The sequence below is a fragment of the Leuciscus leuciscus genome, assembly GCF_965113295.1.
Source record: "Leuciscus leuciscus genome assembly, chromosome: 5".
NCBI classification, from domain to species: domain Eukaryota; kingdom Metazoa; phylum Chordata; class Actinopteri; order Cypriniformes; family Leuciscidae; genus Leuciscus; species Leuciscus leuciscus.
In genome coordinates, this window is record NC_138729.1 from 43951961 (window position 1) to 44077592 (window position 125632).

The 125632-nt window shown below is 36.9% G+C and overlaps 4 protein-coding genes and 1 long non-coding RNA gene across 7 annotated transcripts; 2 read left to right on the top strand and 3 right to left on the bottom strand.

The window, feature by feature from the left end:
• Positions 1-5274: 5274 nt before the first annotated feature.
• On the bottom strand, positions 5275-20901 carry suds3 (SDS3 homolog, SIN3A corepressor complex component). The gene is made up of 12 exons (XM_082169474.1): positions 20676-20901; positions 18225-18294; positions 17928-17983; positions 16506-16577; positions 16369-16388; positions 16111-16267; positions 13164-13276; positions 12650-12706; positions 12036-12057; positions 11814-11919; positions 7257-7341; positions 5275-6856 (listed from the first exon to the last, which is right to left on the bottom strand). The coding sequence occupies exons 1-12, from the start codon at positions 20785-20787 to the stop codon at positions 6758-6760; spliced, it is 969 nt and encodes a 322-aa protein (XP_082025600.1). The 5' UTR covers positions 20788-20901; the 3' UTR covers positions 5275-6757.
• A 1145-nt stretch (positions 20902-22046) lies between these two features.
• On the top strand, positions 22047-92712 carry taok3a (TAO kinase 3a). Of its 3 annotated transcripts, none has more exons than XM_082170221.1 (20): positions 22047-22445; positions 62104-62314; positions 63703-63774; positions 64471-64572; positions 64730-64775; positions 65347-65443; positions 66433-66546; positions 66635-66726; positions 67481-67574; positions 68734-68815; positions 77138-77305; positions 78747-78932; positions 80300-80434; positions 84328-84564; positions 85032-85160; positions 85528-85731; positions 86847-87086; positions 87677-87889; positions 89921-90103; positions 91472-92712. In XM_082170221.1, exons 2-20 carry the CDS (start codon positions 62180-62182, stop codon positions 91631-91633), a joined length of 2691 nt encoding a protein of 896 aa, XP_082026347.1. In that variant the 5' UTR covers positions 22047-22445; positions 62104-62179; the 3' UTR covers positions 91634-92712. The 3 variants fall into 3 exon arrangements, with proteins under 3 accessions (XP_082026347.1, XP_082026346.1, XP_082026348.1); XM_082170220.1 differs by lacking the exon at positions 22047-22445 and adding an exon at positions 23524-23720; XM_082170222.1 differs by lacking the exon at positions 22047-22445 and adding an exon at positions 23735-24341.
• Positions 44530-47293, bottom strand: LOC309498799. The gene is made up of 2 exons (XR_014206048.1): positions 45019-47293; positions 44530-44872 (listed from the first exon to the last, which is right to left on the bottom strand). It is a non-coding gene; the product is annotated as an uncharacterized lncRNA (long non-coding RNA).
• A 5-nt stretch (positions 92713-92717) lies between the features above and the next one.
• On the bottom strand, positions 92718-97166 carry pebp1 (phosphatidylethanolamine binding protein 1). Its single transcript, XM_082170400.1, has 4 exons — positions 96969-97166; positions 95734-95843; positions 95527-95627; positions 92718-93306 (listed from the first exon to the last, which is right to left on the bottom strand). The coding sequence occupies exons 1-4, from the start codon at positions 97101-97103 to the stop codon at positions 93089-93091; spliced, it is 564 nt and encodes a 187-aa protein (XP_082026526.1). The 5' UTR covers positions 97104-97166; the 3' UTR covers positions 92718-93088.
• Positions 97167-97764: 598 nt separating this feature from the next.
• On the top strand, positions 97765-121157 carry txnrd2.2 (thioredoxin reductase 2, tandem duplicate 2). The gene is made up of 17 exons (XM_082170343.1): positions 97765-98053; positions 98319-98387; positions 98530-98586; positions 98679-98823; positions 100242-100316; positions 101785-101863; positions 101965-102027; positions 102658-102728; positions 105478-105497; positions 107340-107431; positions 108071-108245; positions 113582-113718; positions 115379-115474; positions 115919-116011; positions 116622-116693; positions 117629-117726; positions 117920-121157. Exons 1-17 carry the CDS (start codon positions 97981-97983, stop codon positions 118041-118043), a joined length of 1539 nt encoding a protein of 512 aa, XP_082026469.1. The 5' UTR covers positions 97765-97980; the 3' UTR covers positions 118044-121157.
• The last annotated feature ends 4475 nt before the right edge of the window (positions 121158-125632 follow it).

The following is a 125632-nucleotide window of genomic DNA, read 5'->3' on the forward strand; positions in this document are numbered from 1 at the left end:
CATCATTAACCCAGTCTCCAATGCTCCTTCAGAAATTATTCGAATATGCTAATTTGCAGCTCAAGAAACATTTCTCATTATTATCAATGTTGAAAACGATTGTGCTGTTTATTCATTTATTAATTTCTCCCTAAATCTTCGAACAGCTCTGTACATAAGAAATGCCAGATAGGGAAAATTGAGTCGTGCAAACAAATCATTGAATCAGAGTTTTTAATTGATTTATTGAAATGGTTTGAACAGATTCACAGAAACAAATGTAACACTTCACAAAACGTGAGTCATGATGACTTAAAGGGATAGTTCACACAAAATTAATATTATGTCACTTTTTACTCACCCTCACGTCTTTCCAAACCTGTATGACTTTCTTCTCTGGAGCACAAAATTTGATATTATGTTTAAAAAATATATATATAAATAAATCATAGAACGGAAGTCGGACCAATGTTTTGGAGCCCACTGACTTATACAGACAAAACCAGTTGAAGCATTCTGAAAAATGTCTTCTTTTAAGCCTTCAAAAGAAGAGCAGCCCTAGATTCTGTAACACTTCACCTTTTTCTGCACCTATGAGTTTTAGGGGCTGTTTACACCTGGCCACTTCATGCGTTTTCTCAGATCGGATAGCTATCTGATTTATCAAAACGATTCCATTTACACCTGGTCACATAAATGTGTTTTTGCGAAACGGATTTAAATCCGATCTTCAGTTCCCGCGCTATATGCAGATTTAATGGAGTGCACGCCACCGAAAGCAACAGATATGAGCTGCATTTTATTGATCATCAGCTAAAATTTCGAATCAAAGACCGCAATAAGAGAGAGCGGCAACAGCCCTGGTAAGATCATTTCGTTTCTTTACTTTTAATGATGAAGATTTTGTGTTAAGCGTCTGCAACTTACTTTCACTTTGATTTGCAATAGTTTGCACGTTGGCTTAATGAATAGATATGCTCAGCTTCTCATCTGCAGTGATGCGTGTTCCAGTAGCGTCGTCATATCTGGCTATAACATTACATCCTATAACACGCTCTCATACGTTTATTTTTAGCATTTTTGGGAGGAGTACAATTTACATATGTGGTTTCAACAACCAGATGCGTTTACACTTGTCCAGTTTCGTCTGGAATGCGGCCCAGACCACCTCCTGAAGTGGTGATTGGATTCAAATCCGTCTCGAATGCGTTTCGGAGGGCATTTACACCTGGTCTTTTCACGATTGGATAGCTATCCGATCTGAGAAAACGCATGAAGTGGCCAGGTGTAAACAGCCCCTAAAGACACACTAGCCTGCCTACTATTTAAACACACTCTCACAGACGCATCTGAATGTCTTTGTCATGTTGTCAGGTAGTGAACTCCTGACTCCAGCGAGATGTTTATTGTGAATCATCCCTCCATCTGTTCCCTCAATAAAAGAGCAGTTCTCCGATGCTCGCTGTTTTCTGGCAGTAATCAGACGCGAGCTATAGAGAACAGGGTTGATCGATGAATCACTAGGTTGTAGAAAGTGCACAAGCAACAAATGCAACATGCACCGCTGTGCTCGAGCCCTGCTGCACTCCATCACGCGGAATAGCCTACACTTCGCTTTATCGATCTAGTGATGCCATCTTTCCCCTCGGCAGCAGCTCTAGAACCTCCTGACCAGAACAGAAAAAAAAAAAAAAAACACTTCCATTTGTCACATTTTTTTATTTCAACAAACAACAAGCGAAAGGCTATTTATCCACCATCCCTATTCTCTCTCAATATAAAAAGAAGGATCCCGTTAAGCATTACATAGAAAAAAACTGCAGCAGATTCATCGTTTTTGTCATTTACGATTGAAATTGGAGCTCTCAAGAGTGTTAGCTTTTCTTTATATAGCCTAAGATGTTGATTGCATTTTGAAAGGTTTGATTTTTTTTTTTTTATGTGTGGCACAAACACCACAGAAAAGCAACAAAACAGCCCATCAGTAAAATCAAAAACCAACTAATATTTTCTCTCGTGCAGGTATCGACCCAGACTCACAGCACAAAATTAAGCCATTAGTCCCACTAAGGCTTTAATTTCCCCTCAAGAAACAGACATGTGTGAAATATTACATATTCATGTAGCAGCTGTTAATCATCAGTGTGCAAGAATGCAAACCATAACCAGAGATATGTAAATCAGAGAGATGTAAAAAGGAAGGCCGCGAACAACAAATGGATTTTCACAGTCACAACTTGTAGCAGATGATAAATCTTGACAAAGAAGCTATGAGTACCACAATGAATATTTGAATGAAAATGAGGGAAAAGATTATAGACAAAAGAGGGCGTGTGACTCCACTGCCATAGTGTGGAACATCTGAAATCTTGTAAGACCAGAACAGACATGCAGTCAAAACAAAATCAAGCTAGTTCTGAATAGAAGTTCTGCATGTCATCATTTATTTACCTTCCAAGTGAACTGAAAATGTCCGTCCTATGTGCAAACTGAATCTCTGGCTTTTCTATTTTTCGAGTTTGAATTTGGGGCTCTTCAACTAAAAACTTGAACATAGATAATTTGACCTCTGAACAAAAATAGTGTTGCTTGACAATACAAATCTATAAAACAATTCAATTTGGTCAAAAGTCCCAGCAAGAATTCAAATTTACAAAGTGATAATCTATAAAATAGGCTTCGATTTGTGGCTGTTACACCTCAGGTGTGCATTATTTTCTAATAATTCAACAGACCGGAATCAATTATTCCTTACTTAAACAAGCAGAACCATAAATGAGATTTGAGAGCTACAGTGGAGCTACAGATTTTTAGCAATACTCAACTTTAGTTTCTGTTCCTCACCAAAAAAAAACAAAAAAAAACATGGTATGGCTTCAGAAGACTTGTAACAATAATTATAAAGGTGCTTTTATAAACTTGACAACCACTGGTCACTATTTGTTTTGGTTGCATGGTAAAGATTAGAAAAAAGAAAATCATGTTTCAGACAACATGAGAGTTATTAAATGATGACCACATTTTAATTTGGGGATGAACTATCCCTTTAAGCAGAGCTTGAACCCTCAAAAGGAGCTCATGAAAATCTTCAAAAACATACTATTTCCTTTTAAACCTAAAACCAGGTCTGCCGTTCAAAGATAAAGCAGGAGGAAATGCAAACACGCAGAGCAACATATCAAATCCATATTCCCTTTAACAAGTCAGAGCGGCCCAGGGGCCAAACTTCAACCAGCCAGACGTCTCATGGGAGGCAACACTTTCACAGCGGAACAGGGAATTGCTGGGCATCTGGTTCACAGGACTGCGTGAAAACTGATTCAGAGAGGATTGAAACCAAGAAGCTGAAGCAGAGCTGGTGTCCAGGGAACTCTTGAGTAAAGCCCACCGCAGTGAGAGCTGCAGGTATTACCATAGACTGACAGCGCTTGCTCTAATAAGGCACATTAAATGTTCAGAGCTGAAAAGCCTTAATGGAATCCCTTTTCCCAGAACAAATAATAATAGGTTAAAGACTATTTCTAGGGAAATAAATAGCAAGTATTTATTGTGAACGTTCATTTGGTCACTACTATGTATTTTCATCTAATGCAACCCTTGCTGACCCTTACTGATATTGATTCCAGTAATTAGGAATCATCGATTAGAATGGTGATTTATTTAATGCTGATTGGCCCTGGAGGAACCGTCTTTTTAAATGCAAAAAAAGACAAAACGTGTTTTCGTGGAACATTTAGAATTCATTTAGAACCTTTTTTCACAGAAGCCATTCAATAATGAGAAACGAGTCTTCAAAAAAAGAGTTTAGATTCACAGTTTTAATATGTGACAGTAAAAAGTGGGAATCAATCAATAGTGCTTGTGACAGTGACATCAGTTTTGAGGTCATCGCATAGTATTGCGAAAGGAACGAGTGATGTTCATTTCATGTTCATTTCAGATGGAAAGTGTAGTGACTTTTATGTATTATGTGTTTGTTTGTTTGAAGCAAAACTGTTGGTAGAGGCATGTTTTTTCCAATGAGCCTATATGGTGCAACATTAACTGTGAAATTTGCCCGTCAGTGTCACAGTTTAGTGAAAAAGGTGTGAAAAGAGTGTTTCAAAAGAGCAAGTTGACTTCTGTGAATAACATTTATGGTTTAAGGAGCAGTCACACTGCATTTTGTGTTCTATAGAGTGTTGCTGGGATGACATCTAGTTCCATCATATTGAGACCAATGGGTTTTTTGAAATGCCTGAAATAAGGTCTTCGGTGAACACAAGCTGAAGATACTTTCATGTTTTATTGTACAACATAAAATACATCAGTAATAGCCCCTTGTGAATGATTTTTTAAAAGCTTTTCTTGTCTTGTAAAAGGCGATTGCTAACAAGTGGCTAAATGGAACTATAGAGGTTGTCAGGGACATTGAACATCATCACACTGAACAGGAGACCTCATCTACTCACTAGTCTGCTTTCACAGCCCTGTTGTGTTTATAGTCGTGCACTTGCAAACTATTGTAACTCAAACTTTCAGGGATTTTTTTTATGTAAAGACTGAAAGAGTTGGGAGCTTAGAGGTGGACGTTTATAGCCGGCATTAATACTTCTGGCGATAATATTTAGAACATTTCAAAATTTGTGTTCATTATGATGAACAAAACACATAAGAATCAAACTCTTGTTGGTCACGGAGCTTATTTTCTGCAATAATCCCAAAGTCTATGGAAAAACCAGGATGATGGATGATGCTAACTTCTGGGTAGGACTAAAATAACAATCACTGCAGCGCTCTCTGGACAACATGCTGGAAACCAGAAACGCAAGTGTATGCCAATTTCGTTTGGTCCAATCTAACGAAACGTATCACTTATCACAAATTCGTATCACATGACGATGTGTGCCCAATAGAAAATCGATATGTCACAGCTTGACCTCTGAATTCAAAGAACACAATTTTAAACATGCAGGTTTGCAGCATTGCAGGAAAGTGGAGATGGAGTTTATGGCCTTGATATTCTCAAATTTAAATGTAATTTATTTTAAATAGTCATGTTGTACACAACATAAGGGCTGCGTATGAATTCTCATATAACTTCCTTCAACCCTTGATAAAGGTTTTGTTGGTTTGCAAATGCACTACCTTCTACATAATGTTACCAATGATTCGCATGTTATTTGACCACAAAAGTGAAAATAATTTACTTGAATGCTGTTAATCATGTACAATTTAACCATGAGCAACAACTTCTTTACTTACAACCCTTACATTTTAAGATGTCATGGGAGAGAGTCTCTGTCAGGAAAGAGGTAATAATGCAAGATGGTTTATACAACTCTGAAATACAGTCACACAATCATTCTGCTAAATCTGTTATCTTTCAGAATCAATGCAAAAACAACAACAACTTTGTGTTTGGGGAGGAATTCAATTTTGAACTGTGCAGAAGAAAGGATTGGCCTGTCATTTATAGAGGAAATCATTGTGACAGGAAAATGACAGGACATTCAAAATAAAGTGTCTCAAGTGGATCCAGAGACAGTGATTTCACAAAAAGGTTTTTAACCTGGGAACTAAACAAGGAGAATGTGATTTCACCAAATACAACATGTTCCTGGATCAATATTCCAAACAACAAATCAGATTTGAGAGACAAGTTTACAGCTATAGGTTTAGGCTTACAACCAGGCTTAGGTGATTGTACATCAGTGTTATTCACCTATTGTTTCTCTCTGATTTTAGGGATACGTTTTGGGTAGTTTTAGGGGTGGGGATAGGATTAGGACTACATTTTCAGGCAGAAATGTTGTTCCAGGATCCCCAAAATGTGTTGAACCAAGAACATGTCTTACTTGGCTAAAATCACGGTGACCAACTAAACAAATCGTTAACGGAAGACTGGGAAGAGAGGTGCTGTAATTTGAACATTCAAGCATGAAAACCTATTCTAGTAGACCCCAAAAACTAAATGAAGACTTTGAAAAAGGGCATAACAGGCCACTTTAATCGATGTTAGAATGAGAACGCACCATTATGCATTCTCAAACTAATTGGAATCTTGAGCTCTAAGCCTAAGGATCCCATGTACTTGTAAGCATCTTAGCAAACTTCTGAAATAATTGTCATAAACACATTATAAGCATTTACTTGCAAGTTGTTTGTTATATAAAAAAAAAGAAGCTTCAGCCAGGAACATAAATACAAATGTAAATTAGTGCTTCTCATTGTATAGTACGTGTAAGAAGAAGGGCCATTAAAAACAAGGTCAACTAGCAGTATTGTTAACGGGAGGAAAAAACTAAAGCAATTATGCAGAAACAAATGTTGTTTTGCACTGTATGAGCCAAATTTATTTAATGTTGGACTAAATACAAAATTAAAACTTGCAAAGTAATTTGAAATCTTGTACACTTTCAAATGCATTGAGAGAATAGATTATGGCGTGACATATCAAACAAAACAACTAAATAAATGCCTTACTGGTAATACAATAGAATGCCAAAGTGTATTGTCGCCTACACACTTCATCTGAGCGCTTTGAAATCAAACAGTAAAGCGTTACCTCAGAAATGGCGACTGCATTACATGTACAATGCAAAATTCATATAGAAAGAAAAAGCAAAAAGGAGGACAAAACGTGAGACATTTCATGATATACTCAGTACGTGTGAGAGTGATAGAAAAATAAGATAAGACAGGAAGAAAAATCATGCTTCAACATGTAGAAGACGACTTAGTAAAACGAGAAGAGCGTTAAAATGTTTGTAAAATAAGAGATGAGGAAGAGTGGCGTCTATGCTGCTGATCGGCGTCTAATGATGAAGGCCCCTCGCTGAAGCTGCCCTAAATAAATCCTCATCTTCGTGCTGTCACTTGTCTTTCTCACCCAGATCTGCAAGAGAATCGAAATCCAAGACAAAGCACTTCAGTGTTTATCCTGTACCACCTTCTTCCAGAATCCAAATGAATCCTAAACAGTGATTTGTACTCCAAAGCCACTGGCTCAGCAAGTAAGAGTCCAGATCTATGCAGTGTGCTATTGATGCTGGCATTAAAAGGATGCAAATGAAACAAAAGCCATTGAAAATACATCCTTGTTCAATTTGATATGGATGCAGATTACAATAAATGAGAGCGACTAAATGAGAATTTGCCTCTTCAGGCTCTCCAAAGCTGATGCACTTGGGCTGATCTCAATAACCTGCTGTTTATTTCCCCTCTGAGCAGGGCATTAGTTTGAAGAGCACAGTCATTTGTTTAGCACCAATCAGAGGAGAGAATCAGACACTAACCTCATTGGTCCCCACAGAGCTGATGACACAGCTGATCTTGGTGTTCTCCTTGGACTCCAGATAGATTGCTTGACTTTTATGGTACCTGAAACAAAAACAGCATTAGTAACTTAAGATCCTTTAGACTGAAAGATCATTACAGAAAAATCCCTCTCAGTCAGGAACTGTATGTGAGCTCATCTCCTCACGTATCTTCACTGAAAAAGCAATATTTTGGCTTAAAGGATTTCACAGTTATTAAAATGCTGTCATCATTTTCTCATCTTCATGAAACTCTGCATGGAGAATTAACTTTATTGATGTAAGAGACTGATATGCAATTATAACAAATATCTGCAATAAAAAAAAATTCTGCCAAAGGGAGCATTACCATTTTCTAATTGTAGAGGTGTACTTGTTTTTTGAATTTCTGTAGACATTTTATAAATAAGTCACATTTTAATGGTTATTTTTTGGTACATCTTATCACCTTCACCTATCAATACAGACGAAATAAAGTTCCAGAATGGATATGTTCACATATGTTGAAAAATGACAAAAAAGTTTGGTGCTATATGTAATATTTTTTTTTAGAAATACCATAATGTTTGCAGAGATTTAGGAAACATGCTAAGTTCAAATACGTGTTGCTACAGCCAGATATTCTACTTTGAAATGTGTGTTCTGGGTGGGAATGTCTGTTTTTGTTTTGGTCTGTGAGATCCCACCCACTGCCAATTTACTCAATAGTATTTCGACACCCCAGGCTGCCAGCGAGCGGAAAATACATCATTTTGCAGCCATGGAAGCAAGCAAACGAACTGGGTCAGAGATCTCACATTCTCCCCGACGTAAAAAGCCTCAGCATCATCTAAAAAGCTCCATGACGACTTTCAGTGTAAAGGCCCGTTCACACCAAGCACGATAACTATAAAGATAACGATAAAGATAACTATATATGCGTCCACACCAACGACCGATAACGGTCTTTTTATTCTAAGCACGCACGCGCCCGCGCCGTCAATGATGGGATAAAAACATCGCCTAGTCAACACCTTTATGTATACAACGCCTTTTTCACTGCAACTTCAGCAATGTTGTCAAAACTAGCGCTGGATAGCCTACCTGAGGTAATTTTGTTACACTATGCTAAACTGCATAATATCTCATCGTTAATACTTCTCAGCATTTATTCCCAGGATACGACCGATTGCTTTCCATATATCCATATTTTTTAACGTATCCTTGAAAAGGGGGTTTGACTTGTCAAACAGTGGAGGATTTTTTTGTACCTCGACGATTAACTTCTCTGCAATGTCATCTGCCATTTTAAATGCGCGAGACCTTTAAATTAGAATGGATTCTGATTGGCTGTCAGTGTTTTATCGTTGGACAGCTGGAAAAAAAATCGTTCTGAAAGTGATCCCAACGATATCGTTCCTCTTATCTTTATCGTTATAGTTGTGGTGTGAACTCTGTTATTCTTTAATATGGAGAACGATTTTTTGAATTATATCTTTCGTTATATTCGTTATCTTTATAGTTATCGTGCTTGGTGTGAACGGGCCTTAAGGCTCATCACTTTCTATTGCCAATTGCTCTCGTTCCTGTTGCGTGCCCTCAGTCTGGCAACGCGCGTGAGCGTCGAGTCTGAGGAGGAGGGGGGCACAAATTTGGCACCCATTTCAACCGCTAGCTGTCAATATTACATACTGCACTTTTAATTGGGAGCACTTACTGTTCCAGTGTAGTTATGGTTCAATTAATTTTGGTATATTTTAGTTATACTGTCCATTTTTTCTTACTTGTGAATGAAACTCTTTCTCTGCTAATTCTATAAATTATACAGGGCAGTGTTTCAGACGGATTTAAACTAGCAACTTTTTGAACTATTCATAAAAAAAAAAGAACTGGCTCATATGAGTCTTTCATTTCTGAAACCATGCCACACTGGGCTCAATGTATTATTTTTTTGATTCACTAAAAAGAACCGGCTTACAGGATCAGATCAGGGACTGATCGGATCGAATCGGATCAGACTGGTCATGCCGAATGTTTGCTTCTGTTTTGTAGTCCGTGATGATGTTGCCGTTATTTTGTGGTACACTGCTTTTTTATTGCATTACACTCAATACAGACTGCAAACTCAGATTCACAATTCAGGTAAAATTTGCCAGATTAAGCAATGAGGAAAGAATCGGTTCTTAAGAGTCAATGTTCGTGAATCGTTTTTTGGCGTGCAGCCCGTCAAAGAGGACAACTCAATAGAAGTTCTTGCCTTTATTTTTGTCTTTTTGTTCCATTACATTCAATACAGACTGCAAACTCACTTTTCCAAGTTTGCTGTGGCACAAACACCACTAATTAGAGAGTAATTTCTTAAAACGCAGTATACATAGAGAGTGAAAGTAGCCTGTGGCTTCAACCTTCTCACATAAGCATCCTCTGGAAAAGTTCATAGAGAGGCATAACTCAACCTCTCCACTCATTATCAAAATAGCAGAATAAAACTGCATTTAATATACATGTAACATTATGCATTTATTGCCTGCGGTATCACACCGAACCATATTTCCTCCTCCGCTCACTCTATCCTCATCTGCACAGAAATATTCCGGCTGGATTGCAATGCTGAAAGCTACGGCAGCCCACTGTCTAAAGGGCACGGCTGGATAAATGCATGCTGACACGCTCATAAAAATCCAGAGGCATTCATGACATTTAATGTCACAAACGCATAAGACAAAGTAATCTCCAGTCCTCATCCTAAACCACAAGCTTCCAGTGTATTATGATCACTTATTCAAAACAACAAAATATAGATTTATGTAGTCTGTACAGGGTATTGCATGTCAGAATTTGTGTATCTTGATGCCCATGATGTTTACATTATTAAATATCAAGACACGGACAACGGTAAATACCATGTTAGGAATGTGTGACCTGAATCCTGGCACAGATTTTGCCTTGTTCAAGCAAACTAGCCCTTGCAAATACATCACATTCACATTCTTATGTACATATATCGAATGAAACAACAGCTAATAGTAATAACTGAGATATTAAAGATAGATTATAGCCCACATAAAATAAAAATCAGAATGCTACAAGAATCAAACATTTTAAATATCCTTCCTCCCATGTAATTTACCTACATGTCATGCTACTTTAATGCCGCAATCACTATATAACATTTTAAAATGTTTACTTTATGATAGAAATTATGTATACAAATAAGCCTATACAATTTAAAGACTAAATATGATAGACAGAACAAAAGACAGAAAGATAGAATGATAGACAGAACAATAGAATGATAGAAAGAACGAGATAGAACAACAGAACAATATGATGATAGAACGACAGACAGACAGATAGATAGACAGATAGATAGATGGATAGATGGATAGATGGATAGATAGATGGATAGATCGATCTGTCTTGTCTCAGGTCAGTTCCAGCTCTCTGATGTGACACTGTCCTTTATATAAACTATATGATATAATTGAAAAGCAAAAGAGTGATTGTGCCATCTTGTGGTCAGTATAAGTAAAAACAATTTTTTTTTTTTTGGCTTCAAGGCCCTGTAGGAACCAGGGGGTCAAGGTTTGATTGGTTAGAGTGCAATTAGCCCCAGCTGCTGAAGCTGTAAATAAACCATTAATTTCCACAATGTAAATCAGTCAGTCTTCATAAGGGCTTTTCACTATGTGCTTTACCTAGGGTTATCGTCTCTTTAAACCAACATCGAGTCACTGATCATTAAAATGCAAATAAGCATGTTAAATCAGAGTTAAAAACCCTTAAAGAAATCTTAAAACCTGAATATGTAACATGAATTACTAATGAAGTATGTAAAACACAATAACCCAAAATTAAGTTCACCCAGAGTTTAAAGGTAGGGTAGGAGATTTTCAGAGAGGCTAACAATAGTGATCCCACCCTCCCTTCCGAGTGTCTCCAAAGCCACGCCTTCTTTAAAACAGCAGGGAGCAAACAAAAGCATCACAAGAGGCTCAAAAGCATAAACAACTAAAAAGAGCAATTCATTTCAGCGTTGATAGTGTTGCTAGTAAAACCTATAAATTCGACTCATGAACCCGACCGAGTATAACGTCACAGGTTTCCATCTCTTCCAAATTACAGTAGTTATACCATAGTTACAGACAGTAGTTAACAAGGCATAAGCTCGTTGATTGGGTTCAGGAGGAATTGTGAGGCGGTGGCGGGCTTTTTCGGTTGTGGTGCTCAGTGACTGACGTCTGTCTAACTCTGCATAGCATGAAACGCGCTGATGACGTGTGATATCTGCGTGAGCAGGTGCGCGGACGTATCGAAATACATACGTTGACAGGCAGGTAGGACATCGGACCGAATGCAATGATTGGACGAACATTGTATACCTTCCACAGACGATATATACGATATAGACGATGTATACCACTTAAGTTAGTGATTGCTTTCAAGATGTAAAGAAACTTTCAACCAGCATAACAAAAAAAGTTTTTAAACAAATCACCTACCCTGCCTTTAATGTGTACCTGAGTGCAAAAAGCCCAGCAGAACAGAGAATCTTACCATCTCTTGTCATAGTAGAGTTTCCCCTCCTCTATCCGTGCCTCATAACGCTGGGACGGGGTGTCCACTGGAGTGGTCGGGATGTGCTCTGGAGAGGACGGGGATGCTGAAAAACATTGCTTTTAATTAATTTCCAACTCATTTTTAAAGACTTTGTGGTTTAAAAAAGATTTGATGGGAAATTATATGGGGAATCACCTCTAAAAGACAAAACCTCCATACCTGGTCTTTTCGGAGATTTAAGCTATAAAGGAAATGAAGCAAAAAGGAAGATTGTTTTAATTTTCTTCAGCAATCTACACAGACTTTTCGACACGGACAAACAACCTGATATCTTGGTCAGCTAACAGTAATCAACAGTTGCCAAAAAAAAAAACAATCCAAAACCCTATTTTCTGTGGTCTGCATCCTTTTCCCCCTTAAAATACAGCCAATTTTTGTCATCCGCAAGTAATGTGTCTCATGTATCTCTTTGAGTAATAAAATGTAATACAATTTTCAGGGGATCCTGCTTTTTATTACCCAAAAAGAGAGTAAAAAAATAAATAAAAATCCTTTCTTCAAAGCCGAGACGCAAATCATGAAGACTTTCATTACAATTTGATGAAATGGACTGAATTTTTTAAATCACACTACATTTTCTCATCTCATAGCCTGCCAAAGAATATGCAAGTGTATTACATTTTTATAAATGATAATGGTATAAAATTAGATATATTGAAAATTAGGTCAAAAAGTTGATACTGTATCCGAGAAGCAGTGAAATTTGTACTTCGATTGTAACAGGGCTTCATTTGCCGCATAAAAATGGAGCTAATTCCAATTCGTAACCTTACCTTGTTCAATGTTCTTAGATCTTCCATGATCTGTTCATCAGTAAGTAAATAATTTAACTGAGGTGAGGAGAGTTAAGAAAACCTGATCATCACAGCATACACACCGAGACATTTGACTGCACATCACATTTTTGACATTATTGATACTGCTTGCAATTATAATGGACCGGTCTATGGGACATCAATTAAGCCTTTAATTACAAGTTTTTTTGAGCTGTTGACACTGTCATTTATGATAAAAGAGCCTGCACAGCGACAGAAAATAAAACCTGCCTACCTTACACAACACTGAAGGTAAGCTCAGGAGTAGAGCGGACAAATTCTTTCAACACACACTGCAACGGTCACAATATGACGTCACACTCTGCGCGAATGTTTTAAAAAACATAATCTGTGTTGCATTTACAATCCAGTGAAAACAGCACCCCTACTTCCAGCGCCCCTGCAGATGCATAGAAGATGCATAACTGATGTGTTGGTGGTCTGAAGTGTTTCCAGTGAATGGGGTCTCTACAGCTATGTGAAGGATATCAGGTGCAGGCTTTCTCCGCTTGTCTGGAATGGGCACAGGGTCATTGGGTCGTCTCCGGAGCTTCCGGGTTATATGGGTTTTTACCTCCATGGAATCTAAAATAAATAAATACATGGACAACATACTAGGTTTAGGGGTTTAAATGAATATCTCACACAAAAATAAACTCAATGAAACACAAAATGTAGAAATTCTGAAGGCTGTACTGGTCGTTTTTTTGTTTTGTTTTTTAATGCAATTGCAATGAGAAAGATAAAAAAAGATAAGAAACCTTGAGAAAGATAATAAGAAAACACCATACAAGTATAATAAAAGTGCTCTATGACTTCTGACATTATAAGATAAATTTGTGTGATGAACGGGCCAAAATTTAAGTTGTTTTTCACTAGCTATGTTTCCTTCATCCATCTGTTTTTATGGATGGAAATGGCAAAATACACAAACTCAAAAAATGCATTCAATTAATGCCGATAATTTTTTTTATCTGATAAGAAGACATGCGCATAAACTAAGATGGAAACACATTTACTTAAAGCTACACTGTGTAATTTTTTTAGTTGATTCTTAGCAAAAAACACTTAGTTCTTTCAAAAATATATGTGCTCATTAATGTATATTTACTTCTTTCAAGTAATAAAGTATTCTCGTAAGTTTATAATCTGCCATTGAAAGTACATACGGGTGAGGGGTTCGAATGCCGGTCGCCATGTTGCCCCTCCATCTTGAAACTACATTAGCCAAAGAGGGACATACCTGTAAATTCAAGCTTCGCCTTTCGCGCTTTACACTCAGTGACACCGTGACGAATGCGAGGGGGAGATTACTCGCGACTGCCGGCAGATTTGAAAGATTGCTGATGGAGGATCACGCCTATTTTCGAGGACATGTAGCAGAGTCGCCAAGGAAGCGAAAGAGAGAATTAAAACGTCAACGCGACAGGCAAATCAGCAAGACCAAAGTCAATATTGGAGTAACTTTTCCCAGATGGAAAGAGCTCATGAGGAGCAAAGATTTTAAAACGGACGCCGAAGTTGCCTGCTTTCTTCTCGGCAGGTAATCCAGCCTATTTGTGTAAATTCGAAGTTTTATAGTTGCTTGACTAACCATAGCATGGTTGTGCATAACGCCAGAATGACCTCTAGTATAACTTGCGTTACTTTTCCTCACGTCAATGGTGAAAAAGTATTGTTTACCTTGTAACATAAATCTGTGCTGCGACGGATCACAGGTGATAGTTTTAAAGGCGCTATTGGATGAAGTCGAACTGGAAGCCATGTTAATCTTGGAATAATACGGCCACTGTAGGAGTTAAAACGCCCTCGAAATTGAAAGGAACAGAAACTAATATTCACTGGGTAGTCATATACAATTTCACCGCTAGATGGGGGAAAATATCACACAGTGTAGCTTTAAATATAGCTGCAAGCAGCGATGACGGGCCCAAGCCCCGGCACCACCCCGGTAACTTCAGGGAAACGGTGCAAGATGGGCGATACGGATTTAAAGCCAGTAAATGATAAAAGACAGTCAAAGTCAATTGAATACGCTACATTTACTACAGTCAGCTGGTGCCACTATGGCCGTGAACCACAACAGCCACATCCATGAGATCCTTTCAATTTAAATAAACTGCATGTGACAGGATGTCATAAGTCAGTTTCAAGGGATTATAAATGTATCATTTGCATCTAAAAATGGTGTACTTCCAGAAGTATTTGTTAAGGTCATTTTATATTTTTATTAACCTAATAAATAAACTAATTATATAAAACTATAGTCATTGTGATTTTAAAAGATAAGGCCTAAGAAAATCTCTTATCCTGTAATGCAGGCAGCAATGATTGGGTTAATCTCTAAATCAGCAAGAGTGTAAAATACACACACACACACACACACACACACACCTTAAGGCTTGGGCCCTAATAAATCCCTCTTTGCGCAAAAACTCACATAACTTTGGATGTGATTAGATATCTGGACTAAACAGAGGACCAATTTCATTGCACAGCATTTCAAATGTTGGTTTGGTCATTCTGAAATGTCTGAGCCAAAGTCTGTCATCAAAATGGTTGGAAATAATGACCTCCCAGAACTGTTTCACACGACTGAGTTCCCAAACACCAGGCATCCGCCTCCAAACGCAAGATAACATGACAATGTTTATTGCGTTTCGTTATTCCGTCATTTATGATGTGTGAAAAAAGAGCCACAGTGGCTTTCCCGATTGCAGCAACTTTGATCTTCATTACAGATATTTGCGCCAATTTCCTACAAAGTGACAATTTTGTTCTCTTGAACACATGGGATGGAAACTGTGCTTTATTCGCAAATATTTTATGAGATATTCCAGTTTCGTGCACAAGTTAAATTCACAACTTTGGATACATGCCACTGATAATCATCCTCCCCAGAGAGTTAACCACTGTGACTAGATCATTGAGACCGAGTGTTAAACTTGTAAACCAGTTCAGTCTGATTTATGAATCCTTCGGTTCACTTGTGTCAATTAAGAATTACTGATTCTTTGACTCAAAAGAATGATTCCTTCCTGAACTGGAAATTGCTACTTCTCTCATGAACTCATCAAAGAGAGTTTCATCACTTTTTATAGTGCGTTTATGTACTTTTCTGAAGCTTGAAAGTCCTTGTTCACTGAATGGAAAAGAGCTTGGAAAAAAGTTTAACATTTCTCCTATTGTGCTATGCATGAAAAAAAAGTCTTTCAGTTGGGGAATAAGTAAATGATGACAGGAATTCATTTTTGGGTGAACTATTGCTTCAAGTTTTTTTACTTTATACACAAAGTAGCTACGCGTTCAGCTATAGGAACAGGATATTGTTCTCTACAACAGCAATACTAACAATGCCTTGCACAAAAACCCTCTCAGGTTGCATTTATCTATCTGATCTCACTTTCCCACTTTCTCACCTCCTGTCAGCTCCATTGTTAATTTCTCGTTCTCGATCATCTTCTTCTTCTCCTCCAGCTCTGCAATTAGATTTTCCTTCAGTTCCACTTTCTTATCGTCAAATTCTTTCACGGCTGCTTTTTTCTCTTTGATGTAGTTCCTCTCCACCTGCTCTGTCTACAAGAAATGTATTTTGCATTAATTAACCTGTCATATCTGTTGCTTTCTGCAGCTATAATAAATCAACAGATACATCAAATTAATGAATTGCATCTTACCTCAAGTTGTAAAAATAGGTCTGAAAAGATAAAGAGAGGGACAGAAAGAGAGAGCACAAACAAGAGATAATCATGTAAAGTTCTGAAATATTGACACTGACATCGAGCTGAAAAGCTTTATTATAAATCATCTTTACCAGCGTTACGAAGTCTCTCTTTATACTGCTGATCGAGCTTCTTCATTCTCTTCTGGTACTCCTGCAGTGTGCCTGCGCAAATTAATGAGTATAAAAACTGATCTAATGTACTCATTTTTAGTGATGTATAGTACACTCATTAGGGACAATCCCATTGGAATAGCCTGTCTTGATCAAGGGGCACAATGGTGCTAGATTACCCCTTCCATTTGAACCTACAACCTTTTGGTAACAAGCCAGGCTACATCACCTTGTTAGACCATTATCAATCAAAACATGCACTTTTCAGGACATATGTTTAAAAAAAATTTAAAAAAAGAATTCTATGAAATACATTTACTATGTTTACACTGCAAGACTTAAAGGGATAGTTGACCCAAAAAATCTTGTCATCATTTACTCACCCTCAAGTTGTTTCAAACCTGTTTGGGTTTCTTTCTTCTGTTGATCACAAAGAAGATATTTTAAAGAATGTTGGTAATCAGACAGTTGACGGTAGCCATTGACTTCCATAGTATTTTTTTCCCCTCTTATGGAAGTCAATGGCTACCATCAACTGTTTGATTACCAACATTCTTTAAAATATCTTATTTTATGTTGAACAGAACAAATAAACTCATACAGATCTGGAACAACATGAGGGTGAGTAAATGATGACAACATTTTCATTTTTGGGTGAACTATCCTTTTAATGCTCCATTCTGATTTATTGCTCAGATCAGATTTTTTTGTTTGGCTGTTCACATTATCATTTAAACGTGATCAAAATCAGATGTGAGTGTGAACTGGTTACGGTCCTGCACACCGTGTCATATGGAAGTAAACTTATGAACTGAAGTCAGCATTCACGCGTTCATTTATAAGGTTATGTACAGAGGAAGACAGCAAATTCGTGCACCGGCGATAGGGAGAATGCAGACGAGGATGAGGAGAAAGAGAGCAACGTTTTTCTCGTATAGTTTTTCCTCAGGTTTTGCTTGTACAGAGCTGTCGTTGTAATACTTGAGTATATGAGTATAACAGCTCACCATCCCTCCACAAAAAAAAATCTAATCGGAGTCACTTTTGCCTGCAGTGTAAACGTAGCGTAGCTTTAGTGTCCGTGCAAGCAGAGATCATTCTCTCCATTGTCAACAGACATGTTTTACTGAATAAGAACATATGAAAAAAGAATAATGCCTTAATATAGTAAAGTTAAAAATAGTAATAGTTATATTGTTGCAAATTTATAGTTACATTGATTTAGGATTTAGGATAATGCAAGTACATAAGTCAACAAATTATATAACATTGTTCAAGAGGTTTTTGGATATTTTTATCCAAAAATCTTCCATATTGTGCCTTTAAAGTGCTCGACTACAAAATTACTTGAGCATCTCTTAAAAAAAAAATGCAATAGTGAACAGGAGTATTTCCAGTCACCTTCTTGCAGCTGTTGTAACTGTCGTTTCAGGGATGCCAGTCTGTCTTGATACATCCTGAAATCAAGACAAAAACAAAATATCTCAAAAAAATGATGCAGTTTTATTACATAACATGCAAATAGCAGAAATTTGTCACAGACAGACAGACAGACAGACAGACAGATAGATAGATAGATAGATAGATAGATAGATAGATAGATAGATAGATAGATAGATAGATAGATAGATAGATAGATAGATAGATAGATAGATAGATAGATAGATAGATAGATAGATAATTACAAGGAATACTCACTGTTCTTTGATCTCAACATAGTCGTCTTCATCATGTTTGGCCATATCTGTTTCACTGGCATCTTCTGTGTCTATAATAATAATAATAATAATAATAATAATAATAAATATAACACCAATAAATGAATTATACTCTATAGTATAAGATAAGGTATGGTATCACACTTTTGGCCATTTAGTTTATAGTTTATTCACGTTATGATTGCACATTTGTAGCACCATCTAGCGGACAGACATGGTAGCTTAATTGATTTTTTTTATGGTAACAACCAGATATTCTCCTCTGTTGTTCTTATTTAGAGTGGAAAATTTGGCTGAAAAAATATACACGTGCCTATAGATAATTCACGTTATATGTTGTTTGCTGGCCTTTTTTTAAGAGAGGAATTAATGTACATATATTGTGTTTGTATTAACTTCTCTATGGGGAACTGTCACAAGATGATACTAAGATTAATAACAAGCAAAGATCTGACTAAGACCATTTCAAAAACATAAATAAGTTAACATGGAAACCATAAAAAGTTAAAGCACACATTTCAGACCAAAGCAATTTGATCCAAAGCAACATACAATGCATTCAGTTCATGTATTCTCTGGCTATGAAACCTATGACTTTAATGTTGCCAACAATACGTCCTAGAGTTTGAATTCAAAAGTTTGAGGTAAGATTTTTTTTTAAGAAATTAAATTGATGAAAAGTGAAAAAATATTTCTACTTCCAATAAATGTTGTCCGTTTCAACTTTCTTTTCAGCAAAGAATCCTGAAAAAAATGGTATGGTTTACACAAAAATATTAATTGATAATAACAAGAAAAGAAATGTTACATTGAGCACCAAAAGAGCATATTGTAATGATTTCTGAAGGATCATGTGACACTGACTGAAGTAATGATGCTGAAAATTCAGCTTTTCAAAGGAATAAATTGCATTTTAAAATATATTCAAATAAATAAATAAAATGCTTTTAAATTGTAATAATACTTCACAATGTTACTGTATTTTTGTCAAATAAATGCACCCTTGGTGAGCAGAAGAGACTTCATTAAAACAATCTTACTGACCCCAAAAATTTGACTGGTAATACCATTTTCATTCAAAGAACTTAGATTAAACGTTTCCACAAGATTTGAAGAGTTTAAGGATAGTTGACAATGTGACCCTGGATAGTTGACAAAACCAGTCACATGGGAATTTTTTTTGAAATTGAGATTTATATATCATATGAATGCTGAGTAAATAAGCTTTCCACTGATGTATGGATTGTTAGGAAAGGGCAATATTTGGCCGAGATACAACTATTTAAAAATCTGGAATCTGAGGGTGCAAAAAAAAATCGAAACATTGAGAAAATCGTCCATTTATGGATGCATTCACTCACAAAAATAAATGTTTTATATATTTATGGTAGGAAATGTACAAAATATCTTCATGGAACAAGATCTTTACTTAAGATCCTAATCATTTTTGGCATAAAAGAAAAATGTATGTATACAATGTATGTGTAGGCTACTACTTTTGTGACTTGTGACTGGTTTTGTGATCCAGGGTCACACATGGACATTAACATTTCTTAATATTAAGATATTGGTCTAAAATATAGTTGTATGAGGGCAATATGCACAATAATTAGTAGTAATAATTAGTATAAAATGTCGCCACAAGGACAAGGATTTCCGATATTGCCATTTTTCTGGGGACATTTTGTACCCATAATAGTAAGGTTTACCATGCAACACACACACACGCGCAGGCACTTTATTCTTCAAGATGTTTCCCATATTTAAAATATTGGAAGCTTTTATTATTAAGGGGAGAGTGAAAATACATTATGTCAAATACAGTATCTGATCTCTTAAGTCTGATTTCATTCCCATCATCAGTCTCATCTCAAATGTGTTCATGACACCAGCATTAGCTAAGTGAGCGGAGATCAACTCCAAGCATTACAACACAAATATTTGCCACCATAAATCAACTGTTTCCCAAAATGATACTTTAAAAACAAGTAAGTCCTCTGTTGAATCTGATTTCGAGTCTGTATGAGTTTAAAAACACCCTGCTTAATGTAACTTATTTGTTTCCTGACGTGTGCAGCTAACTCTGCTAACTGTTTATCAACATGCTGGATAGCACATAAAACACACACACATGAAAATGCATAGCCATTATACAGTTAAAGGCGTATACAGCCAACATTCAAGTATAAAAAATATCACTATACAGATTAAAAAATGCCGATAAAGTTGCAAAAAAAGAGCTCTAAAATAAACAGAAAACAACTCGACACATGCACACTTTCCTTGCATGTTTACTCATAACTGAGCTCCTGTTTTACTATCAGCGTATAGCCAGTTCGCTCTTTAGCAATTTAAATATGCCTTTTAATGCATCAATCATAAGTGAATGAGATAAAAAGGTAGATAAACTGAAATTACTCTGCGTATTCACCTTCTTCCGAGTCTCTGCCTCTGAAACTGCGATCTTCATCTTCATCCACACTGTCTAGCTCTTCCTCGTCGTTATAATAATCCACCATGGGTGACAGTAAAGTCGATGCCATTTATTATATTTATATATTGATAATATTGCAGGAAATACCTATATGTAAACAATCACACTGCACAGACAACGTTTCAGTCTCGAGCCTCTTTTTTTTTCAATTGGAGGGTAGGCCGAGGAATCTGATTGGTGGAGATGGTCGAGTGATGCATGCTGGGAAATGTAGTTTGAACCGCTTGTGCGCAAGTATGACATAAGGGGAATAAGAAAATGAGGAGAGAGAGAGAGAGAGAGAGAGAGAGAGAGAGAGAGAGAGAGAGAGAGAGAGAGAGAGAGAGAGAGAGAGAATAGTCTCTCCGCGTTTCAAATGTATTGTTCTTATTATCAGCCAAGGAACATGAAGATTTTCTGAAGTTGTCAGTTCCACTTCTGCCTCTCAGTCATGACTTTTTATCTTGGTCAGGTAAGCGTATTAATGTCATTATGAAAAGACAAGAAAAATACTATAATTTAGTGCCATTATTTATTGGAATTGCATCGGATGCACATTGAGTTTCATTTCCATCCCACAGACTGCTTTGGGTATTATTTCATTGTGCATATTAAAAGTTATTCACGAATTCACACACAATGTATGTTTTTAGGCTAACTGTTTATCATCATTATTATTTTTTTTTTCTTGTGAACAAACAAGTTAGTGAAATAAATTGGGAAGATTTATATTCAAACAGCGTCTCTCCATTTGTGTTGCATAAAACAGAAATACTACTACTGCTGCTTCTGCTACTACTACAAATAATAATAATACAATCTATAAGATTCGTATTATAAATAGCCTATATAAATAATTTTATTATAAACGATAAAAAAAATCGAATTAAGTGCAAAATGTAGGCTATTGCATTAAATGAATGCACCAATAAACAAAATAACAATAATAATAGACGATAATAATAATAATAATAATAATAATATCATCATCATTAAACTATATTTGTTAGGGGATCAGTTAACTATCAGATTCACAGATTAGAATAACAGGTGTTCAACATATGGTAAGATTCAGCAAAAATGGATCCAACTCATGCTTGGTCAGACTCATTCTACTCATAAATATTGTAATATATTATATTAACTTGTCAGCGGGAGTAATCTACGAAAAAGCCTCGATCTAATCATTATTACTCTAGATTATAATCCTGTCATATCTGTCACACTGCCACCGTCTCTATTGTGTTTTCATGGGCTCTTCCTCCCTCAGCCGGCAGGTGGCGGCGTAGAGTTTCAGAGCGCTTTGACTCGCGAGATCGTTTATCAGCGCGGTTACCTTGTAGCAGGTACGATGATGGGTTTTTCTAAAAGCGTCAGACGCCTGTCAAGTCTTTGTCAGTCGCGCGGGGTTTAATACAGTATTTATGCTGGATATCATAACACGAACTGTGTGGACGTTTTTATCATCGCACTGACGGGGGAGATAGTCATGACGTCTGTCGAAAAATAAAACAGGTTGATGCATTTTGTCAGGTGTAGGAGCACCAAGAAGCCAATTGCAATGAGTTTGGAAGTTTATTTATTTCAACATTCCACCTTACAAGGACTACAGGGGAAATAAGGTTTATTTTCACGGTTCATCACTGAGAAGAGCGCCTGAAGACATTTGCTTGTAACCGGACTTCTATGGAGTTGGACCTGGATTAAAGATAAAGCTTTGTTGACTTGGTAAGGCCGTTTTTGTTGCTATTCACATTTATTATGGCTTTGGCAGATCATCTGTTTTGTCTTTCAGGGGTATTTAATATTTTTGATACGGCGCACCGTGTATTAAAAGCCTCTTTATCGTATTTGGTGTCACTATTCGCGTCTTCATAGATTCCATCTGCGCTCGATTGATTTTCCCTTGATGAACCTTCAGACTAAAGAAGCATTTAGCCTACAACTGTTCAAGTGATGCAGACAGTGTGTTTAAACTCTTGGACTCAGTATAGAATATCCATGATTGTTATTTTTGTTATTTTATGTTGACACTCAATTATTTAATATAATAACATTTTAATAGTTAAGTTATTGTATGTGCTCTAAAGACAAATATGGATGATTCTTCATTAAGGCATTTTTTACTAGAAACATTCAACATTTAACTTTTTTTTTTTTTTTAAGTTCGATCAATCTTGGACTTGCTAAAAGTTTGAAAATTTTAGCAAAAAATACTGTGTTTATAGCCATATATATATATATATATATATATATATATATATATATATATATATATATATGTGTGTGTGTGTGTGTGTGTGTGTGTGTGTGTGTGTGTGTGTGTGTGTGTGTGTATGTATGTATGTATGTATGTAATGTGTGTGTGTGTGTGTGTGTATGATGTAAAAGTCTTCAAATTAATGCCATTTCTGAATGAGATTGCTTTCCTGCCACTTATTATTCCTATTATAAACAAACATAATATTTTTTTCAATTGAAATAATTGACAATGTTTTTTTTAAACATCTATAAATGTGCAAAGTAGTTTCCGAGTGTTTTAATATTAAAAACACTTTTCTACAGTCATTTTAGAGGCAAAGTGTTTTTAAAGGGAACAAGAATAGGGTAACTGACAAATGTTTCAACACTCTAACAAATTAGAGATCAACTTAATTAAAAAGAAAAATAAAGCTGTTACAATATATCGTTATAACTAAGCAGTATTATTTTATTATCACCCTTATTAGAGATTAACCTATGGTTCTGGACTGAGAGTATATTGGCTGCTTTGCTGTCATGCACTTTATTTCCGTGTGTTTATGTATGTGTGTGTGTGTGTGTGTGAGCGAACTTAACTATATGCGCACGCGGCTGTTCATCCAGGAAGTCTAGACAGCAAAGACTGACAGACAGGCGAAGATGGGCCATCAAAACGTTTAAAATACTCTATTTCCTGCTGAAATAAATGTTTTTGAACGGTGAATTTGACCCTTGAGCTCCCAGTCATCCTACAGAAAAGAGGTCAGTAACATTTACTACATTGCCATGGGTCTCGTGGATAAAACTGTCAAAGGTTCTGCTTGACATATACGTGCACATTAATTTCAGAGTCATGCAAAAAGAATTAAATACAAACCAGACTTTTTAACTCAAAACAGAGTTTAATTATTTTAAATAACACCTGCTGGCGCTTTGCAAAGCTAGTCAGTTTGCTAACCTAACTGTTCTCAACCCTGTAGCCTAACGTTACCACCCAAACTTTCACTTCCTCTGCGGCTCAAATCCTCACTACGTTCACATTCGTTTTACTTTAATCCATATTGACTTGTTTAAAAATGGAGCGCGTGAGATGCATGATTCATTTATAAATGCAAGCAGCAGCGGAGAGACGCACTTCAAACTTAAGGTTAAGATGAATCTGCGTCCAGTTTGACATATTCAGAGAAATGAGGCTGATGTCAGTTAAGGCTGTTTTATGGTGGCTCTTTTTCCCTCGTCTTCAGCCCCCGCTCCTTGTGTCGCTATTTTAAGCAGCGCGTCTATCTCTCACACACGCAGCGTTTATTCTGTTGGTTGTAGATCATAATGAAGTTTATAGTCATGAGGAGCGCAGGATAGAAACATCTCACAATGAGGATGAAGGTACTTTTTTTCTACCGTTTTTTGGCGCTGTCAGCGTTGTGCATGAACTAGTTGTTGTTTTTGGGGTCATTTAGGCTAAATAGGAAATAAGTGCTGGTGCGATTCTTATTGGAATGGTGGATTATAATAGATTTAATATTCAACGTGAATCCAGTTCGTCTTTTAGCCTATATATAGCCTAGCTTATATTGTCATTTACGATTTCCTTGCATTTTCTTTATGGTTTATCTCGTGGTCATGATGGATTGTTTAAGTGCTGGATGCAGATGCACATGCATGATAAATTACCAATGTCCGATTCGTATCTCTGTGTCTGAATGAATCATACTTGTGATTCGATTCGACATCTCTTTTTTTGTCGAACTGATTCACTGAGAATCAGTTCGACAAAAAAAGAGATGTCATCATCATCATCACACCGGACTGAGCTATTCGTTCATGAATCGGACTGAATAGTTCCAAACGATTCTTGAGTCAAAAACTATCGGTTCGTAAACGATCCGGTTAACAACTCGCTAACTGGAGAACCGTCTTTATTTCGAATAAAGCTAGATTCATCCCTGTAATAAACTGACAGATGAAATCACAATAAATTATTAGTGCATCTTAATAGAAAAAAATGTATTTTTTATAATAATGTGGTGGAAAAGAAATGCTGAACTCGTGGTTCGAAAGAATCGATTTACATAAATGAGTCAGGGTCTCCATCACTGTGAAACAAGTCATGTACTGTAGGCTTACTGATAATCATGGGCACAGCTGTTTTTCAGATAGAGGTGAAACTGGGTCGATTTCGGTGCTTATGTGTATGTCATGCTACTACTAGATGTTAGTACTACCTATGTTTTTACTATGCTACTACTATGCTGTGTTTTTTTTAAACATTTGATTACTCTATACAATTTGTAGTATTTCTTATTTTTATTGATTTAAATTTTTCTGTTAGGTCTATTGTAGTTCATTCCTATATGCTTGTAATTTGTTTCTTTGTTCGAATTTTATCACTTATTTTATCACTGTTTACTTCACTGTTTTCGTTTATTTCAGACAAAACCATAGCCTGGGAAAACCCAGACAAACTACCGGCAAATTTAGATTTGCTCTGCAAGTAGTCTGGCAAAGAGCCCATTCAAGCCGATTTCAAAATCGCGGCACCAATCATAAACGTTGAGGCGGGCTTTACACGATGACGATCGCTCTAATTGGTTTTAGGTCTATCCAATTGCGCCCAGAGGCATTTGAGCGACGTCCGTTGGTGACGCCCCTTTGGAAATGAGTTATTAATGAAGCTTTGCCAGACCATAACTCAGTTACTACTGAGAATGGTCTGGTTTTAACCAGGCTAACAAAACCAACTGTTTATGGACAATACAATTTTGTGTGTATTTGTGCGTTCATGCGCAAGAAGACTCGTACAAGAACTCAATCCAGTATCTCACAGACTCACACTATGTGTGCTAAGAAAACAGTGCACAATGTAAATGCTGAATTGAGTTATCTTTGGCATCTACTTAAATTTGAAAATGGTTTGAAATCCCATTAAAATTCACGCAGGAATCGATAAGCAGAATTGAAATTATCCTTAACTGTCCGATTCCAGTATTGGAATCGATTCCCAAAGTAGTGTTTGAGGAAGATCTAGCCTAGTTCCAGAATTTGGAAATGTTTGCAGGGTTTACCATAAAAGTATTTGAAATGTATTGAAAAAAAAATTCTGATTCACTTAGTAGCAGGTAAACTATCATTGACTGCGCAAAATCTGTGCTTTTACATTTAGTAATATAATACATTTCTTCACTAGTAGTGGAAAAGCCTATAGTGGCTTAAGATCAATGCTGGTAACTGAAAGGTTGTAGGTTCGAACCCTGCCGGAGATGATTCATGAACTATCAGCATTGTGTCTTTGTTTGATTAAAACACTTAATCCAGGTTTCCTTCAGGGGGTCTGTACCGATAGTATGTGCTGTAAACTTGCTAAACTCTTCTCTGCTTATGTGTGGGCATTGGGAGACCATTCTATTATTGGCTTCAGGTTGACTCTTTAGTTTAGTTACCGGTAGTTTATTAACAATTTGGTGACCGATCAAGGTGAACTCTGAAACTCTTAAGTCTATGTGTGACTCAAGGTTTAATGGTTTATTGCTCTCACACACATCTTTTATAGATGCTCTTATCTGATTGCTGGATGTTTGGTAACTGGGACATTCCTAAATTAATAGCATTGAGACTAGTCATGTTTTCATTATGAAAAAATACACTTGTTTGTCAGTGTTATAACTGTTTCAACATGAACCTGTTTAAATGTTGCTTTGACAGCATTTGCCTCTATTTTCTATTCATTTCATGTCATGATGTGAGGTCAGATTATATATTTGCTGAATCTACAAAAATATGAGAAATTCTCAGAAACTTGTTTAAATTAATTTAATGTAATTTAGTAATAAATAATTTATTTAGTAATATATCATTATTATTTATTTTATCATTGGTATGATTGGTATCAAGAATTGAATGGGAAATCGGTGAAAATAAGAAAACAATTGGAAAGCCAAGACTTTCCAAGCCAGCAGCATGTCAATCAAAGAATCGTGCCGGAAGATAATTTATTTAATATGGTTGGTATTTAATATGATTGGTATCATGTAGTGATGCTCTGAAATTTCGGAAGCCCAAAATATTCTGCTAAAATGGCAAAAAATATATATTTTTGGTTTCAAATGAAATAGCTTTGAAGGGTGACAGTGATGTTTAATTAGCACTCCTCTGATGACGTGTTTTGACTGTGTCAGTGTCTATTTCGTATTATCAGCATTGATTTCACACACTTCAAATACGTAAAAATTTGTTTGGCAGAAATAACAAGGCGGTTCGTTTCAGAAGAATTTTACTATGACCGATTAATATTTATTCAAATTTAGTCCAATACATATACATTTAATTTGAGCTATTGTTATGCATGTTTTTACTATCTTTCAATAAGTGTGAGATCACACCTTCGGTTGTGGTGTGGACAGACATTCATGGATTTATGTTTTGACCTTTTGTATAGCATATTTGTTATTGAAAGAAGGCCAGTCTAGCGTTGGCTGTTAATATGGTCTTTGTGTATGTAGTAGTGTAGAATGAGCAGTGTCATCTGTCTTTGACAAGGACTTGTTGTTAGGCCCACTTGAAGCCACTGCTCAATTCAGACACACACACATAGGTCATACCACACATCACCACACACATTATAAATGTAGTTTTGCTATTTTCTCTAGTGAGGAGAATTTATACGGGTCTCTTGTTGATCTAAAGGTGGTTGTGTCCAAGTCTTTCCAGGCAAGCATGAGTTTCAGTGACCAAACCTCTGTTTAGAATCCAGCTTGTCCAATTCACCATCTTGGCTAATTTTAGTTCCTCTAAAATATGAGTTAATGATGTAGTAGCTTCAAATGAGTTGACCACAGTCCATGCGCGCTGTTTTTGAACTGACTTGCCCTCCATCGCTCCTTTGATGGCAGCACAGGGAGTCTGCGAGTGGCCTGAAAACACCCAGTTCATTATAATTAGCGCTACTGATTAAACCTCATGGACTTCTCTGCCCGTGTAATGTGTACCCAATCAATTCTTTCACTGCATGTCATTCCGGGCTTAACTTTGTAAACTCCCTTTTTTGTTCCGCTCTCAGTAATGTTATGTTTCTGTTCCCCACATAGAATGGGAATCTGGGGAATTCAGGGAAATTCTGAGGTCAACTTTAATGTTAGATAGACCTGCATTTGTCATTTACTTCTCTCTAGCTGCCAGCTGCTTTTACATTGCAAGTGCATGACATTGCGAGTGTATTTACCATGCGCTCTTGCGTTTCTGTGGTGATAACAAACCTCTGTTTAAGGGTGTGATGGAGTTAATAATAGTGTCTGTTCTATTAAAGCAGATCTGGTGTCATTCAAATAGCTACTGTAGAAAGAAAAAAATTTGAAAGTTTAACTGACTTGTTTAGATTGTCTTCATAGAAAGCAGCTTTTGCTTCTGTTGTTACAAATTGAGTTCTGGTTGATACGATAATTAGATTAATTATTTTCATTTTGTGGCTGACATTAAAGTTATTGACGTTTTGTTTAAAAAAATAGAAATAAACCACCAAAATCCAATTATTTTAAATGCTATAAAGGAATTTAGGCATCACATATTATAATGTACAGTATGAAAAATGGATATTCATTTTAAGATTTGCTAAAGGTTACATTTGTCAGTGTTCTATATTAACTTTTAATTGCAGCATTAAATAACCCTATTAACTTTAACCATTTATTTGATCAAAAATAAAGTAAAAATTTCAAATAAGTGTTTTTTATTTTAAAATGTAATTTAATCCTGTGATTTTGCACTGTGATGTTTAGCCTATATTTGCACCGGAACGGTGGTTTGCGGCTTTCAAATCGAGTGCATTTGGTTCTTCCAAACCGTCAGTAGTTGTCAGGAAAACACTATAACGCCTGCCTTACACCTGTGTACTGCCCAAGTCCTGCTTTCTTCTCCGACACAGAGAACAAACAAGATGACAGCACTATCGGCAAAATGTTGGTGACGTTAACATAATGGGCGATATATTGCGTCACCAAAAATTATTGAGGTCATGTACATATATTGTGCGATAAGTTGATATATTGATTATTGCGACAGGAACAGGTTAGTTCGCTTAAAACATAACTGACTGTGTTTAAGTGAATACTCGCCAAGAAGACCAGCATTTTTATATTATTTTGTGTGTGTTTGTTTGTTTAAGTGCAATAAACAGCGGAAAGAAAAAAAACCCCCTCAATTTAGTACTGAGAGAGGTGGCTTTATGTACACACACTTTGGGAGTGAGCACAAAATCTGGGGGAATGAGTTAAATTCTGCACAAATATGTGCAATCCCATGCCGAAATTCAAGCCCTGTAAACACCAACAATTTTCATCCAGAGCAAATAAAACGAGGCGGGTTTGTGTGTAACTCGCTGTCGGAGAGATGAGAGAGTGTGAAAGCGCAGCTGGTATCGTGTATCCATTCTGCGGAAATTGAGTATTGGAAGCGTTTCAGATATTTGAGTATCGTTTCGTTATGGATCGAAAAATCTATATTTTTGACTACAGTACATGGAACTTAGTTTATTATTTCAGATGCCTTTTTTAAAAAAAGACTACAATGAAAAAGTTCTAAAAGTCAACCTTTCCAAGTGACCATAGCAGTGACTTCCTTACATGCCACTGTTGAAATCCACCCCCATTTGGTGGGTTGGTGGGTGTTAATGTCAAGCCCTGCCAATTTAACCGATACAGACAACAGAGAAGAGAAGACAATATAGAAGACCATTTAAGCAAATGCTTGCTAAAGCGCCCCCTCAGCAGCATTGCTGAGAATGTAATGTTATAACGGAGTTCAAGTGCATAAATAGTTTAAACTGCCTGTTTAAAAACGTCACCGAATGCCAATTCCACCAAATCTTTCTTCTTCGTTGACTTCGCAACATCTGCACAAGCGCAACATAGAAGTTCCTCATCACAGAAAAGCGTGATCAAAAAAAGTTTGAGAACTACTGACCAAAAAAGTTTGAGAACCACTGATTTAGATGGACTGACTTATCTTCTTACATCAGTGTGAGGTCAGGAATGAGTCTTTCGTCACTTTTCGTGACTCAAGCAGTTTGTTACGCTGCAGGCCCATCTCCCTCGGTTACCCAGAGCCTTGTCTTCTGGGACTCTTCTCTCTCAATCTCTTCCATGTGAGCTCAACGTCTCTGTTGAAAAATGCATCAGGATGGGAGTAACCATGCTGGCAGTCAGACGGGGCGGCTCGAGAGTGTATGGCCCAGTAGGAAAGCGCATTAAAAATTAAACCTCTGCTGTCAGTCGTAATGTTCAACTGATCAGCTTCAGTGAGGCTCGTAGAAAAAAACGCCGCTCAAGATAACACAAGGAATGCTTTCCTTGGCGATGACACTCACGTGTGCTGATTTTAATGACTGTATTGAGAGCTGTATGAACTCGTAAAACACATTTCCTTCTGACGCTTTAGGTAATTGCATTGCTCCAGTGGATTCAGTTACCGATATTGACCGCAGCCCCTTTGCTTGTTCACAATAGCGGCCCTGTCACAGTTAGGTGGCTCTCTGGGTCACGGTACTGGAGAAATAAAAGCTGCACTGTCACACAGAAATGTCTGCTGTTGTCAATTGGAAAAAAATGTGAGAAATAGATCGCTGTCATTAGGCCAAACTGGAGGCACGTGAGTCACTGGTCTGCCACTTTGAAGACATATATGCCTCATATGAACTGAATGGAATTGAATTAAATATGATCATTTAGCAGGGAATGAATTCAGTGTCCTATAGTGTCCAATTTACCTCTTTTGGACAATGAATTGTGTGCCAAATAGCTTAATAAACCCAACTTTTGAACCTGAAACCTGATTTTTTAAAATGTTTTTGAAAGAAGTATCTTATGCTTACCAAGGCTACATTTTATTTGATCAAAAATGCAGTAAAAGCAGTAATATTCTGAAATATTATATTAAGGCCATTTAATGCCTGACACCCCGTGTCCTAACTACACACGACGCGACGCGCGATAAAAGGTATCTTTTCCATGTTAATCAGAGTTTTTGTCCTAACCAGCCGCGACGCCGACATGCGACGATTCTATTTTAGAAACGGTTTCTATTTTTCTGCAACGTCGCGGCTGGAACAACAAACACAAAGTGTGGCAATGATAATCTCAGGTACTGTTTATGTGCTTTATTCAATGTTAAAGGCGCATAATGTGACTTTGAATATAATTTAGTGATATTACAGCTTTGTAGCTGTAAAAGCAACAATGGATAATTCACCTCAGATCTTGAAATTAGGTACCCTAGAAATCCAGAGTTCTCGCGAGAGCACAAGTTGAATTTGCTCAGCGAGTTACTCTGGCGTCGAGTAATGATTCTCATTAAATATGGCCTTGTATCCGAGCTGCACCAATCACATCGGGTTATCTGATATAGGTGGGCCAGAGGCGAGCTAAATAGATGATGACAGCGCTGTGACGTCGAAGTCATTAGTAAACATTGCAAGATGGCTATGGATGAACACCAGTTGTTTGAAACGGCTTTAGCTGCTACAATGCACGAGTAAGACTTGGCTTTTTATCTAAAAGAGGAACAGAAGACGGCACTCGAATTGCTCCTTTGCAAGAAGGGCGTTTTTGCTGTTTTGCCGACCAGATACGGTAAGAGTCTAATCTACCAGTTAGCTCCGCTGGTAGCTAAGCGATAACTTGTTGTGATTGGTAGTAGTGTTATCCAAATGCGTGCAATGAGATTTTCAAATGCATGCTTGGTGCCGCCCCTCGAGCTGGACGATTTTCATTAGTTGATGCTAGACCATTAATCTTTCAGATTTAGGTCTGGATTTCCAGGCTAGAAATTAGGCCTAAACAAATGGAAACAAGAACGTCAAAACTGTGAACAAACAAGTGTATTATTTGACAAATATTGTTTTAGTAACTCTGAGTCTGTAGCCTATGTATTTCCAATAATGTTTAAATGGTGTAATATTTGTGAATTTGATTATGTAGCCTACTTATCAATTTTCTTGCGACTGCCGTGAAGATTACTCTCTGGTGTTGTGCACTTGCCGTGAGACTCCGCCCACACGCTGTTCTGATTGGCTGTGGGTTTTGATTGATTTTGACGCATCTCGCAGTCACGTCGCGTCTAGTGTGGACAGACAAATTATTTGTCGCTGTTATCTTATCGCATCGCATCATGTCTGGTTAGGACACGGTGTTAAAGTGAATACGTGATACGAGAATAAGATATCAGTGCAAGTTGCTTTCAGTTAAAACAGCTCAAATATACATTTTAGTCTGGGACTAGCTTAAGCCTTATCTGTGAAACCAGGGGAATATTTTATAAAATGTATTTTATTCCTGACCTGTGATGACAAAGCTGAATTTTCAGCATCATTACTCCAGTCTTCAGATATACAAACATATCGTTTGCCAAGCCACGTTATTTTTTATTTGCTGTGCCTGTGCTGATAGTAGATTACTCACACCTGATTATCATCTGCTCTGTTTGCACTGCTCTTTGTAGATTGTGTCGATCATTTGGAAATGAGCTGGAGGTGTCTTTATTTTTTCGTGCATTGTCAATAGATCAACCACATCTATTTCCACTCCCTTCTTCAATTTTATGGGATTGCGGTCTCTCACTAATTTGCTCTGTTTACTTAATCCAACCCTAAATATAATATCCAGCCCACTATATAATATAATTCAAGTCTGTTCTTCTGATGGAATGTGATTGTGTTGCAATGATTGCACGGCATTTTCACTTTCTGTGTGGACAAGTCACTTGTTTTTGGGAGCTTGTTACGTCACATTTGATTTTTAATGTCAGGCTGCATTATTGTCATCATGTACTGTTATATAGTTTATGGTGAGTAAAACTGATTTTTGTTTGGATGTAGCCTATAACTTTTTTCTCAAAGGAAATATGCCTGTGTGTGCAGTGCACATACATTGAAGAAACGTTACCTGAAGGCCTTTTTCAGGTCCACCTCTCTCTCTCTCTCTCTCTTTCTCTCTCTCTCTATTTGTTCACATGCATCTGTAGTTTGATCATTGTAGTTCATGGATGGCTGTTCTGTTACCCCATTACACCTCCTATAACCTCATATCATTATTGGGCAGTGCTGGTGTAAATAGGGTACAAAATGTTTTGTGATGCAATCAATGAAACCACATTCAGAGGTAGACAAAAAAACTAAAACGTTTTGACACATCCTCTGTTGACGTACAATCTAAAAATAAATATGTACATATTTTGCGTGTGTGCCTGTACACGAGCGTGATTCGGAACAGGCCCCCTGTTTCTCTCTGTTTGACAGACAGTTCAGTCGATGTGAAGAGAGCGTGAGGTAATGAGTAGTGTTCTATAAATAGTCACCACTCCCCCGTCCTAAAGCCCTCTGTTTCACCCATCTGATGTGCTGGCTGCCACACAGTAAACAGTGCTAGCATGCAGTTTATAGCATCTATGAGGATTTAGGTGATAGAAGATTTATTTTAAATCAATTTGGTCATGTTATTTGATCTTTAATGAAACAAATCTTTAATGAAACGAAGCATCAGCAATATGATAAAAGACATGAGTGATAGATTGATATATTTTTATATTAATAAACCCAATTAACATGAGTGTACCTAACATATAACTATAGTCTTTTTACAGTGCCAAACAATTGAGAATTAAGAATTTAACTATGTCACAGCTAAGCATATTGGCATTTTACAAAGACTAAATTGGCTCAACCAATCAGATTTTAGTGGGCGTATATTGTTCATTTGACAAAATTAAATAAGTATTGTAATACAATGAATGATGATGATACAACAGTTGTGTAGCCATCTATGATTTTTGCTATTATTATAATTATTATTCATATTAATAATCCTATTTTTGTTTTTTTGTTGTTGTATGACTTTTATTTGCTTATGAGTGTGTGTGTGTGTGTGTGTGTGTGTATGTGTGTGTGGTTATGTACATGTGTATGGTGTGTGTGTGTGTGTGTGTGTGTGTGTGTGTGTGTGTGTGTGTGTGTGTGTGTGTGTGTGTGTGTGTGTGTGTGTGTGTGTGTGTGTGTGTGTGTGTGTGTGTGTGTATATGTTTGAATGTGTTATTACTTATTATATAATGATATCTATTTGTTATTACTGTGAAATTGGTTCTGCATATCCTCTAGCAGACACAATTCAAAAACAAATGATTGCTCATAAAAATAGTATGGATTGATTGCTATTTCTATGTGTGACAATAAACAGCCAGTTGCTTTTTTTTTTGCCATTTCTTATTCAGTATGAAATAATTTTGTAAACATCTTAACATTTGCACTTATAAGTATGTAAGATATTCGGTCTATGAATCTCTAAGTTGAGTTTGTGAATAGCTATATTGCATTATTGTAGGCCTGTTGAAGTTCAGCTCCATTAAGCAGGCACATGTTCCCATGGGGATGTGATGTAGTCCAGGCCAGCTCTTCTACTGGAGCTTTCTCATTGGGTCACTGACAGCTCTCACCATCTTCAATGATATCTCATATCCCATAATGCCTCATCTGTGTCTGTTCTAGTGTCATGCTCTAGCCTGTTCACATCAGTGTGATCCGACGCTGAAACACATACGAAGGGGGTCTTTCTATCTTTCACATTTACATTTTCCAGTTTACTCACTGTCTGGGGAATTCTCTCTCTCCCTTCATCTCTCTCAACATCTGACATTCCTCTCCTAATGTGTCATTCATCTCTCTCTTGCATAAAAGACATTGCTACATCCACACATAAATGGAGCTTTAACCCTTTTCAGTCAAGAAGACCGTGTTTGAGTGCTTCTATAGCTTGGGTTTTCATTCCATCTTTTTGTCAGCCCAGATGTTTGAAAATCTCTCTCTGTACATTTGACACTAATAATCTCGCCCTTGTTTCTACTAGTAACATAGACACTGAACAAATGTAATCCTGCAGCAGATGAAGCATTTTAAAATGTCACTGACATTTTCAACGGATTCTTCTGTTCACATGATTCTTATTATTATTTCCTTTGTTTTGTTTACTGGCTGTTGCATTCTAATATAAATATTAACATGTAATCTTGAGTTCCCACCAAATCCAACAAGAAGTATGAAGAGTAAATATTTGCATATGTTTGACATAATCTGGACATAATCTCTTTGACATAATCACTATGGTTCATGTGATGGTAGTCTCGCTTGTACAGATTTTGACTATGCATGGAAAATATTAATACATGTGCTACGTGTGTAGTGAAGTGCTGCACTGTGTTCTTAAATATGAGCAGCTCATTATCCACGGGTATTTGCAGTGTCCCAGAGAAATAAAGAAAAGTTTGATGGTTTAATGTTTGAAAATAAGACATTCACAAATATTACTACTGCAATTTTACAGTTGTAGGCCTAATGGTTTTTCTTAAATAAACGATAAAACGTTTGTTTTATTTTGTAGTCAAAATTTCGAATGTAATATTTCCTTTTTTTTATATTTGCATGCAGTAATAATCCTAATTATAATAATAATAATAATTATAGCCTTATTGATATATAATAACAAAACTTTGGCCAATTTGTGCAGCCCAACAAACAAGCACAGCTTTGTTTTTAAAATCGCATATCTATCGGTCTATCTTTGCCCTACATCTGTCTGTTTCTTCTTTAAAAGCACTTTTAGTAATCTGTATCCAGTAAACAATTTTGTTTCCATGCAGAATGGTAGAAACTATTGCACCCTGACTTCAGAAAGTGGCATCAGATTCACCGACCAGATTAGAGTTCACCAGATCAGGAAAGTGTGTGCCATTTAAGTGTGCAGTTTGCGTCAGACGGTAAGTGACTGTGGGCGGTCCGTGGGTGTGCCTTCTGAGGCTAACACCCAGGTGAACGTGAGCTAACCTGCTGAACATTATGTGGATAAACTGATAGAAGAACGTCTGGGATTTTATCCATGCAATGAAAGGCAATGGGGTCCAAAAAGTATTTTGGACTTCAACGTTCTTTAAAAATCATCTTTTTTGTTCCACAGATGAAAGAAAGTCATACAGGTTTGGACATGTGGATGAGAATTTTCATTTTTGGGTGAACTATCCGTTTAAGTAATACAAAGGTAATGCATGGCACTCTCAGGGCTCTACGGTTACTTTTTTATTTAAAAAATTTAGGAGCACAGTCCAAAATTTAGGAGCACAGACAATTGAACGTTTTTTATTTTATTTAATGACACAATAATACTGCCACATATAACATGCACAAGTATGGAGAGCATGAGAAAAGAGAATTCAGAAACATCACGTGTGACAGAAGTTTACTTTATAAACATTTAATATTTTCACTGGCTGTCCTATTTAAAAGGACAGTCACCAACAAATACAAATTCTGCCATTTACCAACCCAAATGTCGTTATATACCCATAATATTAAAAATACCTTCAAGTGTGTTCTGAAGATTAAAGAATGATAATAAATTAATAATATATTAAATAACAGAATTTAAATTTTTGGGTGAACTGTCCTTATAAAAGCTCTAAATTAACATCTGCACTCACTGCTGAACACAATTCATGTTTCTGCCACACAATGTAAGCTACAGAAATCAGATGGCACAAATTTCGTGAATGGGATCTCTTTTTTTCGCTATCATGTATGCCGTGTTAAATTAGATTTTTAGTTGTCAGAGAGCTTCTGCATTTGTAAAGCTAATTTGCCTGTTAGCGGCTGCCTGAAATGTACGGGGATTATTAGGTTGTGACCTGTTAATGAATATGTCCCTGCAGCGAAAATGACGCCGGGAATTGCCATGCTTCACTAGAGATTCTCACTTGAAGTGTGAATGTCCGCACACAAACATTGTTGGCCCTGCTAATTCTGCACCGGCTTCTTTGCAGTATTTGCACAGCATAACATCTTTATCTTGCTCGTATTGTAGCCATGGAAAAGCGTCTAGCCATTCTTTTTGGAGCATGTACTGTTTAACGTTACCTGCCACTGATATTTTCTGCTTCTTACAAGGAACAACAGCACCAACATCTTGCTCTTGTTCAACGTCTTGTTCTTTTTGTTCGAAGATACTCTCTGTTCGGCCTCATTTGAGACATAACTTTTAAAGTAAAATGTGATACTCTTCATCCCAACACAAGACAAATTCAACGCCACAGTCGTCTCTAAACTTTTTCGCGCCGCTAAGGTTGACTGGCATTAAAAAGCAACCAATCGCAGTGCGAAACATCACTGTTGATATGTAACGTACATGTAAGGGCATTTGGGAGTTGTAGTTTTTAGCTTCGATCGGGTCAGTCGCACAAGTGCGCCTAATCTCTTTTCATGGTCGCACACAGAAATGTTTAGTCACGAATGTGACTGAAATGGTCTCACTGTAGAGCCCTGACTCTTATACAGCTGTTTTAGCACCCATCACTCTGTGTGAGGTAGAATAGCACATCAGGATTTGGGAGAAGCAAAGGAAATGCTAAGGCTGCTTCTCAATACTCAAATTGATGCTTCCTCGCTCCTCCGTCCTCCAGCCCGTGTCCTCGAAACCGATCGAAGACAGCCACCTTGAAGGACATCTCGATTCTCTTATTACACCGCAAGCTTCCTGAGGAGTCATGAGTAAGGATACACAAGTGTATCCTTCCATCGCATCCTAAGGGGGTGGAGCTAAGGCGCAAGGAAAGGAAGCGATGAGTAAGAGTAACAAACAGTGTCTTGCATGTAGTAATCATTTCCTGTGGTGACAGATGCTCATATCCTGTCTTTCAGGAAGTGATCTCATGACGCCTCACCATCATGTTTTGTTTACGGTAGATGTGCGGTGCATTTTGTGGTGATTAGTACGGTAGTAGCTGCACGGTCATTTTAACAGAAAAGCACCACATCTTAACCAGTGTAACATGATAAAGTGACTAGCAGTAAAAGAGTCTTAACTGACTGCAGGACAGATAAATTGCTTGTTGGTGGAAACACGGTGAGAGGATGGCCAGACTAATTTGCATAGATGTGTAGAGAGACAGCAAGAGATCAGATAAACATAGAGTTGAATAACAGAAGCTTTATAGAACTGACAAATCAATAGTCAGGTATACAAGACGAAACCTTTGGCCTATTCGTATTCAGCCACATCAGACGTCACATCTGTCTATATTGGATCTTTTTTGGTTCTGATGTCCCCTGTGCAGTGAGTTCCTGGTAACACACACACACACCTCGACATACTCTCAGGGGAATGATGAGTCAGGAACAGCAGATGACAGCACTGTCTGGTCAGGACCATAATTGCTGCTACACGCTGGGCCTAAAGGGCTCTACTAGATGCAGCAAGGGCTTATGGGAATGACACATTCCACTTACCTTCGCAAATGTTGACGGAACCTGACAGAGTGCTGGAGTAGGGACGGAGGTTATTTTAATTTCTTTTAATTTAATTTCTTAACTTTTTCCTGTAGGGATGACATGGGGTTTTCAAACTGCGGTCTGGGAACCCCCGGGTGGGGAGTGCAAAGGGGTGCTAGGGGATTTGTCGAAAGGTTCTGAGAAAATAATAATAAATACATTTAAAAAATTTACCAAATTTGACATTAGCACATCCTGCGTTTTAAAGACGATTCGGAAATAATGAGATTAATCAAAATGGTTTTATTGACAGCTATAGTTTAATGTTTCTATTCAGGTTCAGCAGGTTAAAATATAAAATATGGGGAAATATCTGGTAAATTTTGAATAAAATAATTTGCAGGAAGATCATCATATTTTGGGGTCTGTGGCAATAAAAGTGTTAAGCCTCCACAGTTTCATAAGTTTTGGTTTGTTCACTCAGAAATGGAAAAAAAAATCTCTGTTTGTATTCCAGAAAGTACATTTTCCAAAGAAGAGCTCAAAATTTTCAGTTTGTATTGTTTTTCTCTATTTTGTTGGGTGTCTTGGATCTTCGATTTCTGTTTGGATACCTATGCACTCACTCTCCACTTTCTTTGTATTTGGGAAATTGAAACCTATTTGGTAAAAAGTCCAAATTTAGAAGCAGGAATTCATCAAAGTAACTGACACTCAGTAGTGCATTAGTGCTCTGAATGATTAATGGAGTTTGTGATCCAAAATGTGGCTTTCCTTGTTTTATTTCTGGTCACTGCTTCCTCCCCCAAAGCAAATAAGCAAAAAACAGACAACTCCAAACCAAATAATTTCACTCAAATTCCACTTTAATACACACAAGGCGCAGACTTTTTTTTTTTTTAGCATAGTTTATTTATTTATATATTTTTAAATGAATGATTTGATTCGGTGCATTCTGGGAAATGGATAGAACAACAGCGGGTGTGAGAAGGAAAAAAAGAGCCTGACTGCACTAATTTGATTCCCAAATTAGTTCGATCCTGAGATAAAAGCTAGTCACAACTTTGAACGTTCCTTTGCGATGATGTACATAATTCATACTGTCAGTGTGTATTTTCTGAAAACAAACCCAACGCACGGATGATGATTCAGTGGCCTAGATGTGCGTCGTTTGACTCGTTTCCCTTCTGAGCTTTTACTTCCTGAGGTTTTCCTTCGCAACATTTTATCTCTATTTCAGTTTCCTCTTTCCTGCGTGGTTTTACATCTCATGGATCTCAAGTTTGTACGATTTTCACCTTCTGTTTGCTACAACAGCAGTGTAATTTGGTTCATAATCATCATCGGCAGGTGCTCTCTGCAGTGTTGTATCGACATGAAAAAAAGTATTTCATGCACATTTCCCACATGACTTGAAAAAAAAGCTTTTTAAGGCCACTATGGCCTCTTTATATCGTGATTATGAGACCGTGTGAGTGCGACAAGTTATTAAAAACTCCTATATATGTAAGGGGTTTTGGCTGTGTGTGTGAGTGAGCGAGTGAATATAGTAGCTCTATTTTAGGTCAGCTACTCTTAAAGGCTCGTGCACGAAATTATGCAAATGAGTTCCAAATCCCCAGAGACTTCCAGGGCCCGATGACATCATCATCATCTCCAGCTGATGAGAATCCAGATAGCCGGCTTGGTTCCTCCGGTCCCTCGTCGATTATACACACTCTCACACGCATGTACACACGATAATACTCATTTGTAAGTTTTATAGTGTGTGTGAATGGGGAAATGAAGACAGTGGAACTCATAAAAGGGCATTAAAGGGAATGCTAATGTTTTTAGAGGTATGACTGTGTGGTCCCTTGGAGCGCACACTCAGTGCGGCTTTAATTCATACTCTTTAGAGTCTAAATATTTGATGGTGTAAAAAGCCGGTGGTTTGTGTTTTGTGCCAGGGAAGCAGCAGCACTTGTGTGTGTGTGTGTGTGTGTTTGACTAAAGCATTAATCTCTCTGCTCTCTCTGATTGGAAAATCCTGTTGGGTTTAGGGCAGCTCTTCTTTGAATCTAGAGCATGGCAGTAGTGTGTGTGCCTATCTGCATATGTTTCTAGAGAAAATCAGTGTGTATTTTTCATGTGTTTTAAAATGTATAGTTGAGGTGTGTGGTTAAAAGGGGGAGGGGAGGGAAGTGAGCATTATTCTAGCTGATTTCCTGTGTGAGCTTGAAAGACAGAAACCGTTGTGCTCATATGTAGGTGCAGGAGTGTGTGGGGTACGTTCCTGTGTGTGTGTGTGTGTGTGTGTGTGAACAGATGCAAGAGACTTGATTCACCACCTGTGGTGATCAAATCACCCAAATCCACACACAGTCGTATAGTATGTGACCATGTGCTTGTCTCAAATCATATTTCACTCTGTCATCAGCTGTTTGGGCTAAAAGAGAAGTACAAATTAAGCCTCAGTATCAGGTCAATTCAAGAGACAATTTAAGGTCAAACTCTCATGTTCCGCTTTGACGGTACTTCTAGCCTAAGGGTGGTTGACATATAAGCCTGGAAAAGTTAATTTTTATTCAAATATTAGGCATAAAAAATATTGAGCTGTGTTATACTGACTCTTGAATTTCCAAAAACATATGCGGTCTTTTAGATTTTGTATTAGAAATTAGATTTATTCACCAATTTGTTGCCTAATATTGTCATATGGTGTGACATAAAAGTTATTCTATATAAAATGAAAATGGGATATACTCTCCCTAAGTAACTACTTTCACCATAAATCTTTATCATTTCTATCTTAAATTTACATTTTGTATTATTTGTCTAAATCATCATGCCAAGTAAGACATCTCTCCACAGCCTTTCCATATATTTTAGATTAATTATTTTAAACCCTGTCCATTGACTTTTTTCATGATTTATAACTAAAAAAGGTATTTTTATTGTCACAATTCTGAATGTCACACTAAATGATATACTGTCACACTATATGATGAACAGCAGCACACCACAATTTGTCATTGCAAAAAAAGTGTATTATGCATTCAACATTCAATGAATTCAATTCAGTTCACATTAATAATAAAAATCATCAAACATACTAACATCGTTTTAAAACTTTTAAAATGTTATTTAAGAAACTCCGAAATATGACTAAATCAAACATCTCACGTCAAGAATCTTCAACTTGAACATTTTAAAATTAGAAGAGAGTGTGTGTTTTAACAACAATTATAATTGTCAAACAGTAAAAATATGATCAATCTACAATTAGTCAAATGTTGGAGACATTTCAAATGATATCAAACATGTATAGTGTTGTATGATAATTGTTCACATAAAACCATATAGATTTTTGGGTGAATTTCAGGTCGTTTCAACATGTGGAGAGAAGAGATCGGGGAAGAGGGGTGAAGGGAAGGAGATGTAAAATAAGACAATACTGAGGTGATCGGATTTGGACTTACAGTGTGAACAAATGTTTTTGACCTTCTGAAATTTATGAGGCTATGAAATATAGTTATTTTTTGCAATAAGAGTTTTTGCAAAATTGACGTGTTTCCATGGGGTGTATTTTCCATTCGCAATTTCACTTAGCTCAATTTTAAGGGTAATGGCAACACAGCTACTTTCATGTTGTGTATATAAGACAAAAAATATCTCTATTGCAAACCCCTCCACATTGCAGTTGTTGTTTTTGGCATATACCCATAGAAACCAATGCAGATATTACAGAGGACGACACATTCTATTGTATTTATTTATAGAGCACTTTATAGGCTACACAGTAACTCAAAGTGCTGTACATCCCAAGTACATAAAGCAATAATAAAAAAAAGAAAAACAAACAAAATCCAGAAACCTACGGAGTGTTGCACAAGAAACATTACAATTAGGTCTTAAAGGCAAATAGATGGTAAGAAATACCATAAAAAAAAAAATATATATATATATATATATATATATATATATATATATATCATTCCCAATGGAAGCATATATAATGAAAACAAGACAGGGCCAAAAATGGACCCTTGTGGAACCCCACTGGTGACGGTGCTGGATAAGAAAAACAATTACCAACCTTCACTGTAAAAGATCTTCGCTTAAATCGAATATCAAATCTGACACAAATCTGGATATGAACAGTTGTGATACTCAGTATGGACAGTTAATAATTTAGATCAAATTCCAATCCCTATAGAAGGTGTCTGTTCTGTGTGAACTGGCATGATCTCTTTACTTTTTCCTCCTCTCCCTCAGGACCTCCTCTCTCCTTGCATGGTCAGCATTGAGTCTTTCCCTGTATTTTGTGTCCTCTCTTTACTTGACATTTCTGCCTGACACAGACAAAAAAAAAATTGCATCTTTTAATATGCAAAGCATGGCAAACATGGTTAAATTAAGTATAAAATCGAAAAGGAATATATTAATTGAATGGGTAATTTAATGTTCACCATTAAATTAATTCAATATGTTTTGAATATTTATTTATTTATCATTAAAAAAGATGTATGTAATATTGTGTGACAAATATATCATATGGCGTGACTTGGAAAAACGGTCACACCATATGACGTTTGGTACTTACCAGTTAGTTAGTTAGTTAGTTATTTCCCTGGAAATTGTAGTGACCATTTCTGAATTACATTTTTTTGATTGGTTGGCACCTCTTGGGGAAATTGTGGTGCTACTGTAGAGCCTAGGTCTGAAATGTACGTATATTTAGTTAGTTAGTTGCTTTTCACCTTGTGAAATTTGAAGTGTACATGTCTGAAATGGTAGTTAGTTTGTTGTTTGGTTAGTTGGCGCATTGTGGGGAAATAAAGCTTTAATTATAAAGAGATTTTTCTTACAAAAACGCATCGCTTCGCTTCAGAAGGCCTTTATTAACTCCCTGGAGCTGTATGGATTACTTTTATGATGGATGGATGCGCTGTTTTGGACTTCAAAAAATATGGTAATACCACCAATCACTCCCATTATAAAGCTTGGAAGAGCCAGCATATTTTTAATATAACTCAGATTGTTTGTTTGGCTAAAAAAAGAAAGTAATATACACCTAGGATAGCTTGAGGGTGAGTAAATTATGCAGGCATTTTTGGGTGAACTAACTCTTTAACATTGAATGAAAACCCACTTTTTCAGAGGTCAGAACGCAAAATAAATATAGTACATTATATAAAAACTAATAAATGAATAGCAGCAAACTGGCTATTAGGCTATACCTGACTTAACATCACTCCGATCTCTTATATTAGGAGAAAAGGAACAAGAGTTAGTCCACATTGTTGGGGATGGGGAGAAGTGAGCTCTGTGTAAATTTGCTCACAATAAATCCGGCCTTTGAGAAGATGCGCTCTGGGGGCGTGGACTTGGAAGCTAAGTAAACATGTCGTGCAGTAAGTGCGGTACTAATTTAAGATTCCACACGCCGCACAAACACTTGGATATATGCGCCTAATATTAGCGCACATTTATCTAGGCTTGCATTAACGTTAGGGCATGCGGGTTTTTAACCTTTTTACAAACTAATTAAAATGTAGTCGACTTAAGCTTCTGCTACTGTATTCCCCATGTTAAAATGTTAGTTGTCCTCTTGTGAGATATTACCATGCTTTAGTTATTTTGGTAGTTAACCACCATAGTGCCCATCTGAAACACTAGTTAGTTAATTTGTGTTTGTTTGTCCCTTGTGGGAGTTATTTTTTGTACCTCTTGCAGTGCCTTACAGTGTCATTTGTAGATGTATTTTACATGCACACTTTACTCAGGTGTACCAGAAGAACAGTCGGAGAGCTTAGAGCAGGTGTATGAATTAGACTATAGGATGATGTGCATGATGTGTGTGTTTGAGTACGTGTGTGTGTGTGTGTGTGTGTGTGTGTGTGTGTGTGTGTGTGTGTGTGTGTGTGTGTGTGTGTGTGTGTGTGTGTGTGTGTGTGTGTGTGTGTGTGTGTGTGTGTGTGTGTGTGTGTGTGTGTGTGTGTGTGTGTGTGTGTGTGTGTGTGTGTGTGGCTGAAATCAATGTGCTGTGAAATTGATAACTTTGTAGCTGTAGGGAGATCGAACTGTCAGAGAAAATAAAGATCAATCCTGAGATGAACCGAGATTACACCAAACATCAATGTTGTTATGAAAAAGATTCTTTACTGTCCCCAAAACATGACTTGTGCTGCGTTTACACTGGCACAAAAAAAAACTTTTTTTTATTATTCTCGCATTTGACACAGATTAGAATTGATTGCACACGTGTAAATACAAAAATCCGCACTAGATCCAATTTTCCCCCCCGCATTTGTTCTGAGCCACTAAGATACATATCCGATATCTGGACATCTGACCACGTCTAAACTCATTTATCCGTCAAGGCGAGGGCGGCACGTTTGCCCACAAAGATAGCTTTTTAATGTTGTATTATGAAGCAGACTTGCTAGTATGCGCTCACACTAAAACTCCTAAGCTTTTTTTTATTGAGGTAGAATTAGAAACTTTTGGCTATAGGTAAGAAATTGCACAGAAATCGCTCATAGAAACTGGTTTTCAACCTCTTCCCTGTGAATTTTATAAATAAAAACCGCTTCGCTACTGAAAGCTATTTTTTATATAAGGTGTTTTTCGTGGTCAGTTTGCACTGCTGTAATTTAGATTTACAGTAACTAATAATTTCCCAGAATGCATTGAAAATCTACAGTAACATACTGTCAACTGTGTGCAACTGTTAGCTAATATTATTTTAATACAAAATAATACTGTGAAAGCAACACAATCTACGGTAACATACTGTACATAGGTTATACAGCAACAAACTGTTGAGAAAAACAGTATAATGCTGTGAAAACAACAGAAATAATTTACAGTGTACACTATTTCTCAGCAACGAGGTGATAACTTCACTGTTTTTTTAAATCAAATTCACAACTTCGCTATTACATGAGACACTGTACAGATGCAGATAATCAACACTCACAATCTCTCTCTCTCTTCAGTGAAAGACTAAATGACATGTAGCCAAGAAACAAACTGTGACTTAATGAGCTTTAAAATGTTTAGTGTGTCAGACAAGTGGACTTTGGTGATTCACTATTTTATTGTCTTGTCATCACATCACATTTTATTATGTTCTATTTAAACATCAGTTCAAGGTCACATGATAAACACAATACAAAAAAACACAGGATATACTTTACATATCACTTATGACGTTCACAATTGTGACGTTTACAGCATACACACAGCATACACATAATTTCAATAGGGGAAGTTTCTGAAATTTGGTTGATTTGAAAACTGATTCTTATTCAGGTCCGGTTCTAGTTTCTGAAACCGAATGTTTTTTATGTTTGGTTTCATTAACAGTCCTTGAACGTCTGTGTTCTTCCACCGATGCAGGAAGAACAACATGTTAAAACACTCAGACAGGATAACCCCACACTTTCTCTCATTAACCTTTTCAGTCGTATCTGAATCTTGGTCATTCTATGGCCATCTCTTGCCATACGTGAGAGACTGTCCTTGAATTTTCTTGGCAATGTTTTTCTAGGGTAGGTTGCCAGGTCTTTACCAAACCCTACCCATTACAAGGCTTGGGACTCTTTCACACACACACACACACACACACACACACACACACACACACACACACACACACACACACACACACACACACACACACACACTCACGGTCAATTTGTCTGCATGTCTTTTGGACTGTGTGGGGGTCGAACCGGGAACATTCTTCCTGTGAGGCGACAGTGCTACCCACTAAGCCACTATGCCATCCAGAACCCCACACTACTTAATTAAATCGTTAACTAATCAGAAATGCAAAGTGGACTGATTCGGAATTGTCAAATTCCTTAAAATTACTAGTTTCGTGTTCTCCTCCTTATACGCTGATTGAAAATAACTTTGAATTAATCTCTTTCAAAGATTTTATATAAAGCAAAGTTGTAGTATGCACATCAAATGTCTGTGATTGGCTGAATGGAGTTTTAATGTCCAATCATTGCTAACGACAGTGAAAACACACTGCAGAGTGCAGACATTCAAACAAATAATTTGGTTGGTCTTTCTATGTCTACTCAGTCAATCGGACACCCTTGCCGATGGTGTTTAACAGGAACATGAACTGCCAGAATATCAGATTAGATATCAGCTGACACCTAAAGGAAGGCCAGAGGCAGAGTGAGGTGGCTGTGTTTCAGGCCTGTTAGCTCCAGCGTGTACAATACAGAGATACTCTGATTTGGTTTGTTTGTTAATAGAGAGCGTGCGCTGGCCATGCAATGTCATGTCTGTGGGCATAATATGAAGACTTGGATCGAACGGAGGACTGAAAATGGCTTATATTTTGTCATCTTTGATAATTAATTTGATCAATCTTTTGTCATGATGTGCCTAGAAGCATATCTGCTACTATATATATATATATATATATTTTGTTCACCGCCATATCAACAAAACACCCACATTCACCATTAAACATACTCAACACTGTAGACTATTTATTTGTGTAAGTGGACTAGGTGAGAGGTGCCATTTATAAACTGAAATCGCATATTCATTCATATTAGAGGAATTGTTCACCCAGAAAGCAAAATGTTGTCATCATTTACTCTTCATGCCATTCTAGCCCTATTTTTTTTCCCTTTTTCCATGAAACGTTAAAAGCAGATCTTCGACGGTATGTCCAAGCTTCTGTTTTCCATCAAAGTAAAAGGTGATGAGGACAACATGAGGGTGTGCAAATGATATCAATATGCTAACATTTATAATTTCTGGATGAACGATTCCCTTCAAGTTCACACACATCAGAAGAGTCATAGAGTGAAAATAGACGCTATAAATTGTTAATCTGATCCATGCAACTCATTACAACCTGCTGACTTGTAACAGCTCTAGCACAGGTGAGTGAGGGGACAACTCTAGTACAGGTGAGTGAGGGGACACTCATCTCTTTTCGGTTTTGGCATATGCAGATTACGAGTCCATGATGATCAAGAGTGGAAAATCTGGGCTAGCATTAGCCTTGGGCTGTGTCCCCCCCCCCCCCCCCCCCCCCCACCCCCCCCACCCCACCGTGAGGCGAGTGTAGTCATGCTGTTCAACACAAGAACAGAAACCGGAACGACTGATCATGTCCTTAAATATTGTCTTTTTACTATCCGGTCTCGCCGGGATGGGACGTCCATGCTATCAGGCGCTCTTTTTATTTTCATAAAAACTATTTGCTGAGCTACGAAAGGCTGTGGGATGAATTTTGGATTGAATGGGTTGGATTTTGTAGTGGTTACAAACCCCATTCCCCCTCAATCCCCAAAGAAACCTTCCATTTGACCTCTGTTAGCCACAGCCATGCTATCAGCTCTCTGTTTCCTTACCCATGTTCCTCATCAGCTCAACCGTACTGAATGACTGGCAGCCACCTCATTCTGCTGCGGCCCAGTGCCTTTGACCTATATTACATTAAGGGAATTAATTCTCTCTCTTTCTCTCTCTCTCTCTCTCTCTCTCTCTCCTCATCTGTTTGGGTTTGTGCGGTTGTGTTATGCAGATGCTGCTCAGCCTTTTTTTTTTTCGACCGTGACTCTAAATGAAAAGGCGGTTTTGGCAACATTAAATGCTGTTTAATGATGGCTTTCTCGTGAAACGAGATGAAAGTGGGGCAGGAAGGAAGAGCACGCGCACTTGGGCTGTTTTTTGTGTGTGGCGGCGGCGTAGTAGATTGGGTAAAGAAATCGTAAAATCCGTTGTCGAATTCCCTTCGCTGGGAATTCCTAACTGGTTCATTCTGACGCCGCTGGGGTAATGGAAACTGAAATGCTATCAGCTATCTGCTCTGTCATGTACAGGCCTGGCTCAGTTCTCCATGACACATTCCCACTGCATCTATAGGTTTGCTGCATCTATAACTGATGCAGTATTTTGCCTGTGATGGCAAAGCTGAATTTTCAGCATCATTACTCCAGTCTTCAGTCACATGATCCTTCAGAAATCATTCTAATATGCTGATTTTACTCATTTCTAACCATTATCAATGTTGAAAACAGTTGTGCTGCTCAATTTTTGTGGAAACTGTGATCCATTTTTTTTCAGGAGTCTTTCAAAAGAAGTGTTTTTTAAATTTATTTTTTATGGATATCTGAATCATAAATATCTTTATACAACTTGATCAAAAGTAATATTTTCTTTAACAACATAATACTGACCCCAAAACTACTATATATTTCTATTTAATTATTTATTTTAGTTACTAGTTAGTTTGTAAAAGAGCTCACATCTCATGTTGTTTAACGCCTAATGATGATAGTTATTTTTTTCCTTGATTTTTGTTATCAAAAGCGTGATCCTGATTCTACCCTTTTTTTTTTACACTTATTGATTTTGTTCATGTTCTTCTTGGGTTATATAAAAAACCCTGCAACCCTTGTCTATGTTATAATGTACTTTTAATTAAAAAATGAAAGTGTTCTCCTCTGGTTAGTCAAGCATAACACCCTTTATTTTCTCTCACATGTTGCTGAAATTGTTATCTTATCTCTCAGGGCATGAAGCAGCGACCCGGGGCCCCAAACTACAGCTGTAAACATATAGACACAGATGCCTGTCAGCATGCACATTATTACTCGTTATCATGGCTTTTGTGTCAAAATGAATTGAACTGCATATTATTAGCAGTTCAAATCGAGTTTATGGGCTGTGACAGCCTACTATTCTTATTTGTGATGTAAATAATATTGTAATTGCAGAGGCTATCACTCTCACAGGGGCATGATGCTACTTAATGTTTTGAATCATATTATAGGATCATTCTGGGAACTTAGCCAGACACTTAACCCCAGGTTACTCTAGAGACAAATCCCTTCCAATTAATGGTCACCTGGTATTTGACAGATGCTTTTTATTTAAAGTGATTTACAGTACACTAATATCAGAGAGACTTCCAATGGATCATCCTGGGGTTAAGCTCCTGCTGAAGGGCACTATGGGGTCAGTGTGATTATTTTTGGTTGTTGAAAGAAATTAATACATTTATTCAGCAAAGACAAAGTAATTATAGTGTTACAAAAGATTTCTGTTTTTTTTTAATAAATGTTGTTCTTTTTAACTTACTATTCACCAAAGTATTGTAGAAATGTGATTTTGTACAAACGTTCAGTAAACAAAGTTAATATTAGATTTTAGACACTATTTTAAACAAGTTTTAAATACGTTTTTGCTGTTTTGGCGATGAAAAGAGTTCCAAACAAATCCACAGAAGAACTGTTCTGCATTTCCGAGCAACACAGCGGTGTTTCGTCACTGAACGAATCAGCTACTTTGAACAAAATAGTTGAATAAATGATTCAATGACTTACTCATTAAGTGATTTGCTGCCACCTACTGGTGGTTTTAGTTTCATATTTAAAAGTATAATTTAATGTTCCATCATATTTCTATATTCAAATGTTTTTTAGTTTTTTTTAAAACATTAATCTCAATATTTATGCCGTTGTAATTGTACCAATTCAGATGCAATTTCTGTGCCACCTCTGCAGTGCAAAGACGAATTTTGTTGTTAGTGATTTCTTTTGATTGGTAACACAGCTCTATGTAGAGTCTTATTATTATACTACTACATTTCCCAGGCAGTAAATGTGGATCTTTCCGATGTTTTTTTGAGGAGTGCTGGTTTGGTCTTGGTCTAGTGTTGCTCTCAACCCCTCAAATGGCGCTTTTCCACGGCATGGTACGGCTCGGTTCGGCTCGGTACGGTTCGACTCGGCGCGGAACGGTTCGGCTCGCTTCGCTTTTCCACTGCGTGGTATGGCTCGGTACGGCACGGTTCGGTTCGCTTTAGCTCGGTTGCTTTTCCACTGCAGTTAGTACTGCTTCAAAGTGGGTGGGACTGATCGTTATAGTTGCCGTCTCTACTGCCATGACATCATCATATTTTAAATGCGAATTTTTCATTCCGTGTTTCCCCATCCATTCCTCGGCAACCAACGAGAGGAACGTCTGCACCTCGTCCACTGACCACGATTCAGCCATTTCTTTTTTTGAAGTTAATACTATTTTTTTGAAGCAAATACTTTTAATACAGGCGCTACAGCGTTGGCTGTTGTCTACTCGCTATTTAAATCTAGCGGGTTTAGTGTCTCGTGTTGTAAATACAATGACGCTGGTAGTGATGATTCTGTCTGACCAATCAGTGATCTGCAGTGTTTTCACGTCACATTTTAGTATCGGTACGGTACGCTTGGAACCTCAACAGAGGTGGTACCATTTAAAGCGAGCCGAAGCGAGCCGTACCGTACTGTACCATGCAGTGGAAACGCGTCATAAGTGAGCCGTACCGAACCGAGCCGTACCGTACCATGCAGTGGAAAAGCGCCAAAGCGTGCCGTGCCGAACCGAGCCGTACCGTACCATGCAGTGGAAAAGCGCCAAAAGTCTTAGGGCCCTATCTTGCACCCAGCGCAATTGACTTTGTACACCGACGCATGTATCATTCCTATTTTGCACCCGCGCACAGCGGACTTTTCCCTCCACAGACGCACGTCGGTAAACTAGCAAATGCATTTGCGCTCCCGGGGGGTGGTTCAGCGCAAAGAGGAGGCGTGTTCCGGCGCAAACGTATTTTGCAGGTTTAGAAAACAATTCCGCCACTGACCAGGAAAAACCTAGTCTAAAGTCAGTGGCGCGTTGCGCATGTTATTCATATGCTATTTTAAGGGCGCATGCTTGGCCATAACCAATGTAGCGTGTGCACAACGCGCATACACTTTGCTTATCTCATCTACACACAGACGCAGCAGTTCTCATTTTTAGAAAACCATACATTATTACAAGGAAAAATATTAACACATGAGGGAAATCATTGTTGTGTCCATGAAGATGTGAAAAAATAGGCATAAATCTAGTTTACACATTTACACAAATTATTATACACCTGTTTAACCGAAGCTAATTTGGGTGTATTTCTCCATCCCCAATGTCACTTCTCTGTGTTTTACTTCCCTGACGAGATCGTCGGTCTCCTCGGCTGTGAACTGCTCCTGGCGCGCGCCTGGCAAATCCGCCGTTATAATATCAATCCGCCATGGAACAAGCGCGTCTGCTCTTAAAGGGAATGTGAGATGTCGCTCTGATTGGTTTATTTCACGTTACGCCCAAACCACACCTATGAATAATGAACCTATTTCAGACCAACCCATTTTAGATTTGCGTCGGGCGCAAGAGTCATTTATCCCGCCGGTATAATAGCAACAGCGCCAAAGACCCGCCCACAAAGTTACTTGCGTTTCGCGCTTGATACTTGGGTTTCAGATCGTTAAAATAGAGCCCCCTGTCTTGCTTTGGTCTCAACACACTCTGGTCTTGGTTTTGGTTTTGGTGGTCTTGACTACAACACTATGTATACATGCATAACTACAAACATAAAATAAAGGTTGTCCTGCAAAAATCCTGCTGTAAATGTCAAGTAACCTCTGGCTCATGTTTAGACCCACTGTAATATCTCTCCCTGGAGGTTTTTTCTTTCTGTCATTGACCTTAAATACTTTCCCAGGTAGAATTTGTGCCATGCCTGAACTCTGCGCTACAAAAAGACTCCTACCTAGAGACTTCTTTTTATGTTTTTTTTTTTAAGCTTTTCATAGTAAGGAGTGAATCATTCTGCAAACTGCACGACTCAATTCCTCCTCGTGTACTTCTCTGAGGCTACATGAACTTCTTCACACTGTCAGTATCAAACCTTATCAGAAGAAAAACGAGGAGCTTTTTGATGGTGACGAGAGATGAAAAAGGATTATGATTTGATATGTTAAATAATGAAGAATTACTCGATCATTTTGTTGGGAATATATTGAATATGGATGAGAGACTTTTCGCTGGCTATTTAGAATGTACATTTTGTTGGCAATATAAAATTAACAAGCGTCATGAATAATACAAAAAAATTTGCTTCTTTTTTTTTTTTTTTGACCACTACATTTTCTAAAGACAGAGCCAGTCTGTCAACTTTTGTCTTTTTTTTATTAATTGCAGCAGCATTTCATTGTGTGCTCGTTGAAAACTCTGCTTGTGTCCCACTGTGATGTTCAAATTGAGTTTGTCTTTCATGTTTTTGGCATCCAGTATTTCTGTTCGTCATGAACCAGAAGACTAAGCGGCATAAGACACATTTGGCCCAGACCATCAACATCTGTCACTTTGTTTAAAGGTCTCTCTCTCTTTCCGCCTCTCTCACTTCCTCTAACAGTCTCTGTAAGCGTGCGTTTACGAGCCGCCCGGCGCTGCGTGCTGCATGAAGCAGAAATGTTACAGCGTTTTTTTGGGGGATGTTACTCAAAATAGAGTCGTCTATGTGGAGAAGCAGCCGATCATGCTGAATTAAAGCAGTCAGGCAGGAGTAGCCAGCTTTTTCTAGTCTTGGCCTGCTCCAGATCTCTCACTGTCTTTCTCCCACGGCCCTTCTCTCTCTTTCTCTTTCTCTTTCTCCCCATCTCTCTCTCGTTCTATCTCTCCCCCACCCCTGGTCAGTGAGCAACACTGTCTGCTGAGTCACACAAACAGAGAGGAAAAAAGCAGCAGAGAGAGCGAGTGAGGATGTGAACATGAGGGGTGCCCTGGGAAATGTAGAGGAGGTTGTTTTTTGACCCTCTTTTCTCTCTCTCTCTCTATTCCTTTACTTCCTCTCTTCCTCTCAGCTCTGAAATGCTGCGGTTTTCCACCTCTCTTTTGTGATTCACTCTTCAGTTTCCTAATTATGAGCTGCCTGAGGTGCCAAGCTATATCTGTTGTTAATCAATTGAACATTTTCTACATGTCTAATTTCATTTACATTTAAAGGAAATATTTTTTTTTTCCTCCTCTTATAATGTTAGACAGTATCTTGCACAAAATCGGCAATTTATTATTTTTATTTTTTACAATTAAAGGGATAGTTCACCCCAAAATGAAAAATATTTGATCATATATTCTCATGTTGTTCCAAGACTGTATGACTTACTTTATTTTTGTGAAAGACTTTTTCTTTTTTTTTTTTTTCATGCATTGAAAATCAATGGTGATATTTGACTTTCATTGTCTTTAGGAAACTCAATGGCCAAATAAAAAGCACATTAAATTATGCTTTTTAATTTTATATTGCCAACAAAATAATGCATATTGTGAATATCCAATATATTGCCAACAAAATAGAGTATATCATATAAATATTCAATATATTATGCAGCCTTAATGTACCTGAAAGTAGACAACATTTTAAAATAGTTAACAGTTTCATCAGTAGGGTCAACTAGTCATCCAGAAATTGTGGTTAATAAAAAAAAAAGTTTAAGCTTATTTAATAATTTACTCGTTTATTTTTGCTGACGTTTAAAAGTTGCTTCAATTACTTTTAGTTTTCAGACTGTCTGCCCATAACTGTGACACTGTCGTAGCATTGGGGTTCAACAACTAGATCTAGATGCAGAATAAAGGCCCGTTCACACAAAGAAGGATAGCTATAAACATATGTCTATATAGCAGTAACTATATTAGTTTCCACACCAACACACGATATCGTTCTGTTTATTCTAAGCTCGTTGCGGTTTTGTTGTCTGATGCTTCAAATGCTCGAGCTGTTTAAAGCAGGATGGATTCTGATTGACTGTCAATCAGCTGGAAAAAATTGTTCTGAAAGTGATTCTAACGATCTCGTTTCTCTGTGCTGTTATCGTTATAGTTATGGTGTGGACTCTGCTATTTTATATTTAGAACGATATTTAGAATGATATCTTTATCATTATCTTCTTTGGTGTGAATGGGCCTTAAGACCGACTAATCAGTTTTGAAAATATGTGGTTTTGCAAATGAGGGTGGTCTATTTGCTGGATACTAAATGTATTAATGTCAGGGATTCCCAAACTTTTTTTTGTCAGATGAATCTTTTTGACCTTAAATATTTACATGAAGAACCCTTTGAGTTTAAGTTAATATTTCAATAATTTAACACATTTGCGTGTTCACATTTTCTCTGATGTCGGTTAATGTTCACATAACATGCATATAAACAAATACAATATTTCATCCTTTCATTCTTCTTTTTTTTTTAAGTGTTTATTATAATAATTTTTTTAAACTTTTTAAAGATTGAATGAATTATTAGCTTTTCATCAGCTCACAAACCCCTATGGTAACATGAACCCTATTTTGGGAAACCCTGTATCAATATCAACTCATTTGTTTCAAAAGAGCAATGAAAAGTCTGTTTTCCATGACATTTCTCCTTTAAATATTTAAAAAATATGCAGCAGTCATTGATGTAGGACTATTGTATTTTGAATTGAACACATACATAGGTTATTCTTTTATGTGTGTCTGTGGCATAAGTAAATATTCATTTCTGGATCTAATGATGTGACTGTTATTTATTCATCTGTGGTGATGAATGAGTGACACTGATGACTGCACAGCTCATGTTAGTGCTGATTAAAGGATTCGACTTAAGAACTGATCTGTGTGCTGCTTACAACTCACATCAAAGACCTCCGTCTCCTGACGCACAGTCATCAGAGAAATGAATAAAACATTGGCCTCTCTCTTATACGGCATACACGTTGTTACGCGCACACACACACACAGCGTCACGACTTTTGACTTTTCTTTTTAACTCGTCATCTCGTTATACATTAATTTTTCACTTGTCTTTTTCACCTTAAAGCAAATTTATGATGATAAAATATCAGTTTTGACACTTTTTTTTGCACCACCAAAAAGGATTTTTTTTTTTTGGCTTCTTAACTGAATATTTGATCACAAATGTTCTACTTTCACTCCAAATTTGGTGATTTTGTAGAAACTTGATTAAGTCTTTCCCTTGGGCCATAGAAGTTGTAGCTATTACTTGTTCAAACGACATCCCTGTTCATTTTTATCTTTAGTGAAATACATAGGATAGAAAAACGCAAGTTAATGCTTTTTCTTCTAGAAATGTGGCTGAATCCCAGGGCTCCTTGGGTAAATTCTTTGTCTTTGATTTTTGGGAGAAGAGTGGGCGTGACTTATTAATTTTAGCGAATCATGACCTTTCTTTCACACTGCTGAACAATCAATTTTGCAAAGCTTCTGTTGTTTATTGTTAGTGTTAAACACAAACAATTTATTTTAGCTAATATATTATTATTATTATTATTATAATATTTTATATAAGAATTTAAATTTAATGTTGATACCTTTAAAACACCTCAAATACTTGTTTGTTTGTTTGTTTGTTTGTGTCACAGTGATTTCAAGTGATTTTTCTATTTTTATCATAGAACAAAAGATGCAAAGAGTTCAACTGGGTATAAAGTCCGTATCTCGGTGCTCTTTGGATAGTTCAACTTGAAAAAAACATGAGGCCAAAGCACTCGAGAATGTCGAAAAAATATAAAACCTTTATTTATTCATGGCTATAACATTAATAACATTCACATATGTTAATGTTATATCCATGAATAAATAAAGGCTTTTTACATTTTATTCTACATTCTTGAGTGCCTTGGCCTCATATATTTTTGTCAGTTCATGCATTCCTTGAGAATCAAACCCATGACATTTGCGTTGCTAGCGCCATGCTCTACTGTTACATACATGGACCGCTTCCATGAAGCATTGTGGCTAATGTACTTGAGTCCCTCCACACACTCGCAAACTACGTTAAATATTTGTATACACATTATAATTTGTATGTATATAGCAATAAATTAAGTTGATTTGTCGGTGTTATACTTATAACCATTGACTATAAATTATTAGTTTTATATTGTACCGTTTCTTTAAACAATTACATATTTTGCAGTGCTTCATAGAATTGTAGATAATTGCCTTGTAAAAGTGAAAATAATAAAAAGAGAAAGTATTTAATTCAGTGGATCTTATTAAAATAGGGGGAAATGGTTTGTATAATAAATAACCATATTTTCCAATTTCCAGCAAAAAGAACTTATGTGTCATATATACCATTTATTAGGCTAATCAGTGTTGGGGTAACGCATTACAAGTAATGCAAGTTACATAATCAGATTACTTTTCATGGTAAAGTAACCCATTACTTTTAAATTTGCAACAAAATATTTAAGTTACTTTTTCAAATAAGTAACGCAAGTTACTTTGTTTTCCCATTTATTGACTGACACCTCTCTTGTCCCCATGTTGAGAGAAATTGGGAGTAAGTGCAGAGGCGTCGTGTGCGCTGGATCATCCAAGGATCATTTCACATTTGGTGTGAAAGGGACTTTAGATTTGTCAAAAATAGAACTGTTATTTTATTTATTTATTTAATTAAAAATTAAACAAGCAAGCCCAGCCCAGGTGAGAAAAAGTAACACAAAAGTAACTAAGAAACTTAATTAGTTACTTTTTTTAGGGGGTAACGCAATATTGTAAGTAATTTCTTTTAAAAGTAACTTTCCCCAACGCTGCTCATATTTAAGTGTGTGATTTAAAATTGTGATCTTACTGCCCACCCCTAGTGCTTGGATGTCCTGGCATGTGTGCACGTGTGTTGGTGGGATTTCACGTGTTTGTGGAGGTTCCTCCATATGTGGGAGGCCTGTGGTTTAAGAGCACGGACCGTATGCGGACACTTGGGTCTAGAGTGCTTCTCTCACCCACATGTCAAACATATGTTTTATTCAAAGGCTTGATGCACCTCACACGCGCATGTGCGCGCATTCACAGATAAATTAGTAATGCCGATAGCTTTCCACTGGGACCTGGTGGGACAAGGAAGGAGTGTTATATAGAGGGAAAGTCAGTCTAATGAAGTCTCTCATACATACCCATGAAGTCTCTCTCTCCCCATCTCACCCCTCCACTAATCTGGCTCAACCTGCTCGCTAATCTCTCAACTTCAGCACAATGCAGCCATAGATTTACAGTTATTCCTACCGGCTTTCCAAATCGATGTTTTGTTATTAGACGGACTCTCACAGTTTGGCTCTTACAACCTGTTGGTTCTACATTGCATCATCTCACCTCCTCTCCCCCCTCCGGTCTCTTCCTGAAGCGGGACTACGGCTCTCTTTTGCTGGAATCTTATTGGATGCAGATCTTTGGATCTCGGCCTATGAGCGTAAAGGAAAATGCTGTCGTATTCAGAGACACCGTTTGAAGCGAAGGTAGAAGGCGGCAACTCGATGCGTGAGTTTGAAAGTGGCAGAAACAGAAAAGGGAGAGAGACAGACAGATAGGCAGACAGACATGATGCAACTAGAAGACATCATTCTGTCTGTTGCTGGTTGAACAGGTTAACCAATCGCGTTTGGCCTGGCTGAATTATAGATCTTCATTAGAGGAATGTTTTGGGTTCAATGCAAGTGAAGCTTTATCAAAAATATCGAAAACATTCTGAAATGAACATTTATTCAAACCATCCATCAGTTTGTAAAATAAATTATATATCTTGTTTACAATAATGGAGCATGGGATTATGTAGGGTTTAAAAGCACTAAATGTAAAGCTTGTATTTTTGTTAAAGCACATTAATTCTTCTGTACAAATTTGTTATTTGAGCTGTCTAAATCTTCCCTTCAGAGGCAGGACTACTGTTTTAGGTGGATGGCTTAATAGTGAATGGATGTGTACTTTACGCATAGTTGCGTCATTGCTGGCAGTCTGGTGTGTATGAGCAAAAAGTTGCAGGGTGTGCCAGCATTAAATGGCAAAGGTGGGAGTTGGAGAATATAAGTTTACACAGGCAATGTGTTTAAGCGATTCTATCACACTAGTCTAAAACGCGATGAATCTGAAATAGTGACAGAGAGGGGTGTAACAATATATCGTGTCACAATGTATTGCAATACAAAAATGCAACAATATATTATGGATAGTGACAATATGTATTGTATAGTTCACCCAAAATAAAAATTACTGTGTGAGGAAATAATTCAAGTTTTCAGAGTTTTAGTGTCAGTACTACATTAAACTGTCATATATAATGTTGAATATAATGTATAATAATGCAATCTGGGAATATTTGTGGGTCCTGAAAATGCCAAATATCTTATTTTACCAGTAAAATTGGCCTATAAATTTTAAATATATCTAGTCAGTGAAAGAGTGCAAGCATATTCGTCTAAAATAGGCCTAATTCTGTATTTTCAGCTTCAGAATCATCAATATTTTTATTCTGGTGTCACTATTTTCCTGTTCAATGGGTTACCAGCACCAAGTCCAAGCCTTTTCATTTATACACCCAATGTAATATAAAATTTACATTTTAATCAACAGTACATTTTTTGTTAACCTTTTACCATATGTCTTGGAGTATCGCAATAATATCGTATTGTGAGTTCAATATCATGATATGTATCGAATCGTGACATATGGGTATTGTTACACAGATCTTTTCTTCTGTATTGTGAGTGTAAATTTTTTTACGAAAATATAGGCTTGGGGACTTGGTTCTATCCATTAGCTAGTTGTTGATTGAATTTTAAGAAGTGGGAATTGCACACAAAAATGTATGCAAGTTTGCAGTTGAGGTCACCAAAGAGAAGTTGTTTCCACCGGAAGATCGGGAGTTATGACATTTTCAGGTAACATTACAAGGTCAAAAACAAAATTGTAATATAAATGAGGAATCTTTTGCAATAAGATCTATAACATGCATTTACTAAATAGATATGAATTTTGTGAATGTTGAGATCCCCCCAAAAATGCTGAAGAATATGCAGATGGAAACCCAGTTGCACAGCATGTAACTTCGGCAGACTTGCGTCAACTCCTGTTGCTATTGAAGCTTGAGGTCATAGCAACATGGATATGTTTGCACCAGCTCTGCAATTCGGCACTCTAGTAAAGTCACATCACTTTTATTTATGTAGCACTTTATACAATAGATTGCTTAAAATCAAGCAGCTTTACCGTATTAAACATGAGGCCTTTGATTTTGCTTGAGGTATATGAGGGCCTTTAAAGGGGTGGTTCAGGATTTTGGACATCGGACCTCATTTCCAAGTTAGCCTGGGTGTTATTTATCAGTGGAGACAGTTGCTAGGCTAGCGCGAGTCAACGGTATCTGCTAGCCTGCCATTAAAACAGTTTTACCCACTCCACAATACACCAAAAGCAAATAAATTATAACGCCAGACTATCGATGTAAATGTCTGTTGAGAGAATAATGTTAGAAACCAAACTACTCTTGCATCTCAATGATCGCATTACATTTACAGGAACTAGTTTCTCAGCAGCGGCGGAATTTTACTTTGCTCCGGTTAGTACTGCGCCGAAAAGTAAACACGGAACAGAAGCGGACTCCAGTCGGGACATCTAGCTAGCTAGTAGTAGTCTCGGTTGCCTAGGTAACTTAATATCACTCCGCCGCTGCTGTAGACTTCTAATAAATACAGGGAACAAAGTATAACTATTGCAATAAAATGAAAGGATAGTTTGACTTCTAACATTATTCTCTCAACAGACATTTACATTGATAGTCTGGCGTTATAATTTATTTGCTTTTGGTGTATTGTGGAGTGGGTAAAACTGTTTTAATGGCAGGCTAGCAGTTACCGTTGACTCGCGCTAGCCTAGCACCAGCGAACTATGCAACTGGAAGGACTGGGTGAAATTCTTTGAAAACTGTCTTCACTGATAAATAACACCCAGGCTAACTTGGAAATGAGGTCCGATGTCCAAAATCCTGAACCACCCCTTTAAGAGCCCCTGTACAGTAGCGCCTTAAGAATCGGTTTTAAAACAAACAGCCAGAAACGACTTTGAGGCAAAACGTTGGTTCCTCTCTAGTACTTTTAAAGAAGATGAATAAATAAACATATAACATGTTCTTTTGGACCAGATTTTAAGGGAGGTAAAATTCTTAACTCACCAGTGACAGACAAACTAGAGCAGACATTGTGTAATGGGGATGCAGGCAAACGTGCAGTGTGGCAAGTAGCCTACGAGATGATCGTCTATCTTCCACTCAATGAAGTGTGAAAGTTCATGTTCTATATAGTTTAAGTCTTTTTCTCCATAAGCCAATAAATGCTCTGGAACGAATGGGTTTTGTGACTGCATTGTGCAGAAATCTGTACATTTTTATTGGATGACTGTGAACTCCGATTCACCTTTATGCCAATTAAAAGCTTTAACCGTCACAATCAGAATCTGCTTTACGTGTACGTCCAGTTGAGGCTTCTTCTGCCTTTCCGCTTTGCTACCCGCAATCTAATTGATTTCTGCCGTATTAATTCAATAATTAGATGGCAATAATTAGCTGGCTTCATGCCCAAGGCATGAAGTAGTAAGATTTCACCCATTTGGTCAGAGGATTGAAAGTACCTCAGTCATGAAATGTAATTGTGGTTGAGGCTTTTCTGCTCGTGTGGTTTAGGATGACACTGGGTCCAGTGCTGCCTGCAGTGACCTTCATCACTTTTGATCATGGCACTGGTATAGCAGAGTGGTTTAAGATCAGAGTTAGTAAAAAAACATTGCAAGTTTGAACCTCAGAATTGCACACTTCACTTGAGCAAAACGCCTCTCAAACATCTTTCCTTATCACATGATTTCACCAAACCTTTCTATTTCCATCCATCCATCCATCCATCCATCAATAAAAACAAAAGAAATCCATACTCCTCCAACCACCTGGCTACATTTGATAGATAGATAGATAAATAAATAGATAGACAGACTGACCGACTGCAGGAAGGTGTTTCCAGAGCTGTTCTTGTTGATGGGGGTTGTGTTTTATTGATATAGTACATGAGCTGGGCAGTAATGTTGATCATATTCATAATGAATGTACAGATGGATATTAGCCCATGTTTTCAGTCTCTATATCGGATACACAGTACTTTCAGCACCTTTTGTTCCTGGGTCAATGGCCGCTTGTGTGTCAGATGTCTGATGACTCAGTAGGCAGTGTTACATGCAGGTGGCCAGTGTGTGTGTGTGTGTGTGTGTACATGCTAGCATGATGAGCAATGCTGCCAGACGTTGAGCTGTCTTCCCATGATGCCTAACCAAGCTGCCTTCAATACAAAAACACATTTGTGTCACACCAGTTTACCATCGCAAACGTGTGCATGCTCAAACATGCCGGGAACAACAAGCTATAAAGGCTTTGTGGATGGGAAGGGCATATTTCGGTATTTAGCATAAAAGTATAGAATTGTTCTACACTCTCTTGTATCTGTAGGTTTGTGAGTGTGATCTATTCTGGGCATTATTATAATTTTTTAATAAATTTATGTATTTATTATTTAAATGTTTTAAATTAAGCAAGCCATTTGTACTCGGTTTACCTCAATATTTTTGTTTGTGATTGGCTGGTGTATAGCCTAATAGTTAAAGATCTGGACAGATCATTTAAAGATTGTAGGTTCAAACACCAAAAGTGTTCAAACCACAATATGTGTTTTGTCATCATTAACTTACCTTTATTAAACCCTAAATTTCCTTCTGTGTAACACAAAAGGAAAGTGTCTAATGAATATTTTGGTCACTCAATATTGTGCAAGTGGATGAGGACTGGGGAAGTCAAGCTCCAAAATTTATTTTTTAAAAATACACACACTATAAAACATTCAAAACTACTGTAGTCACTTGAATGCTAAAATTCTATATTAAAAAGTCAAAATATTTTGGCCTATGATCATTTAAAAAAAAAAATGTTTTTCACTTCTGAATGCTTGAAATTTGGTGCACAAGTCTTTATTCAAACATCTATTCAAAAGTTCTCAAACACGTGAGAAAAAGTCATACTGGTTTAAATGACGTGAGGGTGAATAAATGATGACAGAACTTTCACTTTTGGTTTAACTAATCATTAAGCCACTTTTTCTGCTAATGACCCTCACTTGACCTGGACAAGCAGTCAGTCTTTAATCCGCTCCATTCTGTCCACAGGCAAAGCAGGTAAATGCCGGGCCTGCTGAATGAAGGCGAGCAGAAGCACGTCGCCATCAGAGGTTCTGTCTAACTCATGATGCCGTCGTCCACGCGGAAGGGAGCAGTGAAAGACCCGGATGTGGCCAGCCTCTTTTTCAAAGATGACCCGGAAGAAGTCTTCTGCGACCTACACGAGATCGGCCATGGGAGTTTCGGAGCAGTGTACTTTGTGAGTAAAGAAATGTTGAGGAAATGAAAAAAAAAAAATTCCAGCTGCATCTATTACTAGAATAGGGGAAAATGTGATGATGATGTCATTGATGATGACAGTGTATAATTTGCATATATTTGCATCTCAATCCATTACTCTCCCCTTTATCTACAGTGTACTTTTTAAACTCATTTTTATTAACTATTTTAAAATACCGACTTATTGTCTCTTCATTCTAGTAATATTTCTTCTCTTTTTCTAAGTTCTGTAGAAGACGAAAAGCACATAGTTGAGACGTAAGAGGCCAGAATAGCTTTTAATACCTAAGCTCGATGAGCCTTTTTTTTTGTCTTATTCTCCCCTTCAGTCAGTTCTTAACTGTAGTTAAACTTGGAGCCCATCATTTCATTTTCGAAACTGCACCACAGTGCAGCAGTTTTGTCAAATACAAGAACTGCAGCCTCATGACAAGTTCTTGTGCATTTCTTAATCTGGGAACTTATAGCATAAAGCCTTTGATTCCAAATCTGTGGCAAGACTGGAATCCGTTGTGCAAATCCCCCCCTTCTCTCTCATTCTCTCTCTTTTTCTCAAATACACTGACTCGCGTGCACACACTCACTCACTCACTCACATGCGGACTGCCCATCCAGATGTAGGGCTGGTCTCGAGGGGGAAGAATAACTAGGAGACGCTGCTCTTAAGACAGATGTTCAGTCCGTTTAAATGCGAGGGCCAGCTGGCCCCATGTTGGTAGAAAAGACTAAGATTACTCATGTCTGCCATACAGACTTCTGTTGGCGATTACAATTGACAAACAATGGCATTCCTGACTTAACACGCACGTTCAAAAGTTTAGGGTCAGTGAGAATTATTTTTGATTTTTTTAAAGATATTAATACTATAATTCAGCAAACACATAAAATTGATCAATAGTGACATATTTGGGGTGGAAAAAAAATCAGTTTCCACAAAAATAAGCAGCAGCACAACTGTGTTTGGTAGAAATAAGAAATGTTTCTTGAGCATAAAATCAGCATATCAGAATGATTTCTGAAGGACCATGTGACACTGAAGACTGGAGTAATGATGCTGAAAGTTCAGCTTTACCATTACAGGAATAAATTACATTATGAAAATAGAAAAGTTTTTATTTATGATTTTTAAATTTTGTTCAATTGTAATAATATTCCACAATATTACTGTTTTTATTTTATTTTTCAAAGATGCACAATATGTACGTGACCATATCATTTAAGGCCAGTATTGCCTTTAAGTTTTCCACATTATTTTGATTAGAACTACAGTACAAACGGATAATATTTTACATGCCTGGTTTAAGCAGTACTAAACAGTAAATGCCAAAAATAGTATAAAATGAAAAAAATGGTTTTGGTTTCCCACAGGCCCGAAACTCCTATTCCCACGAGGTGGTGGCCATTAAGAAGATGTCCTACAATGGCAAGCAGACCACTGAGGTGAGAGACAAACTCTACTGTCATCAGCTCTGATAGTTTGACTCTATATTTGAACGTGTTAGTGTTTTACTCTCCATATAAAGCAGTTCTTCAATGTTAAGCAAACCTTCTCCTAATGTCCTTGACCTTGTAGATGATCAAATCTAAACATTTATTTATTCAGTAGTTTTTGGTTGCTGTTGTAACAGTGTGTTTGGCAATATTGTTTAACTGCTTCTATTGTTCTCATTTGTAAGTCGCTTTGGATAAAAGTGTCTGCTAAATGAATAAATGTAAATGATGGATAGATGGATAGATAGATAGATAGATAGATAGATAGATAGATAGATAGATAGATAGATAGATAGATAGATAGATAGATAGATAGATAGATAGATAGATAGATAGATAGATAGATAGATAGATAGATAGATAGATAGATAGATATCTGGGTGGGTAGATGGTTATAAGTATTGACAGAATGATGGATGGATGTTTATAAGGATTGATAGATAGATAGATGGACGGACGGACGGATAGACGGACAGACGGACAGATGGATGGATGGATGGTTATATGGGATGGATGGATAGACAAAATGATGGATGGACGGATGGGTGGATGCTCTTTAGTTATCGGTATCGAATATCAGTAGAAGCCAAAAGTATTGATGTTTAAATTGTATATGTGTGTGTTTCTTTGGGTTCCCCTGTTCAGAAGTGGCAGGACATCATTAAAGAGGTGAAGTTTTTGGAACAGCTTCGACACCCAAACACCATTGAATACAAAGGCTGCTACTTGAAGGACAACACAGCATGGGTTTGTACTGCCATTAAGAGTTTTCTTGGTTCACAAACACGTTGCTATTTATAAGAACTATTTTCAGCTTAGTTTACTTTTAAGTTTATTCCCAGAATTACCTGGCAATTAACCATGCCTGCTTTTCCCAATAATCTTGTCTGCGTTTTTCATTCAGCTTGTGATGGAGTATTGTCTCGGCTCCGCTTCAGACTTGTTAGAGGGTGAGTTCACACTTAACTCACACTACACACACTTTCATGTATGCAAGTTCAATGTACACCCCCAGTATTCATTCGCACAGAGGAACAGTAATTGTTAGAGCTGTCATGTGTTTTTTAGTCAGTGTGGAAGGCCTTTATTAACCACATCCCTGACACGTTATAAAGCCCATTGTGTTTTATTTCCAGTGTCACTACCAAACTGCCATTGCATTCATGTTTTTGTTTCTTTCAGATGTTGTCATGGCAACATGCACAGCTTTAATGATAGACTGTTGGTTTCAATTATCGCTTTCACATATGTGTGTGTAAAAGAAGAATTTAGAATTTACAGTTTAACTTGCCATTGTCATTTTATGAGTAATTTAGGCTGCGTCTGATTAATTCGAGGCCATTTTCCAATCAAGTTCTCAGTCCTTTTCTGTAAAAGTATCTAAATGTCATGTCAGTTCGCTCTGTCTTTTTGACACTTTTTTTTTCTTTTTTTTGAGCACCACGCTTATAGTAACAACAGCAAATGTTGTTATGCACATGTTAAGATGTCATCAAGCATCTTTCTTCTATTTTTGTCTAGTTCACAAGAAACCCCTCCAAGAGGTTGAAATTGCTGCCATTACCCATGGTGCCTTGCTAGGACTGGCTTACCTACATTCCCATAACATGATACACAGGTGAGTCGCCACCTGACTGATGCCCGTTTGCACAATATCAGCATCCTCAATATGTGTAAAATGCAGATAAATCTTTACAACTTCTTTTTTTTTTATGCTTTTATATACTTACCGTAAAGCACTGCTATTTTTCCCTTTTTTTGCCCCTCTAACTTTGTTTGTAGTGACCATATTTGCTTTTTGTTTTGTATTGTTTTTAATTTTCAGCGTTGGTCTGACTAGAATGATATTATTGGAAATGGATTACATCAACGTATTTTTTTATTTTTTTATTTTTATTATTTTTTTTTAACCTTTATTTAACTAGGAAAGTCACATTGAGGTTAAAACCTCTTTTACAAGTGAGACCTAGTCAAGACAGGGTCAGATAGCAGGATTAAACAAATAACAAACCACAGACAAAACCAACATCATCAATAAATACAACAAAGAATACAGCAGCATAAACTATTACTAGTATCTATTAATTAAGTGTGTGTGCTCTTCAGTTTCAGGTTTCAAAGTACAAAATCATTATAATTATGTAAAGTACTAATCCATGACACATCCGCATATGTCAATACCATTTATTGTCACTTTATTTTTTCTTTTACTGTTATTTTTTAGCATTTGTAGACTAGATTGATATCATTGGAAACTGATTGTATCAAAGCTTAATTTTTTTTCTAGTTCAGAGTGTACTCTTCGGTTTCAGGGTACTAAACCGTTATAAACAACACTAAACCGTTATAATTACACATCCGCATGTCAGCATACCATTTTTCGTCACGCTTTATTGAACTGCTTTACAACGTGAGTTCTTATGTTTTATTAGCTTCCACTAATTCAGTGCTATTTTCACATTCGTTTTCTCTCTGCGAGATGTTTTTTGTGCTTTTTGTTATTTTCCTGAGACACTTGCCATTGCATAATGTGGTAATATGATACTACAGTATGCCTATACTGTCTGTCTGCAACACACTCTCTCTCTCTCTGTGATTTTTGCTTAGAGATGTGAAGGCTGGTAATATCCTGCTGACAGAGCCGGGTCAGGTCAAGCTGGCTGATTTTGGCTCCGCTTCCATTGCCTCTCCTGCCAACTCCTTTGTGGGAACCCCATATTGGTTTGTACCACACAAATTGACATTTAAGATGATGACACATCCTGATAAACCAGGGGTAATTAAACAATTGTGTGTTTTTCTACCACAGGATGGCCCCAGAAGTGATTTTAGCCATGGATGAGGGTCAGTATGAGGGGAAGGTGGACGTCTGGTCTTTGGGGATCACTTGCATAGAGCTGGGTACGTTTTTTTTAAACTTTATATTTCATCCATGTTCTGGTGCTTTAAAGTAAACCGATGTTTAGAAGCTGTTTTTAACCATTCACTGTGTGTTGTTACATCAAAACTATGGCTGATGCCCTTTGACCTTTATTCATAATTCAATATGACTGTTTTCCTTATATGTCATTGTATTTTGTATTTATAATATCATAAATGAAACATGGTAGACGAAAATTTTACCAATATTTTCTTTTATAATAAACAGATGTGTAATTCTCCTATCATTTGATTTATTTTAATATTTTAAGGACTTTTTTTTTTCCTTTGTGATTTCATAACATGTGATCTGTATGATCTCATTTTAATTCATTTAGAACGCGCTGCATTTGCAAAGTATGCACGTTGAAGCCCAATATTAGTACTAGTATCCCAATATTGGGACACTTGACAAAAATCATAAAATTGTGTCTTATTTTCACATAAAAGAATCATCATGTACACCCCCGCTAAGAACATGCATTGATGTGAAATAGTATTGGCATAATCGTATTAACAAATAATGTAGCTTATCATCCAGATGTTTTCAGTAGCATATTTTTTACTGTTTTTTAACACTATTACTAATACTGCATCTGATTCAAGACTAATTGCGATTCAGCCTAAATATTGACATACCATCTGCTTCTGATTGGCATATGTGCATATTCATTCAAAATGTATGCAATGACACATTTGTTTTTGATTTTTTTTTTACACCCCTGCTGTTTTCTAGCTGAACGCAAGCCTCCCCTCTTCAACATGAACGCTATGAGTGCCTTATACCACATCGCCCAAAACGACTCTCCCTCCTTACAGTCCAATGAGTGGTGAGTGTCCTTCTACACAATCGCCAAACTGAAGTTGACTCACTCGTATAGATATATACAGTATGTGTGTATACACTCCTACTCGTCAAACATACAGTATGTACTCTCTTAACTACGCACTCCTCTCACACTTTAAATGTGTTATGCAATAACCCTGACCGCATCTGCCAGTTCTTCACAATTCCTGATCTTGTGCATTATTGCACAAGCAAACTTTCAGTCACTTCATCTTTCTGACCTGCAGCAAAGCCAAAAGCCTGCTGGTCTTTCAGGCCTTTAGTTTATGGATCCGGAAATTGGAAGGCTGTCTGAATGGGCCAAAATATTGTTGAGGGTGTCACAAAGTTAATTTGGTGACTTCCTTGTTTTTCGTAGTGTTTTCTTATGTGGAGGAGATATGTTCACATTACATATGACTTTGCAATACTTTTGCAATACACTTCACAAAACTAGAAGGAATCCTTTCAGTAATGGAAACAGAGAAATATTATTTATGTTATAAAGTCAATATGAAGCCAGAATCAACTCTGTTTACTGGTCTTATTGTGAATGTTTTATCTGTGCACTTTATTCAAAATGTCTTATTTTTTCACCAAAATGCAATAACTTACTTTATCCCTGAAATATTTTTTTTGTGTCACTGGACATTCATGTTTTTCTAACCAATTGACCATTTATTTGATCCCCATAAATTCCTACAAAAATTAAAAAAATCTATATAATATAATACAGTATACCCTACTGATGTACAGTATATATAAAGGACTATGTATATATGAACACTGACATTCAAAAGTTTGGGTCAGTAAAAAAAGATTTATATTTTTGTGAACCTGTAATATTTTATTTCCCTTTGATGAATAGAAAGTTCAAAGGAACAGCATTTATTTGAAATAGAAATCTTTTGTAACATTATAAATATCTTTACTTTTACTTTGATCAATTTAATGCACCCTTGCTGAATAAAAGTATGAATTTTAAATGGTAGAATATAAGAATGGTAACATTATATACACAATTATTGAAACTGAAGTAAAATAGATTCAGAAGGTTTCATGATGACTGTAAATATTGCTTCAAACATCTCTGTAATTTTTTTGCACATTCAGTACCCTACAAAAGTGCATAATACTGTAACTGTTGCATGTATTTTGTGAAGGTCGGATGCATTCCGGAGTTTCGTTGATTACTGCCTACTAAAAATTCCTCAGGACAGACCCTCCTCAGCAGAGCTCCTGCGGGTGAGTAATCGCATACACACCATGTTCACACATGCAGGGGAAGTTATCATGTCACTTGTAAAGTCACTCATAAGCATTGCTCATCTAAGTTCAAGCACGACTTCTGAGTGCCCACACACTACTGTTAATTCACTCCCACTTTAAGTCACGCTTTCAAACACTGTCTGTAAACACACTTGCTGGGGGAAGGCGAAATACTCATGTGATACTAACACACAGATTATTACATTTTAGGCACAGAAATGTAAACTTCTTATGTAGCTTAATCTCGTGTACTTAGAACTTTAACAAACGGCATATGGTCGGGTCTACTGTACATTACAGCTGATTATGGAAAAGAACTGTTGAATTAGACAGGAAGAGACCGTAAAAGAGATATTAAATGGTAAACCAGAGTTTTAGTTTTTACATAAATTGCACAATTCATAACATAGCACAAGTAGCCTGGTAATACCAAACTCTGCTACTTCGCTTTGCTTCGTAGACAGAGTCTGGAAGGGCATAATTGTCTGAAGTTTAAAATCATTGGTTACCCGTAAGCCAATCACATAACGTTTGGTTATGACGTGTGTTATGCGCTGGCTCAGCCACATCTAACTTCCACTGTAAACACATGTATGATGCGAAAACAAAACCATCGAGCGAAATACCGGAGTGAACATGGCTGTGAATGACTTTTGCAGATTATGTGAAGTAAATCTACGCATCCACGGTACAATCAGCGTCTACGTCACGGCTCTCAGCCCGCCCTCTGTTCGTTGATTGGCCGGCTGTTTTGAGGCCGGAGGAAAACTGGGAGATAGGTCGCTATCTCAGACTGAGTACAGAAGCGAACTGAAATTGAGCGGAAGTACGAAGTCTGACATAGTCAGGCTATAGCGCAAGTACATTACCATTCAAAAGTTTGGGGTTAAAAGACTTTAAAATTATCAAAAGTTTTACATTACATTACAAGAATTTCTATTTCATACAAGTGCTGTTCTTTCATCCAAAAAATCCTGAAAAAAAAATCATGGTTTCCATAAAAAAATTAAGCAGCAAACTGTCAAACATTGATGATATTAAGTTTCTCGAGCACCAAATCAGCACATTATAATGATTTATGAAAGATCATTTGAGACTGAAGACTGAAGTAATGATGCTGAAAATTCAGCTTTGCGATCCCAGGAATTAATTGTATTTAATATATGTTAAAATAGCATTTTTTATTACATTTTAATTATATTTCACAATTTAATGTTTTTAGTGGAGATATTTGCAGCCTCAGTGAGCATAACACCGTGTCCTAACCAGACGCCATACGATAAATTCGAAATCAAAATCAATCAAAACCCACAGCCAATCAGAACAGCGTGTGGGCAGAGTCTCGCAGTAAGTGCACAGCACCAGAGAGTAATCTTGACAGCACTCGAAAGAAAATGGAAAAGTAGGCTACATAATCAAATTCACAAATATTACACCATTTAAACATTATTAAAAAATAAAATACATAGGCTGAGTTACTAAAACAATCTTTGTCAGAGAATACACTTGTTTGTTTGCACTTTCTTGTTTCCATTTGTTTAATTTCAAAATCTGAGGTGAATTATCCATTGTTGCTTTTACAGCTACAAAGCTGTAATATCACTAAATTACACTCAAAGTCACATTACATGCCTTTAACATTGAATAAAGCACATAAACAGTACCTGAGATTATCATTGCCACACTTTGTGTTTGTTGTTCCAGCCGCGACGTCGCAGAAAAATAGAACCCGTTTCTAAAATTTAATTGTTGCGTGTCGCCGTCGCGGCTGGTTAGGACAATAACTCTGATTAACATGGAAAAGATACCTTTTATCGCACGTCATGGCGCCGCTTGTAGTTAGGACACGGACAAAAACGTACAGACTCCAAAACTTATGAACAGTAGTGTACATGTTACATTCTTAGCATTTCTGTCATCTAAAGTTATGATTTATTTGTGGCACATTTGTCTAAAATGTCTAAAATATTAGAAAAAGTGGTGTCCGCTCAACTGGGCTCTTTCTTGCAACAAAATGAGATCTATGAAAAGTTTCAGTCTGGATTCAGACCGCATCATAGCACTGAAACTGCGCTCGTTAAAATCACAAATGATTTACTTTTAGCTTCTGACCAAGGCTGTATCTCAATACTAGTTTTACTTGATCTTAGTGCTGCGTTCGATACTATAGATCATACATTACTTTTAGATCGACTACAAAATTATACTGGTGTTCAAGGACAAGCACTAAGCTGGTTCAAATCATACCTATCTGACCGCTACCATTTTGTCTATTTAAATGGAGAAAAATCGATCATAACTCCAGTAAACTATGGAGTGCCGCAGGGATCTGTATTAGGCCCTCTGTTATTTTCAATATATATGATGCCACTTGGAAATATTATAAGGAAACATGGAATTAGTTTCCATTGTTATGCTGATGACACTCAAATATATATTTCATCACGGCCGGATGAAAACGCAAAATTTTCCAAATTGACAGAGTGTGTTAAAGATATAAAAGATTGGATGACCCGTAATTTTCTTTTATTAAATCCAGACAAGACAGAGGTAATACTTATCGGTTCAAAAAACCGCCCACAAAACCTCGCACAATACAACTTTAACATCATAGGATGTCCTGTTACTTTATCCTCTACAGTAAAAGACCTGGGTGTCATACTCGATTGCAACCTGTCTTTTGAAAATCATATTTCATATGTTACAAAAACAGCATTTTTCCACCTTAGAAACATTGCTAAGCTACGTAATATGCTATCAGTTTCTGATGCAGAAAAGTTAGTTCATGCATTCATGACCTCGAGACTGGATTACTGTAATGCTTTACTAGCTGGTTGTCCTGCATCCTCAATAAACAAGCTACAGTTAGTCCAAAATGCCGCCGCTAGAGTTCTTACTAGATCAAGAAAATATGATCATATAACACCGATTTTATCATCACTGCATTGGTTACCTATAAAGTTCCGTATTAATTACAAGGTATTGCTACTGACCTATAAAGCCCTAAACGGCTTAGCTCCAGTCTATTTAACGGATCTTTTATCACCCTATAATCCATCGCGCTCTTTAAGATCACTAAATTCAAGGCTTTTGGTCATACCTAGGATATCCAGAACCACCAAAGGAGGGAGAGCATTCTCACATTTGGCTACAAAACTCTGGAATAGTCTTCCTGATACTGTTCGTTGCTCAGACTCGCTCTCCCAGTTTAAAACTAGATTAAAGTCGCATCTCTTCAGCCAGGCATTCATATAATCCTACAGTTCAAACTACAATCCGGCCTCTAGCTCATAAATGCCAGAGGAGAACTGGCCCCCGACTGAGCCTGGGTTCTCCCAAGGTTTTTTTTTCTCCATTAGGTCACCTGATGGAGTTTTAGGACACCATTAGGTCACTTGATGAAGTTTTTCGGTTCCTTGCCACTGTTGCCTTTGGCTTGCTCAGTTGGGGATATTTTGGGGATATTTAATTTAATTTTATCAATCAATAAATTCCTTTTGAAACAAACTTTGTTGTATTATTTTAATTTAATACTGTGAAGCTGCTTTGATACAATCTGTATTGTGAAAAGCGCTATACAAATAAACTTGACTTGACTTGACTTGACATTTGAAGGAAACTCTGATGTCCCTTTAAAGAGTTTCCGCCCTAGTAACATACACCCGCACATTCATAAACCCCATCATGTGTCATTCGTAAAAACGTCAATATCTTCATTTTTATAGAGATAAAGATGCTCCTTTGTGGTTGGGGAGTGCACTTCCTCTTCGCCATATCTGTCAGTACTTCCTGCTCTCATGACAGTGGGTTCCTTACTCATCCATCCCTGCTGACTCACACACACATACACGTTTTCATTTGCACAGCCAAGCGCTCAACCCACAGAACATGTCATTCTGCTGTTTTTTCATTTGCTCACTTCCTGTGCCAGCTATATCCTTGGAGGGTTAATAAAAGCAAGAGGATTTTTTGATTGTGTGTGTCTTACTCAACTAATATAACCATGACTTTCTCTCAACCGAATCACTGGAGCTGTAGGTGGACATATTGCTGCGTGGTGACTAATGTTCGTGATATCATGCTGTGGTGGGAGGTTTATGGATTTTATATCATCACCAAAATAAATGTGTGGTAGAATATAGCACTACAGTGGGGATATGGGCAATTATTGGCTGTGGGGTATCTCTGGATACTGGATCATTAAGGGATTGTGTTGCCGAAGTGATTCATTTGTTTGTTTGCGCTTTGTATGGGTCTGTTTATGTGGGTGTATGTTACAGGTTACGGTTGATCTTGTTGGTGGACACAGGTAATCCTATTTAGCACTAAGAGCTTAGTGGCATGCTAGGCACGCACTTCAGGCACAACCTCACAGGGGTGGGCGGCCCAAGGTGGCATGGGATACCGGGGTCTCTTCTGTGGCCTAGGTTGGCACTGGGAAAAAATTAATTTCGACCCAGTTTTGGTCTCCCATTCCTTACTAATACCTCAAGTCTGGCCTTTCAAGCTCCTTAAGACCAAAAAGAGGTCATTAATCTGAGTCTAGCATTAATTTATTCTATTCCCACCATTTGCTGCTTCCCAACTGCTGTCTTAATCTCACATGGGGTCTAAATCCACCTCAATTCTTGACCTACAGAGGTATTGTCTATCGAGAATATCACTCGCGATCTGACAGTTAGAGCTGGAAGACTTCAGATTATGTAATTTCCTCTAGTTAAAAGGGATAATCCTGTAGATTAGTTTCCTCCCGTGCTGGTCAGTCACAGATGTCCGTTTAGAGTGGCGAATGCTTATCTATGTTATCACTGGGAAACCGAGCTGTTAGCTGTAACTGTCTTTGGCGGGCTTAACGGTTGACCCGTTTGCTCTGCAGTGCTTTACCAGCTCGCAGCACAGACACGATCTGCTTAAACTAAATGCATTTTCAGCTAAATTTGTAATTCCTTTCCAAATCACTCTCCATAGATTAAGATTCCAGATCTCTCACATGATTGAGAGTGGTAACATTTATCAACAGTTATTGAAACCAAACAAAGTTGGACCCAGTCCACTTTGATTAGGCCTACGAGATCGGTTTACGCTTTAGATCATTTTATATGTTTGTCAAATGAAAACTTTTTTAATGTCTTATACACATTAGAAGTCTCTTATGCTCACCAAGGCTGCATTTATTGGATGAAATATACAGTAAAAACATTGTGAAATATGATTACAATTTAAAAATAACTTTTATATTTTAATACATTTCTTGTGATTTTAAAAAGCTGAATTTTCAACATACATTATTCCAGTCTTCAGTGTCACACGATCCTTCAGAAATCATTGTAATATGCTGATTTGACGCTCAAAAAATATAAAATATGATTTATCAATGTTGAAAACAGTTCCTAATATTTTTGTGAAAACAAAAAAAACATCTTTGATAAATGGAAAATTTAAATAAAGAGCATTCTTTAAATAAAGAAATATTTTCTAAAATTATAAACGTCTTTACTGTCACTTTTGATTAATTTAATGCATCCTTGCTGATTAAAAGTATTAATTTCTTAAAGTCCCCCTGTAGTCAATCATTTTATCCCTTAAAACGAATAAATATGTAATTTTGATCACCAAAATTACATATTTATGAATATATGATGGTTTATGGTTATATGAATATGCAAATTAGCCCCGCCTCCACTCACTCACACCAGCTCAGAGATCCACTTGTTGATGGTCACACGTTGTTGTGATTGATTACAAGGTAGTTTGTGACATCAGAGACACTAGCGATTTCAAACCGTGATTTTTGAGACTGCCTTTGGTTCACTGTAGTTTTAAGGAGAAAATACTCAGCAATGGTGTTGATGTGAATTTGCACATGGTTTGTCTGAAAGCATATTAAAAACACCACATATACATATAAACAACATTAAAAGCTTGGTTTTCACCACAGGGGGACTTCTTACTGACCCTAATCTTGAATGGTAGTATATAAGAACAGTTTATGCATTAGAGCAAATTACATGTTGTCAGATGAAGAGTAACTTTCATTAACGTCAATAAACCAAGGTAGGTTCCACTTCAAAGGCCCTGTTTTCACCTGGTATTAAGATGCGTTTTGGTCGATCGTATCACAAGTGGATGGTGTTAAAGGGATACTCCACTTTTTTTGGAAATAGGCTCATTTTACAACTCCCCCAGAGTTAAACAGTTGAGTTTTACCGTTTTCGAATCCATTCAGCCGATCTCCGGGTCTGGCGGTACCACTTTTAGCATAGCTTAGCATAGATCATTGAATCGGACAGGACCATTAGCATCTCTCTCAAAAAAATGACCAAAGAGTTTCGATATTTTTCCTATTTAAAACTTGACTCTTCTGTAGTTACATCGTGTACTAAGACCGACGGAAAATGTAAAGTTGCGATTTTCTAGGCTGATATGGCTAGGAACTATACTCTCATTCCTGCGTAATAATCAAGAAACTTTGCTGCCGTACCATGGGTGCAGCAGGCGTAATATGACGCAGCGCCTGAAAATAGGTCTAATAGGTTAGACAAACTTAGTCCCGGTCACGTTGGAAGTTACCGAGCTGGGGACTATTTTCAGGCGCTGCGTCATATTACGCCTGCTGGACCCGTGGTACGGCAGCAAAGTTTCTTGATTATTACGCAGGAATGAGAGTATAGTTCCTAGCCATATCAGCCTATAAAATCGCAACTTTTCATTTTCCGTCGGTCTTAGTACACGATGTAACTACAGAAGAGTCAAGTTTTAAATAGGAAAAATATCGAAACTCTTTGGTCGTTTTTTTGAGAGAGATGCTAATGGTCCTGTCCGATTCAATGATCTATGCTAAGCTATGCTAAAAGTGATACCGCCAGACCCGGAGATCGGCTGAATGGATTTGAAAACGGTAAGACTCAACTTTTTAACTCTGGGGGAGTTGTAAAATGAGCCTATTTCCCAAAAAAGTGGAGTATCCCTTTAAATACCAGTGTAAACCGGGTCTAAAACGTTTTGAGCTTGTCCACTTTCAAGCACTTCCACTCCAGAAGTAGTCGAAAACGCATTAGACCAGATTGCTTTCGTAGTGTAAACGCTCATGTGGTCGAAAGCGTTCGAACAGCCACAAAAGACCTCCAACTCTCCACCTACTAACTTAATGCGGAAACATTATGGGAAGCGCTCTAGCCTGGCGGGATTTAAACTTTGTCAGCTGGAGACCCAAGTTTGGTTTGAAGATAAAAACATACCAAGCACAAAGTTCTCTCTCCATTCCTGATTTCTAACTCACACTCTCTTGTCATGTCATGTCATAGTCTTGTGGCTATCAGAGCAGAAAGAGCAGATTGTCTTCTTCTGTGTGTTCATATGTAAATTGTGTGAGCTTATTTTGTCCATTAGATAAAAAAATCTGTAAAAGGCCATACATTTACCCTCTCATAGACCCTCCCCTTGAAGGAATCAGGACAGAAGTGGTTGAAAATGGTAATGTCTTCCTCGTCTACTTGTGATCCGATCGACCGAAACGCGTCTTAATACCAGGTGTAAACAGGGCCAAAAGGTCAATGAGAAAGCTTAATGTGCTAGAGCAGTTGACATGTCGTCTAATGGCCGAGAAATCTGGATTCTAACCGTTTTCTTCCAAATAAATGAATGACTCCAGTTGGGTAATGGAAAGAACTCCAACATGACCAATTAACTTTCAAAGAGTCTTGGTTTGTGGTTTACAGAGCACAGTTTTGTGAAACCAGATAACATGCGCACATGCAGCTGCATGAACTTGAGTCGGTTCTCTTTATATTATCATTGAGGAGGTGAGATCAAGTCCTCATTTAGCCAGCCATGTCAGAACCCCTTCTCCATATACCAGATGTCCACTCAGGGCCACATTACACATGAGCACCCTCTAGTGAGCAAGGAACAAACATGAAATGACGTAATTCAGAGCACAAGTGGAGTAATCCGACACGCTGAGAGGATTGAGACTGGGTTTATTTCATGGCAGTTGAATTGCATCATGCTTAACCCCCAAATGTTTCTCCTGAAATATTTGCTTTTATGAAATGAATGTCGTTCATATAGTTTTCAGGTGAACATGGGGCCAAATAAAAACACATTTTCCTCTATGTGATACACTCGTCATCAATGTAATAAAATCTGAGGGTGAGATTTGATTGATCAGGATGTTTACACACAGAAGCTGTTTGTACATTTCATCACCACTTATTGCTCATTTTATTTGCCTAGAATTCCCATAACAGATTTGTTCATTTCACAAATCTCCTCTCTGTCCCCCTTTGTCCGTCCCAGCATGATTTCGTGAGGAGAGATCGTCCTCCACAGGTCCTCATCGATCTGATCCAGAGGACGAAGGATGCAGTCAGAGAACTGGATAACCTGCAGTACCGTAAAATGAAAAAAATCCTCTACCAAGAGAAACACAACGGCCCAATGGGGGAGTCTCAGGAAGAGGAGGAGGTGGGTACAGGAAGTGCTCTGAGAAATGAAAGGTCCCCATGAGTGTCATACACACATGTCGGATTCATAGTGTTGCATTTTGTATACACAACTGATATAACATTTTATGCTGAGGCAGGCATTGATTTCTCTTTTTTAAATATATACTTTACATGTTTGCCATCCATGCTTTGATTTTAACATCAGTTTTGAGTATGTATCGGCATTGGGGCCGATCAAGCATTTAAAAAAAAAAAAGACTGATTGATTGGTATCGGCTATACTAAGCAGGATCCTTTATTTTACATCATCTGACGGGACTCGGTATCGGCAGATAATCCGTATTCAATGACTCTGATAGAATCAGGGGCACAAAAAACTTGATCGAGACATCCCTAGTTTTGAGTTATACAATAATTTGTGACTACACTTGGATTTAGAATCAGTATGTCAATTTTAATGTATATTTAGAGGGAATAAAGTGATACAACTACACTTAAGGAATAATAAACTACTCTGAGCTATATTATAAATATTTAACTTAGAAGTACACTGTACCTTTTACAGTACTATACTGAATTAAACTTAAGGTATATGATACTATATGCTATACCCAACTATATACTAAACTACAAATATACTGAAAGTATATTAAACTACTGTAACTACTCTATCGTGCAAAAGTTTGGGGTCTGTATGATTTAAAAAAAAAAATTTAATACTTTTATTTAACAATGATACATTAAATTGATTAAAAGTGACAAGACTGGAGTATAGGCTGCTGAAAATTACAGGAATAAAAATATATTACATTTAATTGTAATAATATTTCACAGTATTACTGTTTATTGTATTTTTTATCAAATTAATGCAGCATTTATAAGCATATGAGACTTCTTTAAAAAAAACATTTAAAAATCGCAACCCCAAACTTTTGAACTGTAATGTCTATACTGCATATTATATTGACATACACTTAATGTATAGAGTTTTTAAACTAAACACTATACTGAATTATATACTCTATACTGTCAAACTACATTGAAAGAAAGTATATAGAAATACATACTTTACTAAATTTTATGAAATAACCTACCTAATAAATAACCTTTATGAATTAACTATACTGAAGATATACTATAATTAAGTGTAGAAATACAAACTGAACTATAAACTATACAGAACTGTATATTATACTGCTTTACATACCATGCTGAATTTAATTGAGCTATATACTTTATTGAATTATATAATACAGACTATACTGAATTACACCAAAAGTTTATGAAACTATATATCTTTAACCACATTGAAGGTATATAGAACTGTACAGTATTTTGAACAATATTGAACTATTAGGCAGAAAGGCTTTCAGTATAGTGTGAATATTGATAGTAGATATTGTTCTCCAGAAAGGTTGGTGATCTGTTTCTCTGTGTGTATTTCTCTGTCCCCTGCACAGGACGGAGAACAGGCAAGCTGTAAGATGAACAGTTTGGGCAGTAATCATTCCATCCCCAGCACCTCAGTGAGCACGGGCAGTCAGAGCAGCAGTGTCAACAGCCTGCAGGAGGTGCCCGATGACTCCTGCTCCGAGCTGCACCACGACTACGACAGCACCCTAGAGTCTTCCACGCACCACAAAAAGGTTCAGGACGCACACAGACATCTCCACAAATGCTTACCATACTTTGATTTTGACAAACAAAACTTCAACGTATGCTTTCCAGTAGATTCCTGGAAATCATTTCAGTTGAGCTGTTCTTAGAAGACCGGCTTGTTACAATTTTAATGGTTTGAACATAGTCTTTCTGTGCGCAGAGAAGGTATACTTGGAAATTAGATTAGATTTAATGTTCTCTTCAAACAAATAGTTCAAAGATGCTCCCCTCATCCAAATATGCATACTTCCCTATTATACAGTGTGGTATGCAAAAAAAAAAAAACTATTTTTTATTTTACAGTGAAATATTATTATAGTGATGTTTCTTTAAAAAAAAATTGTTTTAGTAATAATAATAATAATGATTATAAATATAGTAGAGTATATTATTTTAGTATTATTTTCTGCAATAATATTTTTTTTGTTATACAGTGAAATATGATAGTAATTCCTTTTATATAATTTTATGTAGTAATAATATTAATAATTATTATTATCATTATGGTTATTATTTTACAGTTGTACTTTAAAATATTATTTTATTGGTTTTCTTAAATACTTTATTTCACAGTGAATGTGAATTATTATTATTTTTTATTTAGTATCAATAACTTAAATTAAAAATGTAAAAATTTATTATTATAAAATGTCCTTAAATTTTTTTATTTTAAAGTGAAATATTATTATTTATTTGTAATATCTTTATTTAGTATTAATAATAATACTTATTATTTCTTATTATTAAGATTGTACTGCCCTAGTTTATACCATATTCCTATTTAAATACTGCACTACATCGATTACATACGCAGTACATTCTTTGAACGTATGTGATTTAGGAAGTTAACAAACACATGCACGCATGATTGACACTTCCTGTCCTCAAGGAAATTACATCAGCATGCAGCAGAAATATGAATAGACTTGATGGGAACTGAACAGCCCTTAAACAAGTTGTTCTTCATTTTATTCACTGAGAGAAGATAAAACCCTCAGGAATATGAGCGCTTCAGGTCGACAAACCTCGTGGGTCGATTAATAAAGATATTTTAAGATAGTGAGCGTGTTAGTATTGAACAGTCTCATGTTGAAACATCTCAGCTGATACTACAGTAACAGGAAGCATAAAACTCCTGCTTCGGATGTTGTAAGGAAAATGTATTGCTTGAATGAACTGCAAGTCACTTCGGATTGCATCTGCCAAATGCATACATGTAAATACTGTGACGCAGTACATGGGGGAACTCCTGCAGTTAAAACAAAAGATCTCATTAACTCCTCAAGAGATGATTATGTTGTTACACCAAATCCTTGACTGATTTTATTTGTGTGTGTGTGTTTTTTCCCCTCAGGATCATCAGTATATCCGCGACGACCTTCCTCATCGGGACCACCGGTCGGAACTGCGACCGTCTTCGTCGGAAAGAGCTCAGGCTCACAACTATAAAAACCGCGAGCGCTTCGCCACAATCAAGTCAGCATCACTGGTGAGGAAAAAGAATGACATCATCCTCTCATCCCCCCTCCTCTCTTGCTTGACTCTTTCGTTCTTTTCTTTCTTCCTTGGCTTTAATACACTCTGCGGTCATTTCTCTCTCTCTCTCTCTCTCTGTTTCTCAGTGGTCTTTGCCTCCTTCTCTTTCTGTTTAACCCTCTCTTTATTCGAGAGGAAGAAATAAAGGGTCCTACTTTTCTCTCTCACTCTCATGTCTGTTGTCAAGGCAACATGATTCAGTCAATAGCCAGCTGCACTTCTCACACGAGTCATTGGTGTTGTTGTCTACTATTAGTTAATACAGTGTGATCCCACACAAAAGGATATTCTTCGTTTTTGTGGGGTTTTGGGAAAATTATTATTTTATTTTTTTTAAACAGAAGGTCAGTGACAGATATGTACGATACCAATATAGAATTTATGCAATCAAGCAGAAAAAAATTATCTATTGTGATACAACCACTTCCACCCTAATTGATGAATATATGGAGATCTCTGGCAGGCAGTGTAGTCGATCGCAGTATGCTTGGTTGAAATGATGATGTCACCTGTTTTGGCTCCATTTTGCTGGAACGTGACCGCCCTCTAGGGGCAGACAACCACAGTGAACTTTGTCTGATACTACAGACACTCATCTATCATTTCAGATGATCACAAAGGAGTTTTGCTTTAGTGTGTTTATGGGCATGGTGCACATTCCTAAATCAAATTTTGTTTCATCGACTTGGTGGAAACAACTGTGCGCTTTTTAAATATTGATTTGGGTTTACAGTTGTATGGAATTAGACACAAGGATATGGGCTATGCAGGGAAAGAGACTCTCTTTGTGTTTCATATGAAAAGCCGTAGAGGAGGGGTGAGGTTTAGAAAGTGAGACAGGGAAAAAAGGAGGGAAGACGAGAACGAAGGTGGGGAGGGACGACATATTGTATAGGCAAAACTATATAGGGATGAACAAGGGAATGTGAGAATGCCTTAGATGCATTATAACAGTTAGGTTGTAAATCGAAACGTATCTGATAAATCCACAGTTGATGTCATATTAACGTCACATTTTTGTTTCGTTTTCTGACAATTTTTCAGTTCGTCGTCTCCGGCTTGCAGTTTGGATATACATTTTTAATCCTCAGATCTCAGTGATAAAACCACCATTTCCCCCCTAACATCAGCACAAAATGCAAACGCTGCAGATTTTGTGCGGGTCTACCTATAAGTGACTGATATACATGGGTGGCAACTCATCAAGTCTCCAGTGTTCACTTGAGGAGAGCAATTTGTTTGGTACAAATAACTTTCTTCATGTGAAGCACACCAAAGTCTTGACTTACAATTCCAATTGCATTTTACGTTAGTGTGCTGCCAAGCTAAAGTGTGATTCCTTTGTAAACGATTACACTACTGGTCAAAAGTTTGGGCTCTGTAAGATATTTTAAATGCTTTTTAAAGAAGTCATTATTATGTGATCAAAAATACAGTAACAACAGTGATATTGTAAAATTTTATTACAATTTTAACGTTTTCTGTTTTAATACATTTTAAAATGTAATTTGTTTGATGGCAAAGCTGAATTTTCAGCATCATTACTCCAGTCTTTAGTGTCACATGATACTTCAGAAATCATTCTAAGAAGTTTCTATGTATAAAAAAAAAAAGTTCAAAAGAATGCCATTTATTTGAAATAAAAAAATTTTGTAACATAACTGACTTTACGGTCACATTTTGTTCAAAATTATGAAAAACGTATACAGTTTTTTTCAAACAAGAAAAAATACAAACCCCAAACATTTGAACAGTGGTCTACATACATTACATCACACATTTTAACTTTATTATTCCGTTTTATTTTTTCAGCTGATACTTTTTGCAATTGAATGAAATCAATTGATTATTGAAATATAGTTTGATAGGAGTTCTCTTCAAGTCACCATGAAATTAAAATGGACAATATCTAATTTTTTTTACAGGATGTTGCAATGCGTATTATAACTGATTTATCCGTGGATATCATTAAAAAATTGTTTTAAATGTAAACGCCCTCGTAATCTTTAATAAAAAACGTTAACCTCCCCTCCTCCTCGCAACGGCATCTGTTCTCTTCATGACATGTGTCTCGGCATAGGGGAGACTAAATATCCTCCACAACTGACTGCAAACTGGCATTCAGATCTGAAACATATAGTTAGAAACACCCAACTTCCTATGATCCAATCAATTCCTGAAGGACAAAATCCAGTCCCGCCCATTTTTCCTCATTCCAGAAGCCGCTTCACTCTGATATACGTCACAATAGGGAAGGAAAGACTTCTGTTTCATGCCGACTTTAACTCATCTGCAATCTTTCACTAAGCTTGTCGCAATGCATTCTTAGCATTTTCTGTGAGAGATGCATTCGATTCTAAGATACCATATTTTGGCCACAACAACCTTTTGGAGCTACCTTTGCATCAGGAGCGTGCCTTAAAACTGTATTTATCTTGGTTTAAACAGAGCATTAAATTGCCTGTTCTGGCAACACATTAATTCCATTAGTGTCAGCTCCACATAAACATGTATTTACCTTTAATCTGAAATGGTCAGAAGTTGAATTCGAATCTAGTTAGGATTGCCCATCTGTGTTACCTTTAACCTGAAAGTGTTTCTTTCATTATTTTCCATTCTTTTTTTGTGACCTGGCCCAGGGCTTAGTGCTATCACATGCCCCTTTGGTGTGGCTGATAGGGGCATTTGGGCAGAAAGTGATTGGATTGGTGACTGCGGTTACAGTGGGGCTACTGATTCAGGGTGATTAGGAAATTTCCCCCTTCAACAGGCATCTCATGTGACTGGCCTACTAAACACTGCTTAGCCCGCGCGCAGGGCCAGGCCTCTCTGAGAACCTCTTTCATTCATGGCGCACCTGCGAGGAGAGAGGAGAAGCAGTGTTCGCCCTCTTTCTTTATCTCCATCCCTCTCTCGCTCTCTCTTTCTCTCTCGGTGGGTTTTGAGCGAGTGCTTTTGGGGGATGTAGTGCAGGCGACTCTCAATGTTCTCACGGGTGGTTTACTTCGCCAACATGTTTGGCATGAGGAGTTCAGGTGGGAGTTACGAGAAACTCAACGAACAGTTTGATCTGGACACGCCCTTCTTCCAGGTTTGTCTTCCATGGTTTTACAAAGTCAAGGGAATGGTGGGAGTTTTCTGTTTTCATTTATATATTTAGTCGCATCAGTGACATTCTAGATGTAGGCAAAGGCAATGTTGAGATGGGTAACATTCACAATTGCATTTTTTCCTCTTTGCCAGGATTTTCCTCTTTTTGTAATTTTTCCATCATGCTTTATTTGAATTTGTCAGTATAATCATACAGTGCTTGTGATTTTTAACGTGCCTTTGATATCACAATAAGTTTTAGTCTAGTGCTGTTGTTGATTTCAGGGCTGCTTCTTTTTGTTCTACTATCATAATGTGAAAAGACGACACTGGTGATGATGATGTGAGCTTGCGATCTGGTCACCCAATTTAATGGACGACATCTAATGATTTATTCCACTGGACTGCACTGGGAATCTCTCGTTTCTCTTCCTAGATCCTTACTTTTTTCCTGTCTATTTTCATGGGGATGCTTTATAAACAACCCAACAGTTATAGGTGCCAGTAGGGAGTAAAAGTGAAGAAAAGAGGATATAGTTGAAGTATTCAAGTAGGGAAATGCCTTTAACTTGATACCTCATTTTGAATGATCTGACATTCTGATGTCTTTCAAATTTGGTCAAACTTTTGGTCACCATCATCCAATTTCCAGGTCTTCCTAAGAACTGTGGGTTGCTTTTACACTTTGCTACACTGACAATCCTAATCATCTCAAAAGTTACCCGTCACCCTCTGACCGAGTTCTTCTCCATCTAGGTAACGCGTCAGATACACGAACATGAGCAGGAAAATGAGCTCCGAGAGCAGATGTCGGGGTACAAGCGCATGCGACGGCAACACCAGAAGCAGCTGATCGCTCTGGAGAACAAGCTGAAGGCAGAGATGGACGAGCACAGACTGAAGCTCCAGAAAGAACTGGAAACCCACGCCAACAATGCCTTCATTGAGCTGGAGAAACTCGCCAAGAAGCACGCCATCCAAACGGACAAAGAAGTGGGTGATCTTTCTTTATTCTTCTGTTGAGACCCTGCTGTTTATAGTTACTAGCCAATCAACTATTGGCTAATTGGCATGATGTTGATTGCAAGTAGTGATTGACCAATGTGTCATCCAGTTCTTGGACTTGTATTGCTTTAACATCTTAACAATAAATTCTATATTATAAAATCCCTGTACAAAGAAATAAGTTCAAAAGTTCACGCAGGTCACTTGAAAAAGACCCCAGTTAATTTATGCTTTTCCATATTGCTTGTTAAACATGTAAATAGCTACGGGATGAATGCTAATTATTCATGCAACGTATGTTGATTAGTATGTTAATGAAGCCTGAGAGAAAATAGGACTGTGTGGATCTTTTTAGTTAGTTTTCTTCAGGAGCTGTTTTAAAATGAGAGAAAAAAATAATAATTAGTGATAAACTGAAGTGTTGATATTTATGATAAATTTGTTACATTCCTCAGATGAAAACACTGGCAGCTGATGAGAAGAAGTTCCAGCAGCAAATCATGGCCCAACAGAAGAAAGAGCTCACCACCTTCCTTGATAATCAGAAGAAACAGTACAAGCTGTGCAAGGAGAAGATCAAAGAGGTTCATGTCTACATACTCAAAGTTAACGTGAAACTAAAAATGACCCTATTTACATCAACTGTTTTCTTAATTCCTAAGAATTTTTGTTATTATTTTATCATGTAAACTCAAAAACGACTTTCCTGTTCGACTTACCAAGCCCTCTAATTTTATGATCCAGTCAATTCCTAAATGTATAAAAACATTTCATTTCTCATATATTTCTGAATATCATGTTTCACATGAAAATGTCACATTACAGAAGTAATTATGTTGACTTAAAAAGAGGGTGATCCTGCTATAATGAGAACGTTTAGTCAAAAATCAATGCTTCTTTTAATTCCCCTGTCTCGTCTCATGGTCTTTGTGATTTTTTTGTTTTGTTTAGGAAATGAGTGAAGACCACAGCACGCCTAAGAAAGAGAAACAGGAGAGGCTGTCCAAGCACAAGGAGAACATCCAGCACTCTCAGGCTGAAGAAGAGGCTCAGCTCCTGGGTCAGCAGAGGGCTTTCTACGACAGGAACTGTAGGGCCTTCAAACGCAAGATCATGGTCAAGAGGCACGAGTTTGAGCAAGAGCAGTTACGAGAGGTGGGGATGAAATCCATCAAGTCAGAAAAAGACAAATTACTGCCTTGTACTCTGTATATACATTTCAAAGGTTTGGGGTCAGAATGTTCTTTTTTTTTTTATACAGAAATGAATACACTGAAGACTAGAGTAATGATGCTGAAAATTCAGCTTTGCATCACAGGAATAAATTACATTTCTAAATATATTAAAATAGAAAACTTATTTTAAATTGTAATAATATTTTACAATATTACTGTTTTTGCTGTATTTTAATCAAATAAATTTAGCATGGGAGAGAATAAGAATCTTCTTTCAGAAATCATAAAATCTTACTGACCCCAAACTTTTGAATGGTTTTGTTAATGCGTACATGTACATTCCTATGAATCGTATTTGGGGCTTTTCCCAGGGTTAATGCAAAGTTTGAACCTTTTCTCAGGGTTGATGACTCTTTTCAATTAATCTGATTTGAAAATAAGTAACGCAGCAATGTGCAAATCTCTTAATCTAGCGCTTTAATCAGCAGGAAACCTTCGGAAGTATTCCCGGGTCGAAACCCATTTATGGTCTATAGAACAGCAAACATGTTGATGCATAATCCAGTGTTTGCCATTTTGGTTCCTGAATCCTGGTCTTAAAGCTTCTAATAATTGTGAACCACTTATCAACATCTCCTTATACTATTATGTTTCATGTATGTGTTCATATACCTAATTTTACTCTTGTAACCTTTGTAATTCGTCCCCAGAATGGTTTGTTGAAAAGGTGTTTACCATTACTTTAAGTGTTCTTAGTGATCAGATGTTAAAGGAGGTATCCGAGCCTTATCTAGGGACTATCATCAGAGATATTTATAGAGACTTCATAGAGACTGGCTCTTTTGAGCAATCACCTGTCAACCACAAAATACACCTTAGCCAACCTAGCAACTCCCTAGCAACCATCTTATGTATCCACAATGGATCATGCTAAAAAAACACACACAGAAAACACCAGCCATTAATATTAGTAGATTTAATAGAGAGGCACTTTTATTTGAATAACTGCAGTTGAATTAGCCGTAGAGAAAATTGATTCAATTTTTAATTTTATTGTAAGCTAATGTAATATTTTCTGTTTTTCTGACTGTTCAGGAGTTAAATAAGAAGAAGACCCAGAAGGAAATGGAGCACGCCATGTTGATCAGACAAGACGAGTCGACTCAAGAACTTGAACAGAGGCAGCTGAAGACGCTACAGAAACTTCGCATGGATCTGATCCGACTGCAGCACCAAACGGAGCTGGAGAACCAGATCGAATACAACAACCGTAGAGAGAGAGAACTGCACAGGAAACATGTGCTCGAACTACGGCAGCAGCCCAAGAACCTCAAGGTACCATCAACTGTGGAATAACATTTCTTATTACTTAGCTATATATAGTGTGAATTTAACCTACAAAATCTATGTAGGTCTCGTTGTTTCTCTGACTGTGGTTGCAAGATTAACCTTGATTTATTTTAGAAACTGGGTAGATATTAGGAACATTTGCAGGTCAGTAGAGACTGATGATGATGTTTAATATTTAAATTAAACGGTTAAACATTTAATTGCATAGGCACTTAACACATTTAAATCTAAAACTGCGGTGACACTTTATAATAAGATTCCATTTGTTAACGTTAGTTAACTTCTAAAGCATTTAGTTCATGTTAATTTCAACATTTACTAATACATTATTAAAGTCAAAAGTTGTATCTGTTAATATTATTTAATGGACCTAAGCTAACATGAACTAACAATGAACAGTTGTTTTTGTTAATTTTTTCTTAGTTAATGCATTAACTAACGTTAACTAACTGGACCTTACTGTAAAGTGTTGGGAAAAAAAGCAGCAGGAGACAAAACGCATATTAGATTATCGTTTTTGTCCTGAAAGGACTGTCAGTTTGTGTTTATACAACTTTGAGTTGTGTCTCCTGCAGGCTATGGAGCTCCAGATAAAGAAACAGTTCCAGGATACGTGTAAAGTCCAGACGAAACAGTACAAGGCCCTGCGGCACCATCAGCTAGAGGTGACCCCCAAAAGTGAGCACAAGACGGTGCTGAAAGCCCTGAAGGACGAGCAGACGCGCAAACTGGCCATCCTGGCCGAGCAGTACGAGCAGAGCATCAACGAGATGATGGCGTCACAGGCAGTGAGTGAAGAAAGCACACTGTTAATCATTATAATGGCCAAGAGGAAGCATCACATCAACTGTTGACCATTTATTCTAGTATCTATGTGAGATCATTATAAGGTGTATACAGATTGGAATGACATTCACAAAGCATTTAACGTCCATAATTTGACACATTTTTGAGTGAAACAGCGGATAATAATGTAGTGATATTTGTTATGCAATTTGTTTTTGCCAAAGTATATAGAGTGCAACAGTCAGGTTCTGGAAGTAAAAACTCCTTTCATTTTCTGCATAGGGAAATAGATTTTTTTTAACAATAACTTCTAAACCTTTTAAACGCAGACCTGTTGTGTGCTCCAAGTTAATTGATGGTATATGGTTTTGTCGAAGCTGTCAATCCGCATTTTCAACTTATTTTTTAAAATAATCCTGTTTAACTGCTGGATTTGTGGTGAAAAACTACATTACCCATGATGCTATACAGAAAATTCCACCAATCATAGTCTCGCAGCGAGCAATCCAGTCTTCATATGCTCTTAAAAAAAAATATATATATTTACGGTATGTATCATTAATAAATATATATATATATATATATACAGTACAGGCCAAAAGTTTGGAAACATTACTATTTTTAATGTTTTTGAAAGAAGTTTCTTCTGCTCATCAAGCCTGCATTTATTTGATCAAAAATACAGAAAAAAAATGTAATATTGTGATATATTATTACAATTTAAAATAATTGGTTTTCAATTTATTATACTTTAAATTATCATTTATTTCTGTGATGCAAAGCTGAATTTTCAGGATCATTACTCCAGTCTATCACATGATCCTTTAGAAATCATTCTAATATGATGATTCATTATCAAAGTTGGAAACTGTTCTGCTGCTTAATATTTTTTCATAACCTGTGATACCTTTTTAGGATACTTCGATGAATAAAAAGTAAAAAAATTAATTAAAAAAAATATAAATCTTTTGTAACAACAATATACACTACTGGTCAGTAATTTGGGGTCAGTAAGTTTTTTTTCTTTCTTTTTTTGAAATAAATCAATACTTTTATTCAGCAAGGATGTGTTAAATTGATAAAAAGTGATAGTAAAGAAGATTTATATTATTAGAAAATATATTTTTATTTTGAATAAATGCAGTTCTTTTTAACCTTTTATTCATCAAATATATTTGGCAGCAGAACTGTTTCCAACACTCATAATAAATCAGAATATTAGAATGATTTCTAAAGGATCATGTGATAGACTGGATGTCACATGTGACTCTGAAGACTGGAGTAATGATCCTGAAAATTCAGCTTTGCATCACAGGAAATAAATGATAATTTATAATACATTGAAAACCAATTATTTTAAATTGTAATAATATATCACAATATTTAAAAAAAATTCTGTATTTATGATCAAATAAATGCAGGCTTGATGAGCAGAAGAAACTTCTTTCAAAAACATTAAAAATAGTAATGTTTCCAAACTTTATTTTTTATTTTTTATTATTATATTTCACTATCATTTTTAATTTGATTATTTCATTCGCAATGCTTTGTGGGTTTGTAGTTCTTTTCCTTTCTCTAAAGCATTAAGTATGGTCTTGTACTTTTATCCAAAACTTTTTTGCTTCAAATCTGTTAACTCTTAAGTTTGTAAGGTTGTGATTCACCCTGTATGGTTTTGTTCATGGAAAAATGTATGGAAAAAATACTTCTAGAACCAATGCTGCTGAAAAAGTGGGCGGAGACTAATGCACTCTATTAATGTATAGATTCAGTTTGATTTCATGTTGTCTTCAAGATGCAACACACAGTGTGTTATGTATAAGCTGTTTTGGAAAAGCAAAAAGTAAGTAATTGTTTTGTTGATAGTTTATGCAGATTTTAAATTAAACATAAAACAAGGCCTCCCTTCTGTTCGAAATTCCAGTCTCGGCCCATTGCCCGTACAAGAAAGCCATTGATGGTTTACCAAAACTGTGCTGTAGTGTCAGCAAACCGTCTGAGGCTCACATATGCACGTGTGTGTTTTTGTGTAGCTTCGTCTGGATGAGGCTCAGGAGGCCGAGTGCCAGGCACTGAGGCAGCAGCTGCAGCAGGAGATGGAGTTACTCAATGCGTACCAGAGCAAGATCAAGATTCAGACCGAGGCCCAGCACGAGCGCGAGCTGCAGAAACTGGAGCAGAAAGTCTCACTGCGCCGAGCGCACCTTGAACAGAAGGTCTAGCACTCTTATCATCCTCTTATTTACCCAGACTCTAATTTAGAGTATTTTATCATCAATAGTGGTGGTCTTCCAATATAGGATTTTCTAGAGAGCAGGGTATTTAATCAGCAGTTTATATAAATATATATTAATATAACATTTATCATCACTCTGCCCCCTCTCCACCAATAAGCTGGTGTGTGGTGGGCGTTCTGGCCCGGTATGGCTGCCGTCGCATCATCCGGGTGGATGCTGCACATTGGTGGTGGTTGAGGAGATTCCTCTCTTCCATGAAAAGCGCTTTGAGTGTAGAGATAAATGTAACTAATTATTATTAACACTTTTTCTTTATTTGTGTTCAAATTGTGGTAACCTTTTGTAATATCTTTATTGTATTGTATATTTAATGTAGTAAAAAGGCCTATACAGATTCAATGCCAAAGTTTGGGATCAATAAGATTTTATTTTGAAAGAAATTAATACTTTTAATAATTTTATTTAGCAAGGTGCATTAAATAAATCACAAATTATAGTAAAGTATATATATATATATATATGTATATATATATATATATATATATATTTAAAATCTTAACATATAAATCATGGTTTCCACAAAAAATATTAAGCAGCACAACTATTTTGAACATTGATGATAATAAGAATTTTTGGAGCATTAAAACAGCATATTAGAATGATTTCTGAAGGATATACACTGAAGAGTGGAGTAATGATACTGAAAATTCATAATAGAAAATAAATTGCCTTTTAAAAGATATTAAAAATAGACAATAGCAGTATAGCATATATATGTGTGTATGTGTGTGTGTGTGTGTGTGTGTGTGTGTGTGTTTAATATTTCTTTTACAGCATATTTACCTTAAATTTGACTCTTTAATCTCAAAATTTGAGATTTCATAAAAAGGTATGATTACCTACAGCCTTGTGCATCCATGTTGCACAAAAACACTCGTACTGTGATATTGCTTCTATACAACAATTTTATTAACAGGAAGTTTTAATATATGCTCTCTGCTTGTCCAGTAAAATTAGAGGACTGGATCCATCCCTGAAAAATGAACATAAGTGGCACCGGTTCGTCAAAGGTCAATGGGACAACATGAGCCCAAAGCCAAAACAAGAGGGATAGGACATACAAAAGCTACTTTGCTCCATTATATGGATTATTCATTGAGGTTAAATATTACGAATCCAACTTGCTAATGTGTGTAATGAGTTTATCGAGTTTTTAGCAAATTAAAGGGAAGAAGCCTTCATTTCAGGAATGATGTAGTCTAGCATGGAAAGATCTGTCCTGTAGGTTCCTCTACATCTCTGTTGGTTTGACATCCTTTTGTTTGAGCTTCTGTCTTGTGTTCATAGATTGAGGAGGAGCTGGCTTCTCTTCAGAAAGAGCGCACTGACCGAATCAAACACCTGCTGGACCGCCAGGAGAGAGAAATCGACGCCTTCGACATGGAGAGCCTTCGTATGGGTTTCAATAACTTGGGTGCTTTGGACTACCCTAAAGATGACTACAGATGAGACCATAACACTCCACCATCTTCGCTCTTTCCTGGTCGCACACCTTTTTTCTTTCTTTTATTTTTTTAGCCGTTTTTGCTACTGACAGTCCGATCAATCCTCACAGGCCTTACACATGTGGGGCGCCCTCTGCAAGACAACATGCTGGATAACGTCCTTTAGTTGTCTCTTTTTATATAAATATTATATACGAGACGATTAAATGTGTCACAGTGTTGATGTCAATGTTTTCTCGTGCAATGATAACACTTTCGGTGTAGCTAAAATTACAATGGAGATTTCAAGACAAAAGCAATACAAACTAGGGGGTTTGCATTGCTCATTTTAATCCAGATGCACTCGTGCACAGTTTTTGTTCTTTTTGCAGATGTTTTGATGGACGAAGTGTCATTTAAGAATTTTTTTAAACTGTAATTTTGTTTTTTGCAGCCTAATGCCTCTCGCTGCTTGAATCCCTATTTGGTATTTATTCATCCAGAAAAAATATGAAAAATACCTTTTAAGTATTGAAGAAATTTGATAAAGTTTGCATATTAAAACAATGTACATATTTGATAGGTGCATCTGTGACTCTGAGATTCTTATGGTATTCCACCATTTTTTTCTTTTTTGGGACAACAGTGCATTCATATGTACAATACCATAAATCACCTCAGCTGAGGTGCACAATGTGAATAATACATATGTGAATCCTAAACTCGTGGTACCTGCACAAAGGGCTGAAGGGGAAGTGACATGTATTTTGTGTATAGAAGGATTTATGGAGAACTTTTACTTATTTTCCTATTACATTTTAACTGAATTTCAATTTCTTTTTATAAATATACATACACATCTATATATAATAAATGTTTCACCACCCTTTCCCTCCTGCAGTTACTGGTGAAATTGTCTCAATGGCCTCTTATTCCATGATTCTGTTCTCTCTGCATCTTCTCCAGCTGTGTATTTTCTACAAAGTCAAATTAGTGAATAAAAACGCTTTACTGTCGCATGCACTTTACATTGTTTTCAGATTAAGAGGCATGATTCTGTCAGAGCTTTTAATTATATTTGTAAATAAAGTGCTCATCACACAAGCAACGTCTTTCCATAGTCTGATTTAATTATCCAGGGTTTATTTTTCCCAATGTGTTAATTTCCAGTATATAGTGGTGAGAAATTCATGAAATTAAAGGTGCAGCCACAAAATACAACATAAATTTGACTAATTCATATTCAAAGGTTCTGAAGGTAGCCCAAATGCTTTCAAGCGAAGAGACACAAACGGCATAGATTGAAGGCGCTTAATTTCAATTCAACTAGGACAAAAGATGACTTGAATTTCACAATTTCTGCACCGCTTTTAAAGCAAAACACAGTTTCTCTAGTTCATTTTTGAAATAGCTGAATTGAAAATATACCGAGTCAAGCTCTGACCAGAATAAACGGCAATAACTTATTCTAAATGGTCCTTTATTTGCCAGCCAGCTGTTCGTAAAGTTTGGGCACGTAGTCGTCCCACTCTGCCTGGAAGCAAGACCCAGCGAGCGGAGCACCGAGGCCGTATTTCTTGCGGAAACTCTGGATTTTGAATTTCCCGCGGTTGTCTCCAGAGCGATTGGTGAGGACGTGTTCGGTGCAGCTGATGCTATCAGACTGCTCGTAAACCAGCCACAGGTAACGATGGAGACCTGAGGAAATCATACGCAAGTGTTACTCACTATTGATACAACAACTTGTGTTATTCTGCTGATTGGATCCAATATATTCAGCAACATTTAAGGCAGTCAATAGGTGTGTTTGACTCACCCTCATTCCAAACACGCAAGACTTTTGTTCATCTTCAGAACACAAATGAAGATCTTTTTGATGAAATCTGAGAGATTTCTGTCCCTCCATTGACAGCTACGCAACTACCACTTTGATGCTTCAAAAAGTTCATAAAGAGATCGTAAAACTAATCCATATGAATTGAGCGGTTTAGTCCAAATTTTGTGGTAGAGACACGATCGCTTTATATGATGAACAGATTTAATTCAGTCTTTTATTCACATATAAACATTGATCAGCGAACATAAACAGAAGCTCAACCGAACCTGCTTGAGACGCGAGAACAAACCTCATTGGTTCTTGCTGAAGCTCATACGTGCTACGTAACACGAGAATGAACCTCATTGGTTCTCACACGTCAAACGAACATGCTTGAGCAAAATGTGTGATTTGATGAATTTTTATGTGAATAAAAGCCTAAATTCAATCTGTTCATCATATAAAGCGATCGTGTCTCTTCAGAAATTTTTGACTAAACCGCTCATTTCATATAGATTAGTTTTACGATCTCTTTATGAACTTTTTGAAGCGTCAAAGTGGTAGTTGCGTAATGTGTCTCTGTCAATGGAGGGTCAGAAAGCTCTCAGATTTAATTAAAAAGATCTTAATTTGTGTTCCAAAGATGAACGAAAGTCTTATAGGTTTATATCACAGTGTTTGCATACTTGATCACAGATGAAGTGGATTGCATGCAATATTTGTCAACTTCACAGACATTTTCATGTACTAACAGTAACACTTTTCTTTCAATACTTTATGTACTGCTTTCTGCATCGTCTGTAACATATGCCTATACTATTTAAATACCAATAAAGCAGAATCTATATTTTTTTGCAGTTTTATTTTATAAACATGATGCAATATAACAATAAAATTACATGAAAATAGTTTTTTACATTTATAAAAATACAAACTTGCGAGCGTCAGCAGAACTGAAGAAAAAACATTAAAGGGACAATGTGTAGCTTTTTAGGTATTTTATTATCTAAAATCTATATTTTTATTCATAAATATGCCCTCAATGGTGTACAAATACCTATGCCAATGTTCAGACTAATCCTCGTAAACGAAGAATTTATTATCTTTATATACATGGGACGGGTAAGTCCACGGAGGCTTCCATGTAGTTCCGCCATCTTGAAAAACTATAATAGCAGAGAGGGACAAAAAGTACTAGGCCAACGCGTTTCCACAACGCGTTTCGTTCAGAGCCAGCGTCACGTGACTGAAGCCAGCAGAAGCGGAGGAGCAGAGCAGTGAGAGGCGCTTGTCACTGCCGCGGCAAGTTTAAAAGGCTGCACTGCACGGTTATTTATACACCGTTCATTCATACATACATATGAGTCACAGGATAAGGAGTCCTCGTCGTCGAAAAAGTCCAAAATAGATCGTAAAAGGAAACGTGACCGGAGATTACAAAAACAAGGGTTACTGTCAGGATAGCTAATGCAGGAGAAAGCTTTCAAAAGAGACGCTGAAGTTTCCTGCTTTCTTCTCGACAGGTAAGTCAATGTTACGGTCTTAATTACAAGCTTTTTTTTCATTGCTTGGTTGTGTACTTTATTATATAGACAGTCGAACATTTATAGTTAAAAGTTAAACAGGCTCTTTGATGAATAGCAGCTATTGAGTAAAGTAACGTTAGAGAAGGCTCTGATGATGATGATATCTAACAATGCACATACTTCAAAAAATATAACGAGTAAAGAAGGCATTACTACTAATTACCATAGTTAATGTTTTTGACAGTCAGTAGTTCATACTGTAACATTCTTTTTTTCGTTGTTTCAAGTTTCAGTTTGTTTTAAATAACAAACATGTTCACCCGAAGAAAAACTCGAAGTGCTATTATAAGACATCCTGTCATAGCTTTTAGGTACATAACGGCTACCGTAGATGCAACGCGCATTTGAAAAAGTGAGGCGCTGGAGAGCATTATTCGTTTGAATGCAAAATACAATTTCACCACTAGATGGGAGAAATTCCTACACAATGTCCCTTTAAGAATAATATCTGGCATGCACTGCTTTAAGTCAGATGGCATTTGGCCGAAGTCGAACACACCTAAACTGAGCTCTCACCTGTTCCCTTCGGGGGTCCTGCACCAACGTAGTCCGACATGACACATCCGCTGGAGATGTCATTTCCTTTCATGTTGACAACAAGGAAGTGGTGCCATTCCCTGAGATTAAACGCAACAATAACGGATTTCAATATCCTGACTCTAACCTTTAATCTTTGGTTTAGTTCTGTTACAATGAATATGGCTGATCGATCTGACAACACACCGAAATTTGGGGTCTTTTCGGCTGGGTGCATCTGGATCAGTCATGGCCAATGTGTACAGCTTACTGGGGTCACATCCCTCCCACTCAACGGATGTGGGCCGATTCTGCACCTGCAAAATGAAAACAACAAAGACACACATAAGTAATGTAACAATCTTTTGAGATGACAAACACACATATTACTATACATTCATAGAGCACATTACTTCTATAAATTATAAAGCATAATGTACAAATGTAGATCTACAGCTAACAATTGCTTTACACAAACTTGACAGCATGTATTAATATGTATTATATTTTGTATCTTTATTTTGTATGAATAATGCATATGTTACTTTTGGAAAATTATAACCATGTACAAGTGGTCACCATTTTTTAAATAAATGTAGATTTTTTTGCACTTGAATAGTCTGATTTTTTTTTTTTTTTATGTGGTATTTTAATTAATATGGGATAAAAATGCTGTTTAAATTAAACATTTTTATGTGATTTAGATGTCCCACTCCAGGATGCTGCTGTCACTGCTTAACATGCCAAAAAACATTTATACAATATATATTTATATTGCATTTTATTATATTAATTATAATGCAACACAATTCGAAATAAGTGTTATTGTAAGACGGCAAACAACTGATTTAGGCAACACCGTTTATTCTTCTATGCACTTTATATCCATGTAGAAATGACCATTAGCTGTTCCAGCAAACAATTTTTTTTTCAGCTGGATGTAAGTTAGTATTTCTTAAACTCATGCATATATTTATAATACATATTAGCTTGCACTTTTATTTATTTATAAATTCAGAACACTTTTATCCCGCCTGGCCTAATTTATGTCTTGTTGTGCAGGTCTCTTCTAATACAAGCTGTGGCCCATTAATTTGCAGAGCAAATTTTGCACGAGGTAACGCAGAGCAAGAGAGACCACATTCTGATCACGTGATCGTGGAATTTCTAGACAGATGCAACTTTGGCTGCGTGCGTGCGCATTACATAACTACAGACAAACTGCATTTAATTCAAACCTTTTTAGTCAATGCAAATGCACAAATATAAATAAATGCAAAACTGCATTAAAATGACCCTCCTCACACATGATGCAAAAGCACTGCTGCTAGCCAGCACAAATATAAATGCAAAACTGCATTAAAATGACCCTCCTCACACATGATGCAGAAGCACTGCTGCTAGCCACAAGCACTGGCCTAATTCCTGCATTGGACTCTAACCTGAGTGGGTGTGAACACTTTCCCCAGCGCGTCAATTTCCAAAGAGCCATATTTGACAATTAGAGGCTTGGCTGGCTGTTCCTCCACCTCTGTAAGAGCTAGAGAACCAGTCCATTCAGTAATATCCACAGGCATGGTGACTAACGGCTCTTGTGAAATATAAACACAGCAGAAAAGTCGAGCTTCTGTCTCCCCCTGCAGTTCTTTTATTGTGATTGTTCATTAAACTGTTCAGTGACGGGCATAGCCAATCAACTTGCCGCAGCTGACCATGATCTTAATTTTGATTGGTCAGATGGTCTGCCAATATTCTTCGACCCGCCTCCTGTTCTGATAATGGAAAGTTCGACTCATTTCCGCGAATCGGTTCTTTTGAGCACTTCAGCGAAATTGCTTATTTTCTAAAAGAACACAACACTATAAGACAAATGTACATTAATCATTTAAAGAAATTCTTTGGAAAACTGACAATATGTCTTAGTGGCTTTTTTATTCAGAATGGTTATCCTGTCTGTAGCCATGGTTCATGTCATAAAAAGTTATTTACAGCTTAAATATGATTTGCAGTTTGAATATTTAATTTATAAGTACATATTAATTTGCATCTTTTGATCTCTTGATTGATCTAATTATTATTACTATTATAATTATTCACGTTTTTTTTTTTAAAAACAACTTTGTTTTGCATGCGATTCGTAATCAAACTGGTTCATTCGATTCATTGAAAAGATCCGACTCAAATGAACAAATTTGTTCACGAATCAGACGTCGCTGTTGTAACTGTCCTGTATAATAGCTGACAGCGGCCAAGTTCAACGCTTTTCTAAAGATGTTTCCGTTCTGTAAACTCGTGATTGTAGTTAATAAACCTATTAAAATAGATTAAAATTTGACTCGAGCCATTCTAGACACAATGTCATAACATAAAATTAGAAAACAATGATAAGACATTCACCCAGGCATAATTTAAGGCACCTATAACGGTTGACAGGGGTCTTGCCTCCTGAACAGTATGGCTGCCTTCAGTAGAGGCAGACAGAGGATCAAAGCTTTCAGGACTATAATATTTACAAGACCTTTTACAGGTAATGCTTATTGAATAGTAAGATTAATTGTCGCAAAGCTTTTTCGCTCAATTCTTTTGTTCAAGATGTCAATAGCCGTAATCTCGTAATTTACCTGGTTATATATAATGCAGGCAATTCATATATAAGATACCCATAATTTAGCAATAATGTCCAGTGCATGTGCGAAACAAATTAATAGTTGAAACTAAGGCATGTTTTTGAGAGCAAATATCACACATTGTTAAAGTCTCTGTGGTTGAATGACTTGTAATCTTGATTCCAGCCAGGAAATTTGATTATGACCTGGTGGTTATTGGTGGAGGCTCTGGAGGGTTGGCATGTTCAAAAGAAGGTATTTGTCATCTCTACTTTAGGGTTTGTATCCTTCATTTACAGTTCTTAGGAATGGTATTTAAGTTAATCTCCTTAATGTATCTAATTAGGATGACATTTGATGTTTTCTTTGATGCTTCACACTTTTTTGGTGCTTCCAGCTGCCCAGTTAGGGCACAGAGTTGCTGTTTTGGACTATGTTGAACCTTCACTCAAAGGTACATGCAGACAGAACCATTTATAGTTGTCATCTATTTGCTGGTAATGTATTTATTTCCAAAAACAACTAATCAGCTCATGCTACCTTTAGGCACAAAGTGGGGTCTTGGCGGGACGTGTGTGAATGTCGGCTGTATTCCAAAGAAGCTTATGCATCAGGCGGCGCTGCTTGGCACTGCTGTCAAAGATGCTAGGAAGTATGGCTGGCAAATCCCAGAATCCTTGTCACATGACTGGTGAGTTTCATGGATCTATATCAGAGACTGTATGTAGCGACATTGCTTGTAGCCAGAGCTGCCTTATTGCAATAACAATAAAGCTTCATACTGATCCGAGCATGTTATGAAATTCATATAATATTCAGGGTAAGGTCAGTGACATAACTTTATGTGGCACAGCACCATCTTGTGGTGAAAAACCAGATATCTTACAGGTCAAATCCGATCATTTCACTAGAGGGCACTCCAGGTCTGATAAAAAGGTTAGGGTTTTTACAGGTTTTGTCCAAATGCTGGCCTTAAATACAACTTCCAGTAAAGCTACAATAGCAATGTTGAGTTGTATTTGGCTTTGTTGTTTTTTAACTAACAGCTTTGGAGATTGATAATATAGCACTTTCTGCATTGTTGGCTAGACAAATTATTAATTGGAAGCTGTCATCTCCTCCAACCTGTCGTCTATGGGTTTTTGACCTTCTGTTTGCCCTCAAACTTGTAAAGATTAAATTACAAATCAGAGGAAACCCAGTATTGTAAATTATGGAGCCCTCTTATACATTACTTGTGTTAAACTTGTGTTAAAATGTCTTTATTTAGGTATAAATAATGTGTATGCATATATTACTGTTGTATATTATGTGTATGTTTGTGTGTGTGTGTATAAATACATTTTTATTCTTACTCTTTTATTTCTGTCCTATTTAGATGTATTTTTTATTGTTATACTTTGAGATTTGTTTGATATTGTCTCTTGAGATGTTTAATCCCCCCCCCCCAAAAAAAGTAATTAGTTTGAATTAATCGGTTACACTTTATAATAAGGTCTCATTAGTTAATGCATTAAAGGGATAGTTGACATTTACTCACCCTCAGGTTGTTCCAAACCTGTATGAATTTCTTTCTTCTAACACAAAAGAAGATGTTTTGAAGAATGTCGATAACCAGACAGTTTTTCATACTATGAAAGTCAACTTGAGGGTGAATAAATGATTTAGGGTGAACTATCCCTTTAACTAACGATGAGCAATACATTTGTTACAGTATTTATTCATCTTTGTTTACATTAGTTAATACAAATACAGCTGTTCATTGTTACTTCATGTTAGCTCAGGTCCATTGAATAATATTAACAGATACAACTTTTGGTTTTAATAATGTATTAGTACATGTTGGAATTAACATTAACAAACATTAACTTTGAAGTATTTTTTCATTGTTAGTTTGTTAACTAATATGAACAAATGGAACTAATATTGTAAATTGTTACCAATTTATCTTATCTTTATAGCTAATTTAAATCCTGTGTATGTGCTCAAACCTATATCCATGCAAAAGTTGATGGATGAAATATTATATCTCAAATGCATGTGAGGGTTTCTTTTGTGATTTGCATTGTTGTGACCAGGTAAGAGAAGTTTTTGTGTAATCTGTTGCAGGCCAACGATGGCTGAGGCTGTCCAGAACCATGTGAGGTCTATAAACTGGGGCCACAGAGTGCAACTACAAGACAAGTAAGTTTTACTATTAAAACAGCATGGCCAAAATGTTCTTTTTCCAGTATGGTTTGTATGTTTTACATGGTGTCCATTTGTCGATCAAGAACAACTTAAACGCAACTGAAATGTTTAATTCGTTTAGTTAATGATGGCTATTTCTGTGCAGATCCCATCAAGCTTTTTAACATCATCCATATAATGTTACGCTGACTTTGGCTGCTGGAAAAAGTAATTCCCATCAGTAGACCAATGGGTCAGAATCTGGGTTGTTGGACCACAGGTTGAGGGTTACAAAAATGTTGTCATCATTTTTGTATTCCAGGAGGGCCTGTAGTAGAGCTGCACGATTAATCGTTTAAAGATAGCGATCTCGATTCAAACACGCTATTAAACCTTTGACAAGTACGATCACCGCGAACATTCAAATCTGCACTGGCGCTGCTGACCCAGAGAGAACAGTTGTCTTGTATTGGTATGAAACAGATACACACACAGTTTTTTACCTCACGGTATTATTATTTCTGTTGCAATAATTCAAATGATTGCACTGGGATAAATGTTTATAGTTCATTAACACTGATGTCTACAGTTAGCAATCAAAGTAGAGTAAATCCACTTTTGAAAATTACTTGACTCTTCAAAAAATTGTTTCAATAACATTGTTACAACAGTTAACCAGACCGTTAAAAATATGTACAGTATTTGTTATTGAATCAATCATTCAAGAGATTTGTTCAAAAATGCTGAATCATCCAGTAATGAAGTCATTATGAGTGAGTCATTGAATCATTCTTTCAAACCGATTTAAAAAAAGATAATTAATTAATGAAATATTTTTAAATAGACTGCAGAAATGAACATTTTGTAACTCTAGTAAATTACATTTGTTTAGTTGTCTATTCAGAATTGTGGGAGAATCGTGATCTCTATGTTAAAAAAATTTTTTCCCAATTTATCCAGAGTCCTGCAGCTCTAGCCTGTAGTAAGTGTCCAGCACTTCCCCGAGGGCAAAAACTGTGTATTAGCTAATTACTTAAAAAGATTGCGAATGATTTTGGATGAAATATACAGACATTATAGAGCAGAATCTTTATTTCCCTGTAGATCTCATTAGCTGTCTCTCTCTTTCACCGTCTAATCAGGTAATTACAGTCTGAGGCTAAATGAATGTGCCATCGTGATAAATTGTCTTAAATTTCAGCCGTCTTACTGTATGGCTGTGAGGCAAACAGGTGTGGTGATGTCATTTCCCAGAATGCTCCAAATATATGTCTTGATGTTAGAGCAGAGGTGTCAGTTTGGGTTTGAACATCAATATTATTAATGATCAAATCTTGTTTTGTTGTTGAGCTTTCTTACATCTCCATGACTTTGTAGAAATGAATTCACTTTTGCAAAGTTGATGGGGAATTGTGATGTCGGTAGGCAACTTTCTTACCATCTCTCTTACTTAGACTTACTATCTCTCTGTCCCATGTAACAGGAAGGTGAAATATTTGAATATGAATGGCAGTCTGGTGGATAAACACACTCTCAGAGCTGTAAATGCCAAAGGAAAAGAGGTATGATTTTGAATTTATAGCAACTTAATTCTCTAAAATGTTATTTAAACACCAATCTCTTGTGCCATATTCCTGATTATCCTGCGTCGTTGTATTCACAGATGACACTGACCACCAAAAACATTGTGTTAGCTACTGGTGGACGGCCGAAGTACCCTACACATGTAAGTGTGCGTGCCAGTGCAGGCGGGCATGTGTGGGTGTTGTCTATCCAGAATGTGATGTGACCTTGTTCTGCTGATAGGCGTGTGGGAGAGATAATTTCCTTTCTGGCTTTCCAAATATGATCCAATTGATATTCTTCTTAATCACACTTGAAAGCCTGCTATTTATCTTTGCCTCAGTTGAGATACTGGTAAAGGACACAGATGTTATAAATCACCCCTTAAAAATGACACATTTAAAGAAAGTGATGCCTCTTCTTAGGACAATTAATATTTTGCATTGTGACAGAATTTTATATTTTATGATTATATAAATAATATGATAATTTATACTGGAAAATTGAGAAGCATTATATTTTGTCATTACTGATATTATTATTTGCAATGATATATTTAGAATTGTACATTTATATTGTATATTATTACATTTTTTTTACAGTCTATGATTATTACTATTACATTACAAAGAACACTTGATATTAATCATCATTTTATATTGATTTTAATGTTTTTTACAGCTTTAAAATATTCAGTTAAATTTGAAAAATATTCAATTAAATGCTGCTTATGCTGCATATTTAATCTTTAAAGTGGCTCGTTTGGGTTTGAACTGTGCGGTTCATCCTCCAGGTCCCAGGAGCTATGGAGTTCGGGATCACAAGTGATGATGTCTTCTGGCTCAGAGAGTCACCTAAAAAAACGTAAGTGACTTATGTTGTGAACAGATTGTGAACAAACGCTTTCAGCACTTTAATGTGTGTTTCAACATTATCTTCTTGTCATAAGTGGTCAAGAAATCTGCTTTACCTGTTGCTTAGCCAGCTGCATTTGTTAATCTGCAAGTATATTGAATTTATATTTAAATAAAAATCCATAATGCACCTAACAAAATAAGAACTTAATTTAAAAATGAACTTCTGTTTAAACTTGGATAATATTTTCGGTTCCTTACTGCAGCTTTCTCTTTAAGTCACGCTAGTTATTGTGGTGGCCACATCCTTCTCAGGCAGGTGATGTTGTTTTGCCGTTGATCTGTCAGCTGTACAGGTGCGATTTCAGGCTGTTGCCAGTAAGAGTGTTCATCCTGTGGAAGTGGCAAGACCTTGGTGACTGATGGGCATGAGCAAGGCCATTGGCACGCATGCCTGACTTATGCAGTCGATTCCACCATAACAGCAGAGCATCTGTCAGGACTGATGACACACTGTATGCTTTGGATTCTGAAGACTACCAAATAATGCATTCAGTATGATATCAACCCTTGGGCTCATTATATAAAAGTCAGTGTTGAAAATGACTTGTTTTGAGGAAACCAGGTAACTATTTTGTCTGTGGTTCAGGTGTCCAATGGGCCTCGGGACCTACAGATGCTCGCGCAGCAAATAGTTCTCTGTCCCGTGCTTATCTCTCTCTGCTCTGCTGAAATGAAAGCAGGCTCAGTCTGGGCAGACGTTAGAGGAAAGGCACAGCATGAACTTGCAGATCTTATCATGGTCGGGGTTATTATAGAAGTGCTGCCCAAGGTTGACTGAGTCTACAGTAGCCACAGTTCCCACACACTTCCCAGGATAAACTCTCTTTCCTGCTGTGGTTTCTGCATGTATGTAGAAGCTAGTGGGACTTCAGCTGAAGAGAATGTTATGATAGGCCTAACAGTAAATGCCTACGGTTTTTTAAGGACATGATCAAATATAAGTTGTTCTTTTTTTTCTTTTTTTCTTTTTTTTTTTTGGCCTTTTGCTATATTTTATGCTACAAATTTAAAGCAGCCCTATTATTAAAGGTTATTATTAATGGTTGCAAATTTTGTTTTGGAGGTCTACTACAATAGTAGGCATCCAAAGTAAAAAAAAAACACTGACAGCACGAGTTGGAAACAAAACAACCATTACCATATCTAAATTTCTGCTCCGGAGGCTGCACTTCAATACACAGTGATATGAAGAGTAACCATTTTGACCATATCAATTGGAGGCTTTTCTTTGGAAGTGTATGCAAAGTGGATTTGCTTTTGCAGCGCAGAAAACCGCATCTTCTCGACATGTCGACAACACAAACTCGTCTCTTCCAGGTCTCAGCCACAGTGTTTGAAGGCGAGTCAAAGTAGACGTTGTTCGCAGGCACCCAATGAAGACCATAGTTTATTATGGCATTATGCAAATTTGTTACAAACTTGCGTAGGTTTGTGCAGGAAGTAGGACTGGAATTACTGACGACTCGTTTCGGGCAGTTCAAAATCAGTTCTTTCTTTTGCGAGACAATAACTCTGTTTATCTGGCACTTTGATATTTTAAACATTGCAGACCTTTTACATTCACAAATGGCTATATTATTACACACTACATGAAAAATTATTTCTGAAAAAGCATAATAGGGACACTTTACTAGGGAGTGAAGGGAAATTTATATGAGAGAGCCTGAGAGAGGTAATGTAATTGGAAAACATGGTGATGGACCCAAACTGGGGTTGGAATCAGCAAAGGCGTGTTGATATGACATTGATATCTGGGTCACAATATGATTATGATTGTGGTTCTTTTTGTTTAGTGTGTAGTTATACAAAATTGATTTTAATTGCATACTTTCATGCACTTGTTTTTCATTCATCTGCATTGGACTTTGCATAATAATAATATTACGCTCAATCTAAGCTTGGATTTGTGTAAATAGAATGAATATAGCATGTTTTTACAAAGAATAACTTGTTTCATCTGTACTGTAGCACACAAATGACAAATGATTCCCTTAGAATGATTCTCTAATCAACAGATTAGATTTTTTTTTAACCTATATACATGCAAATTAATGCAGTGCGATTTGTTCTCATGTATCCTGTGTTTGTCATTCTATATAAAAAGGAATGTCTCTTATACTAATCCAGACAGAAGGTTTCTAGTCCATGTCATTCCTTATCATCAGACTTGTTCCACCATGGCAGGTTAGAGCTTAGGGATGTGTTTTGTTGGGGGGGAAAGGAGCTCTGAAATGTTGCTCCTAATCCCTCCATAAGCTGCCACACAAAAGAGCACTAAGTGCAGATGTGCATTAGCAGTGTTGTACACTGAATGCGTGTGATGTTGCTTTGGTGTAAGTGGGTTTCACTCAGCAGTGCTGTGTGGGGACATCCATGAGGATTAGACCTTGTGTTAGCAATTAGACTTCACCATGACCGTGAATCTCAGGGCGGTGTACTCGTCGACCACACACAGTCACTGCTCTTTGTTCTTAAGTCATCTTTATTGTGTTCTCCTGTCTTTGTTTTGGTGTAAGTAAAGTGGTGTGCATTTTATTCTCTTAAGGTTGTTTAGTATCATTTTACAGAATGTTTACCATATCCTGTGACAAATTTACTGACTCTTTCACATTCGTTTCATGTTTGTAGTTATGTGACCTTATTGTTCATGTTGTTTTTCTGTGATCTCATTAATTGCTGTTTTCTGTGTGTTCCAGGTTGGTTGTTGGTGCCAGTTGTATCCTTCAAAGCCGACACTTACTTACTTACTTTACAGGGGAAGTGTCTACCTATCGAGATGATTCTATTAGAAGCGCTATGATTAATCAATGAGTGCATTTACATGTTCGACCCAACGCTAAGTCAGATCATTTAGTCTGATTTTCTTTACCAGAATGCCTGTAAATATTTATATGCAGAGCAAAGATGGTTCAGAGGGGACAATTTGATGTTGGTTTTGCTTAGCCTATATGGTTTTTGACCTTTATCCAATAAAAAGAAAGAACACTGATGTTTTCATGCCTTTACATGTTGTTATTAAGCATAATTAGTGTATTTATGTACATGCAAATGCACTCAATGGCAGATTATGGCTAATCCACTGTGTTTTTATCCCACATAACATAGATTTACTAATTTAACCTCCTAGTGTCTGGAATGCAATTTAAATTTGCATTTTATTTCCTAAACACCAATTTTATTACTAATTTTCCAGAAGTCCATGAGTTTTTCCTCATAGATTATCAGACAATAAATTAGCAAGGACATATTAAGAAGCTTTATTAAATCACTTTCAGAAACAGCAGACTGTGTACAAGATTTGCTAAACAGGGCAAGTAAGTTTGCGGCCACAATCTAATAAAAGTTCCTATGCGAGTGGAAATTTCTGCAAGTTATTTACTAAGAATGCACAAATTCAATGTCCTGTCTGATGCAAAATTGGTTAAAGGGATAGTTCACCCAAAAAAATTACAATTGTTATGTTTTGAAGAATGTTGGTAACCAAACAGTTGATGGTCCCCATTGACTTTCATAGTATTTTTTTATTTTTTTTATTTTTATGCTATGGAAGTCAATAGGACCAATCAACTGGTTACCCCTATTCTTAAAAATATAATCTTTTGTGTTCAGCAAAGTCCTCACTGCTTTTTATGTTTTTTTTAAGTTAAACATTAAATACAGATTAAATACATAATTATTACTTGCGCTATGAAAAAAAAGAACACAATACAGTTATTCTATTTTACCTTAACAATTGAATGAATTTTCTTTTTATTAAAACTTTAAGCTTTTTTACATTTATTCCAAAATAACTATAAGTACACATTAACAAATTTCGAATTACATCTTTTTTATTTGTGAACTGATTTTCAGCTTTTCTTTTTAATAGTCCACTTATTTTCGGATCATCAGTCATTAAAAGCTCGGTAAACACAGCAGGGGTCATGATGATCACAGACACAGAGATGTCTCTTTCCGATTGCTCACTGAAAAACCCTCACACATAGTGTTTTCAAGTCATTGAGGTTTTATTTTGACGTGACATAAAGCGTTGATATCCAAGTTTGTGAGTTGTTTACATCATTTTTAATTAGTCTTCCCATTAACGCAATTTTTTACATAGCATGATGTAGGCATTGCCTCTTCTAATGTGACTTTTCCCAATTCATTCTCGATTACCCCCCACCAAACCTACGGTATGCTTTAGGGCAGGGATGGGCAACTTCGGTCGTGGAGGGCCAATGTCCTACAGAGTTGAGCTCCATCCCAAATCAAACACAACTGCCTCAATATTCAAGCAATCCTGATGACATTTTTCAGGTGTGTTTGATTAGAAATGGAGCTAAACTGCAGGACAGTGGCCTTCCAGGGTCAGAGCTCCCCATTCCTGCATTAGTGAGTCTGTTAAAACTCAATGGGCTCAGGGAAGGCAAGGGAGACGCTGCCTCACGCTGTAAATTTAACTGCTGGTGTCGTTGTTGGACAGGGTCACTTTAGAAAAACGTGATTTATACACTTTTTCATGTTCCATAATATTTGTGCTATTTTATTTTTGTTTTCCTTCACTGTGTGTGTGAAGATGTAGCACTGGAATGTGCTGGCTTCCTTACAGGCCTTGGGCTGGACACCACTGTGATGGTGCGTAGTATCGCCCTCCGGGGGTTTGATCAGGTACTACATCTCTGTTTTGGTGCCTTGACACTTCGTCCTCTTTGATGGTTTTAGAAGAAAAAAAATCCTCTATTTTTATTTTTATTAACCTGATTTCATTTGTTTTTGAGTTGTAAAATACACAATTAGTCACTATAACTGCTTTTGGTTTAGCCATTCTTTAATGTGACTCACCCTGGTAGAACCGCCAGGCTACATGGCAAAAACAGGATGAGAGGCCTGGCTAGACTTGTTTTATGACTGTGTTTTTTAAGCATTCATCTTTAATTAACGGTTATAGTGTTCTGACAGGAGATTTGTCAAGTTATTATTAAGCATTATACCCGCAGTATGGTCTGACAGGAGTAACAAAATGACAACTAGGAGCAAATTGCTCAGTTGAAATAAAATCTGTTTAAGAAAACAAATGATGAGGAAAAGTTTTTAAATGTATTTGTTTAGTTACCCTTTGTTAGATTGTATAGGTTGCAACTATGTAGATAATCCCTTATCCTTATTTCAGTTAAAATACTTTAATATGTATTAACAATATGCAGAGGAAAAATGTTTAGGTTTTTTATTTTATTTGTTTGTCCATTTTTGTAGGGGTTTTAATTTTGTCCATTTTGTCCTTTTTTTTTTTTTCTGTTTGTCTCTCAGCAAATGTCTGGTTTAGTCACAGACTACATGGAGGCATATGGCACCAAGTTTTCCTGGAGGTGTACGCCAAAAAGTGTGGAAAAGCTCCCATCTGGCCTTCTCCAGGTCACATGGATGGATCTAAAAACCAAAGAGGAACATAAAGACTCCTTCAACTCAGTACTTTGGGCTGTAGGTGAGGCCATCTTAATGCGTCACAAATACAGACACATCAATTTGTTTATTAGGCACTTTTCTTGAGAGGAAAAGTTTATTTTCTTTTTTTCCAAATTTATTATTATTATAACTGTGGCTAGGTTAGAAATGCATAACTCACTCCATAGTGTCTTTCTTCTCACATAATAAAATAATTGACCTATATATAAGTAAATTCTTTGATACACTGATCACACTGTCAGGGTTTATTTAGCGATTAATGAATGTCTGACTGTGTATTATCTCTTACTAGTATCATAACTGCTCTTACATAAATTAATGCTTCAGGAAAATATGTTGTACAGTTGACTCATCCGCTGTGATCAGTGATGCTTTCATCACATTTCAAAAGCATAAATCCTCATAATACATATATCAGTTTGCGCTTATATTGTCCTACACCACTGTGCTGCTATATCAGCAAAAATGGGACTTTCAGGCCTGAAAACAGAGTAATAAAGAGAGAGGGATGGAATCATCTAGGGAAGTGTTAATCACTGGACTGAGGTCTGCTCTTCAGGACCAGGATGCACCAGGGGCCCTGGGGTCACACCATTCCCTGCTTTGTTCTCTTGCTCTGGGTTTTCCTGTCAGGGTTGCATGTCTCTCTGTACGGAAACCCACCCAGAGCTTCCACAGTTTTCCCCTTTACTCATCCCTCAGCATCTCTGACTGCAGATGCCATCCTCTTCTGTGTGTTTGTATCTTTCACTCATCTGATTTCTCTCATTCCGGTTACAGGGACAATGAAAGGAATATAGGACTATCCGGTTTATTTATTGATGGTGTGAGAAGATAGTGGAGCACAGGTTACAGTGTACAGTGAGAATGAGACTTCAGCTTCCTGTCTGGATGTGTGTGACATGGAGAGAGAGAGATTTAGTGATCTGTAGTGACTCCTGCTGCACTGAATGGCAGCCTTGGCTTTGGGTGTTGAGTGGCTTTCTCAGGCCTTTTTGTTGCTGAAATTTTGGTCCAGACTTGTTTGCTGTTGAGGGATTAAAGTTCTCTCAGTTTTACAATCCTTTCAGTGTGTTTAGACTTTTACCACGGATGTGTGTATTTAGTCAAAATACAAACTGAAATGCTTTAAAACCTAGTGTGTAAAATCTAGTGATGTATTAAAAATCATGGCAGATGGCCAATATAATGCTGATATATACATAATAAATAAAAAAAAAGGCAAATTAGACATACAAAAATTGCTAAAATTAGAGGAACACTTATTTTATATTTATTATTATTTTACCATTTTATGTAGTACTTATAATGTACTGAAACTTATTGTAATTAATAAAAAAAAATATTAACAAAAAATGTAAACTCATTGAAATTAAATAGACACTTTTACTTTACTCTAAAACATTTTTGTTTTTATATTTTATGTAGTATTTACAATTTAATAAAATTTGTAGTAATTAATTTAGAAATTTTAGGAAAAGGTTAGAAATTATTAACAATAGTGCGCTATCCATTGAAAGTAAATGGGCACTTATTTTACAAAATTCTCTTTTTATAATTTTTATTTTACTTTTACAATTTTATATAGTTTTTAGAATTTGGTGAAATTTGTAGTGATTTGCATTTTTATTTTATTTTTAGAAAGTATTAACTGAAAAGTGGACACTTATTTTACTCAATTTTTATTATTATTTTACTTATTTGACTATGTAGTTCTTATAATTTACAAAAAAAAAAAGAAATTACTAACACTTATTTATTAATGATTTATTATTATTATACCATTTTATGTAGCACTTTACAGTTTGCAAAGAATCTCAAAATGTATCACTAGTAAAATCACACATGCTTTCTTGTGGTTAAATTATTTTTCTATGAAAAATGAGACCGCAATGTATTACATGTATTACAATGTAATACATTTTACATGTATTAATTGCGAGAATCATAACAAACAGTTCCACCATCAAGCCCTATCATGCATTAGCGTAGGGAGTTTATAGTTGCCAACTTGGAGCATTAATAATCTGTTTAGTCAAGTAGTGTTAGTATTGACTGTTGTCATAGTGAAAAGAGCTTTCAGAGGCTGATATCCTCTATTACACCCTCGAGAGGATGCTGTGTTTCCATGCTGTGGCCTCTCTGTTTCTCCATCCTGCTCTCTTTCTCGCAGTGGAAGCATAAAAATTGGGTTTTTTTTTTAAATCTCCCTCATGGCGACTTCTAGAGCAGCCCCATCCCTCCTCCTGTCTTTCACCCCCAGCGGAGCTCTTCCACCCTTCCGTTCCTCCATCCTTCCTCTGGGCTGCGCCCCTCTGCAGGTGGCTGTGCTAAACACCAGGAAAGAGAACATTTCCTCCATATTGTAGGTGTACCCCTTTTATGAGGACTGAAGGAGGGAAGTAATATATATTGTGTAAATATGCTTTCTTATTGGTTCACAATTGTGTGCATATAATGTATTTTTGATTTGATTCTCATTTTCTTTTTATACGCTATTAAAAAGGACCATGATAACTATAATTTTCATAAAAATGTTATTGCTACTGTAATAAACAGTGTTAATGTGCTGTTTACCATAATTGAAAAAAGTAAATGATGACGTGTTTATTCTTTGAATGCTCAAAATAGCTTTAGACTTTTGTTTTTTGGCCAATATTTTTCCGTTTAGAGGTTTGTCTGCATGACTGCATCGGCCAAAAATACTCTTTCTACCAGTTAACATTTCGTAGTTCCCCCTTATGTCTTTTCCACAATCTTGTCACTGGTCTGTTCATTTTGGTTTTCAAATATTTTTGAGTGAATTTGGACTAAATATAATTGAATGATTTCAACAGTTTTGTGTGTGTACATTAAACTATATTATCTATAGTGGCAATATGGAGAGATGGGGACAGTGTTCAGGTATAATTATTTTTACAGTTTTACAGTAGTAACCATAACTTTGATATTTTGGAGGAAACCGATCATTTTTGTAAGATTAGTTCTCTATTATGTCTAGGCTAAGCCACTATTTTGAGTTTAATTCATTAAGGCCATACTTTTGGCTTTTTCACTCTGGTGTTTCGCATTACATTTGCCAGGGGCTGTTTTTCTGCCACTGTGCAGTAAAATTGAATTAAAATCACCATGGAGAATTACAGATCTCACACTGATACCGTGTGTGACTGGAATGGAAGGCGACTCAATCCTCTCTTATTGTTTCATCCATTCTTCTCTCCGGCCTGTTCAGTCGATAAGGCTCATTTAAAGTCTTGCCAGGCAGATTGTTGTGTCTAATTAGCATGTTGGCCTTGATTATTTTTTTCTTGTATAACTCCAGGCTTTGTTCTTGTTCATTATCAGAGGCAGCTGTTTGTGTACGTGTGTGTGTACGTGTGTGTGTGTGTGTGTGTGTGTGTGTGTGTGTGTGTGTGTGTGTGTGTGTGTGTGTGTGTGTGTGTCTCTGTGTGTGTCTCTGTGTGTGTCTCTGTGTGTGTCTCTGTGTGTGTCTCTGTGTGTGTGTCTGTGTGTGTCTGTGTGTGTGTGTGAGAGAGAGAGAGAGAGAGAGAGGTGGTGTGGGTTTGAATTCTCAGGCATAGCTCTTATCAGTGGTCCTCTGTTATTGTGTCCAGCCTTCACAATGCCCAGCGACGTTCCAGGAGCCCAAATCAGACAGAAAAAGAGACAGGAAGTGCAAAGCAGGAATGCCCCATTTCAGTTTGACGCAGATACTGGTACTTTTCCCGCTTTACAGTAATCATCGTTTCGGGTCGTTTTTTTTTAGTTGAGCCAATAAAATGCACATTCTCGCTATTATCAGGTCTTTGCCCACACAAAGTCAAGGACGTTCTTTTTCCACGGGCCGTGAAGGATATCTCAAGGGGTTTTTTGCTGATGGAATGTGGTGTAAAACAAAGGATGTCTTTCATTTAGACTGAACTCGTAGTTCTTGGACTTCTGAGCCTTTGTTGCGGCGTTATCCTCTAAACTCAGCCATAAAAATAAGTTTTATCACTACAGTTCTGCTTCTGATGGCAATCTGTGTGGTGCTAGTGGAACTAGGCATTACTTCAAGTATTTATTAATTCAGTATTATTTTATTGCCAAAATTAAATTAAACAAAAACATTATTTTGTGTAATTTTTACAACACTTTTTATTAGAATTTTAAGTGCCCTAAAGACTGTGGCCGTGGTTTTATCTGCTAATAATTTAATAATAAAATGTATACAAAAAGATATATTGAGATGTTTTTTTTGTTTTTGTTTTATATTTTTAACAATATTTATAACTAAAAACAAAAGTATTAAGAATACTCTCTTTACAGTTCCATGTTTACTGTGAATGAATCAGTTTACTCTTAAGTCATTAAATATTAATGTTCTTTCATTCAAAGACGTATATATGTAAATACAAATGAATAACGCCTCTGAAATATCTTTTTCTTTTGCTAGTGTAGCTAATTTTCCTACAATACAGTTTCATTCTGAATTTAAATAATGAACATTCACATTATGGATTTTTATATATATATATATAAATAGTAGAAATGTAATTCTAAATTAGTTTGGGACACCTGTTAAGAAAATGTTTTTTCAGTTCCGTTTGCTGCTATTATTGGCACACACAGAAACTGTGTATCAGCATTAAATGTTTTCCAAATGCTATTTAGTGTTTTTAATTTACTTAATGTATAAAACAAATTAGTCGTAAGTACAGTTTTACTTAGCCAATATAACTCCAGCTTCAGACTTCAATTTGAAGAAAACTGTGTTTTATTTTTGTTTCACCATCTCTCACTCTTTCTCTGAGTAATCGATGTGTACATACATACTCATATCTGTGTCTCAGGTCTCACTGTAGTCGAGCAGAAGGAAGTTGTTTCTGTGCTTGAAGCAGGAAAAGGGGCTTAAGGTTTGTTTTTCTTGCTGTCTGATAGCATCTACATGGGTACCTCTGGCTTCTGCTGCAAACATTGTTTATTGTGATACCTATGAAGGCATTGGGACTCGAGTCTTGTGTGTGTGTGTCTGAGACGCCGTGAATGGGGGAAGGAGGCCAGAGATGGACAAGTGTCGACAGCCTCTCTCAGCCCTCGGATAGGAAGTGACAGAAATGACACCACAAGCCCCAGGTGGCTGATGGGATATGCATCCAGGTCTCTTCATTACGCCCTCCGTCAGACCACCACCTCAGCTGTGCTTGTGTTTTCTTTTCTAATCACTGGATAAGATTTTGCCCTCTAATCTCAGAGTGTAAAGCCACCCCTAAATTCTCCCAGCAGGCCGAGCGATAAACTCCAGCCTTAAGCATCCAAAAGCTGTCAGATAACTGTCCGCGCTAACTGTCATTGCTTTCTTCTCTTTGAGTTTAGGCAGAGCCCCCGAAACCAAGACCCTCAATTTGGAGAAGGTTGGCGTGGAGATCAACAAAGAAACTGGGAAGATAATTGTGGCCGCTGATGAAGCCACATCTGTGCCAAATATTTTTGCTATCGGAGACATCAGTGAGGTAGGCGTTATGAATGAATGTCATCAATAATGCACTAGTAGGGCAGGGGTGGACGATATGACCGAAATCTTATTTCATGATATGAGTTTTTCAGTTACAGTAGGTTTATTTAACATGTAGTAAGAAATACTGCAGAAACTGAATAATCAGATGTAAAAATGTAAATAAAAAATGTCTTGACTTGTTGTGCTTAATAACTCTTATTAACATCAAGCACATCCCTCTCTTTATTTTCGTATTCGTGCACGTTTATTTATCACTCTAGTCAGTAACTTTAAAGTCAGCATGAAAAAGAAGTTGGGATAGACTTTTCTTTCCTATTTTGACACATAAGCGAGAGAACAACTTCCCAAACAAGAAAAAATGAAGGGCATGACTTGAATTTGCCCCCCGTTGGGAAGTGATTGGATCATTGTGGTTTGCTATTGCTGTGATCTCATGTGAGTGACAGTAAACACGTCATCAGAGAAGAGAAGGGAAGTTATTTTGATTAAAGATTACGAGGGTGTATGCATTTTGTTTTTAATAACGCAGTGCACGGATAAATCGTTTACAATAAATACTACAAAATTCCATGAAAAATAAGAATTGGCCATTTTGATTTCGTCGTGACTTAGATATTTTCACATATATTTGTGATATAGCGTCACACCGCCCAGCCCTAATCAAACTCAGCCGAGAAGGAACAGCTGGAAGTCAACACATCTACAGCATATTCCTGTCTGTCAGTTCAATCGCTCTCCTGGAAGGTCGCTGCCCTGTAACATCTCCAACACAACTGGCTACTGGGATCAAATATCACAGCTGCAGCAGCTGTGTGATTATTGGCGCGCACACACTGCTACACAACTAGTCAGAAGAAGCTCTTTGTACGTCAATGTGCATGACATATCATTTTGTTAACGAAAGAAAACTAGATGTTGAGCTGCACCTGGTTACTGCCAAGAAGTGCATTTACTTTACAGCTGCTTGGGTGGTGTACACACACACACACACACACACACACACACACACACACACACACACACACACACACACACACACACTCTGAGCCAAACACCCAAGGCAGTTTCTTGGACAGCAGGATGTACAGAAGTTATCAGACTGGTTGCTGATGGCATTAGTCAGTGAATGAGAATTCGCCCCGCAGTGCTGCTTGTTCCTGTGTTGTTACTGTAGGCATGTTTTTCACTGCGCTGATTGGCAGCCGTCCACCTCTGCACTGTAATAATCATCTTGACTGACAGCCATGTAATGTTGAGATGATACTAATCTCCGAAATGTCTGATCAGGCTAATCGTACATGGATTTATACTTAACGACACATCATTAAAACATAATGCAAAGAAAATTATCATTTAAATCTTTTCAATTGTTGCACATTGCAAATTGACCTGCCCGATTCTTGTAGACTAGTTTGCTGTTGAACGCATCCATGCTTGTGTTAGTGTTTATTTTAGTATTATTATATAGTATACTATTATAGTATTAATTCATATTAACCTAATTTATTTCAGTTAGTTGCCAAGACAACATTTTAAAATTTAATTTACATTTTTAATGTTATTATTATTTTATTTTTTTGTTAACAATAACAACGTGTGTGTGTGTGTGTGTTTGTAAATGTTCTCTGACACAGCCTACTCATGCTCTGTTTCAGGGTCGTCCCGAGTTGACCCCGACAGCCATTAAGGCCGGAAAGCTCCTGGCCCGTAGACTGGTGGGCCATTCCGATGAGCTCATGAATTATGAGAATGTGAGTTTTTCGTTACAGCATGTGCTCTCATTCTCTCTTTGTTTCTGGATTAATCTCACAAAGCCTGAACATAAATGAAAATAAAATCAAAACATAATGATATTATATGTTCATGACAATTAAAACATTTACCTCCAAATTATCATTACCGTTATGACAAATCATCTCATTTTATTGCACAATTTTTACCATTATTTATATATAATTACATTACAGTATTTTTTTATGAGAATGTAATCATAAAAATCTTTAAAAAAAACTTTTTTTTAAATAATAGGAATTATGAAATAACAAAAAATTGAAAAGACTGGACAGTAAGGAGAATTAGTTTTTAGAATACTGTCACAAAAATGTCTTGGTGCAACAAATGTTTTTTAAATTATTTTTATTATGGATGTTCTCCAGTTAAAGTGTGTGTTTGCGTGTGTTTGTGTGTGTGTGTAGGTGGCCACTACAGTGTTCACTCCACTAGAGTACAGCTGTGTTGGACTGTCTGAAGAAGAGGCTGAAAAGAAACACGGCAAAGACCAGATTGAGGTAAAATACAGCAATTGTACCATGGTTGCTGTTAGATACAATGTGAAGTGCAGTTATAAAATGGCAGCAGCAGCAATACATGTTCAATACATGCAATTAATATTGCAGCAGGGTGAACAATTCTTCCAGCAAATAATATAGTTTATTATCCTAACTGTGGGCTCTCTACAATTGCCAAGCAAGCACATTAATATACTGTATTACTGTATAGGTGTGTGTATGTGTATACTGGGTCCTCGCACACCTGCACGGCTCTAAAGCCTAAAGCATTCAGAGAGGGGTGTGCCTCTGGTTTGATTGACAGGTGTTCAGGAGGGCTGACTGATGCTTGTAGAGGTTGATGAGAGATGATCAAAAATGCAGCATCCCATTGGCCCTGACAGCTGTGAGCAGCATGTGTCGGCACGCCAGAGCGCTCGCTCGCAAGCATGTTCAATAATGATGATTTCAGCACCTAAAAAATGTTTAGAGCAGTAACAGACACAAACATAACAGTAGCAGCACTTGTTTCCAAGTGCTTGTTGTAAAATGACGAGCTCAAGTGGTTGATGATTCAGGAAATGATGTCGTTGTTGGTGTATCATAGTTTTTGTTTTGTCTGGTTTAACAGGTGTACCATGCCTTCTACAAACCGCTCGAGTTCACTGTGGCTGAGAGAGATGCCACTCAATGCTATATAAAGGTATTTTAAAATAGTCACACACACACACACACACATATATATATATATATATTGAAGACTTCAGATGCAAACGCCTCTAAGTGCCATCTGAAATTTTCTTCTAAAATGATCGTTTTTATCAAGCTCGTATATTTAGGTTCAGTAGTTTCACTTTAATGACAATTAATAGGTAATTTTCATTGCCATTAAAGTGAAATAACTGAACATAAACATACAAGCTTGATAAAAATGATCATTCTAGAAGAAAATTTCAGATGGCACTTAGAGGCTTTTGCATTTGAAGTCTTATATACACTAAGACAATTTTTGAAAGAAATTGACACTTCGTCTCTGAAATAGCATTTAATTGCTATAATTAATCTAGTCAACAGTAATATTGTAAAGTGTTACTATTTGAAATAACTTTTTATTTTTTTTGACTATTTATTTATCCATTCTCAATTGTATTTTTCCATCCTCTTTCAAGTCAGTAGTGCAAGAAATAGTTTAGTTTCTCAAAAGAACTACAGGCTAATAAGTTGATAGTGAATTGTATTTTTGGAGACATTTTTTCTTTTCTTTTTTATAAAACACAAGCAACTGCAAAAAAGACATTTGTATTGCACTTTTGGATTGATTATTCATTACAAGCGTTTTTAGGTGTGCGGATAAAAAAAGGTTTCTCGACTACCAAATCAGCATATTAGAAGGATTTCATAAAGATTATGCATCTGTTTCTTAGTAGACTGGAGTAATGGCTGCTGAAAAAAGGGTTTTAAAATGGAAATTGAGTTTTAATATTGTAAGTTTAAGGTGTTGAGCTGTTGTGGAACCACTATTGTGTATCATGCATCCTTGGAGAGTAAAAGGATCAATTTCTTTGGAAGTTCAAATGATGATGGTCGTCATATCTCAATTATTAACTAATAACTAAATCCATGTTCTCTTTCCTGCAGGTGATTTGTCTACGGGAGGGTGAGCAGCGCGTGCTAGGTCTGCATTTTACTGGGCCGAACGCTGGTGAGGTCACGCAGGGCTTTTCTTTGGGCTTCCAGTAAGTTCCACGTCTCTGTTAACCTGCACGTGATGTTGAGCTGGAGTCAGATTACATTCATTTGATTTGATTTGCTCTGATATCACCCAGGTGTCTGTTTCATTACACGCACATTTGCGTGTAAATTCAAATCAGTGTGAGTTACAGCACCTGTGGGCGAATGAATACAGAGTCTGTGTGTTTATATCTGCAGGTGTGGGCTTACCTATGGACACCTCAGGAACACTGTCGGGATACACCCCACCTGCGCAGAGGAGCTCACCAAGCTCAACATCACTAAACGCTCCGGTCTTGACGCCACGGTAACGGGCTGCTGAGGTTAAGCATCCCTTCCCTGATCACACGAGCACACGGGAACCAGTAAACAGGGTTATGATCATGTGAGTTATGGAGTCACAGGAAGCATCTCATGAAAATTCAGGAAGTCTGTCTTTCAGTTTTTGCTTTAGTTTTTATCTCGTCTGTGTGTACATCAGGGCCATATCTTTGATCTTCGAATGACCACAGAATGCAAATCTATTTCAGTTTAACATATGATATTTCATATGATAATCCCAGAGGTCATTGCTAACAAGTAACCAAATCCAGGGGAGTTCGGCTAGCTTTTTACCACAGGTCAAGATAATCCAATAAGGTCCTCACGTTTGCTCTACAGAATACGAACACAGATCCAGGTTAGAGCAACACGAACCACAAGCGGCGCTGCGAACAGATAAACACGGCCATAAATCAGGATTAAGCCCCCATTACAGTTTGCTGAAATAAGAACCGTTGGAGAAAGTGGCCTAATGTTTCTGAAATATATTCTGCAAATATTGTTGTTTCTCTGGTTGTACTTCCTGTCCATTAGTCATGCGCCACTCCTGACACTGATGGATGGGATAGGCCCGTCGCTGCGCTGACACCACCCCTTTTCCCAGGGACGTAGACAAACACTCGGTGAGCGGCGTGTCACTCAAACGCAGAACCCGGTCGTGGACAGAGTGAGCGCTTGTTTAGTCCTGGACTTCAGGAGGTTCCCCAGTGCACAGCGGGAGCAGAGAGTACACAGTACAATAACATACTCTCCTGCTCCTGATGTCTCTGCTTAAAGCCTAAAAGAAGTCAGTACCACCGGCTACCTAAAGGTGGCAGTGTTTGCTTCCTTTTCCCCCTGTTCTTCACTCACACGTGGGGATAAAAATCTCAGAGCTGTGTAGTCATTATGAATTCAAGTCACAGTTAATCACTGGCAGAATGTTAAGATTAATTGAACACTTACTGGGCATTTATCGCTCCATAGGTTTAGCTTATCTGTTGTTTGTGTACTTGGCTAATAGCTTTGGCCCATGGTGCTGCCGCCCGCTTTGAGGGAAGTTAAACTGCAACTATTCCCCGAAGTTCAATTCATTTTGTGACTGGAAATCTGTGTACTTTCAAACCAGATATAGTATGAACACAGCATATGTAAAAGCATATGTGCATTTTGACACGTACTGATATATAATGTCAGCAGATGCAAATCTAATTGTAATGCAAGATTTTACATTTTTCACCTCACTGTCATATCGATCAAAACCCGTATAACTTTATTTATTCGTCAGGACACTAATGAAGGAATTTAGATTTCAAAATTCAAAAGCACCAAAAAAGTATCATAAAAGTGACCCATATGACTGTATTCCATGTGTTTTGAAGTCATATGATAGATTTGTGTATGGAACATAATGAAATTTAAGTTGTTATTGACTGCAAATCTTCCACCTTAGTTCTCTTTGCTGCATTCAGGAGATAAGTAGCGGTGCTGGATTTATGAACAAATCTTTTTTTTTTTTTTTTTCAATAGTTCGATTGATTCAGATCACAAAACCGGCCTGAATAATTAATTCACGAATTGGACTGATACGTTTCTCAAGTTCAAACTCAACCTATAAGTGTAACAGTTTTCTCTGTTCTCATTCATTCTAGCATGGAAATGAGCCACCAGAATAATTGTTCCATGGAAGCCTTTATTTCCTAGTGTAACACAAAAGAAGAAATACAGGTTTGGAAGAGCGTGAGGGGAAGTAAATAAAGGATACCATTTACATTTTGGGGCAAAATATCACTTCAATTGTTTAGTAAAATGGGTAATAAAGTTGAACTGGCCATTTGCATTTGTAATGCAGTTAAAAAAAGATATGCAAAACTTATAAAACACCTGAACAAGTCATAGTCGCTCAATTTGCCTAAGTTTTGTAGTTATACATGTAAATGTATGCAAAATGAATATGAAATCAGCGTAAGAAACCCTAGTCAAGATTTCAATGCCTCATACCCCATCCTTAAAGGGATAGTTCACCTAAAATTGAAAATCGTCATCATTTACTCCTGTTGTTCCAAACCTGTATGACTGACTTTCTTCGACGGAACACAAAAGATGATATTTTGAAGAATGTTGGTTGCCAAACAGACTTCTCTCAAAATGTTTTATTTTATGTTCTACTGAAGAAAGTCATTCATACAAGTTTAGAGCAACATAAAGATGAGAATATGATGACCGAAATTTTATTTTTGGGTTTAACATTTGCTAAACCCCCTGTTTCTTTAATAATGCCGATATGTCTACAGTTTCACACAAATACTTTGCATTGCGTACATTTTCAGTTGGTTTCATGAGAATGCCATAGACTTGGGAGTGAGGGTCCATGTTGGAAGAACGGTATATCTGGAGTTTGTTTTTGTTTGAAGTCTAATCTGCCCTGGCTCTGATTAATGAGCCTGAGAGCGGAGTGACAGCCTGCTGTGGAGAGGAGCACTGCGCTACCAGGTTTATTTGTACCCAGGACTGATGGGAAGAGGGGGGTACCGTGTGCTCGACTCAGGGACGGGGTGCTGACTGAAGAACCCTGACCCCAACACACTACCACCAACAGCTTGGCTCTATCATCCCACACATACACAACACACTCACAGCCGGTGGGCGGAGCTGCGCCACAACACAGAAATATGCGGGCGCTTATTTCTCCAAAGTGTACAGATATACCAGCGTAATTGTCATGTTACCGGTCAAACGTTGACATTTTCACATTTGTAAGTGTGAAATCTAAATGTTACATATAAAATTGAAATTAAAACAGTTATCGGCATTGATTGTCTCACTCAAATGTTGATAAAATGTGCTTTAGACACATTACCCGCAGGCCAGCTTGAGACAGCAGCTCCGATCCCCACACACACACAAACACACACACACTGTGAAGGGTCAGGGTTCAACTTTCAAGGGCCCAGCTAATGATGACTTGCACTAAAAGCCAAAACTGGAGAGGGCGAGTCTGATGTCACCTGGCGTCACATTTATTTCTGTAAATAGAGAAGCCTGATTTGGCTTAAGCTATGCACTAGATCATTTATGTGTGTGTAATAAAATATACAAATGTACAGTTGCACCATTAAAATAATGATAGATTCTGTTCTGTCTTCGGTTTCTTTTTCAGATGGTGTGTATTTACTTTGTTTCAAAACTTAGTGAGCAACCTCACTGACTACTTCCTATATAAGCAACATACTTTTTCCTTTTTTAATTGTTGGTGCATGTACACCTGCATTGTGTTTTTTTCAGCCATTGTGTCGTGTCTTTCTTTTTTTTGCAGCGTCTTACAGAGTGTTGCACTTTAAAAGGATACTCCACCGAAAAATGAAAATTCTGTCATCATATACTCACCCTCATGTTGTTTCAAACCTGTATGAATTTCTTTCTTCTGCTGAACAGAAAGGAAGAAATCTAGAAGAATGTCAGTAACCAGACAGTTTTAGATACCATTGACTTCCATAGTATATTTTTTTCCTACTATGGAAGTCAATGGTATCTAAAACTGTCTGGTTACTCACATTCTTCTAGATATCTTCCTTTCTGTTCAGCAGAAGAAAGAAATTCATACAGGTTTGAAACAACATGAGGGTGAGTATATGATGACAGAATTTTCATTTTTCGGTGGAGTATCCCTTTAAAGGCATGTCAAGTTAAAAGTAGTTCATTTTCAGTTGGTTGTATTCTGTCTGTTCTTCATCATGTTCTATGTGTACAGCTTCTAGAGGTTATTCACATAGATTGTTTTTGCATGTAAAATGTGAGACACAGATAAGTGGAGTGGAAAAGGACAGTCTAGAGGTGTGTTGTTGTTTTTTTTAAGTTGAACTTCTTTTAACTTGAGTGCCACGTTGCAAGACATACAAAACGTTTTAGTATGTTTACATAGCAATGGAAAATCAGTGCAAAAATTACCCCAAAAGCGGCAACCTAACTGTCATGGATTCTTAAGTGATTGATTTAGAGCACTCTAAATATGCAGCAACTTCAAGTGTACACTAAATTCACGTGAACCACATGGAAGACAACTCGCAATTGATTTCAATATAATGTGGCTTTGGCATATTAGTAACACAATAAGCATAATAAACATAAAACTGCATAACACAAATATTAACTAAAATAGTTAATTTGTATATTATTGTACCTTTATTTCACCAATAATTTTCATTATTTAAATGTTTTATGTTTCGCTCTTCTTGACTCTCAACTCCATATGGAACTTGTTGCAATGCATTCTGGGATTGCAACAAGAATAGCATTTGGTCAAAATGAGATATCTGAGAAAGCTTAATGTTGCTTTCTACCTTTGTGACTGTAGTGCGCCTATGCGGTCTTAAAATGCTATTAAGGTTAGGCCGCTCACTAGGATTTGAGACAGAGCCAATATGGTTCAAAAGTTTGGTGTCAGTATGAGTTTTATTTTTTGAAAGAAATATATTTTTTCAGCAAGGAAGCATTAAATTGATCAAAAGTGATGGCAAAAGATTTATAATGTTACAAAAGATTACAGTTTCAAATAAATGCTGTTTTTATTAACTTTCGATTTATCAAAGAATCCTGAAATGCATCACTGTTTTCAACACTGATAATAATAAGAAATGTTTCTTCAGCAGCAAATCAGCATATTAGAATGATTTCTGAATGATCATGTGACACTGAAGACTGGAGTAATGATGCTGAAAATGCAGCTTTTACTTCACAGGAATAAGTGACATTTAAAATAATAGTATTTCACAATATTACAGTTTTTAACTGTATTTTTACTCAAATAAATGCAGCCTTGGTGAGCATAAGTTAAAAACCTCAAATTAAAAACCTTGCTGACCCCACATTTTTTAACTGTGTGTGTGTATGTGTGTGTGTGTGTAAGGTCAGCTCCTCTGAGGAGTTCTCTCTCAGCAGGGGTGGTCACGGTATGACCTCTCGCTGTCTTCGCTGACAGGCTCCTCGGCAATGCCGACCTGTCAGTCAAAGCTGCACAACAACAATGGCAGAAATTCCTCTCTGTTTGTTTGCTTAAGGACGGGGCTCTCACAAACCCTGAAACTCTTAACGTTGTCACCCCTAAAACTTTCCTAACTCCGAGCTTTCTCCACAGCCATTAAGGGAAAAGCCAACCCCGTCGTTCACTGAGAGAAAAGGATAGAGCCCCCTTTTTAACCAGCGACACGCTTTCAGCATTTCTTTCTCTTTCGAAATGGAACAAATGTACGTAAATCCACCTTGAAACACACTTAGCAGAACATGTCAACATGTCAAGGTGGGTTGGGTGGATATTTAGCGTCTTAATCCTCTGCTATTGTGGGTTGACAGTCGGAATCAGTGTGTTTGAGCTGGGAGTCTATGTGGATGCGAGTCAGACGGCCCTCATCACCCTTCTGCTGGGGGTTTACACTCATGCTGGTTATACAGCCCTGCGCTTGTGTCCAAAGCCCTGGGAGGAGAAACAAATATCTTCCTTGTGTAAACATGCGCAAAAAGTTTGGCATAGAAAAGGGGGATTATTGGTAAAAATGAATAGGGGCCATGCAATTATAGTCCATTGTATCGGATTGAACGTGTGTGATCATGCTATGTTATTTGTTTATCCATTTATTTGATTAAAAATATGAAATATTATTACAATTTAAATAAAAAATATATTTTAAAAAGTATGTTTTTCATGTGATGGCAAGCATCCAGTCTTCAGTGTCACATGATCATTCAGAAATGCTTCTAATATGCAGATTTTCTGCTCAAGAAACATTTTTTATTATTATCAATGTTGAAAACATTTGTGCTGCTTAATATTGTTGTGGAAACGGTCATAGATTTTGTCAGGATTCTTTGATTAATAGAAAGAAAAACCCATTCATCCTTACGTACTTACTAAATTAAAGACATTGTCAATACTATTATTTCACTTGTTTGACAGTTTGAGAAAAATTATTGGTTTAATGACATTGGGCAAAACTACATTTTTTGTTGGTGCATGATAAACATTTGAGAAAATGACCTGAACATTTGAGTTGTATTTAGTTTAGTATGCTATTTTATTTATTTATATATTTTATTTTATTTTATTATTTTCAGTATTCAACCTTGTCAAATATGCACTATGCTGTTCTATCCCACAATGCAACGTGGTTAATAAATTTAATTGGAGTAATTTAAGTTAGAATAAAACCTATAACTTTTTATTTCCAACATGATAAATTAAGTATAAAACCCAATGTTTTCATTGGGACAGTCCCACACACAGTGAAACATGAAGAGTTGAGGGTTCTGTGACTCTTGATGATGTAAGATAGGTGTGGTTAGAGCACAGCTTCTCCTCTCTCATTACAGGCCAGATGTGTGGCACAGATGTATGTCCTGCTACACGGCCACTGTTAGATCATCCTCTTTGTTCAGCAGTTTTTTAAATGTTTTACTCCATTGTGTAGTTGCATGAAGAGTATGTTTCTACCTGATTTGATTTTGTCTTCATTTCAAGAATTGTCCCTTGTAAAGTTTGAACCTCACAACCTTTTGATAACAAGCTAGCTCTTTAAAGTCAACATGAAATCAATTGTCAGTTCTTATTTTTAATGAAAATAGTGCAGTATTTATAGATTATATATCCGTGCAGATCTTTTTTTATTATTCATGTGGCCTCATAATCTTTAATTAAAATAACTTTGCCTCCCTTTTTGCAGCGACATCTCTTCTCTGATGACGCTTCATCTGGCGTGAGGGCGGGACGACCTGTCACTCAAATGACATCACAGCAAAAGCAAACCACAACCATCCAATTAAAGGGATAGTTGACCCAAAAAATATACTATATTCTTTCAGACGAAGACAATCGGAGATACATTAACAAATGTCCTGGCTCTTCCAAGCTTTATAAAGGAAGTGAGTGGGGGGCGAGATTTTGAAGCCCAAAAAATACACCCATCCATCATAAAAGTAATCCATACATTCATAAAGGCCTTTTGAAGTGAAGCGATGTGTTTGTGTTGTCCATATTTAAAACTTTATTAGCTATAATAATAGCTTCCGGCAGAATACTGTACGCATACTGCGCAAGTCACAAGAGTAACCTGTGATGCGTGTATGACGTAGGATGTAGGAGTATTGTAAGCTTTGACGCACTCTCGCGGTTTAAACAATACTGTGCAACAAACTGAAGCTCCTCTTCTCTTATCAAAATCCTCTAACATTTCTCTTTAAAAATTCTCGTTTTAGACTTCGAATTTGGTGACCGGTGTTTTGTTTTGCTGTATCCTCTGCACTTCCGCGTTCGTCATTGTTTCATGCGTCAGGTCAGTGGTTACTTTTCCCCTCAAATCGCTGCGTATGGCCGTCTGCTGGAAGCAGCTAACACAAAATATGGATAGCACTTTATTTTACAAAGCACTTAATTGTTCCTCATGTACATACAATGTACTTATTACAGTAATTAGCTACAATAACTGAGTAATAACTAGGTTTTAACCCTGAACCCAATTTTCTTATAGATATGCTGTAAGTACATGTACTGTATAATAAAGTGCAACCAACATGTGCTCTAAGAACGTTTTGCTAACAGTCCCATTAAGTTATTAAAACATT

What these genes read in the sequence shown, in the direction of transcription:
- pebp1 (XM_082170400.1), bottom strand. Translation starts at nt 97,103, where the DNA reads ATGCCTGTGGATATTACTGAATGGACTGGTTCTCTAGCTCTTACAGAG. An exon ending in AAGTGTTCACACCCACTCAG is followed by an intron (nt 95,844 to 96,968) that starts GTTAGAGTCCAA and finishes TTCATTTTGCAG; the next exon opens with GTGCAGAATCGGCCCACATC. An exon ending in AGGACCCCCGAAGGGAACAG is followed by an intron (nt 93,307 to 95,526) that starts GTGAGAGCTCAG and finishes TGATTTCCTCAG; the next exon opens with GTCTCCATCGTTACCTGTGG.
- taok3a (XM_082170221.1), top strand. Translation starts at nt 62,180, where the DNA reads ATGATGCCGTCGTCCACGCGGAAGGGAGCAGTGAAAGACCCGGATGTG. An exon ending in CTTCCACGCACCACAAAAAG is followed by an intron (nt 78,933 to 80,299) that starts GTTCAGGACGCA and finishes TTTTCCCCTCAG; the next exon opens with GATCATCAGTATATCCGCGA. An exon ending in CAATCAAGTCAGCATCACTG is followed by an intron (nt 80,435 to 84,327) that starts GTGAGGAAAAAG and finishes TTCTCCATCTAG; the next exon opens with GTAACGCGTCAGATACACGA.
- txnrd2.2 (XM_082170343.1), top strand. Translation starts at nt 97,981, where the DNA reads ATGGCTGCCTTCAGTAGAGGCAGACAGAGGATCAAAGCTTTCAGGACT. An exon ending in GAATCCTTGTCACATGACTG is followed by an intron (nt 98,824 to 100,241) that starts GTGAGTTTCATG and finishes AATCTGTTGCAG; the next exon opens with GCCAACGATGGCTGAGGCTG. An exon ending in AGAGAGTCACCTAAAAAAAC is followed by an intron (nt 102,729 to 105,477) that starts GTAAGTGACTTA and finishes TGTGTGTTCCAG; the next exon opens with GTTGGTTGTTGGTGCCAGTT.
- suds3 (XM_082169474.1), bottom strand. Translation starts at nt 20,787, where the DNA reads ATGGCATCGACTTTACTGTCACCCATGGTGGATTATTATAACGACGAG. An exon ending in AACAATGGAGCTGACAGGAG is followed by an intron (nt 13,277 to 16,110) that starts GTGAGAAAGTGG and finishes TATTTATTTTAG; the next exon opens with ATTCCATGGAGGTAAAAACC. An exon ending in CTGATATCCTTCACATAGCT is followed by an intron (nt 12,707 to 13,163) that starts GTAGAGACCCCA and finishes TCCTCACCTCAG; the next exon opens with TTAAATTATTTACTTACTGA.